The sequence below is a fragment of the Centrocercus urophasianus genome, unplaced genomic scaffold, assembly GCF_019232065.1.
Source record: "Centrocercus urophasianus isolate 14NV4802_14NV808 unplaced genomic scaffold, USGS_Curo_1.0 seq_11, whole genome shotgun sequence".
NCBI classification, from domain to species: domain Eukaryota; kingdom Metazoa; phylum Chordata; class Aves; order Galliformes; family Phasianidae; genus Centrocercus; species Centrocercus urophasianus.
This window is the reverse complement of record NW_024884253.1, coordinates 60939599-61053383: the sequence shown is the minus strand read 5'-3', so window position 1 is coordinate 61053383 and position 113785 is coordinate 60939599. Positions and strand designations below refer to the sequence as shown.

The 113785-nt window shown below is 38.9% G+C and overlaps 2 protein-coding genes across 2 annotated transcripts; both read right to left on the bottom strand.

Annotated features, from left to right (window-relative positions):
* Positions 1-10446: 10446 nt before the first annotated feature.
* CLPTM1L (CLPTM1 like) lies at positions 10447-37696 on the bottom strand. Its single transcript, XM_042836757.1, has 17 exons — positions 37512-37696; positions 37218-37318; positions 34821-35010; positions 33473-33615; positions 31526-31604; positions 28842-28959; positions 27183-27277; positions 25573-25657; positions 23047-23150; positions 21905-21970; positions 20264-20314; positions 19275-19357; positions 17714-17748; positions 17389-17444; positions 17260-17304; positions 13482-13597; positions 10447-12718 (listed from the first exon to the last, which is right to left on the bottom strand). The coding sequence occupies exons 1-17, from the start codon at positions 37674-37676 to the stop codon at positions 12634-12636; spliced, it is 1617 nt and encodes a 538-aa protein (XP_042692691.1). The 5' UTR covers positions 37677-37696; the 3' UTR covers positions 10447-12633.
* A 2013-nt stretch (positions 37697-39709) lies between these two features.
* Positions 39710-100338, bottom strand: LPCAT1 (lysophosphatidylcholine acyltransferase 1). Its single transcript, XM_042839177.1, is given in 16 exon segments — positions 39710-39955; positions 48512-48723; positions 51695-51833; positions 54347-54445; positions 55642-55795; positions 62917-63042; positions 68508-68590; positions 72304-72358; positions 74920-74954; positions 80798-80856; positions 83282-83342; positions 84722-84831; positions 91382-91596; positions 92936-93078; positions 99597-99857; positions 99859-100338. Coding segments are annotated over 15 exon segments (2205 nt in total). The 3' UTR covers positions 39710-39955; positions 48512-48538.
* Between the last annotated feature and the right edge of the window lie 13447 nt (positions 100339-113785).

Genomic DNA, 113785 nt, shown 5'->3' with positions numbered 1-113785 from the left:
CGGGGAGTCACCGTCACTGGGCGCGTGTGGATGCGGCAGTGAGGTTCGTGGGCATGGTGGGGAATGGATTGACAGCTGCACTTAGGCGATCTTGGGGGGCTTTTCCAAACGTAATGATCCTGTGATTCTGTGGTAAGTTTGCGTTACCGCTCTTGCTTTGTCCCTGTGGAAAGCGGCGGGAAACAAGACTCCACACAGATGCGTGCAGCTTGTCCGAGCGTCAGACATGGGTGCAGAGAGTTGTGTGGTGCGGGGCGTGCGTGGGGCGGTGGGGAGGCATGAGCTGTGGTTAAAGCATGTGTGTGTGTGTGTGTGCGCACCCTTATGGCTTGCCTGGGCCGTGCCGACTGAAGAGGATTTGTCCTGGGCTTCATATAAAATACATATACTTCGCTCCAAAAGTAATGCCTCCCATTTATTCCCGTTAAAACTGCAGCCGCTAGGAAGAGTGCAATAACACAGTTTGATAGAGAAAACTCTCAGCTATGAAACATTATTTTTCGACACAGTCACCACCATTAGCTATTCATTTCCACCAGCAGTGAACAAGAGCCTGCATGCTGCGCTCATAAAAACTTGCACCAGCAGAGATGACCCACTGTCAGGGCAGCTGAAATGCACCACCTGCTGCCTCACCGTGTGCACAGCCGCTGTGTGGTCTCCATAAACATTCGTCAGTGAATGTCAGTGGGTGCCATTTTTTCCACATAGTGGAATTCAGTTCCGTAGCTTTGCTTCACGTGCGTTTCCATGCCAGGTGCCGTGGTGTCAGGCTGCCTCTCAGCTGCCATCTGTCACATGGCAACAAAATGTAACAATATTGGCAGTAAGGTTCAGCCTTTAATGCCATACCACCGACATCCACCTCTAACGTTGTGGGCCAACATAATAAAATAGGAAGCATTGCTTTTGAAGCAGTCCTGAAATAACATAGTTCATGTATGTAAGTAGCAAAACTTCTTTTTTTTTTGCCTTGTTTAGTAAAATGTAAAAAAAAGAGAGTAACAAAACTGTAAAACTACTGGGATATGTGACCTTGTTTATGTGAAACTAATGCATCCATCTGGTTCAGAGATGGTGGTTGCAATTCTTAGTTAGCTCTCAAGGAGCTCATCAGAGGTTTTTATGAAATTTTACTCTTCCTGTGCTTCATCCTTAAAAATAGTTGTTCACAAACGTATGTACTGCCGAAAAGCAATGACATGAATAAGGTGTGATTGTGAACCTTTTCCTAACCCTCACTCTGACCCTCCTTTGGCAGAGCTCCATGCTGTTCCTTTGGTCCCATCCCTGTCACCAGAGGGAAGAGCTCAGCACAGCCCTTCTGCTTCCCATGAGGAAGCTACAGGCCCACCATGAGGTCTCTCCTCAGCACCCTCTTCTCTTGACTGAACAAACCAAGCAACATCAGCAGCTCTTCATACCACTTGCCCTCCACACCCTTCATCACTGAATGTTGCTGGTTTACTAGTGTAAATCTGTTACGGAAGAAATCTGGAAGAATCCCATCCAACGAATCCCTTTTCAAATGAAGACTTGATAGAAGGTCAGTATTAAAGAAGAGTACTTGTAGAAAAGGTTATGATGGAGATGAGCAGAGTAAACCTTGAAAGTAACTGCCTGGTCCTGTGGCTCTCGTTAACCTCAAAAATTAAGAAGCTTAATTGCATAAGATAGTATGTAATGTCCTACTCAGATCTTTCCTTAGTGTCTGAAGGCTTTATGGTAACAACATTGACAGCAAACTTCAAAAAAGGTTGCAGTGGAGTTTTGGGAAATCGCAGATCTTTAAGCCTGGTGTTTGTTCCAGGAAAATTGTTAGAAATAACAGAGTTTAAGGTTTGTACATACTGGAGCAAAGGTCAGTTGCCTAGTTAATATTGCTACTGCAAGAGAAAGTCCTGCCTTGCAAAACTCCTGGAGTTCTCTGAATGGTTGAGAAGACATGAAAATTACAGTAATCTGATTAGTTGTTGTGTTCTGTTTGAAATTCATGAAACCCTTGTGAGAGAATGTCATAAACGGGAAAAAAAAACCACAACACATTAAAAAGGAGAGTGTTGTTGTGGATATACTACTGGTTAAAACATAAGACATGGGTAGGGATAAATGGTCAGTTCTTTCAGTTGAGGAAAATTACCACTAAGGTTCTATGATAGTCAGCACTGTGTAACTTTGATAAGTGACCCAGAAGTGCTGTATAAAAGCAGTTAGTGGCAAGATTTGTCAATGGGATGAAATTATTCAAAGTATCAAGAACTTAAGCAGACTAGAAAATTGTATTAGAAACTACAAGACTGAGTGACTGAACAGTTACATGACAGATGAAATTAAATGCTGGTAAATCAAGTATGGCATTGAGATTAAACACATTTCCAAGTGAGATCCTGTGGTTACATGAAGCAAGTCAGCATTGCATTCAGTAGCAGTCAGGAAAGTAAATCAAATGTTGGGAATGGTGGGACATCATTATGCCATTGTGTAAATTCTCGACTTGCCTACCATCTTAAGTGCAATTGTGTTCTGGTCACTGTTTCTCAAAAATAATGTACTAGAATTAGAAGGAGAAGGACAATCCTGTGTGGGACAGTCCTATATGAGATAACATGGTAGGTTAGAACCGGAAATGGAGATGTTGCTGAGGAAGGGCAAATGTTGCAGGCTTTTCCTTCAAAAACAACCTCTTCTAGGATGGAAAGCAGCTCATCTCTTGACATGAGTGCAGCAGAGGATTCCAGTTCTTGGCACCTCCATGGCCTTCAAGTTGCTTCATTCCTGCTTAACTACCAGTTCAGCTCTGCTTGTTTCTGGCAGACTACTTCACCCCTTGACATAGGTATGTACTAGATGGGCATCCACAAAGAACAGAGAGCGATAACACTTTAAGGCTTCAGCAGTGCTGCAACTGAGATACTGCACTGCTGCTACATACAGAAGGACAAGGATATAGAACAGGGACTCCATTCAGGGGAGGCTAAAGTTGATGCCATTTATCTGACCTCTGGTGAGTCCGTTTCACATATATTTCTCCCTTCACCCATAGGTCTGAAGGTGATGACATCTTCAAGGTGTAACCCAGTGCTGTCTAATGCAGCTGGGTGTACTGCCAACACAAGGCTCACTTGAGAAACATTCAGGAAAAGAGGAAGAGGAGGAAGTGGTGTTGAGCTTGTCTTAACTCTGGATCAAGCTCTGATGGCAAGGGTTTAACCAAGTTTGAAAATGGCAACTTGACCCCTGGAATCTCCTTCAGCAGGCAGCAGGTTGACACAGGAGAAAGTAAGAACATGAAGGTGTGAAGGACCATCTATGAGGTCTTTGTGGTTAGGATCCTTGAAGAAGTGAATATTGATCTGTGCCTTTCAGCGGGTCTTTGTTAGTTGCAGCCCCAGTAACAGTGCACAAGGAAGCAATGGGACTGTAGTGGTAGTGGAAGATGCTCCCACAGTTGAGAATATGCTGCTTTCAGGTGAATTTACAACTGCTTGTCCATAAACTCTGGCAGCAGTGAATCCATGCTGCCAAAGCTGATTGACTTGCTCATGGCAGATGATTGTAGATGTTTCTGTAGATTGAATTTCTGAGAAGACCTTTTAACTTACCTTGACTCCTTCTACCAATTGGTGAGTTGGTGGGTCCCTAAGTAGGTGATGCCTCTTGCTGATATGTTCTTGGTGACAGTAATTACAGCAGTGATTGCGTGGTCAGAGGATAACTGCGGTGGCCAGGATAGCAAGATCTCTTTCCTCCTATTTCTTTTCATAGATACCACCCTGCTTTTCTGTGTTTCTACCATTGGGCTGGGGAAGGAGCTCAGCAAGGAGAGAGGGAATGAAGCGATATGGGAAAAATGTTATTTTTTAGGAAGACAAATAAGGAAAATAATGGGAACATAGAGTCATAGAACAGCCAAGGTTGTAAGAGAAGTATGATGTCTTTTGCACCTCTGCTGCCTAAAGCAGGGCCACCTAGAGCAGGTTGCCCAATGTCATGTGTAACAAGATTTTAAGTATCTTCAAGGATGGAGACACCACAACATTTTGCAGGTGTTCTACCACCCTAAGAGTAAAAAGATGTTTAAGTAGAATTTCCTGTATTTTAATTTGTGTTCACCACATCTTGTTCTATCCCTGGCTACCACTGAGAAGAGTTTGTGTCCATCTCATTAACATTAGCTACTTGTGTACTTTAATAAGATCCTCGCTGAGCCTTTCCATCTTGAGGCTAAACAATCCCAGTTACCTTAACACCTCCTTATATACCAGATGCTCCACTTCCTTAATCATCTTAGGGCCCTTAGTGTCAGGTTCACTAGGCTCACTTCTGTATATCCATCAGCCTTGTTCTGGAGAACCCAGATCTGAATGAATAATGAAGTCAGGTTCTCCTCGACAACATTTATCCTTCAAGGCACTATGCAGATATTGACTGAATTCTATTACAGATAACACGTCCATAGCCAGTTTTATCTCCCTATTAGTTGTTCCCTTTTACAGCTGTTATGTTTGCCTTAAAAGTAATTACTATGTAGGCCAGCAGTAATTAAAATAGTACTTTGAAGAACCCATTCAGAGTGTAATTTCTGAAAATGCTCCTATGTAAATGTTTTGCACTCCAGTTTTGCTTTTGCCAGCAGGATTTACAACAGTGTCACCCCAATGAGTTATTTGGAATTACTCTTTAATTTCACACTAAAAAAATGATGAAAGAATCAGACTTTCTGAACCAGGCTATAGCACACTCAGGGAGAAAAAAACCTCAAAGGCAAAACTTGATTTTTCCTTTGCTAATGCAAACATTCAAATGTCACACCCTCATCCCAGCATAATCTCCATGAAGCTGAGATGTGCAGCAGAACAGGGTACAGAGATTTACAAGGTTTTATGAGACTAAGAAAGGTCAACCTTGCAGCTGGGTTTGAGGGAGGTTATCACAGTGCTAGAGCTTGGTTCATGCATTTCTACAGCACTGAAGGTTGGGGAAAAGCCATGAGAACATCTAATAGGGCTTAAGTGTGCTTTCTGAAGTACAGCTAAGAGCAGGAGATTTCATTTCCTTTCGTACAGGAGGAAGACAATCTTTACCTCTGATTATCATTGCTTTCATAGTTAAGAAACTAAAACAGAGCTATAGTATTCCACATGTAAATGAAAGAAAAAGTGATGAAAAAAATGAGAAGAAAGAGAGAGGAGTAATGTTGGCTGAGCAGTTGACTAGGTGTTTGTTCAGATTACATTCTGGTACGTCTGCTTTAACACGTCATTATTAATGTGGTGGCTTGCTCTGCCATCTAGCAGGGACTCTACCAGTTCTTGCGAAGAAGAGAAAAGACAACACAATTAAAATCATTTCCTATCCAAGCAGTTACTAATTCCCACCAAAGACAGACCAGATCAAAACAATACCTTAAGGCAAACTTCATCACTTTTTCTTGAAGATTTTATGTTGTGTTCACAAAATCATATTTCTCAAGCATTAGATGAAGCGCAGAAGTTCAATGAAGAACATTTCACTTATTCTTAATAGAGTTTTAGCCATACTATCACTCAGCCATACAGGCAAAGCCATCCTGTACATATGCATGCTAGTGCTGCATTTCTCCCTAGCAGTTCTTAAAAGGACACAAAAATATCCTTTCTGCTGTTCCTGTGCATCCTGTAGATGCTGAAAACTTTTGACATTTCCCCTTTCTTTTCCCTGCATTTTCTTTGGTTCCTACTGCAACAATCTCCTCTTTAACATGAATGCCTTGAACTCACCACCTTTATCTCATAGGCCTTTTCATCTCCCTCTAAGAGCTTTCCTTTCCCTCCAGCAACACAGAAAAAAGCCCTACCCAAAAGTCATTATGATCCCTCATGAAAATAGAGTTACTTTGTTGTGATTTAAGTCTGGTGGGCAATTAAGAACCACAGAGCTGCTTACTCACTCCCTCTTCTGTGTTACGAGAATGGGAATGAAGGAGCAAAAGTCAGAAAATTCATGGAATGAGATAAAGGCAGTTCAGTAATTAAAAATGGAAACAACAACAAAACCTATAAAACCAAGTTATGTGAAAGGCAGTTCTCACCACCCTGATGCCAAATCAATCCTGGCAATGTCCAGTGAGTATGACATCAGATGGGACCCTTTGGGATGGGTCTGCTGAGGTCAGCTGTCCTGATTCCATCCCTTCCCAGATTCTTGTGCATACCCAGCCTTCCTCTGTCTGGGCAGTGTAAGGAGCAGAAAAGGCCTTGCTCTTTCGTATGCACTGTTCAGCATCAACTGAAATATTTGTTACCAACTCTGTTTCCATCACAAATTTAAAACATAGCACCATACAAGCTAATTATGAAGAAAATCAATTCTACCCTAGCCAAAAAATAATGCAGCTGTATTCTTCCCATTGCAGCCATCAGGATCACCACTACCACCACAGAAGGTTCCGAGAAGAAGATGCAGACATGCCATTTACTACTGACTTCACCAATCTTCTCATTCAGCAGAATGGTCTGATGAGAAAAGAAGTGCACAAGCTCCACCTAAAAGACCCAGCATGTGGCCGCAGCCTCACCCAGCTGTATTGTTGACCACAGACATTTTCTTCTTGGACCCCCTTTGAAGGCAGTGGCATCAACCCTTGAGTGCGTCGTGGTGCTACTTGGCAGTGCCCATATCTGCGGCCACATCTCATGCCATTCTATTTAGAAATGCCAGGATCTATTCCCATCCTGCATCTGTGGCCTCCAGATTGTCAGTTCACCCCATCAAAAATATACGGGTGGAAATCAAAGTGAAGACCTTTAGGCACAGTCAAAAGTTCTAGCCTTGTCTCTTGAAGAGGCAAAGAAATACACTTTTTTCAGTGGTGTTGAAGAAATGTTATCAGACCTGGGGAAGAAAGGGAATTTGGTTTTTAGAACATCTTTGTCACTTTCAGTATATGGGGAATTTTTGAATCTTACTCCCCATCTTATATTATTATCTCTTATTCTCCACCTTATTTATTTAAAAAATATATATATTCTCAACAGTTAACTGGAAAGAAACACACACACACACAAAAAAAACCAAAAAAACCAAAACCTAACACAGTTGAAGAGACACTAGATACTGACATGGAAGCTCTGGCTTTGGTCTGTCAATCAGTTCTACTCCTGAGCTGCTTTGTGCTGGCCAGAGTTCTCTGAGCCTGCCATTATATGCTGTGTGTCCCAGCCTTCAATGATTCCCTTGTGGAAGAAGGAAGAGGGTCAAGGAGGCAGAGGACCCTTTTCCTGGGGATGGCTCCTCTGTGCCTTTTTGCTTGCCGGAAAGAAAGGCTGCCCATTGGGCACAGGGGCTGCCTTCTAGCTGCCATCCTGTGCCCTCCAGGGGGCCTCCAGCCTCCTTTTCACGCCATGCTGAACACCACTCCCACCATCACGGTGGTCATCACAGAATCTTACTGGTGTCACAGTAGTCACTGCTGCCCCATCCCACACACTCAGCTCCAAGACCTCTGGTGGTAAACAATCACAGCTGATACCAAGAGAACCAGGAGCGCTGATTGCCCAGTTTTACATGGGAAGAGAGAGTTTGGGTTCCCAGAACCGAAGAGGTGGTGGAGACTCACAAAGCAGAACAAATGCAGGAGGAAAAGTACCTGTGCCCGTAGAGCAATGGCCTGGCCTGGGACTACTGTTCTGCAGCCCATGGAGGTGGATGCACTCCAGATGAAGAACCAATGGAAGTGGATTGACCTCTGCTACAGCTGTCTAGGCATATCATTATGCCAGAGTGAGATTACAGCAGCAGCATTGAAGGTCCAGGTGCCCAGCTCCCTGTCTGCTCTGCAGCTTCTGCACCCAGAATTAACTGGGAGACCATTCATTAACATCCTGTGGGCTTGCATGCAGGATAGCCTCCTTTCCCATCCCCTGTCCTTGCCCCTTGTAAAGAGATAGCATCTCTTCTGCATGGATTCCCAAGGAAGCAGACAAATGTGGACTCAGCTTGTTTTTGGCTGCTTCGCTGTATCTACAGGACATGCCCCTCAGAGAGCTGGTGTGGACCTTGAGCCCTAGAGGTGGGGTGTCTCAGCCTGAAGACATTCCTCATTCCCCAGCACGGCTGAGGGGGAGGAGGTGGGAGAAGGAGCATGCGTAGAAGGCATTTTTAGTTTACTTTTAGTTCTCGCTGCTCCAGTCTGTTAGCAATAAGTAATAAATGATACTCATCTCCTTTATGTTGTCTGTTTTGCTTGTGCAGTAATTGGTGTATGATCTCCCTGTCCTTATCTCAACGAAGGAGGCTTTTTTCATTGTATTTTCTTTCCTTGTTCTTTTGAGGAGGGGGAGTGAGAGAGTAGCACGGCAGAGCTTAGCTAGCCATCACTGAGAAACTACCTCAGAGTTTCGGGGGAAATTCACTTTCCATGGGTTCATTTCCAACTCATTTACTGCCTTCTGAAAGCTCACGCTGTGTTGACATGCTTCTGCTCATGCAGATGAGATTCCTGAGTGCTGAAACCTTCACACAAACTCATCCCCTCTGGCAAAGATCTCTGCAGCCCTGCTGTTTGCTAATATTTAAGACATGAGCTTGATTACAGCGTCCTTAGCCAGAGTTAATGCTGGAGCATTCTCTCCCTTTTATAACTTATCTTTTTCTGTTCTTGCAGGGGACTTTTTGAGCACATTTTTCCTTGCAACAACTCATATATGGGATGTTTTTCAAATGCTGTGTGTCATTTTAGTATCATAGAATCTGACTGAAATTTTCAATTTGACTCTCAAAAAGAGTTGGTAGTTGGCAGCTTCAGTAGAGAAGGCAGTGTCCTTTCACTTCTGTGCTGAGCCTTTCACAGCTCAGCCCCACTACTGTGATGCCAGGACACAGCCTCAGAAAGAATACTGAGCTACCTGGGAAAAAATTCGAATGAGACAAAAGATTCTGCTGTTAGCTGAGTGTAAGAACATGAAAGATGAAATTTTCAGCAGGATGAAGTACCTGTTTTGTATATCAGCTAAATTAGCTTTCCACACTCAGATACTTTTAGCCAAAGGCTGTACTTTTTTTAGAAATGCAGAGGTCAGAATTTGGCTTTTCAAATATATTGTTGCAAACTGAGAGTAGCCATCAATGATTAACAGAAGACCCCAATCAGAATTCCTGAGATAGAAGGCCAGAAAGTCTGAAAAAGAGATTTGGCTGGCACTCTCACTAGAGGAACTTGTAATCAGCCATTTAAATATACAGGATAACCAAAGTACTTATCTTCTTTGCCCCTCTTCCATCCCTCAGAGGGGTGAATGTGCTTCTATTCCCTAGTTGCAAATGACAGGTGCTTCTTGAAATTTGAAATCTGCAAAGCTGGAGATAAAAGAGAACAGCAGTGAAAAATACGGACACTTGCAGTCTTGTATCTTCAAGCTACTTTTCAAGGTGCCGTCCTGTGGAGGAGCTTGGTAGTAAGCAAAGACATCCATAGGGGTTGCTGACACTTGCACATTAGGGTAGTTTAAGAGGATTATATGTAGCTTATATGAGGCTGCAGTGCAACATTCACTGCATTCCAAGGGTAATGGGGTCAAGTTCAGTGAACAGGATTGTTATTCAGATCACATGCTTCTCCAGCACTGCTGTTCTGAGATCCATCAATTTAAGTCAGAGAAGGCTTCAAACAACACCAATTCTGATTTGAGTTTTTTCTTCCACATATGATTGTGACAACTTCTAGGATGGCAGAGCTGGAGAGGATAAACAGTTCTTAAGCAATTTGTTGAAGAGTTTGTTGACTTTACCACATGGAAACACTCTTTATTCCTTTCTGTTCCTACAGTCAGCACTACTCAATAGAAACACTTGTGCATGATGGAGACTAAATAGCATACGAAGAGAAAGATCCTATGGAGGTCGGCCCAAGCTAGGTATCTGCATCTTTAAGCTTTCAGGCAATGCAGATGGGGAGTTGCAGAGCAGCAAGGAGGCAATGCTTCCTGTATAAGCTGTTGATTGGCCACGATCCCAGCTTTTAACGTAACTCAGCACTGAGCTGGAGCTGTATCAGGCCCAATGTTCTGAACAGACAGAAAAGCATAGCTGCAATTCCAAAGAATGTTCTCAAGCCTGTCTCTACAAGGACAGGCTGAGAGAGCTGGGGCTGTTCAGCCTGGAGAAGGCACTGGAAACATCTGAGAACAGCCTTTCAGTATCTAAAGGGGAGTCAATAAGGAAGGACAGAATCAGTGCATTATTTTGCACTAAGCACTACTGTGCAAGAGCATCTCCAGAGGCACGACTTTCCCAATTAACTCCTAATCAAAAACAAAAAACTAAACCGCTAATCTTTCCATTTCCAAACCTACTGCTAACTTAATGAAGATTGTATGATGGTGAGCTAATTGCTTATCACAGTGAATCCTCTAAGTGAGGAGGTTATTCGGTTACACTCCAACTCTCAAATAGGCGAGACACTGATAATTCAGCATGAGCTGCCATGCATTTAATGACATTTTATGCAAGTAATTTTTCTTCTGCCTTAACAACATAAGGAAATCCAGTTGTGTTTTAAGCCAACAACAAAGAAGTTTAAACATTCAGAATCTCCAAAGTTACACCACTGAAAGTTTTCATCGATGTTCCAGCAACAAAAGAAAATTCTGTATTCCGTACGGTGAGGTTTTTTTATTTGGAAACGGAATGCATAGAACAATGACTTGAACAGGAAAGTCTCAATCATTTTAAAATTAAAATGTTCTAATTTTATATTCCTTATGACTACTGTGTGAAATATTATGAGGTTACTGTCATCAGAAATGCAAGACAAAAGACCTATAAGCTCACAGTACGTAAAGGTGCAAGAGTGACTTTTCAACAGCTGCATGCAAAAAATAAATGGTGAAACATGAGAAATACCCAAATATCGTATTCTGGACTTTCAGAAGCCACTTTAGAAGAATCAATTATTGACTGTTCTGAAATGGCACCAAAAAGGCAACGTATCATTTGCATTATTTGTATCAGGAAATTCATTCACGCCCCTGCATTTTTTACTACTGTTATGAAGTAAGAGTCCCAAATGAATTTGCTTAACAACAAAGAGCTTCTTCCAAACAAATCCAAAACACTCAAGACAGAACAACCACAACCTCAGATTTGCATAGACTTATGGATATTTAATGCCAACATCAATAGGTCTACAGTCCTCCTCATTTACAATTAACAATGTAAAGACGTCTGAACATAAACATGAGGTAAATATTCACTTCAAGACCCCTTTCCATTGCCAGTAGCGCATAAGCATTTCAGGATAAGAAAGACTGTGGTCTGTGACACAAGAATTTTCGTGCATTTCCATATCTTTCTGAGACTCGAGTATGCATAACACTTCTGCAGTATCAGATATCTGGATAAAAGCTGCTTCACAGAGCAGTTAAAGAGTACTGCAATCTATCTGTGTTCTTTGAAGTTATTCAATTCATATTTTCAGTCAGTGGCAAACAGCAGTTAAATAGCCTTGTACAAACAGGGTACTATTTACCACGGCAGCTGAAGAATGATCAGGGTTACTCTGTAGTTATTGGCCAAAGGAAAAGCAGAACTACAAACTAGAATTCTGCCTTCTGGATATTTCTGTTTAAATTATTTCAAAGTAAGATGCTTATTCGTCACCAGGCTGGTTTTCTTCCCTTTTTCCAGGAAGTGCTCGGTATAGTAAGTGAGCAAAGCCATTCCACCTGAATGATGTGTTTAATCACATAAATACAATGGGGGTAGGAGAAACAGGAGAAGGATCAAGGAATTATTAAATTTGAAACACCAGGGAATTGGCCCTTTATGTCACTCAGATACCACATTACGAAGAATTAAGATGTTTTAAGAGACCTTCCTAGCACACAACAGTGATTTGCATTACATGAATACCTACTATGGCAACAAAAAAGGTTTGTCAACAATGCAGAAAGATTTATATGAACTTGGATACATACTGAAAGAAATCATGCTACAGCTGTTTCACACCTTCCTTTCATTTAAGACAACTGATACCCTCTGTCAATGTTGTTGGCTAAGAAAATGGCTAGAATTTGAATTTTAACACCACCATCTGTCTCATTTATTGCCAACAGATTTGAAGCTCCGAACTTCCTATGTCCACATATAAATTTAATACTAACTTCTAAAATTCCCATGATTTCTGTTATCAGACTAGGACGATTTGTAATTAGCATACAGTTGGATAATTACACATTTTCTTTTTGACAGCCTCCAGTTTGGCAGTAATGCTTGACTCTGCTGTAACACACTGGTTAGTTTTTTGACTTTTCACAGTGGCATGGCACCACACTTCCACTTACTGAGTTGCCTTAAAAACACAGATCTGGATATTAATTACAGTGCTCTGGACACTTAAGGTTTTCACTGAAGAGGAGCTTAAATGCAGGAAGATTATTTAATGACATCTGTCAGACTGTGGACCTTGTGAGGACACACGAGGATCTTGAAATAGAAGGATATAAAAACTAGATTTTTGGCAATATAGAAGATGTGTAGTCCATGTAGTTCTGTCATAAGCTCTAAAAATACTCTTATTAAATAAGTTTTTCTTCCTTAAGACCAGATAATACACGTAATCAGTAGAAGTCCAGGGTCAGAATCTTTAATTATTAATTATTCCCTATGAGCTTTTTTTTTTGGCTTTTCTTCATAGGATTCTCCATATTCATTCACTCTGCTCTTATCCACAGGATAAAGCCTGGCAGGGAAAAAATAAAATAAAACTTGTTACCCACAAGTTACTTGTCTGCTGTCTGAAGGACATTTAATCAGTTCTCTACTATTCAATTTTAAAACAGAATTCCTTTCTCATCATATTTTCAGTTTCCATTTTTGGCCTAAAAATATGACAGACTTAAAAATTAGCTACAGAAACACCAAATACTAAGACTTATCAAATTGTATTGTAACAGGGGGGGACTCTTAAGAGACATTTTATCATTAAGAGACAGATTCAAAACCAGGGTGCAGCCCCTCTTAGAAGCTGTTGAGTTTTTAATTTCTAGAAAAAAAACTCACCTTGCAAGGAGACCTACTTTACTACTGTTAGTGTGAGCATATAAACCTAAAACTGAAATCTGCATTTACCATTTTGGTATAACATAAACTTGGCTTAAAATTATTGTTTCTTTAGAGAAATATTTGTCCTCGGGAATTTTATCTTAGACTAGATAGTTGGAAAAAAATCTTCACTGTGATGGAACAGGTTGCCCAGTGAGGTTGTGGATGCTCCCTCCTTGGAATCCATCAAGGCCAGGCTGGATAAGGCTTTGAGCACGCTGGTTCCTGCGTATAGCAGCAGGCTTGGAACTGGATGATCTTAAATGTCCCTTCCAACCCAAACCATTCTGTGATTCTATGATTTAATGACTACAGCATATAGCCTTTCCAGAATGCTTTGTAGTTCTTATGCCAATCTGAAGTGTTGTAAAAACTCTTAGGAATACTGAAGAAAGGCATACCATCTTTGGTAGAGATAGACCAGGAACACAACATCATCTCGAAAGCATGCCAGTCTATGAGATGTTGGCATAGTGATAATAAAAGCAAATATATCATCAATAAAGGTGTTGAATGCCTACAAATAAAAGAACAGAACACTTCAGTTAGCTGTCAAGAAACAAAATCAGACAAAATGAAGCAAGGAATTAATACAAAGCTATAGGAAACAGGCTTACCAGTGTTGTTCAGCAGATACACAGACTATTTCTTTTTTATAAAAACATTTAATGCTGAAAAACCACTGCAAACTTTGAAGTGCTTTTTTTAAATGAAGATCATACTGTTTACTGAATTACAGTTCAATTAAAAAGGATATAGGTCTCAACACAAACTGGCAATGTGCTCTTGCAGCTCAGAAGGCCAACCGTATCCTGGGATGCATTAAGAGAAATGTGATCAGCAGGTCAAGGGAAGTGATTCTGCTTCTCTGCTCTGCTCCCATGAGACCCCACCTGGAGTACTGTGTCCAGTTCTGGGGACCCCAACACAAGAAGGACATGGAGCTACTGGAGCAGGTCCAGAGGAGGGCCATGAAGATGATCAGGGGGCTGGAGCACCTTCCCTACGATTAAAGGCTGAAAGAGCTGGAGCTGTTTAGCCCGGAGAAGGCCCCATGGGGACCTCACAGTGACATTCCAGTATCTGAACAGCATCTAGAGGAAAGCTGGGGAGGGACCTTTTATGAAGGCATGTAATGACAGGACAAGCAACATGGCTTTAAACTGGCAGACTAGGTATTAGGAAGAAATTCTTTACTGTGATGGCGGTGAGACACTGCAGTAACAGGCTGCCCAGTGAGGCTGTGGATGCCCCCTCCCTGGAAGCATTGAAGGCCAGGTTGGACGAGGCTTTGAGCAACCTGGCCTAGAGGGAGGTGTCCCTGCCTATAGCAGCAGGATTGGAACTAGATGGTCTTTAAGGTCCCTTCCAACCCAAACCATGCCACAATACTGTTTGAGGTAAATGAGAGTACTTTTGTATGAGAGGAAAAACATGTATTCAACTTCAGCAAAATTTTTAAAAGAAACTGACAAAAAAATGTATTCAAACACTCTACTCAAATGATTTAAGATTTACAAAATGTCATAGTTCACTTTCATTTTCTGTGGGTAAATTGAAACTTTTGTAAGAACTTACTCATTTACTGCTCTTAAGAACATTAACTTGGCAGCCCTGGGGAGATTTTAAAACATTTTCAGTGCTTTCCTGGAAGCAAACATCCATCCCTTATCTGAGATGCAATTTTCTACACCATTTCTGCTCAGCTAGACATACTCTAGGCTGTTTCTGAAGCAATTATGAAATATTTATCACTTTCATCAGTGACAAAATTTAAATTAACAGACATTTGCTGGGAAAGCAACGCAGAGAGGCTTGAACACGCAAAGATGACATTATTTCAAGAGAGAAGGTAAAGGAAGTGAAGAGCAGGGCAACTCCTCTGCATCTGTTTCTGGTCTATAGAGAAGACTAGTCAATTCTTCACAGTATACCAGCTTTAGTACTCATAAGATGGTGCAATAAGCTCACTAAAAACATCCAGAAAACCAATTCAGCAAAGAATATTCACTACTGGGCTAGCAAACAATCTCCTTACAATGGCTTCTCCTTTCATTATCAGAAAGCTGTTATTCTGGCTTCACAGTGCATGAATCCATGTCATAAGAAGGGAAAAAAAGACTTGCTCTTGAAAATTAAACTACTGTTGGTATTATGAAACGAAGCACGGGAAGAACACTGAGGTGTTGGACAGGAAGAAGTTCTTATTAGTTCCAACAGGAAAGCTCCTTCTGGCAAGTCAAAACTAATCCATCAATCCAAAGTGTTCAAAGAATATGTATGGCACTTCTCAAGCCTGTGCAAAGATCAGTCAAGGAAAAAAAAAAAACACCAAAACTTGGCTAGTTAGAAAACGAGGCCTTTCCAAGTTAACTCCCAAGTGATGATCCTATGATGATGAAAGGAAGAAAAAATTTCATCCTCCCATGGGCATTTAGGCAGTCCTCAAAAATAATGGAAACTGAATACATCAAGGCAACTCATATAATAGTATTTAGTCTAGCTAGCTTTCTTTTGGGATTACTTCATTTGAAGGTATGCCTCATGAAAGTATAAAATGTAAAACTACAGAAAGCAAAAATTTAGGAATGTTTGCGTTTTTGCCGAAGTCATCCTTAGCAAAAAAAAAAAAAATTTAAATTTTAAAGGAAAAAAAGTGCTCTTTTTTTTAAAAAAAAAAAAAAAAAAACAAAACGAAACAATAACAGAAGAGACTTCAGACTTTTTTTTTTTGCAGGAGCACAGAAGAGAGCAAGCAACTTTAAATACCCACTAGGAAATAGCCAAGAAGTTGAACATAGCTGAAAACACTCTTTTCTACGTATAGCCACGCTTCACTGTGGTAGTTTCTGGCATCTCTTAACAGCAGCCCCATCAATGCTCTTTAAGAAAAGGCATTTCAGAAGCAAAATTCTGCTATGAAGGTTACCTTCAATACTGCCCTTGCACCCTGCTGTCCTTCAATTGCTGATATCTCTTTGCAGTTATAAATTTTGCCAAAATTGTGAAAGTCCTTCCCCGCACCTTTTATTTCTCTCTATTAAAAACATTCTGATTTACTTACTATGGGTTTGAAAAATTAGGACCTTATTTTTATTTTTTGGACTGATTACTGTATTGAAAACTATTTAGTTACTATGCTGTTATTATCTATACTCCAATCTGTTTCTCCCAGATGGCTCAATACTCCTTCAACACATAAAATATCAGAAATCTGGGCTGTTGCTGTGGGCTCACAGATAAGGAAATTTATAACAGGCACTCTGTTTTAGGACTTCATTTCTTTTATCACACACTATCTTTTCAGAACTGAACAGAGTATCTTGAGCAGCTTTTAATACTTCCTTTTGAAACACTTAAGTTCAGGAGAATTGAAATACATTGGCCCAAAGGGCAAACAAAGCAGACTTGGAAACTCAATAGCGGGCGCTGCTTGTCCTCCCTGTCAATGCAAGGAATATACCTGGGCACAGACATCTGGATGGATGAATACAATATCAACCCCTCAGACAAACAGGAGGTGCTTGTGGGTGTGTAGGTATCAAAGCATCAGTAAGCTGACTTATTTATTTTTAATAAACTCGCTTCCCCTGCCCCAAGGCCTCACGTTGCGCCTTGCCACAGCGCTGCATCATTTCCTACTGGGTAGACTGGGTAGACTGGGTAGTGGGGACAACGCACCACAGCCTAGCACACATTTGTCACTGCACTTTCCCAGAAGCTGGGAAGTACCACACAAGCAGAAAACAATCTGTACTTTACTTCTGTCTCTGGTATCTCCCACAACTTGCTAAAATGTGGCCTCTAAGTGCTCTTATAATACTGAGAATTACACTTTGTTAATGTAATCTCTTTTTTGGTTTATTGAAGTATTAAATTGAACATTACATCATTTGCAAGGCCAACATTTGTACATACCTAAGACAGGTGACAGTAAAAAAGCAAAATTACCCACACCCTAATTTGGATGAGATTCTCTTTATAGGAAAGTTGTTATTAGAAATGGATTTATTTTTCCTTGAAGAACGATTGCAAACAAATTTGTTTTTACAGGCAGTTTAGTTCTTGAAACAAAAAGAAAAGCACTCACAGCCTTAAGCTACATAATACTTAGTTGTTTTTCTCAGAAAATTGTTTTCAAAATGACAGAACCAGTCTTTAAATTAAAGCTTTACTTACTTTGTATGTGAAAGCCTTCCAGGGTAAGTGTGCAACAGATTTCATCTAGGATGAAAAGAATGTATCATTTGTATTAAAGCCTGGAAGAAGACACTACAGCAGTTGCCTTTTATTGCTTTTCAGTCTCACCTTGTAATTTACAAACAGCTGGGGCAGCATAAACAGGAAACCAAAAGCATACACTCCTGAAGATAAAATACAGAAAACTTAACAGACAAAGGCAGAATAGAAGTATCCTTTCACAATTAGAGAATTACAGATTTTCCTAATGAGAAAATACATTTAATCCTTCTGTTTCAATTTTAGTTGATTCTTCTCCCTTTCTTACTGCAATAATTCTGGAACCTATGTTCAAGTTATTGTTCCATGCAGATGCAAGTAATATTGGTGATTTTTTGAGTCTTTGCCTCCAATGGAAGAAGCATGAATAATAAAAAAAGAAGAAGGGACTCACCGTTGACAAAGCTGTTAATCAGCCAGGAGTACCAGCTACAAACAAACAAGACAATCCAGTTACTTTCTCACCTCAACTAAAAATGTGAACCTGTCATACAACACCTACACAGCAGGACTCTGACAACTCTGAGAAGTGGATCTGTTGAGAACTGCTTTATACACAAACTGAACACCTTACACCTCCCTTGGAGTAGAAGGGCTCCAGAGATGCTGCTGACCATTACGCAGCTGATGCCTCACATCCAGTAATTCTGGAGAGCTTTATTAAGTATTCGTGCACCTTTGGAGATTGTTCTAAGATTTCTGCACCCCACCTGGCAATGCTGCACACTGAGTCCTGTCAGTATTTCTAACACTGTCTTCTCAATGTTAAGGAGGCACTTGACAAGGCACTGTAAGAAGTTCACAGATTACAGACCACAAATACTGTTCGATGCAAACCCCTAAAAGTAAGCACTTATAAAAGATAATGAGAAAACACAAGAAATCTACACTTTTCTCTCCTTAAATCTAACAATCCCTGCCTACATATGTTCAATGGAGCAAACGCTCAGCTCCAGCATTAGTAACGTTACAGATGGCTTAGATGGTACAAATTCCATACTTCTGCTTGTAATAGTAGATAGCAGAGAGCTGTTCTATCTGCTGCAGGTAGAGAGTGAGTGCCAGAATTTTTATATGCCACATATTTGTTAACTCATGAGACAAGAACCTTCTGAAGAAGCTATTTTCTAATAGCAGAGAAATGGCCCTAAGTTTTGTTACAAGAGTTACAGAACACGTAGACAGCAACAGAAGATTCTTCTCCTGTTATTTTAAGGCTATACTTGTTCTGCTCCACATCCCTTCTGGGCCCAGAAACTATGAAAACAGCCTACACAGCCATCACCAAGCATGTGTTTGCAGATTTTTTTCCTAGAGCAAAGTCCCATGGCTATCTACTTGTCTGCTTTTCTCAGTCAAAAATGAACTAGCTGTATTGTTTTCAGGGAAGGCGGACTGGAGTTTCACCTTTTCCTGAAATACAGACAGACCCTTCAGCTCTTGTTGATGTCTCACAGTAAGTCTGTGGTTTGAGGGAGTACAGGCTCCTTTCTCAAAAACACTTCTGCTTGTTTATCATCCTACCTGCCACATTTCTCAAGGGAGAAATCCCTTGGTCAAAGCAAATAATCTGAGGACAGTTTTTGCTTCTCTTGATTACTGAACTGAACCACAGTAACCTCTTATCTCTCCCTGTCATCTTATCTGCTCTCTGAACATCAAAGAGAAGCTTTCTTCCTCCTCTTGTGATTGACAGCTTAATCTTGTATGCAAGTTATTGAATACTACAGTAATGTCAGATTACTTGTGAAAAAAAACAGCTTGAAATAAGCCGTAGCTTACAGGGTGTTAAAAAATGGCTTTCCAGCCTTAAATTCCACACAAGTCTACACTTCCTAGCTTGTAAGTCACACAAACAGAACTGATTTCTATATCCCATCATCTCCAATTAATCAATACAGAAAAAATGGGGGATGTTTCCACCTTTTATAAGATCCTTTATAGATTGACAGTACCTTTTGTATTTGACATTCAGCAAGGAGTAAGCTGCACCTCCAATACACAGTGGATAGAGTAAATATGACAAGTATTTCATAGCCTGAAGGACAAAGAAAATAGTTTATTAGTTCACATTTTATATACAGCAGACTTTTCATGGCATCATCTCGAAGACAGCCACACCTTTTTTTTCCTGAACATCTTTTCCTATTTCTAAATGTCTACTATTATTTCCAGAATGCTTCAGTTCAAGAGATCCTGAAAATTCCAGTGCACAGTTGAGAGCACCAAAAACCTCAGTACATAAGCAGTGTGTGCCAGTTTGAGAGCTGCTCTCCACTTAACACCACTGTTGCTACCTATGATCAATCATTCTACTGGCATAAGTAACAAGTACAAATACTGATTTTTGTAAGGAATACACACGAAGAGTAACTTTTCTTCAGATATGCTGCTTGCCATTCTGCTTCTCGAAAAATGTTTCAACCAGATTCCAGCTTCAAACACAGAAGTAATTCAAGATTTCTGGCCTGTTACGGATGTACTGATATCTGCACGTGACCCATAGATTAATGTCATAACTTCTAAATCTTTCCATTAAAGAAAGCAGATGGTGTTCCTTAAATCTGATGAGATTTATCTGAGGCCTGATGAGCTTTACAGTCACAAGAGGACAAGTTTCTGGAGAGGTACTTTCAATCACTCATGACTTGTTGGTGCAGACATTAATTGCTAGACAAAATTTTGTGACTTGTTTCATCTAGTTTGACATCCTTAGTACAGATGACATTTTCTTCAAACACTGTAATCCAGCTAACAAAGAACTCTTTTGCTATTTCTTTTCATAAATCATTAGAATGAATCTTCACTATCTGATCATTTGCATGATGACAATCCCCTTAACAAGTATGAGAAGATGAAAAATACACTTGTAGGAATACAACCAGCAAAAGAGCAGACCACATTTATAGACTTCATCGATCAGAAGTCAAGGATTCCCTCTTACCTGGGTATCATATTCCTCAGTTTTCTTTTCAGAATCGTTGGATGCACCAAACTGCAATACATATAAAATATATAATCGAGACAGAACTGGAAGAAAAGGGCTGACTCCCTAAACAGAGAATGAAACTGCAAGCTCACTTGCTTATACAGTCAGCAAGGTAACAGTTCAAAGACCTTATCAGTTCTTGCATACAACAGTCATACAGGTATCCTGATCAGTCTGCTGCACAGCAGCAGGGTAACCAAAAGGTTTAATGTTTTCCTTCATATTTTACACTCAACATCCAGGACTTTTTTGCTTAGGAAATACAGCTGAAACAGTTCACAAAGCAAAAGCAGAGTCAGCATGACACAGCATCTGGCAGTTAGAGGAAGTGATTATGAAAAAAAATGACCATTTCACATGAAGGCATCACTTATGGAGCATCCTCAATTCCACGGCTGTCTATTCGTTCACTAAAAATTTTCTCAAGATTAAAGGCTAAATTCTTCTATAATTAGTGGTAGCATTATTTTTAAAGCAGCATTTTCGTAAGAATTACAAATGGTCCAACAATTCTACTGTTGGAAATACTGTTCACCAGCCTCTAGGCAAAAGATCAATGTTCAGCAAGTGACAAGACAATTTGCAAAGTGCAACTACTGTGCAAATACTGCCACTTTAACAGAAAAATACGTGATGAACTGGATTTTCTTTTCCGCAAGTTGTTGTTTTGAGCATGTGGATGTTTTTAAATGTCAATATGAGTACTAATCAATTTCTGCTTCCAGACCAACATAAGATTACTCTTAACAAGACAGATAGGCAACTCAACCAGCTGTGTTCCTGTAGTCTTACAAAAATGTCAAAGTCGCATTAAAAGAAACACATTTCTTCAAACATTGTTAAAGGAACAAAGCCACAATCTTCTTAAGTAAAGATTCCCAACAGAACAAAAGCCCATCCAGTTCATCCTATGAAGTAAACACTTAATATTAAATAACTGTTTCTCACCAACAAAAGGAACTATTTAAATGTAGGCTACCCTTTAATCAAAGGTGCCTTTTCCCCAAATTTCACCAGACAATGAAAGATTTGAAAGAGACTACATTCATGTCAATAAAATGGAAATATTACCTGCATTTATTTTAACCCCTGCTGACACTGCAAGTTCTGCAAACAGCTTTTGGTCTTACAGTTCTTACCCAGAGGACCTATAAAACACTTGTCTTTTTCCCAGAGCATGACACAACTTCCATTAGTTCTACAATAGAGAAGTTATACCCACAGCTTCACGAAAAATTCAGTTCCTTAGTTTAAATCAAAACGCCAGTTAAGTTTAAATTACAATGCCAGTTAAGTAAAGTTGCCTACTTTTCAACACAGTAGGCAAGAGCACAGTCCACCTGCTAAGATTCAGCACATATGGGGAATTCTGAGGCTTCTCACATCATAAATACATACAAATTGCTGCTGTTTCTACAGAATTGATCAAAGAAATTCTTACATTTGAACCTATTTATTCTGCTATTTCATTTCAGTTATCCATAAGAGAAGATCTTCACATCACAGAAAACCACAAGTCACAGTATCCTGCAGTTACTGTTAAGAAGGTAAAAAGCTCAAGAGTGCAAACCACTGAAGTGTTGATGTCTATTGTACCTGAATTTTGGGTCGTATGCCTTGCCACTTGATTGTCATTTTCAAAGCCTTCTTCACTTTCCAGAGCTGTTATTAACGAAAACAAAATTTGCACATAAAGAATTACCCACAGGAATTTTTAGTGCAAGGTTCAGATGAACAGAATCAAGATCCTCGAATATCTTTTTTAAGCACTCACTGCATAAAGCTGTAATAGTCTGACTTCAACATACTGTCTGAATGCTGATACAAACTAAATGGTGTGTTCCTCGACAAGCACAACACTGAGAAACTGTACTACTAAGTTCCCATATCAGTTGAGGTACTGTAAGTGAAGTAACAGAGTCCTTTCAGGACATCTGGACTGCAGTGCCTCCATGGAGTCAGCTGCTCAGAGCCACTGTGAACCTCAGAGCTCCAGCAGCCACCTGTTAAGCAAGTTTTTACATAGCACCACTGTTCAAAGTTTTCACAAAAGCTTAATTAGTTTTACACATGAAGGTAAAATCTTAAGGATCACACTGTGACTTTGCATTCATATCTGCAACTACAACAGACGCGTAGTCAAAAATTCCACATGGGAATCCTAAATTTATTTTTATATACTGAGAAATCGTTAGATCTGCAAACAACACTAGGTAGAGAGATTCTTCCTTCCTATTAGGGCTGATTTTGTGCTTCACTGCACCTAAGCGGGCTCCTAAGGAGTACCTGCAGCCCATTGGCCTGGTGAGCAGTCATCAGTCCCTCCCTCCTTCCCCAAGCACCTCAGTCACAGCCAGGGAGAAAACTGCAGTCCTGAGGGCAGGGTGTGATGGGCCACAGCCAGCTCTTTGCCAAATGTGTCTGTGAAAGTTTGCTGACGTGGTCATACATGCCTGCTCACTAGTGATGCGTATCAGTGATGTGACAGGAAGGAGGCTCAGCACAGCTCTGTGCTTGGCTTCCACAATATGTGCTGACACATCCCAGAGAACACCTATACTCCCAATTCAGTTATTTAATAAAGGGACACAGCAGTGCTTTTCCAGTAATGACTTTAGCAACCCTCTTCTACAATAAGCTACAAAATACTCTGCTAAGCAGTACTGGAAAACTCCAGACACAGATGACAGATGTTGCAGAGAATACTGCTACCTGGTTCTAGAGCTTTACCAACTCACCTCAATCACAGCACCAACGCCTGCTGGGATCAGTACCAGTAAACTCGTTTGCTCATCCAAAAGGAAAAGAAATATTACAACAGTACTAAAGCACCGCCAAAGCACTAGATGGGAAAAAAACAAACCACAGAAGGCTTATTAATATTTACATGAACAGCTGAGATGAAGGAAGACTGTTGGCTCATTTATTTAATTCTGTCCTAATCTGTTTAAGCATGAACTATACACATCTTGATAGATCAAACAGTCCTAGAAACAGCCAGTGATCTATAGACCCCACAACAATCTTGTGGAGCAGCTGGCTGCCCGTGGTTTGGATGGGTGCATGCTCTGCTGGGTGAAACACTGGCTGGATGGCCAGGCCCTAAGAGTTGTGGTCAATGGAGTTAAATCCAGTTGGCAGCCAGTCACGAGTGGTGTCCCCCAGGGTTTGGTACAGGGGCTGCTTCTATTTAACATCTTTTTTAAGATGAGGGGATTGAGTGCACCCTCAGTAAGTTTGTGGACGACACCAAGTTGGGAGGGAGTGTGGATCTGATAGAGGGGAGAAAGGCACTACTGAGAGACCTGGACAGATGGGCCAAGGTAAACTGTATGAGCTTCAATAGGGCCAGGTGTCGGGTTCTTGGTCACAAGAATTCCAGGCAAGCCTACAGGCTTGGGGAGGAGTGGCTGGAAAGCTGCTTGATGGAAAGGGACCTTGGGGTACTGATAGACAGTTGGCTCAATATGAGCCAGCAGTGAGCCCAGATGGCCAAGAAGGCCGATGGCATCCTGGCTTGTATCAGTGATGAGCAGGACTAGGGAAGTCATCCTGCCCCTGTACTCAGTGCTGTTGAGGCCTCACCTCGAGCACTGTGTTCAGTTTTGGGCACCTCAGTACAGAGTGGTGCTGGAGCAGGTCCAAAGAAGGGCAACAAGGCTGGTGAAGAGCTTGGAGAAAATGCCCTATGAGGAGATACTAAAGGAACTGGGGCTGTTTAGTCTGGGGAAAAGGAGGCTGAGAGGAGACCTTACTGCTTTCTTCCAGTATCTGAAAGGTGCTTACAGCAAGAGCGGGGTTGGTCTCTTCTCACTGGTGACAGGATGAGGGGAAATGGCCTCAAGTTGTGCCAGGGTAAGTTTGGGGTGGATATCAAGAAAACCTCCTTTACAGAAAGGGTTGTTAAGCACTGGAATAGGTTCCTCAGGAAGGTGGTTGAGTCACCATCCCTGGATGTGTTCAAAAACCTTTTCGGTGTGGTGCTCAGGGACATGATTTAGTGGAGGGTTGTTAGAGTTAGGGTAGTATGGTTAGGCTGTGGTTGGACTTGATGATCTTTAAGGTCTTTTCCAACCTGAACAATTCTATGACACAGACAGTCAGAATAAAAAGACAACTAAGGAAAAAAAACCTTTTAAATGAAATCTTTATCACACAAGATGGAAGGAAAACCAACAATTCAACACTATATTAATACTATGAACTAAGTTCCTGAAATTTGAAAGGCTGTGAGGTAATGACAGTTCTTGAACCTCATACAACTGATTTCATGCTTGCAAATAGTAAGAACTACATTTTAGGTTTATTTCTCAGGTTTTGCAACATCCTGAAGGCATCTAAACGTCTATCAAGCAAGTCTCTGATTAGACTAAGCAGGGACAGAAAAGGGGAAGAGTTACAGCACACTCAGACACCAACAATCACGCTGTGCCTTTTCAGGGTAATTGCCTGTCACACTTTTCCCTTAGGAAAGGAAAGAGATACAAACAGAAAGGTAACTAAGGTTTAATAAAGGGACAATAGAACCATGAGTTAGTTACTGGAGAATGAAAACTGGTATTTCGATAGTAAGATTAGAAAATCCTTTGTAACTCAGTCTTTCCAGTTTGTCTTAACTATTTAACTGGCAATTAAAACTTAAAGAGAAAATTCTCTGTGCCACTTTGGATTTTTATTGACATTTTTGTCTGCAAATACCAAATGTAGTGTAAGTTTTGCCTTATAAAAAGTACTCTAGGAAGACAATAAGCAGATTCTCCGCATAAAAATCATGCTGCTGTTTATCCTGATTTTGAATGCCTTATTTTTTCTTTGTATTGATACTGCTGACATGTTTCCATCAGTCTGCAAACACAACACCATTAGGGATAATCTCAGAGGCCAGATAGCTTCAGGTTTTCCAGTTCTGTTTATAACCACAATGGATAATCTATTAGAAAAGCAGCCAGTAATTATTAATGCCATAAGCAAGGCTGAGGAGCATTAAATCTCAAGTGTCTGTGGCTGCATGCTACCTTCATCTGCCCTGTGAAGGCTTGATGTGATGTCAGACCACTGTTTCTCTCACCCTGCCTACATCCAATTCAGTTCAACCCCAATCTTACCAGCAAAGTTAGAACCAGCCTGCTAGCTATTTTGTTATGCACAAAAACAACTAGTTTTGCCATCCTGGATAAATCTACAAAGTTTCAATTTAGAGTAAGAATAAAAGCACACAGTATATATTATACAGCACACATTTCACTTTGCATGCTGGGCCATACCTGCTTTTGTAGACATTCCAATCATGCTTCTCTTTTTCTTCCAAAAACTGATGTCATTTTTAAATGCAAGGAAATCAAAGAGAAGCTGCAAATAGCAAGAAGGACACTCATTTTCTTAGCACAGGCACTAATTAAAGACTGCCAGCTGAACAGTTAAAAATGCATTAAGATCATCTGTGAACTAAAAATTAAAACAAATAAAAGCTAAAGAGAAAAAAAGTTTTAAAAGCCCAGGCTCCAAATGCAGTGTGAAATAGCAGGAGGAACAGCAGGTACTGTTTCTACTTTAACACTGCACAATGCTGCATCCCATGAAGAAAGTGAGTGACCCAGTACAGGATAACACATGGCAGAGGACAGAGAGCTGAATACCTGCAGGAATTGCTCAGCTCTTTGACAGATCAGGGAAAATCATGCTGAATTCAGTAAGCTCTTTGTACCAGACTGATAGTTGAGGCTTGGATAGCACCAAAGTTTCAACAAAATCCTACGATGCTGCAAATTAGGTTCTCTCTCTATTTCAGCAGTAAGGATTTTACAGTAAGCCAGTAAGCAGTCAGGCCAGGTTGGATGGAGCTGTGGGCAGCCTGATCTAGTATCAAATATGGGGGTCAGTAGCCATGCATGCGGCAGAGGGGTTGGAGCTTGATGATCCTTGAGGTGCCACCCAACCCAAGCCATTCTATGATGATTCTATGATTTGGCCTAAACTTCAGGGATTTTTTAGCATTAAATTTATGAATAACAAATATGTACTTCAGTTTTCTTAGTACCTTTACTCAGTACATCTTTCAGTCTTTTCCTCACACATTCACTGTCTTAAAAAATAAGCAGCACACACTCAAGAAATTCTTATAGTACACAAAAGAAAAAATACCAGAATATCTAACCGCAGCCTACTGACATCTTACTGTCTGATAAACAGAATGAAAAAGTAAAGAGTGATATGGTTGAGAAATCTATGACTTTCAAACCCAATTAATTTTATGTAATGCAAGTATAAAAGAAACATAACATGCTCAACAAGTTCTCTCTCCCAGAAGACAGGAATTGTATTGCACCTAACTGTAGACATCAAAGATGTTCAAAGTAGAACAAGGAGATCTAAAAGCACTGTCCACCAAAACAAAGATTTACATTTATACCATGTCACACCCAATACTGATGGAGAGAAACAGAACAAGAAATAACTATGCCTAGAACTACAAGCTCTGCAATTTACACACATCTTTCAAGGCTGATCTGGATTTCTGCAGGGGTTAGTAGCCAGAGACTCAAATTCTATCAGTTTGAGTCTACATAATACCCTACTGGTATTACTACTGCTGTAGCTATGTCACTGCAGTGCTAGCCTTGGGATAACTCAACTTAGCAGAAAGCATGAGCCACTGTTGACAGGTAATTAATTCTTGGATCTCTACTTGAACTCCAACTTAAAAAAAGTAATAATAACTTTAAAGGTTTTATATTTCGGTCAAGATTATTATTTAAGACCTAGTTACTGTTTCCAAGAACAGTTCTCTCTAACTCAGAGAGCTGAAGTGCAAACATCTCCCCCCCTTTTTTCATTATGTTCTATAATACCTGAAATCCAAAGTTATTCCACTTACATGGAATGCTGCTACAAAGAAGGTCAAAGCCAGAAAGTACAGGTTAGTGTCAACAAAAATTCCTTTCACTTCATCTGCATCCTTTTCTGAAAATCCTAAGAGAAAGAAGTAGTAGACAGTTAACTGCTGTTATGTTAGAGACTCCTTTGAAAGGCTTATTTCACCATCATATATTTAGGTAAGGAAATATAAACCCAAAACAAGATGGTAGCTTTATTGGTAAAACCTGAATCTACACATATTTGGCTAGTTATTAAGCTAGCCTTACAGAGAGCCCATCAGTTACAAGCAGACAGATGTGCCTTTAACATACTGCACAACTACAGAGCATAAGCTGAACAACTGAGACACGGATGGCACGACGCAGGAGGTCATTCCAGCACAAGTAGGAAGAATAAGGATTCTTCAACTCTGCCTCTGAACTCTTACAATCTAAACAAGAAAAGCGAGTTTCACAGTACAAACGAAAAACAAGAAAAGGAGTACATTGTGGAAGGCAACAGAGGTCAGTGAGAAACATAACAATACGTGTAGCATCAGATCTTTTGATGGCCCTCGTAGAATTAACTCGGAAGCTTGTCCTTGATAAAGGAAAAAGCATCCTCCAAAAACCACAGGCTGTAAGCCAAGAACGTATTCTCCACTGACATTTGAAATCAGAAAAGGAGGAATGCTTTCTACTTTTTTTTATATACTGGACAACCATTATTTCAAAGAGAGCTGTCTGTGATAAATATGGTTGCCAGAATGAAGGACTGCATTTGGCAAATGACACCTACAGCTTTGAACTTCTTCAGTCAGCATAAAGATACTTTCTTGATGAAGCAGTCTCAGGCCCCATGATTAAAGTCTAAACTTCTCAGAAAAACTGAGCACTCTCAGCAGTTCTCATAATATGGACCACCAAATTCTTTGGCAAAAAAGTGCCATTCTGCCTCATTTCACAAACTGAGGCTAACATGATCTGGAAACTGGCTGTTCTAAGTTGTAGCAAAGTTAGATCCTCACAAGCTACAGAGCTTGTCTATAAATTTAGACTTTCGTACAGTCCAGAAAAAGCAGGAATTAGACACACAGAGCATGCTAATGTTCAAGCTTCTAAATCATATTTGGCTTTCACTTCTCAGTTTCTCTGTATTACCCTATAAATTCATAACTGAAGTACTTGACCTGAGTCAAAGTAAGAGGCAAGTCAGTTCTGAAGTAGCAGTAGCAGTTTAATCAGAACCACGATTTTTTCCTGATTCTCAGCTCAAACCCAATGTCCTTCTGCTACGCTTGCCTGTGTTTTGCCGTGGGTATATGGTTGAGTGACCAGCTACACACAGCTTGTATAAGAACTGATCTACCTTCTCCACTCCATGGATGACAGAGGAAAACTGATCAAAATGCTCTCAATTGCAGCCACTTACTTTCGCAACAGGACTATCCAAACAACATTGAAAGTTGTTTCACTTCTGTCCTCCATTCCTGTATCACATCACCATTTTGTTTCCACCCTGCCTTATTACAGTAAAGCAACATTAAGATTTATAGCACCAAGTCTTTTTATGAGTTATCCAGAAAACAGTGCCTCCTTTGTACTTGAAGGAAAGAAGACTGTTGCTTTTTTCTTGTTTATTTGGTTTTCACCTAGAGTCATTAAAAATAAGAACATACCAAACTGCTGGAGGGAGTACACAGCATCCTGCATGTGGATCCAAAATCGAAGTTTTCCAAGAGAGATTTTGTCATATGACACTGTAAGAGGTAGCTCTGTCGTTGAACGATTTATGACCTGCATTTCAAAACAGAAACAGCTTCTTTTTTAACAGAAGAATTGCACCAATCACATTCACTTTTTTGAAACTTAAGAAACATTGTATCAATTATGATTTAATCACATAATTTTAAGTCTGATGTCTTAAAGGCTTGAATTCTTTGTGAGTGGCTTTTTTGGTTTGTTTTGGTTTTGTGTGTTTTGGTTTGGTTTGTTTTTTTTTTCCCCAGAAATGCTAAATGATCAGTTTGTTTTGTTCAAGTTCTTACAGAAACCTCATTGTTACTGTATACAAAAGCCCTTGAGAAGTTTACATGAAGTTCCCTCTGCTGGTCTCAGTTGAAGTGAAAACAGTGTGTTTAAAGAAATTTTCCATTCTGACACTTCTATGAAAGTAGACAAGAAGGTTATGCTAAGCTACAAGACACTCACACATACAAAAACCATATTCTGAAGGACATAGCCAGACCTTTACTAAACTGAGGATGCTTTTGAGATAAATGAAGGCAATGGTGGCAAAGCAAGATGCTGCTGCCTGTTCAGAAAGGTGAAAATAGCACAGCTAAAGCTAAGTAAGAGACTCTACCTGTAAAGCATAGCATATGAGGTGCTGCAAATAAGTTCAGTTTAATTCTCCAGTCTCATCAGCATTTCAATTATGAGAGATAAGTAGGGCCTCCTAAAGACCCTTTTTGTTTTTGAAAAAAGTCCTACATTGACATAGCTCTTTCTCCATGACAACCAACTGTCTCTCAAAAAGGTCTAAAACAAAATAAAATTGTCCTTAGAAATAACAGAATTCTCCACAGCTATTTAGGCACAAGTTCAGGCAACATGTTTTAAATTTTCAGGGAGAGCTTAAAGGCTACAGCCAGGCAGGCCCTCTGAGTGCCAGTGGTTTAAGACCTATCAACCTCAGCTTCTTACTCCTCAATCATAATCCCCATCTCAGAACTGTTACTCTACACTTTCTACAGTAATACTTAGCTCTCACTTATCAGAGGTGAATGGGTTTCTTCTGATCCTAATGTTGCAGAAAATGCTTTTAGGGTCCCCGGATATCAAGGTCAGATGTGGGTTGAGAATTACGTTGGCTCTCCCATGCACTCTTTCCTCCAGTAGTCTCACTGCCCTCTCAAGGCTTTTCAAAGAGAGCAGTAGAAGACATGCACACAAGGGAGAGAAAGGAAAGCTGGGAGAGGTTTTACAAATCCCACAGAGATTTGCAAGGGATATCCAAACAGGATGAAAATCAATGGGTTAGAGCTGAAGGCTGAGGATGTTAGAAAGATTCTACTGAATGCTGTATGTTGATCCTCCAGGCTTCTCCTTTTAAAGGGATGTCTATAATCTCTCCATTCTAATTCCAGCTTCTTATTAAAGTTTACATCAATATTTCTGGGAGAAAAGGAAAAGAATTTTTACCTGTTCAAGACAGACAGGAAACAAAAATTTTGCAAATATATGGGCAAGTAACATGCAGCAAGCACCATCTGGAGTAACAGACAAAACACTACTAAAGAGTAAGGAATGATGCAGAGAGAAAATCAGACTGCCATAAAGATAGAGACAGAATTTCCTGAACACTAAAATCAAATTAAACAGCAGATCAGTAGGATGAACTCTTTCTTAATGAACAACTAGAAGTCTACAAGTACTAACTCAGTTTAGTGATCCCAATCACTTTAAGGCAGCACATTGCAATTGCACTTACTGTGATATAGGAGACAACTGTGGGCATGTTATTAACATGAGAATGCTGAGGTTGTTTGTAAACAGGGTACACAACCAGTTAGAAGCTCATATGAACATACCAACCTTAACAATGAGCTGTGTTAAGAAACTCAAAACAAAAGACGGTGACTGCTGATAAAGACATTACAAGTGTACCTAAAGAAATACTGGACAGAATTACCTGCTACCACGATCTGTAACTGAAATGCTCAGGGGTTTATTTTCTCAAATAAGCTTACAACAGGCATCCTTAAATAATATTCTCCCAACATTCAGCAGAAAAATTCTTTGTCTAAGCTAAACTTCATTATTTGGAATGAGAATCTAGAAGGCCTATGGAAAGCTTTCATCCACCAAGACTCCTACCTAGAAGATGCTGAATATTACATTATTGTTTAACAAGAGACCAGCATTAACTTGTCTCTTATCTCCACGTTACTCCAGTACCATCAACATTCAGTATGCTCATTTTTCTAGAAGAAAAATAGAAGCACTCTGGGACACAAACACAACTTCATCAACCAGCTTAGGGAGTCATGTGGTTGCTCTCACCACAGCTGATGCTGCAGTTTTCCCCTCATCCTTCCAAAAGGCAGCAACAACGGAACCCAACCATCTTTTGGCAGAATGGAAGAAAGTGTCTGGCAAATATTTCTGCAAGGATGGGGAGTTTCAAAACCCAAATTCAGACTCTGCAGCTGACCATTAAGTCAAACAACAGTCATTGGTAGAATCCTTTAGTCACTTTGTAATAGATTTTCATTACAGTAAAAAACTTATGAAGAAAATTTTAATTACAACAATATTTAAGATTACTATTAAATGTAATTAAAGGCATTCTATTACTCACCATCAAATCTTTCACTCTGTTGCTTAGCTGATCAATAAATAATATTGGAAGGTAATGCACTGTCTTCCCCAACTGAACCCTAGGATGTTTAAACATGGATTTTATAATTGTGGTGACCTAAAAAACTTTTCTATTCAAGTTAGCACTCAATCAGCACTTTCAGAGCTACCCATACAGGTATTTCCCACCATCTTTCCAAGCGCATTAGTCTCCAGCACACACCAAGAAGCAACTGCTAGCCTGGTCTCCCATTGAGAGAAGTCCGTAAAAGTAGTATGCATTCCAGTTTATTCTTTTCAGTTTATTTTTACTTTTTTGTAGAAAGAATAAGCAAAAAAGAATGAAAGAGAAACTGAATCAGCTGTGATGATGCTGAAGCCGTCGCATGAACAAGGATAAAGGAACTTTAAAAGTCTGTCAAAAGAGAAACGTGCTGACCGTATATTTGCGTCCTTCGTCTCAAGTATTCCTCTCCTACTGCAACAACTCTCCAGCATCTCCCCAGCCCCTCTACACCCCCGGTGACATCTACCAGATCAGTAACAGCAGATGCTCTACTCAGCATGGGACTAAGTAGAGTAATGGCTGGCTGGTATGCACCTTAAAAGGCTGGATACTATCAGCAGGATTGCACAAGGAGCATTAAATCTCTCTCTTCCTGAACAGAAGCACTTGCTGGGGTTGCTTTATCATCTCTCAAATCTGCACAAAGCTAGTAGTAGTTTAACATCCTTTGAGGTCTCTATAAAATTAACCAGTAGAAAACTGCTTTGTCAGTAACTCAGAGAACTGTTTGGCCTAGTGCCCCAAAAGGGACAAATTCCTGAAGTCCTTCATTAGGGAGGCAGTTACATACACTGTGATGTACTCAGAGTGGAAGCCACATAACTGAACTTTTTAAAGCCTGAAAATAGAATTTTAGTAGTTCACAAAGAAGTCTCTACCCATGTGGATAAAGACTGTGTTCTAAATACTCAAGAGTAACAATAATACAAAGTATTAACTTCAGCATCAGAAACAGATTCTCTAAATGAAGAAAGTTCAATTTCTACAAAATAACTACAATTAAAGCTACTGCTAGTAGAATTGAAGCAGGCTATTTCATTTCCAAACTATTTCCTGTATCATACAACAATAAATCAACACTGACTTATATCTAGACATGACCAGAAAAGATTCATTAACTCCTTCCTGTTTTGGATCTGCCTTATGACTTGCTTGGTTTATCTATTCTGGTTGGGAAGCTATTTCAGAATCCCAGTGTCTGCTGACTAAGCAGCTCCTTCTGGATTTAAGAGGATACTTGTGGAGAAAGGCATCAACATACGGCAGCACCAGCCAACACAGCACTGTTGATATGGTTAACACTGGAAGCAATTTAAGCGAGCTGCAAGCAGAGCTACTGCCCATCTAAAAGCTCACTTTTTAGTATTTTCTTAAAAAAAGTGACATAATGTGTGAAAAAACACTGACAAAATAGAATAAAGCAAGCCATAGAGAGGGAAAAAAAAGATGGGATGCAGGAGATCAGCTGTGCTACTTAAGCACTCACTGTTTACACAGCTAATCTGCATGTGAAGGATAACTGTAAAGGTCAAGAGACAAATGCTTTAGTGACCAGAAGTATTTCAGATTTGAGAACAAGAGGGTATGAAGCCTGCTACAACATTTTACTTTTATCTCTGTAGTTCTGTTTTGTGTTACCATGGTAACACCCATACAAAAAGATACTTTAAACCCTTAACTCCCTAGGATCAAGATATTACCAATAAGGCTTTCAAGTACATAGTATCTCACTATTGTCACTGCTGAAATGCAGGCATTAAAGAGTGCCTATTCTTGTCTCTTCAGCTCAAATTTAAGCAAAAAATACTGAAAGATAATTTTCACAGAAATGTGAATTAAATTTATATTAACAATCCTAGCAAAATTAAGTCATTAACTTACATTTTCATGTAACGGTGAACATCAGCAGGGAGGGATGATCCATCAAACACAAAATCTTCCACCATGACATTCAAGGTTAACCTTGATCTCCAGTGAGAAACAGGCTCATCTAGAGCGCTGGTCTGTCTTTCTGCTTCAATTTGCTTTAAAAATACAATAAACAATAAACATACATACTTACTGCTTAACCATGCAGAATTCTGAACAGGATAATACTCTAAAGCACAGACAACTATGGAGTTGTAAGCTGTATCACAAAATAGATGTTAAGAAACTTGACTTTAACCACACCAAGTATTTTGCTTAACTACGACAGAATGATTGTAAAGATCCACCAGAATTTGACACTGCAAAACTTCAGTGCTCATTCACAACCCAGTTCACTGAGAGTGAATATCCCTCCAATCTATTTTAATGCCATGGGCATCTGCATGTATTGAAAACAGTCACTCAAATGTGAAGATAGCACAGTATTCAGATGTTACTTCCAAACAGACAAAAGGATGCTCAACTACACTCATCTTGGGGAGTAAAGAGATCAGATCACTTGGTTTGAACTTCTGAGCCTCCAAATACTGAATAAAGCTGTGCTGAAGCAGTCTAAGACTTGAGCTTTCAGATCTCCAGGGCATTCTACTTGCTTTTCCTGGGATGAACACCACCTACTGTGACTTTTTAATGCTGGACTCTAGCTTCATTTCCTTTTCGATTTTATTCTAATAGGGTTTAGGAACAGGACTAATAGCTACCTCTGTATTTCAGATTCCAAAGGATTCTCTAATTCCCCTTGAATATGAGGTACAACACTGTAAGTATTTCAGTACATAACACCATTTTTTTCCCTCTGATGAGTAATTATAGTAATATCCCTTAGCAAATACTGTCTTCTCTTGAAATGAAAGAACATCTTATGAGAACATCCTATAGGAAAACAAGCAGTACGTTTTGGTCACTCAGCAATGTCAAAGTTAAGTACGTATTGCTATTTTGCAAAAGCAAATTACTTCACAGGAATCTGATTCACTATCCAAAGCAGCAGAATTTTGTTACAGAAGAATACACTATTTCTACCAAAAGCAATGAACCCTTAAAAAATTAATATTAACTAGGGAAATATTTTAGCAGCCAGTGTAACAGTGGGCTCTACATTTGCTGGGCTAAATGGCCTACCTTTAGTGTATGAGAGGACATATGAGAAGAATGGGGGGAGGTTGTTTGCCCCTTTTTTTTTTAAACATCCCCACCATTTATAGATGCAAGCATAGCAGATGCTAACACTACAAGTGTCTACAAAAGCAATACATTTTCTTTCCCCACTTGCCCTCCTACAGGTGGCAAATCCACCTACCTGTGTGGTTGACTCTCCAGTGAGCAAATTAATCTCTTCTGGTTTAGGGACCATGTACGTGGTCAGAGGGCTCACTATATGCACCTGCTTACCATCATGCCAAGGCAAAACGCCCGCATGATGAAGAAAGATATATGCATATAATGTGCCATTATTTCGAGTTTTCTTTGGTACAGAGACATTCACTGTCCTAAAATACAAAATAAGGACATTATGAGATGAGACGTTGAAATATTAAAGTTGTTACAGATAGGGATCACTGAAAATGTTACAATATTCTGAAAGGAAGCAAGACAATGCACACCTCATTAACATGCCCTAAAGAGCCATAGCTGGACGGCATCAATTCATATACTCCAGTATGTTACCACAGTTTCTGCTTTACTGTGTTTTACTATTACCTCAAGTCACATTGATCTTTGTCCAGCATGCCCCTCCTTACCCTAGACAACAGGCCCACATTATCAGTATCGATGTTTTCCCCTGCCACTATGTTGTATTGTCAAAATTATGCTAGGATTTGTAGAGAAAAACCTTCCAGGTGCTGAGTGTGTTCAGAGACTGTAGGCATGATTGAAAAAGAAAAATCAGTAAAAAACCAAAGCCAAGCACTTTACCTTCTCAGCTACAGCGTGTTGAACACAGAGCTACGTGGAGCCTCAAGCACCATCAGTTCACTGTCCTTGCGTTTGCCAAGGAAGCATCCTTACCACTTTGCTTTTTTCCCCTCTGGATGCTTTCACTAGTACAGCAAGACCATGTTAGTAAAACAGTTCTATTTTAAAATCTGCCATAGATTAATATGACCTAAATCACAGAAGTTCGTATTTTTTTATTATTAAAAAGGCAGAATGACAAAGAGCTGAAGCAAATCTTTGTCAAGAGAGTGAAAAACAAAACCACCGCTTTAAATAACAAAATTGAAGCAGCAAATATAAAGCACAAAAACAGTTCTAATCATTATATACGCCTCTTTACAATATAAGAGTGCACTCAAAAATCTATCTAAGGACAAAATCTTAGTACTAACATCGCTTCAGAAGATCTTGAAACCCTGAAGCACCAGAAAAGCTTTACTTCTATTAGTACTAGCACTGAAACAGTTATACAGAAGCCTGTTTTTATAGCACAAGGAAAGATAACACTGTATGACTTCCAGGTTCCATTCAGAGTCTGAAATCACAGCTGTTCAGAAAAAAAATCATGTAGCTGATAGACTATGTACATGTTATAAAGTCCCAAGCATTTCCAGGCACACTGACATAGGATTTTCACAATGAGAAGCCGTTTTTACTACCAGTACTATCAGTTTGCTACTGCAAAACATTTGTTTACGTAGTTAAAAACAGTACGGTGATGTAAATTAACTAATGTTGAAATGATACAGCACAACTAGTAAGGTATTTAGAGTGGGATCTGAAAATTGCAGACAATTCAGTACAGTGTCCGAGCTCTGTAAAATCTATATGAGAGAAACAAGCACTTCTGTATTTGCTAGCAAAGCTTTGTTTAGAGAGGCTTTCTTTCTTGCGACCGTGAGGTGTTCAATATGGAGCTTCTGGAGTGGGTCCAGAGGAGGGCCTATGATGATCAGAGGGCTGCAGCACCTCTGCTATGAAGACAAACTGAGAGAGCTGAGGCTGTTTAGCCCAGAGAAGCAGAGACCTGCTACTGACCTTCCAATTCTTAAAGGAAGCTTACATTAAGGAAGAATGGTTTTAAACTGAAAGAGGGAAGACTTAGATTAGATGTCAGGGGAAATTTTTTACTGAGGGGTGCTGAAGTACAGGAACAGGTTGCCCAGAGAAGCTGTGGTTCCCCATCCCCAGAGCTACTCAAGGCCAGGTTGGATGTGGCTCTGGGCAGCCTGAGCTGGTGGAGGGGCGGCCCTGCCCACAGCACAGGATTGGAACTGGATGATCTTTGAGGTCTCTTTCAACCCAAGCCGTTGTATGATGAATGTAATAAACCTAACAGTCCTCTTATTTGATGCTACGTGAACTCAGTGTACCAAACCTGCAAGGCAGGACTGTGATGTCATTCATGAAACATTTTAGGAACTTCTAATTAAGGAAAAAAACATACTTTAAAATACCTTTTTTTTTCTTTTAACCTATAGCAGCACCTAGTCCTCAGCTCCAAAGCTGATGTTCAATTCACATCTTCCCTGCCTCAGCACTGCTTCTATAGTTTGCACTTTATGAATACAAGTGCAGACCAAACAGACTATAGAGTATGCAAGAATAGCTTCAACCCAAAACCAAAGAATACAAGAACAACTCTATCCTTCCAAGATTGCCATCATGAACAGTCAACCCACTTATTTCATACACATTCCCATACACGTGTTATTCAAGCTACAAACTGCAAAAAACAGGTCACTCTTCAAAGACTTACCTTTCAAATTTTGACTCAATATCAAAATCCTCCACGTTCAAAACCAGATCTATATTACTCTCAGCACCGATGTTTGACCGTGTGGTAGTATAAACACTCAGCTGAAACGGCAAAGACAGCAGAGGGGAATGACGGCACAGAAGCATCAGCTCACCCACCGGCACTCCCAGCGCGGCGATCCGCAACCCCACTACTTCTCCGAGCGTCCGAGCACTGCCGGAGCGCTCCTCACCTCCCGCTCGCCCCTGACACCGCATCGCTCGGCTTGGGGCCCGGCCCGGTCCCGCCGCTCACCTGCAGCTTGGGCCGCCGCGCCAGGTAGGGCCAGACGCAGGCGGCCGTGCCGCCCTCCAGACAAGGCCGCGTGTAGACGATGCCGTACATGACCCAGCACGTATGCGCCACGTACACGGCGAACACCCCCACCGCCAGACTGGTGAACGAGCTGCGGCTCAACATGACGGCCACCCCCACGGCCGCCGCCGCCGCCCGCGCATCACCCCCTCTCCGCTCAGAGCTTCCCCGCCCGGCTCGCCGTCACTTCCGGCGGAAGCGGCCGCTGCACTTCCGGTCGCGCCCCGTCGCCTAGCAACTGAAGTGGGGTGGGGCTGGAAGCATTGTGATTCTAGGAGCCCTGAGGGGCGGTGTCAGCAGAGTGAAAGGGAGGCTGAAGGGGCCACTGTGGCGCTGTGCGCTCACCTGGGGAGCTGTGCTGTGACCGCAGGGCACTTCGGGAGTTAACATGGAAGAACTCGAAAGAGCACTGGCACAACTTGAGGCCGCTCCCTCTAGTCCGATCGCTGTTTACACGGGAGAGAGTAACAGAAAGAAGGGAAGATGTGGGTGGGAAATAAGAGTGCCACAGCTCACTTTCCTACAAAAACAGCTGCAAGCGCTGGCTGCAGCCCCCAAGTCCAAGCAGCTCACCCCTGAACCAAGAGGTCGAGCAGCAGGACAGCCTCCTCTCCCAGGCAACAAACAGGACCTGAGGAAATGGCCACAAGTTGTACCAGAGGAGCTTTAGGTTAGACGAAAGGAAGAGTATTTCTCTCAGAGTAGCCAGGCACTGGAATGGCCTGCCTAGGGAGATGGTGGAGTCCCTGGCAGAGTCCAAGAGGCGTCTGGATGAGGAGCTATGAGATACGGCTTGGTGGCTTGTGGTAGCAATAGTAATGAGAGGACAGCTGGACTAGGTGATCATGTAGGCCGTTTCTATGATTCTATGCACAGGAGCAAGAACCTGGAGCAGAGAAAAGCAGCGCTAGAACCGGGTGTTGTCTGGTGTGCAGCGGGGCAAGGGAGGCAGAGGTGTCAGGGAGCCTTCACCCTAAAGAAGCCTTGCACGCATCCTGTGCATTTACAGACCTGTCATGTTTTGAGAAGAATGACAATCCCTTCCATTCTGTAATTAGCGTTTCCCACTCCTGTAGCATGCTCTGGAACTAATTTTAAAAATCATTATATAATCTACATACAGATGATTAGAATCAATACATCATTTGCGTTTTAGAGCAGAAGATAAAGGAAAATGTATTAAGTTTAGAAATGGCTCAGGTGATGTTCTTTAAGTACACGTGCACCACTGCTGCATGACTGGCAGGAATTCACTGAAAGAAAAAATAAATTAGATTTTTTAATACAACATTAAAATATTTGATCCTTTTTCTCAGTCAGGCATTTGCTGTCATCCACAGAAGTTTACTCTTTCATGCAAACCACTGCATTACTAAGCTGACTCAGAACAGTCATTACTCAAAACCTACGTACACATCAATAAATTGAAATGTGACTAATTTTGAGAACTATCAACAAGTCTCCACCTGAAATCTTCACCTTATGAAGAATGTGTCATTACCGTTAAACTTCACCACTGTTTTATTCATTCTTAAAAAATGTTCATATTAATTCGCCGTCTGTCTGCTGGATATCTCTGTAACTTTTCCCTTCTGCTAGGCACTTCTCACGTGTGTAATAAATGAAGTGCCACATCATGTATTGACTGTTTCCTGGGTAATTCAAATTAGCTACTTTCGTTTAATTAAGATACACTTGTTTCTCCAGGCCCATAGAGCCTCTTTTTTTTTTTTTTTTTCTCCATCTTTCAGTGTTCTTATTTAAGGACATATGATAGAATTGGATTCAATGTACCTGTCATCTACAAGGTGAAGCAGAGTTAGAGGGGAAAACAACCAACCAAAGACACAAAAAAACCCACCAGCCAAACCAAGTAACACACATCCAACTCTACAGAATGACCAACCCACCCACCGCACCAAAAATCCTTAAGCCCCTGCATTTCGTGTCTGGTGTCAGGTAAACACCAGTCTCCTGCACACACACACACAGCCACATCAGTCATTGCATACATCTATAACATGCACCTGAGCATGTATGAACTTGGTTTTATTCACACCTATGACTGCGTCCTTTATTATAAACCTTGTTGTGTGTCACAAACATGCGTAAGAAAAAATAACGCAAAGGAAACAGAACACTTTCTCCTTCATTTTTAATTTGGCTTCATGATGAAAATTCCATTTACAAGCCAGTAATAAGGAAAAGGTCCAGTTGGGCAGAACGAGCCATGATTGTACACTGCACATCAACACTTGGAGTGTATCATTTGGTTCCCTTCCAGTAAATCACACGACTTACAGCACAGGTGAAGCTCCTACGTCATTGCTGCTTCGCTCAGTTAGTTCATCACACACCACAGTCCGTTTCAACCTACCAGACAACTAGCAAGAAAAAAAGAACGCTCAAGTTGAGGTATTTCCTTTAAGAATTTACTGATAGCGGTATTTCAGAGGTAATGTTAAACCATATAGTTTTAAACATTGAAAAATGTACAAAACCAAGTTCGTTTTTAGAAAATATCATCCCTAGTCTTCCATGCATATTAATAAAAAATATAAAAATCAAATTTGTTGCACTGAAGCTATACTTCACATCCTGCAAAAAGTATCTGCGTTTCTGAACTCACAAACCACAATCGTGTTCAGTACACTACTTGCTTTTGCTTCTCAGCTACAAAGTACAGTCAGTTCAGTGCAGAGACAGTCTATATACACAAACCTTCGGAGCCACAGGAGGGAAATGTACAGCACAAAAACGCAATCAGGTTATTATTGTTACTGAGTAGCACTTTATATCGTTACAGATTTACACTGCATATCCAAGGCCTATAAGAAAAAGCTTGCAGCCAATATGCACATTGAAACAGAGCAAGTCTGCTTGAGCAGCCTTGAAGTCAGCAGAAGTTGTACCACTGATGGAACAAACACCTTCTACCTTGCAAGCAAGTTCCTACAACACAAAACTTCCAGCTCTATCAGCACAGGTTTTCAACTAAAGGCATCCTCTTCATGGCAGTGTGTAACTTGAATTCAGTAACGTTAAGAGAAAATGGGATCATTTAAAAACTTTTTTTTTTTTTTTTAAACTTTTGCATTTAAATTCTCAAGTGTGTTCAGAAACACAGCAATACTTCAAAATACGTCCTCAATGCAAGTCCAGCAATAATTCCAGAGATGAAGAACTTCATTTTCTGAATTATTTCTCAGCTTGTTGCTACTGAATTTTATTCTTCCAAACAACGACAACAGAAAAAAGATGAACTTGTACCTATGATCAAATTAGAAACATCTTGCACACCTGTGTTGGGATAGATGTTGGGAATTACAAAAGGGCTTAGAAAGTGGTCCCACTGAACAGATGCCAGATATTTTCAATACGATGCTGGGACATTGAAGTCATATAGCACAGAATAAAAACTTAACAATGCTTAGTCTTGGTCCTCCTCCAGGATACAAAATCTATCACTTCTAAAGAGATTTACTTCAGACTTCTATTGCTAACATTAGTGGTTTATGCAGAGCTCTTAAAACCCGTAGAGCAATTACAGAAAACAATATAAACAAATCACTAACACAAACTATATAGACAAGCAGCTGCAGTTGATTTGCTTTTTGTCTAAGTATATACAACTGCTAAGGAGAGATGTTTATTTTAAGGGATCATAATCCACCTTCTTAAAAATACAATTTCTTTTAGATGCTTACTTAAAAAACTGCTTTTGTAGTCTAGGAAGTACAATAGTGGCTAAACTAAATTTCCTTCCAGAAATATAAGAAATTTTAGCTTAAACTTTACTATAAAAGAAAACATAGGACAAAAATATATACTTAGGGCATACAAGATTTTACAAGTTTATTTCTTTAGCATTTCAACTACAAAATTGTCTTCATGCTGGGTAGCAAATAAAAGACATGTATTTGGATTCCCCCCATATGCATTCACAGAAATAAACTATTGGATGAATTTCATTTTCAGTACCATGGTAGGATGAAAAGTGTCAGAGTTTCAGTTCTCTTCAGCATCCATGAGGAGAATTGGTTTACTGACATATCTATACATACTGCATTCTGAACTTGGAATTAATCAGGCACACGCTAAGAGTGACAAAGTCAGAAGTCAATCCAAATGAAGATGTCACTGTATTTTATTTCTGAATCTAATTCCTTAATGTTCATAGAAACACTAAGCATCTCAAACACAAACTTGCTTTCACCTGGACACATCTGCAGTGGTTAAAGTGTGAGAAAAGAAAAGGCAGACACGAGTTAAAGCAGTACAAGGGGCCTTAGTTTGGGGTAGTGTTACAAGAATACAGTTTCAGTGTTCACCTGTGCCTTACTGGCCAGTAAAAGCAGTCTGTGAATGTCTGTTAAGATTAAGAGCAGTGAGGTCTCCCTCAGACTGCAGCCAACCTACAAAGAACGAGACAGCACAATGGACAGCTAGAGATACAGAGACATAAATTCACCAGCCCAAGAGATGGAAAATATCCTTCTTTACTGTGGGAAAGGCCAACTGTACAGTGAGAGCTTTCCTGCTATGCCATACTTAATGACTTTACTACTTTCTGCTTCTGGAGCAGAAGTTCAGCCTGATTTTCCTAGAATGTATTCTTTGGCCCTGGAATGGCACTCTCAAGTAACACCTACTGATAATATCAAAATAGAATATTACAGAAGTCATTATGACTTGCTTCTTTTTTAGCCAAGATAAAAAAAGTGAAGCTTAATGCTACATCCAAGATACAACGCCCTTCTCAAGATCTCCAAGCTAACCCTCAAGTGAGCTGGGCTGTTCATACAGCCCCATGCAAACATCCGCTCAGAAACAAGCAGCATAACAAATACATTGTTTAAAAAAAAAAAAAAAAAAAAAAAAAAGAGCACTTACTCTCTCCAAATTAATAGAACCAACACCCTCCGTACCCCCAAATTAATTGAAAGGAATAACTTTCATGCAACCTGTCCTGAAGTGATTCTGCTGTTTTATCTCCACTGTTAGAGACCTCTTCACCAGTTACACCAGTTAGCTTGCACAGGAAAACTATATTATGCCACTTTGCAAAAGAACACAGAACGAGCAGCCTCTGCCATTATGTAAATAGCAAAATTACTTTGCCAAAAGAGCCTGCAAGGCAATCTAGACAGTCAGCTGTTTCAAAAGGTCTCACTGTTTTTCACAGGAATGGTGAACCCTCCATTGAAAAAAGTCTTTTAAACCTGCTTTCTCAATATCACCCACTTTCATTTAGTCCCATTGCATATAATGAAGCACATCATAACATCTGAGGGAAAAATAAGCTATTTTCTACAAAACACCACACTCTCCCACTTATAAAACATAATAATATCTTGAAATAAACCTGAGTGGTTTCCTAGAGAAAGGAGCTGTCTTAACTTGACAATATGAGATGAAATACTTACAAATGCAAATCCAGGCATGCTCTCTTTGCTGCTGTATTCTCTGCATTTATACCTCAGCATTAAATCACTTATGCCCATTTGGATCAGAGTGTTAGTGACTAACTTGTATACCTAGTTCACTGCCTTAGATATAGCACAGAATGACTGATCTTGTTCCTCTGCGGAGGTGCTGGAGGATTTTGCCTTTAAGGATGTCTTTCAAGGTTCCCATCACAGAGTACTTTTTTTCTGGCCTTCATTAAAAAAAAGAAAAAAAAAAAAAAAAAAAAAGGAAGAATCACTTTAATATTGCTGGCTGTGCTGCTAGTGACTTGGACATTGCTTAGAAGAGGCTGCGGTACCTTCAGGACATCATACTTTGACTGAGGAATGGCTGATTTAATTGCCAGCTGTATGAACATGTCCTGAAAAGCAAAATTACCCAAATGCCTATTTCAGTCTTCTGCTCATCTATGAGCCAGATCTTGAGGCTTCATTTGACTGCGGGATTGAACAAAGGCACAGATTATTAATTCTCATGTTCGTTTTCAAACTGTTGGACCTACTCTTCCTATTTTTATTTTAGGAAGGAGAACTAGCCATACAAGCTGAAGCTCAGACACCTGAAAATTAAAAAAAATTATCTGCAGGGCTTTGTTCACAGAGAACTTCTGTGTTTCACTGAGTCTAGGAGCCAAAGTTAAATTTTGCTAATGTGAACATAGCCAACATATTTGTAACATCTGGCCTTAATTACAGAACACTCCTGAAAGTGCTGCTGGAAAAAAACAGAGGTTTCAGATCAAGCAGAATGCAGTAGTTGAACGTAAAGGAAAATTAATCTGACTTGATCAGGTTTTTTTTGTTTGTTTTTAAATCCAAAATACGTTTCCTTCCTAGTTCAAGAGCCAAATATATGCAAAGCTGTGCTTTTATAGTTTCTGACATCATAAGATGTACAGCAGATGCTACTCAGGTCTGCAGCTTTTATTCTTTAAGTCCTTTCTCTATTTTTTATTTTTTCAATCAAAATACCCGTTTTGGAGGGTCAGTGAGCAGAATTAACATGAAAAGCCATACTTACCACATGATAAAATTATATAGGAAGTTTTGTTCAGTGATAAAACACAGCCTGACAGAGGAATACAGAAATTAAATAAAAACATCTTCAGAAAATGTATCAAATTCTGTAAGTGTTAGAGTGCAATAATCCCCTTCCCAGAAAAAACTTCATGAATAAAAACGTTTTAACAAGCTAACAGGTCTATGCAGTTTGCTTGAAAATATTAATAAACAGCTATGTACAAAACAAGTATTTACTTCCTGTGGCTTTCTCTCTACAGAGATTGCATCACTTCCTTAATACACACATCTCCTTTTCAAGTAAGCTTCATGACCTTCACATCAGGATTAGCAAACAGGCAGGGATCTGGTTACTTTTTTATCATAGTAAGAGGATTCTAGCTACATTGAAACATACATTGAAATACATAGTGTAAAATGGGTGCAAAATTAGGTCTACAAATAATTTCTCCTTTAGGCTCAGAATTTGCCTGTAGTACCTTTTAACTGTATCTACTTACCACACTGCACTCATGAAAAATGTGCAATAGAACTCTGCCTTCCCATGGTAGAGACAGAGGCTTTGTAGCTCCTAAACTTTTGTTTCTATTTATACTTGTGTTTTTTTCTTTTCTTTTTAAATTATAATTGAAACAAACAAGTGAAGCAACAAAAAACAAAACACTTAGATATCTTGGATTTCATTTTTTTCTGTGCTAAGTACATTCAAAGCACACAACATATTTGTGCAGCTATATCAGAATAACAAAGCCTTGACTGAGCATCTCTCATAGCATGCATAGCAATTTAGTCTGATGCAAGAGCTCTGCTGGCAAGGGATGGCAGTATTTCACAAAAGCAGCAAAATGCACATCAGACAAGTACCATGTCTTCACACCTCTGCTTCTTTTTTTTTTTTTTTTATGAAGGATCACTTATCAAATTGTTATAAAATACACTGATGTATGTTTCCCTGACAATTTAAGGTTTGTAAAATCTGTAACAGTTTAGTTGAAAGCACTTACATGTTATTATCTGGTGAATGGGAAAGGAACCTTTCACTTCTACCCTTGTAGTTCAGCAAGCTACTGAGAGTGTCACGACCCAGCTGGCTCCACAGTTGGGCACCTTTTATGTGGAATTACTAAAACATTTACTAGGTGAATTTGATGGACAAATTGCAGTGAACAGTGTTGCAGTATTGCAACGCCTTGCAGATCTCAACCCACGAAGTCTGAGTTTATCCCTTACACTAACATGGGTTTTCTGTCACTACAAGGCAGTCTAGTATTATACCTTGAATACTCTAGACACTAAAATCCCCTGGATACTCATTTTTTTAATTGACATTATCTGAAGTCTTGACGATGTTTTCATGCAGACTGATCAGGACTTCATGTCTTATTCATCTTATTTCTCTACCTAGATCAATCTCACAAAAGCAAGAACAAATGCAAGTCGTTATAGAAGCTGGTTGCTTGCTCACCAAGATGCTGTTCACCAGGTTTTTTCTACAGCAGCTCCGGATAGAGCTCATTGATGCAGTTCTCAGCACATCTTCACCATCCTGTGCCTTATTTGTTGGCATCTATCACAAGCTGCAGCACCCTTTCAACCCAAACACTCTGCAACAGCTTGGCTGCACTCATATGCAGTTATTTAACAGTTGTGATGAATGTAATATCTCTCTCACCAGAGAGGAGAGACAAAGTTAACTCTTTGCCTTTTTAGAACCCCAAGCACCATACATAGAAAGCAGACATGCTCATACTTACGCAGCTTTGGTCAGCTTGCTTTGTTGTTTTTTTTCCAGATGTAGAAGGAGTAATTTTTTTTTTCCCCTGGGGCTTTTCTCACTAAAGCTGTCCACGGGATACTAAGCTTTTCTCCTTTTCAGAAAAGTGTGTCACAGAACCCTGACTCACCCCCTGCACTTTGAAATTCTCCAGTTCCCAATCTCATATAAGAAACTGTCTTAGAGACAGCCAGCTTGAGCCAAGCACTGTTAAAATCCTACAGAGGAGATGTGATATGCTCAGACTCTCCAGCTCACCTAGCTTGCCTTAAATACTAAAATACACAACATATAATTACAGAAAATAGTTCCCAGGAGATCTATCCCTACAACCTTCAGGTTATAATCAACAAGATAAGCAATGCCTTTTCTTTCTGTCCTGTATTCAAAGCTTCCAGTGAAGGAAGGCTCCTCATTCCACCCAGAATACCCACTCCACATCTTAACTAGAAGTACTGTAAGACAGTTTTCCTAATGTTTACCCTGTCTTTCACATGAATACCTCCCGTTTCTACCATGAGCATGGAGTAAAGGTTCTTCTCATCTTCCTTTTTGCAGCTTTTTCCATATTTGAAGACTAGTTCCATATCTTCCTCCAGTCTCCCTCCCCGGATTAAATAAAGATGTTGAAAGGATCATTGAAAATTTTCTTTCCTTCAGTCTCCATCCAGCCATCCTCATTTTCTCAAGTGCCCCAAAACAGACAGGTGCCTTATGTAAGGCCTCATCAATTCTTGATAACACAAATACCACCACCCTTCTCACAGCCTTCAAGTGTTCACGCATCTCACTATGATGAACATCTTTTCTGCAGCAATCAGTTAACTGTATTCAGTTAGCAATGCTCAATACCATCCAGGTCTTTTACACAGTTATCCCCAACTCCCTCTGTGTACCTGACAACTCTCATTTAAGTGTAGTTCCTCATGTCTTAATTTCAAGTTGTGCTTACAACTTCCCATGATTGATGTCAGTCTAAATCTTGCCTGCCAACCAGTGGCACCCCTGCCAGCCTGGCATGCATTATCTAGGTAAATAAAAAAATTTAATTAATATCTCAAAATGAAGATGTACCTCTGCATAACCCCCCAAAAGCATTATTTCTTACATTATGTTTTCCTATACATATTCTATTAAAGCCAGTTTCAATTTGGAGACTTCTCACAGACAGTTAAGGATTTCTAAGGACACAGTCCAATACCCTAAAACGCACTTTAAAAAAACAACAACAACAAAAACTCCTATTAAAAAACAAAAAACCAAAAAAACAGACAAAAGCATTAGGCATAAGCAGACTTCCTTCTGCTGAAATCCCACCCTTCAAATCTAGTTTTGCATTAACATGTGGAAATCAACTCTCAGTGACAGTTTTCCAGTTACGAAATCCTCATATTCTAGTGCAGCCTGCAGAATTAGTCACATAAATGATTTGAAAATAGACGTAGTTTTTATTTAGAAGGAGAGCTGCCATCACAGTTCTCCTTCCTAGTCCTTCAAGCCTTTGGCTCATTTCCTCATCAGTGGAGCTATGTGGCTTTGCTAATTTTAATTTCTGAGACCTTCGTTGATAATTAAGGCATCTGGCTTTATAAAAGGAAATATAAGAAACGTTAGTACTAAATGTTTCTTTTTTCTTCCACCAATTCTAAACTTCTAATTCTAAATTTTAGACTTCATGTATATTATACACAGTATATCTAATGTTGCTATAGATATTTAACTGGCATTCCTTGTTCCGTGCCTTGTTGCTAGCTTCCGGAGTAACTGCAATCTTTTCAAATTTGTGTTCATACAATTAAGTTTTTATAGTATGTTCCATGATAAGTCATCTGTATGTAAGATGCAGTATCTGTATGTATGTAAGTATCTGTATGCATATAAGAAAAGACTTGCCTCAAAAGAAACCCTGATTCCTGATAAATATGATTGTGTAAACATCTGCCATGTAAATATTGGGTGGATATGAGTTGATTGTAAGACAAAAGCACAGTTTTATCATCTGTTTGCAAACAGTATGTGGCATGTCAGTTTGGGAAAAAATCATGTTTAAAAGCATCTGGAAGGAGTCTTTCCTTTTCATTCTACCATGGAATAGACTGAAAGAAAAGAAATGTCATTCAACGATAAAAAAAAAACAGTAGTAATCCTCATTGAGTTTTTGCATGACTGTTTCTGAACTGTTCACTGGAACTAAAACAAAAGGGGCCAAAATGTGCTTGCCTTGCTCAATGGCATAATCCCACTGAAAACTAGACTGACTATGCAAATATGAACAGCAAAATTTGGCCCCAAATAAACACCCCCATAACTAGGGAAAACACTAATCACCAAAGTGCACCGAACACCATAGTAACTACAGTTTCTTTATACATGCACAATTTGTGCAACACTTTGTACATGAAACTAGCCAGTGGAATATAAATAAGAGTGCTGCTTCCTTTTAAATATGAACATTAATAATGAAGCACATTCACATTTTTGTCTTTCAAAGTCCTTTTGGAAAAAAAAAAAAAACCAACAAAAAAACCTTCCCCAAGTAACCTGAAACATATTGTTAAATATAGCACACATGAATCAAAGAACAGTATTAAAGTAGAAGAACTTCCACACACAAAATTGGTATTTGCTATATAATTGGAGTGACTTATGAAAATTCCAAGAAAAGATAATCCTCTCACCAGGAGAGGAAGATAACAGTTGTAGTGTTAGTTCCATTTCTTCTGCAGGGGCTTGTTTTTATCTTCAGCATTTTCAGGGCTGAAGTCAGTACAGATACCATTTGGAGCAGAAAGAGATGAGGTCTCCAATCCACTCTCAGCTACCATCTGATCAGGATAGAGATAGTCTTCTGCAAAGTGTGGCTGCAATTCAGCAAATCTGTAGAAGTCATCTAGAAAAAAATGTTACACAGAATCAGTTCTCTGAAATAGAAGGACACTAAATTTGTGTACTTACAGGATAAAAAAATCACATGATGTCTTCAGAGAAAATAGCAGCAGTTAACATAACACTATTTCCATGGCACTCAGGTTCTCAGCAGTTTACCACGTCCCCAGAACTAAGATGCCACAAAGGGTTATCTTAAAACATTTCAAAGCTGAACTTAGCTTGCATGGTGAAGGGAAAAAACAGGCTCAGATTTGCATTAAAATGTATGAGGACATGCCCTGACATAGCATCTCACTGCTCACTGGGGGAAGGGAGGAAGCCCTCCAGCTGAGGAACAAAGAACAGCATGAGCAGTCACTTCTTGAAATCTGGAAAGTCTCTTGCAAGCATGCCCTTTAAAATACTTTGCCTTGTTAATTCTCTTCAACCCAAATGCAGCTATAATTGCTGCCTCCCACTTCCAAGATCTTAGCATTCCAATGCTCTTAATATTTTAGAGAACGATATCGTGAGATGACGATGCGTTCAGTTCTCAATTAAAATATCTATAATTCCATAATTTCAGGGTTTGTATTTTTATAAAACAACAGAAAGAGCAAGACTCACTCCCTCTGGAAGTAGAGGTGACTCCTTACTGCCAAGAATGTTTGTATTAAAAGTCCAGCATTGAAGCCTTGTCAGTGTGCCTTCATGACCGTTTGTTCAGACATCATTTAAACAAAAGATACCGTAGAGGAGCCAAGTCACAAGAAGCTATTTTATAATGTAAACTGACACTGGAGGAAGCCGGATATGAACACTGTCACTAAGTCACCCTGTCACCTACAGCATGTGGCAGGCAGCCCACTCAAATTCACTGTTGTTACTGGAAGAGCTTGTGACCACACAACACTGTGAGCTGCTTCCAGCACAGTGCAGATGGCAACTGAAGTCACCCTTAGGAGGAGCAAAACCCAGTTTCCCCTGTGCCACAGGGCTGCTGTGGCAGAAAGAATCTGTCATAGCTTTCCCTCTCCACCATCCTTGTGAGTGGAGTAAACTATCTATACTTGGCATTAAGTTCACACTGCATGAACTTCAAATCAGAGGTTTTTCTCCTGCCTTTATGATACAACCCCACTACTAACATTCCTGATGCAAGCTGTACGTTCACAAAATTCCTTTAGTTCCACTCTCTTCACCAACTCCTCACACCCTTGCAGAGAATACAAACATTTTCCTTCTCGTGCATTGTCTGGACAATGCCTTCAGAAGGAGTATAACTTCCAAGCTTTCTCCCTCTTCTTCTTTGCTATTCATGTGCAACAGATCACATGTAAAGATGAGCATTCTCAGGCAAGGAAAGACATCAAATATTTATAGAAAAGGACTTTCAAGACAGAAATACAATACCAAAGTTTACCTTCATCTGTCAATTCTTTGCCACAACAGGACGTTTATTCTTACTAATAAGCTTTCGGATAAGATAGAAACTCTGTGCAACGTTTCCCAGCATTTTTCCCAGAAAAAGACCCAAGCAAAATTTTGAGTGATATACACACCATCCCACTCTGTGTAGCCTCACAGTGGACTATTCTTGAACGCAAGAAAAAAAAAGCTCTGACTCTCACTAAATGCTCCAATGGTCACTGTTGTGGTTCAGTCATCTGGATTTTCTTGTGAAGTAAACATACTGTGATCTCTCAGGGGCACTGCAGATTTAAGAGCAACTGGGTACTGTCAAAGAATGACATTAAATATGAATTCCTTGATAACTCGCACAGACTGGTTTAAGTACACTTGTTTCAAAGTTAGCTTTTCCTCAGATAATTAGATATGCCAAAATTAGAGTTCTGCTGAGATAAGATGCTTAGATTCTCTGCTGTTATTTTTGGTGATAGTGGGGGGAAGAAAAGTTGAGTCACCATTTCAGTGAGCTGGGAGACAACAAGGAGCGACAGGCAGCAAAAGGGCAATAACAGGATATATGTGGAAATGCTGGGGAGATGACAGATAAGAAGTACAGAGAGAAAAGGGGTAGTACAGTGGGAATCAAGGAGGCACCAGATAAGAGAAGAAAGGGAAGATAAAGCAATGATAGTCATTTCAGTGAGTCTAAATAGTGCTGTAGTTGAAGTATTGCATGCATCTCATATTTCAAACATAGGAAATACTAATGTAGAAACTGATTTACTAATATTGATGTTCTAATTAACATTTTTACGAATCAAATCCGCATGAATCATCTTGATGGAAAACCATTAGAACAGGGCCATATCATAAGCACTTCTATTTGAGATATGTGCTACACCTGCTATCAACAACTTATACTTGAATGACGCAACTAAATTTAGAACTTTGCTGTGTAAGAGGTGAAGAACCTGAAGTAATACACAAGTACTTTGAGACTCTCAGCATAATCTATTCACCTAGATCTCTCAATTTGAAAAAAAAAAAAAAAAAACCAAAAACTTTCTTGCCTCCATATCACCTGCATTACAGATTATATATTCAGCAGCCTGTTCAATACCTCCTCACTTCCTCTGCATGAATGACTGACTTTCAAACAGGCTGAAAAATGATTGGAGAAGAAAATCTTATGTTTTCCTATATACTGAGAGGACAGAAATAATGAGGAACGTTTAAAAGACAACACAATAGGACAGAGCTAACATTATTTTCTTAAATGTGCATATTCATATGTATTGAAGTCACAGAAGATGCTAAAAGAGCCAGTATAGGCATTACCTGACAATGTAGAAGGAAAAAAAACTTTGAAAATGTAAAGATAACACTGTATAAAAAGATGGAACTCAAATTTCTTTATTTTATTTTTTTAAATCTAAGTTTACTTTGTCTGGAATGCTTTTGGGATTATAAAACCGAGTCCACTAAAAAGACAAAGTCAAATTAAAATGTAACAGGTTTGTATATCAACTCAAATTCAGGCAACTTTAATATTATCACAGTTCAGATCCACTTTACATACTTACCATATGTAATCTTTCCTTTTTCTTCTTCATCTACAGCCCTAAAAAGATGTGTAACATTAATCTGCGACACACCCATAGCAGTCTTCAGAATATGAGCTAAATCTTCTTCTGTTATAGTACCATTTTCTGATTGGTATAGCTGTAAAACAAAACAGTAAGCTAAGTCATTCCAAAGCTGAATACTGTCTCCTATGAACACTGTAGTTCACCCATGTACATTTTCAAAGTAAAGTTTATTATATCCAGGAAAAGAATATGTTTATGTGACTGAACACTAGAATTTCAGTGATATTTTAGAGACAAGACAGTTTAACACTGAAATGTTTTCTAGATACACAACTATGATAAGGACCAGTTCATTGAGTTAGGCTTCCAAACTCCAAGCCAGCCAGTGGAAGCAGAAGATACACTTAGCTGGCCTAAGAATAAACTATTTCCCACTTGCTCAAATAAAACACTCAAGAATCCCTTTATTAACGTTCAAATGATTAGATACCCACCTTGGCTATAGATAGCTACATCTAACTGGAGCTGTAGTAACCAGAACAATGCCACTGCAGTGATGAACCTATACTTTTTTGAAAATATTTCCTCAATTATTTAGAGAAGAATAATGTTTCTTCTCAAGTCCTGAAGCAGTTTGCTCACAGACAAAAACTCTACTACAGACAAATGGTAGTTAAAAATTAACGTTCCTATCCTCATTCTATCTTTTACATGTACAGTGCTCTGCCATGAAAAAATAACCTGAGTATTTAGTAGCATCTGTACCAAACTTCATTACATTTTTAGAACTATCTCATTTTGCTTGTTCAGTACAAACAAAAGCTTAAGACATCCTTGTCTAATTTTGAAGCATGACATGGCTGCAAATACTGAGCTATGTTAAAGAATGCTTTAGAAACTTTTAGTTTCTTTACAGCCGTTAGGAACATGAAATCTTCTTCAAGACAGCACACCACAATGGGACAAAAAACATTGAAGTTATATGGAAAACAACATTCATACTCAAGTCAAGACTCTTGCCTTTTCCTCCCTACCATCCAATTCGCATGTTGTTTCACAAGCAGTAAGGACAAGACAAAAGTTGTTTAATTGCTGTGTTTTCCTAGATCAATTAATCAGAAGGTGATACTTGATAAAGCCCAGAAGTGCCACATTGGCAAGATTTACACCACTCTTTCACTTTCTTAACAACTAGAAATGGAGGATGCCCAGCATTTACACTGGATCGATGCTCTTGGAATTGATTGCCATAATCCCTAATTCTGCTTTTAATTGACTACCACTTTAGATCTCTGGTGACTCAATAACCCCTATTTTTCAGCTTCTTCCATCATACACTAAACAGTCCCACTCTGAATATTTGATCAGCTATTTTGTAAAATGCTTCACTTTTATCCCTAGAAATAAATGACAACCAAACATGACTGAAATAATGTCCAAAAGCCACATTCAAGTTTACACAAGTAAACACAGAGTATTCAAGCTTGTAAGAGGACACAGATCACCAAACATCAAGTGACGCCACTACATAAATGAAATACAATAAGCAAAGGCAGAGATCTGCTTTTGCCTCACAAGTAGCATTAAGTTATCCCCTCTGACAGCTGTTGATTTGTAGGAAATAAATATTGTTGCAACTTCATCTTTTGTCATATTTGTTCAACACTGGCAAAAGGGTGATAGATAGACACTAAGCATTCATAGGAGCTTTCATTTCTTTAGCAAAACACGGTTAAGTATAGAAAAAATTTGCTGAAGAACCTGAGAACAGTTACACTCAGAAAATAAGACTGCGGTGTAATACTGACACAATTGTAAGTTCTGAAGTCCATGCATTCACCAATGATCAATTGTTAACTTTTTCCTGCTTTGGTAGCACTGAAGACACAAGTCCCCATAAGTGCAAGGCAATCAGAAAAGGTAATCTAAATGCAGCAAAGCTTGAAACAGCAATATTAAAGAAATCAGTTAAAAAGTAAGAAGTTTCAGTGTCAGACGAACCCACTGGGATGGCAAACATTAAGCACTGCTTCTGTTGGCTTCCCTAAAAACTTGTATTAGCTATCACTGCTGATGTGAAAACAAACCACTCAGGCTAGAACAAGATCAGGAAGACTTCTGAGAAGTCTCAAAGGTAGGCAAATAATTCAGGACATGAAGAAATGAAGGACTGAAAAAGAAACATTGCAAAGATTAAGAGGGAAAAATGAATCTTATCAAGAAACTAAAGAGGAGGGGGAGCTCTCTCTATTAACACGTAGAACTGCAAGTTTTGATCTTTTTTTTCTTAATTTGACAAAAAAGATTTGATTAAAAGATTTTACAAGCAGTAAGCATAACTCATCAGCCATTAGTTTCAAGTAATCAATACAAAAGACTTTGGCTCTAGTGTACTGAAAGACTTTACCAGCTCCACGTAACAACACCACTCTACAAACTCCCATCATTTTACTAAACAAAGTTGCAGTTCACTCCCTCTGAATACATACTCCTTATCCTCCTTTCTATTAATGCTTAACTACATTTCAAATCAAGTATTTAAAAGGCATTTGGAAAAAAGTTTCTGATAAAAATTTAATGGAAGCAATAATCATTTCTAAAAGCAAATTTTAAGTAAACTATATATAGGAAGAAAATACCAATTACCTGAAATGCCAGTTGGATTGTTTCCAGAGTTTTAGATGGCTTACAGACAACTGACAGAGCAATGACAAATTCTCGAATGTCAATTATGCCATCTTCATTCTGTGAAAGAAATTCTCTAGATATGACAACTTGTCTCAGAACTTCCAAAAATATCAGCTAACAACAATTAATATGCAGAATATTCAGCAGGATACATTGTTATATGTAATTCATTGCAAAAACTGGGGTTGTATGAGCTTCACAGGTGCTTTTCAAAGTTCCACTTGGAAGTTCTATTCAAATATTCATGAAAGACAGGGCCACTATTGTTAGGCTTTACTTGCATATCTAACGTGCTTACATTTACTTACATCATTTAAAACTAAATTTAGAGAACCAGAGGTCAAACTAGTCTGATTTAAGTCGTGAATACATTATATCTGTTCTTTGGTCTAGGATACCACTGTGGACACATCCATCCACCTCCTGGTGCAAACAGCATCTCATGATTTAAAAGATAATGATCATTTTTCCCAACTAATTGCCAGAGAGAAAGAAAAACTGGCTCATTTGCCAGTTTCTCAGTCATTCAAGCTTCCAGGTATCTTGGAAAAAAAGATTTTTTTTTTATTTTTATTTTTTTTAATACAACCAACATCCATCACATACAGATGCAACAAGCAGTAGTAATGGTTTGGCCTGAACCTTTTTTTTTTTTTTTTAATCTAGAAACAAAATCATTTTTGTCCAACTGATAGTCTTTTTACTTTCTACTTGAATGACAGTTTCATTTATTTGATGATGGATGTTACTATCTTGCTGAAAGGGAAATGCAGTAGGCAAATACTGCAGTGAAATGTCTACAGCTTATAGCTCTCTACAGCTATCTGAAAGGAGGTTGTGGTGAGGGTCAGCCTCTTTTCCCATATCTCTAGTGATAGGACTAGAGGGAATGGCTTCAATTTGCACCAGGAAAGGTTCAAGTTAGGAAAAGTTAAGAAAAGTTTCTTCTCTGAAAGAGTGGTCAGATGCTGGAATGGGCTGCCCAGGGAGGTGGTTGACTCATCATCCCTGGAGATGTTCAAGAAACTTTTAGATGCTGTATTAAGGGACGTGGTTTAGTGGGGAAATATTGGTGGTAGGTGTACAGCTGGACTAGATTATCGTAAAGGTCTTGTCCAACTTTGGTGATGCTATGACTGTAAAGTGCTTAGCACTGCCCTGAATTAGACTTCAGTGAATTCAACAAGAAAATCATGCTAGAACAGAGTTTATCATAAGTAACACAATTTTTAAATATACTTATTGTTTCTTACCTCATCAAAAAGGGCAAACATGTTTTCTAATGTGTGCGAAACTGGAAATTCCAAATATGCTGAAAATTCTTTAAGATCAGCCTTCTCCTTTTTCATTTGCATAGCACGCGTAGCATATTTATTAAGATCATCCTCAAGTGTTTCTGGTTTCAGCCTAGAAAGCACATTATTTTTGTACATTTTAAAAGTAAACCTAACTTCAGAATACAGATATCAATATACTGAATGAAGCAATGATAACGGTATAAAGCACTACAAAATCCAGAAGCAGGATTCCAAGCAGCTTTATTCTGTAATAGTGGATTCCTAACGTCTTGAAGCTGCCATTAGTTCTTGAACTATGATAGAAATTACTGGAACGTTTTAGGAATTCTGATTATAAACTTGTGTTCACTTCCTTGATTATAAGCCATATGTCCAAGCAGCCCAACACATGCAAGCAAAAAAGAGTCTAGAACTAACTAGTATCAAATACTAAGCATAGAGAAGTAGGTAGGATTTAGGTCACCTGAGCACAGCCGCATTGACAGTAACATAAACCAATTACGATTCCGAATTTACTGATGTCACTGAACAGGAAAGATTTGGTGCATCTTGTCTAAAAGGAATCTGGGATTACATAATGGTGATTATACTGTTAATCCTGTTTGTCAGTCCTCATTCAGTCTGCAGTTCAACGCCATTATGAGGCTACCCATCAAACAAGGCTATAGCAATTAATACTGATACAGAAATTACCTCATTCCTTCTGATTTCAAAACCAGATTTTGACCAATGACAGAACAGGTTTTGACTAAGGCAAATATTCCCTGCAAGGATTTGTTGGCTTGTTTTCTGTTGTTTTTTGCTTGTTTGTTTTTGCTAAATCAAACTTCTTGGTTTTGCTTTGTTAAAAATAAATTTCACAATCAAAATAATAAATATTAGAGGTGCTGCATATATGTGGAGAAAATAAATTCCCTGCCTAATAAAACATCAACCAAATTGTCACCAATGAATTTATTTGAACTGGTGTAGTAACACAGGCAGTCGAAGTTCTCAATCTAAAGACAAAAAAGCCAATAACAATACTTTTCTGCAGTGAACTGTTCTGCTGCTTGCTCCTGCAGACACCTGGAAGCAATTATTTATGCAAGATCACAGTTGTCTCCATACTGCAGCTGGACTTTCTCAGCAGCCTCCTCTCATTGATGAGACTTGGATCAAATATTTAAATAGTACCAAAATACCTGAGCTTTGGAAAATAACTAATGGCACTCAGAGTAAGAAGAATATCTGGTATACAAGCTTCACATCTTGAAGACCTGAACAATTCTTCCCAAAGCCTATACTTTTAAACAAAAACAGAACTACTATACTACGCTATCTGTCATTACCTAGCCTAACTTGCAAAAACTGTAGTAACAACTCCAAGCACTGTATTTCTGAATTATAAGACTTAGCTATGCACCAATTCTTTCAAAGCCCACAGCCCCTACAAAAATTCACATGCTCCCTCCACACTTGAAGGAAAGCACCTCTCATAAGTTTGGCTCGTAGGCAGTATAAAGAGAGCAAATATTCATTTTCCATTATCTAAAAAAGGAGCAGGTACAAATATCAAACGAATCCACGAAGGACCAGAGATACATGCAGATCTCAGCTTCTAACATGCAGCATTACATGTAAAACCAGTCCATAGATAATACATCTTCACTGTAGTAGCCGAAATGGATTTTAACTGCAGAACAAGGCCAGCTGGCATATGAATACTCCCTTGAGATAATCCATCTCTGACACAGAATATGCAATCTAACATCTGTCTCTAAACCAGAGAGATTTGATTTGGAATAAAGTCACACAAAATTCACCTTCTGGAAATGAGTAAACACTTGTTTGGTGACGAGTATTAGAGACTCATTGGGATCTCCTGTTCAACAGTCAACCTTTCAGTAGCCTGAAAAGCTGAAGTTACAAGAGTAAAATCTTGTATTGAAAGTAGTTGTGATTTGCCACTAATCTATTAGATGTTTTGTGGTTTGAGATTATAAATACAAAAAACTTGTGAGCCAATCTCAAAAACAGTATGTGGATCAGAGAGGCAAAACTTTTGCTTCAGCTTGAGTGTGAATACATTGTATTTCCTGGAATCCAAGGTGGTACATTCCCTCTATCCCTGTCAGAATCAAAAGGTATCTGGCGTATTGGATGACCATGACAAATAATGCTGAATTCTTTGAAAGCCAAGTGTTCCAAATCCTACAACAGACTGTAGTTTCAAACTGAAATTGTTTTGGATGTCTCAATTCCTTTAATTTTTTTACTTTTTACAGAAACATAGAATATCTTGAGTTTGGAGGAGCCCATACAGATCACCGAGCCAAACTCCTGGCTCTACTCTGGACTACCCAAATATAAAACCATACATCTGAGCCCATTGTCTAGATGTCTCGAACTCCAGCAGCTTGGGGTTATGACCACTGCCCTGGAGAGCCCATTCCAGTGCCCAACCACCCTCTCAGTAAAGAGCCTTTTATCCTAGTGGAAGCTATAAAACCTAAAAGGCCAACAGTGAATGTCTCTGCTCATGAAACCATGTGTTTGCAGGACCTAGGCTTTATGGGACACAACATTATTTTGCTAGTGTGGTATTTTGCTTCATTTTGTAAGCCAACTTCTACACGGAAAGAGCTGCTTCAGGATGAAGCACTGAACATTTAATCCTCCACAGCAGAGCTGACAAGGAAAACCAGATCCCTGAAGGTAGGATACTTCCAGCACTATTACCACTGTTCTTACATGAGTGAAATGTCTCATCTCTTCAAAGTCAGTTTTAGTTGCATTTGATCATCTGAAAACAGACTCTTTCCTCAAATGCTGGAAACCTGCCAAAAAGCTTCTCAGTGTCTCATAGAGCTGGAAGCCTCATAAGAACAGCCGGATGTTGTAGCTAACTACTGTAAACTGCAAGTTCAGAGAAATATGCCCTGAGCCAAATAAGCAGCAAATTCAGTTTTCTGTCTACTGATGAACTTCCATGCAACTTCTTGTTGTTTTAGTGAAAGAATACTCAACAGCTGCAAAACTGACCTGAATTGATCTCATGAGGCAAGCTGTACTGTAGTTGGTATTCACTAAATTAAGCCTAATCTCCAGTCACCTTCTGTAATGGACAGCTTTGTTTTGACCATGAATGCAGATGAAGAACATCCTCCAGAGATTTTTTCTTACTAAATATGACCTCTGTAGCAGCCCTAAGACACGACCGTGTTAGCTGTAAGGTGCTACTACTTCTTGAATTACAAAGCACTATCTACAGTCTGGACCACAGTTTCACGTACACATGGACCAGCAGAAGACTGCATCAGGGGCTGTTGAATGAGAGTAGATGGGTACCACATCTAAGAAATAATTATAATCTCTCCTCGCAGCTCTTACAAGGCTACACGAGCACTATCTATTTGGGATCCTTGTGGCTGACTGGACAGTATAATATTGAGGTTCAAAATGGAACTACTGTTTAATTCATTTCATTCTTACTGAAATACTGCGGTTTTGAAGCCACGGCAGAACCGATTCAGGTTCTAAAATAAGGATGACTATCAGAAAACTTACTTGGGCCTGGGAGTATGTAAGAAGGTAAACTTCAGGCTTGCTAATGTTGTAGAACATTCTTCTGGGGTAGGCAATTATTATATGCAACAGACATCTCTAGTGCTCATTACAAGGATCTAAGAGAGCAACAGTGATCAGCCCCAGAAAAGCAGAGCAGATTGTTAAGGAACCAAAAAAGAATTAACAAAATAGATTAATTACTATCCATTGTTAAAGATAAAACTTCCTAGACTAAGATAGAATAATCCCACCAAGAAAGCTCAGAAATCCAAAGGGAATTTTTTGCAATCTGACATGAAAAAGAAGATCTCGTGCAAACTATGCCTTTTAAAATAAATTACAATCAGCCATTCTGTCTTCAGTGAAAACCACCAAGAACCTCTGCATCTGAGTATTAAATGTATACACCAAGTCAACAATCTGCCCAAAGGGCCTTTTGCTATACATATACCAGCAACATAGGATACCATTCACCATATTATGATACCTTTTTTTTTTTTTTTTTTTTTTGTATTTGATATACTTATTTCTTTTTGATGCATGAAGTACAAGTCAACTGTCAAACTGGAAAGAAAATGTGTTGTGACGTACAAGTATTAGAGCTGCTTAGTATGCAAAAACAAAAAAAGTAAATGAAAATCTTAGTTTCTAAAGGATATTTGCCAAAATGGCAGCAAGTAGATAAGAAAAATCAGGGAGTAGAAAACAGGGACTAAAGCAGAAAGATGCAAGACACCTCCAACCTTGCAACACCTTCTAATTCATAGCTGGGATTCTGTGAAAAAAAGTGAAAAATTGGCAAGAAAAACCAAAAACCAACAACCAAAAAGCAATTATGAATAATGTAATAAAGTAATGAATTTTAATAAATTGGAGAGCAGGTGAGATAAAAGAGAGAAGAGGTATTAGAAATCAGTGCCAAAAAAAAAAGATTGTAACTCAACAGATAGTGTCATAAAACACCTACCCAGATTAAGAATAATTGATCTCTGTATAGTTTTTTGAAGATGCAAACATCCTGAATCACCAGAATCAGTTGAACAAACTGTCAGATTACACCGAGACCTGACTTCGTAAGCCTAACAACAAACAGAACAGTAACAACAAGAAATTTCTACCTTGTATTGCAATGTGTACTACATCCAGCCGCTTTGAAGATGGGATAGATCTTTCCAACATTTTAAGAAAAGAAGAAAATTACAGCAGAAAAAAAATTAGAAACTTATCTGACCCAAAATAGAAAACTCATTAAGGAGCTACTGATGGCCAGCAAATCAAGGTTCTGTTAGAAATCAGAACAACTAAAGCTAGAATGTCCTTCTAGTTCACAGGCAAAGTAAACGTGGAAATCAGAATAAGCAGAAATTTGAGACATTATGAAGAACTTAGGGATCTCCTTGCTGGTGACTGCATTAAAGCAGCTCAAAACAAATTATCTTGTTAAAAAAACAGAGATAAGAATTATAATAGACTAGCATCTTTTGCAGAAGAAAATGTATGAAGAGCTCTGTAAGGCACAGAAGTCAAACAAACTTCCATGTCTAGAACATATTGATTGATCCAACCAAAGTACAAACAGGAAATAATTTTTAAAAATAGGGCAATTAATTATGAATCATCAAATGAAATTAACTGAAATCATCAAATGATGATGAGCTTTTACAATGTCTGAAACCTATAGTAAAAACCTTATATATATTTTAAGAATCTGTTCACTGGTCAAACACCAGTCAGTCATCAGGCTCAACGGAAGCATAACTGCTTGACGAGAAATGAGCCTAGAATTTAAGACAATACTGATTAATTGATCTCCTTGATAAAACAGTCGTTTTAACACAGAGTTCAAAATGAAGCTGCTGAGTTTCAGCCAGCTGTGACCTAGCAACTGTGTAGCTGTGTTAAAATTGCTCAAGTTCTTCATTAAATGAAGTGTGGGGCTCCATTGCTCTGGCTACATGTCTTCTGGATCACAATTGGATCACTACCTGGAGCACAGGCTGAGCAAATCTTACAAGTATGTAAATGACAATGAATCCTATAGATATATCATATGAACAAACAGTTCTCAAGTGCAGCAAACTCAGATGTAACAAGATTACAAAGTAATAAAAACAGTAGTCTGAGTTCCCCTTTAAAGTCTTGCATTTAAAATTGTTACCTAGAAGAGACGTTCTTGTTCAAAATAAAGTAATGAGACTGGATGCAAAATCCATTGGATAAAATTTACAGTTGGAGTTATTAAGGGATGTGACTAGATGATCTTAATGCCTTGCTGGCCTCAAAACCTTTGAATAAGCTGCAAATGAGTGCATTTTCATCAATCATGCATTAGAATTGAAATCATATTACAAGTATCATCCAGTTTCATCCATGGTAATAGCCTTACTTACTGGCACACACCCAAATCAAGACAGAATGATAGCTCACCAACGCATAATTGCTCAAGTCTGTTAGCGAACTTTTAGATTTTGAGGAACATCATTCTCAAATGTACATAATCATTTTAGAGGCCAAATAAATACTCCAAAACGCTTAATTCGAGGAAACTGTTTTAAACTGAGCAGACAAAAGCTGGACAATATTACAAGAGGATTAAAGTGAATCCTGGGATTATCAACTGCATCATAAGTGAGGAGGTTTTTTGTTTGTTTTGTTGTTTGTTTGTTTTGTTTTTTTTTTTTTTTAACTGAAAATTCAAAGTTCTTGGACTGAAGCAAGAATCTTTCTGGTTCTATTTAGAAATGTCTACTGTCCTACTGGAATTCTTTTCAGATGGAGAAATATTATGTCAGTAACCTGTATGCATGATGTATGCTGTCCCACATCCCTTTGTCTACAATACATCTTTGTCTTTTTTTTTTTAATCCTGTTTATGAGCAAGCTGAAAGATGAAGGAAAAACAGTGAAATGAAATAAAGTTTGATATGGAAACATAACTACACTCTCTATTTTAACTTGCAGAGACAAAAAAGGAAAAATGTGTTTACATGTTACAATTGTTCATAGGCTGAAAATGCAAGTTTAGATTCTCGTTGCTTAATAGGAGGAGAGGGGAAACAAAGCAGAAAAACTGGAATAACAGCAATAACAGCAAGTTCTAATATTTGGTTTATCTGGTTTTTTTTTGTTGTTTTTTTTTTGTTTGTTTGTTTTTTGTTTGTTTGTTTGTTTTTCCCCCCCACTGTTTGCTGAAGTTTTTCAGAAAGGTAAAGCCAGAGAGAACTGATGTCATAAGAGAAGAGATGAGCCAAACTGCTTAAAATAAGGTATTTCATTGTAAAGTACATTTAGCAGTAACCCACTCAACAGACCAATGCCTTCTTGGGAAAGAGTAAATCTTCTGCCCCCTCTGTTACAACATTAACCCCAGTCACAAGATTGTATTATGGCAGCACCATTCTCATTTATAGATGTCATGAGAAAGGGCAATTGACTCTTAGCTGTATCAGATATTGCAAGCCCCACAGTATTTCTGATCCTCTCTGGGATGTCTTGAGACATTTACTTCTAATACAGTATTGGTTTAATCTTTATATTAGTTTCCCTGACTGTAATATGACAGCATTCCACACGTAGCCATAAATGCAGTGTACTAGAAGAGAATGTATTTTTATATGAGGAAAATCATACATAAACATGTAACAAAAATGCACCTTATATACAAACATTGTATATGCTCACCCAAGGCTTCTCACAAGCTTTGCAAATTCTAGAAGACACGTGTCTGAAGGCAGACGAAGTTGTCCTTCAGCCAAAGCTAGCTGACAGTCTTCAAATGTATAGTCTGTCACTGGAACTCCCAGCGCTCTTAAATTAAACCAAAGAAACAGTAAGCAAGTTAGCCTATGAAAAATGAGAAGAATATTGTTTTGTTTTGTATGGCAAGAAGTTCTGCAACAATGAAAAAAGCTCATATAAAAAGAACGAAATATTGTACTCTACACATTTCTTGACTATTTTCATTCTTTTCAACTTCAGTTTTTTTCTACCTCATTACTTACCACTTATTCATTTGTGAAGTTAATATACATTAACGGAAAGACTGTTACAAAAGTCCAAAACATGCCACCAGTCATTTTGTCTGTCATGAAAATCCTGCGTTTCATTCTGCACTTTATTATAGCAATTTAATCTGTAATAGTATTTGCTTCTTATGCAACAGCCAATTACTTTCTGTTAAATAGACACTTCTTCAGAACCTCATACAAGCTCTTTGAATGCCAATGTAATTATTATACGAGGTAAATCTTTTATCCACTGATTAACTCTCAAAATTCAGGCATTCTAGTACAGTAGCAAGACATACACTTAATATTAAAGTTACTGATCGTTGTTTCTCTTTTTACTGAAAGAGAAAGTCAAATATTCAGCAAGAGAACCTCACTGATATTCAAACTCAGAAGTAGTATGTTAAAAAATAGGTTTTTTAAATAAGTTACTTATGAATAAACTGAAGACATACGCTGTAGTGATTTTGGATCAACAGCCATTCCCTTGCAAGAAAAATCAGTAGGAAGGGAACAAAAGGAAAAAGCCAACCAAACCAAGAAGACAGAGGTGTATGGGAAAAGCATGTTAACAAATACTGCAGACTGTTAAAGGCTAAAATGTTTCAAGTGGATTATCCTAAATAATTAAATGTTGTTCATTCAAATTTTTCATTTATTTGTTCTTGTTTCATCATTCTACTGTTTCTTTGTTCAGTGTGCTGGTGATATGTGCAAACTGGTCATTCCATTATGGCAATTTACTAAGAGATTTTTATGATACTGTGTTTCATGCCACACATAAGCCTGTAGTCAGCATACAAATGAATATTATGTAAAATCCAGAATAACTCCCTCATACTGTGGGAGTCAATTTCCAAACTGAATTAGAGATCAAGTACTGCAGGTCTTGTCAATAGCTACTATTATACGGTATTGAATATAGCATGGTATTAGACAATATAAAGTCACTAGTATTATACAATATGAAATAAAGTTTATATGGAAGAAGAAAACTGGACTAATGAAAGAAGGAGGACTTATTTTGCTGGTTTAGATTACTTGCTGTTCCCTTAGATAATGCTGTGTGTGTACTAGATCACCTTTTTTTCAAAGACTCCTCTGCCAACTGTCAGGTAGAAATCTGAACTCCTTGGGCCAAAAGGATACAATAAAACTCACAAGCAGTACTGCCCAGAGATGCTTACAAAAAGGAATGTGGTAATAATAAAGGTCTTGTCCAGCTAGGCACGTTACAGCAAATTTCATCAGATCTTAAGGCAACAATAGGTACAGCATGCAACAGGGACACAGGAACTTCCAGGCAATCAGTAGAATCATAGGGCAAATGCACAGAAAAGGGGAAGCTAATTACAAATAAGAAAACATCTGTGCTTGTGAGATACCACATTAGGGAACCAGCAAAGACAATTATAAAAAAAAAAATTGTTTGAACAAAAAGAAAAAAAAGCAGCACGATTCAGATGAAAGGCAGCAATTAGAAGAAACTTTACTTTTGCTTAAAAAAGGATTTATGAAAAAACAGAAGATGGCAGACAAGTTAAAACATAGCCAAAAGTTGCAACCAAAGCAAGAAGCCGTAACTCGTTAAATATAAATGCTGGGAATTTTTCAAATATAAGGACTGCTCTGAAAGTAATGCCTCCTATTTTATTTTGTTGACTCATGATGTTAGAGGCAGATGTTGGTGGTATGGCAGTAGAAATTCATCTTCCTGCCAATATCCCATTACATTTTGTTGCTGTGTGACAGATGGCAGCAGAGGGGCAGTGTGACCAAATGGCATCTGACATGGAAGTGTAGATGAAGTAAAGTGTGTCAATTAATTCCACTGTGAGGAAAAAAATGGCACCCACTGACATTCATCAATGCTTGCAGAATGCTTATGAAGACCAAACAGTGGATGAGAGCACAGTGAGTGGTACATCCTCCTCCCTGCTCTCTCCTGGTCAGGCCTCACCAGGAGTACTGTATCCAGTTCAGGGCTCCCCAGTACAAAAAAGACAAGGATCTCCTGGAGATAGTACAGCGGGGGGCCACAAAGATGATAAAGGGCCTGGAACATCTCCCTTGTGAGAAAAGGCTGAGCAAACTGGGTGTGTTTAGCCTTGAGAAAAGATGACCCAGGGGAGATCTTATTAATGTTTATAAATAAGTGTGGGAGACAAAGGGACATGGCCAATCTCTTCTCAGTGATCTGTGAGGACAAGACAAGGGGAAACAGCCATAAACTGGAGCATATTCCACATGAATATGTGACAGAGCTCTTCACAATGAGCTTGACAGAGCACTGGAACAGGCTGCCCAGGGAGGCTGTGGAGTCTCCTTCTCTGGAGATATTCAAGACCCATCTGGATGTCTACCTGTGCAGCCTGCTGTAGGGAGCCTGCTTTGGCAGGGGGGTTGGACTGAATCTCTAAAGGTCTCTTCCAACCCTTACAGTTCTGTGATTCTGTGATTTCTGCTGGGGAGATGGCAGGTCACTTCCACTGGCAGGCTCTTGTTCATCGTTGGTGAAAATGCACAGCAAACAATAGTGACTATGTTGAAGAAACTGAGAATTCGCTCTATCAAATAGTTGTCATTGTGCTCTGTGAATCTGTTCTAGTTTCCATAGACATAAATAGGAGGCAACATTTCAGAGCAACCTCAAAAGGAGGAAGATTAAGTAACTCAAACTCCACGGTAGGTAACGAAAGGCCTGACTGACTGGCATCCCACAACCAACACCAGATTAAATACTATCCCCTAAATAATGGACCCCAAAAATATTGAAGGAGCATTTCCAAAGAGGAAGAACAAGCTTGTGACAGAACAAATCCCAAACAAAAGGCAGAGAACATCTCAGGCTCAGCCAAACTGGAAGGAAGAAGAAAAGTTATAGCTGAGTGCACATCCTTACAGGAGGAGCAGTATTTTGACCAGACTCAATGCTATTAGTACAAAAAATTGCTACTACAGTTAATGCCTGCATGGGTTCCCACTGTCAAATATGCTTTGCCCTTCTCAAGTTTGATTGCATCTTCTCTTGCTCATCTGTTGACAGTGTAGAAAAGCCTTTGGACTTCCAGAAAATGCAAGATGAACCATAACGGTATGTATGTGTACATTCAAACTTTCAGCATTACAAATATCAAAAGCAAAGTAGAGAAAGAAACAACTTTTGTTCACAATAAATTCTGTTATAGGATCAACCAAAGCCAGATAAATTGGAGCTCAAGGGGCTCTTGAGTTCAGAAGCTAAATCACAAGCTGCGTAGGGCACAAAAGCATTTAACACAAAAGCAGTTTGATTTCAACTCAGTATTGAAGAAGCTAAAGCTGCTTTTGAAACCAAAGAAAAACAATGTCAGAGACGTTACCTGTACAAGCTGAGGCCTAGAATGCAGAAAATGCAGACATATGCATTCATATTTATACTCAATTAAAAAGTTTGTGAAATTAACTCCTGAAAAACAGCAGGAATAAGTGCTTTCAGAATAACAACCTAGATTGGTTAACTTCTGGTCATAATATGCACAGCAATGAGATGATCATGGTCCATGAAAAAGAAACCCATGAGCTCGTACTCAAACAGGTGGTGGTATACGGCAGCAGCAAAGATGAACGATACAGATTGGGTGGGGGTGCATGTGTGTCTTTTGAATGCATCTTCAAAAGGACAATTCTTGTTGTCCTGGTTGAGAAGGAATACAGTGAAGACATGTACCTACTCAGGCTCCACAGCAATTAAAAAATGGCATTTCCCTTTGTCATTAGTAGGCTGTCTAAGGGCCATATAAATGGCATTGCCCTTGAATCTAAAGCACAAGAGGACAGTTACACTATTTTTAACAGGTCTACAATAATCCACAGCATCCAAGAATTAGCATCTTGGTTTACTCCCACCTGTATTGTAAATACACAACTTGGATATCCAAACATGCATTTTTCTTCCATATCAACAAAGAACGCACAGCCCTTTCTTCACCTCAAAACAAGCCATAATCGCCATCTCCTGTTCTAACAGTGTCCCTTTTGGACACCACTTCTAACTGTTACCCAAAATGCCTACTCTTCAGAAGCGAGAGGGAAAAACAAAAGGAAGAGGAAAATAACCTCTCTGTGTAATCACAGAAGGGAAGGCTTTCCATATGCAGTTTGTTGTAAGCTTCCACAGCCTTTCAAAATTTCTCCTTATACCACACAATTTCTATCATCTTCTGATTGGAATAGAGTTCATAATGAAGGCTTTGTAACTGTGTTCTTTACCCAAAGCCTGAAGACATCACTTTATATTGGACCAGCCAATCCTAATATAAACTACAGAAGTCTCTGCAACTCAAAGATAGCTTGATTCACGCCAATCCTTTTTCTTTTATGAGAAAGGTTCTTTGTATACAACAGATAGGGAATTGTTGCATTATATTATAGGCTCAGCATCCTTAAAGAAACTCACAAAGTTGTGTTCTGCTTATAAACCAGAGAATAACCAGTTACTGTCTACAAATTGGCTTTTGGTTGGAAACTGTAACTTCTCTTCTGAATTTTAACAAGAGATTAAGATTTTACAAGTTCTTTCAAAAGTAGTACAAAACTTCTTAAATCCTTCAAGAGTTATTAATAACCATAAGGGTTCTCTGCAAATACTAAAAAGAACATCTGCTGACTAGTGGAAGATTCACTGCAAGGACACAAAACGAACGTAACGTTTTTTGAACTGTTAAATGTGAGGGTAATGAAAAACAGCAGAAGAGAACTAAGGTCAGTGCATTCAATATTAGTTTTATCCTACTCTATAGTTAAGTGTTCTCAGTGTCCTCACATCAATACAATGCAAGCAACTAATTGAACTTGAATGCTAGTGTTCTATTTCTAAAATAGAAGCAGTTTTCCTATGTGTTACTATTTGGCTACAAGGCTAACAATGAGTACATCGAACTATGCTTAACTCCAACTAAAAAAGCCAGAGCTGAAAAAGGAACCTCAATAGCAGAAGATTCAGTTATATTAACTTTCATACAATTCAACTGTACCTTCCACCACAAAGGACTTAAATACCCATGGCAGCAAAATAAAAGGCTTGTTATATGAAAGCATGTTAAAAAAATAAAACAAAACAATTACTATAGTTACTGCTATATTTGTGAGTCCCTGCCTTACCCATACAGGAAAATTAAATAACTGCTACATAGTTTGTAAGCACTACTGTGGAATACAAGCTGCTTTGCAAGCAGACATATACACTAACATGATTTAGTTTATTACATATTAAAAGATACTTACTCTGCCATTACACGTCTGACATTACTGGCATATAACACTGGATTTTTTCTTTCTTCTTCTGAAGGAATATACACAGGAAGAAACTGCATACAGAAAACTGAATTATACCAAGAATGCTTAACATTTTAGATAATCTGTATTACAGCACTGTGATGAAAAATGTGTACAGTTTGTTTCTATTTACGCAATCATATTAGTAAAATAACTATAAAAGAGTAAAAAAAGGAACATTAAAATGCTTAGAGATGCATCATATTCCAGAGATTCATTTCTTTCTTACTTCACAGAACCCAAACAGAGTTTTATCTTCCTTTAATTAAGTGGGAACAGGAAGTTTTAAAAATCATTAGAAAGTATTTGCATTTTCTCATGTTAGCCTCTTACATTCAAATTAATATTCCTTTTCTGTTCAGTTCTTTGCAGATAACCAAGAAACATCTGCTATGTGAACTTCGTTCTGTAGCTTAAATGTTGAGAACCCAAATTCTCAGGATATCAGCTATTTACTGTTCTCATTGCATATTTTGTAATCATATATCACTGTTCAGTGTACAACTCAGAAACATTTTCATCTTCTGTTGTCAGAGGTTTTGAAAGTTTCTCCTCCAAACTGGACACTGGATATATTAGTACTCAACTAATAGAAAAACTATAAGTAAATGAAGATGGCCACAGAAAATCAGAGTGAAGCTGCTCAAGTGATGTAAGAGGAAGTTTTCAGAATGCGATGATCTGTGTTTAAAAGTAGCTCCAGCATGTGCCTATGAATCTAAGTGTTTATTAATTATGACATAAACTCCAATATCGCTGCCTATCTCACTTACAAAAAACCCTCAGAATATTCCAGTTCCATGGAGCAATTAGTTTCTCCAGGTATGAGGAAAAAGAAGGGATCATTCCAATTCCTCCCTACCCTGCATCAAGGCAATGCTTTGGTAGCGCAGTCCTGTGAGAGAATTTGTACTATGAACAAAGTGTTCATAGTTATGTGGAAAGCTTTTGAAATAAAAAACAACTGCAATAAGCATAGCTATATATTGGTATATTTGATATACCAATCTATGAGCAGTACACAACTGGAGTTATGATCCAGGAATTGTGTATCGGTCTTTAAAAAAACAGAAGTACTGGAATAAATATGAATTTTGTCATTTAAGTAAATCACTCTCAATAACTGACGTTAGTTATGGTCAGCAGTACCCAAAATGCTGCCTTTAGATGCTTATCTGCTTCTTAGACATGCTCAAAGATAAACAAATCCTGAATTTATTTGGGATTTTCCTACAGTTTTCTCTGTATGTACCACTGCAAATGAAAACATACTACTTCTATCCTCTAGATTTACTGATACATATATGAGTCTGATGCAATATGATATACAGAAAGACAAAGCATGTGAAGCTAAGAAAGACAGAAAGACTGCTCCTTTAAATTCTAAGTCCAACTCTATTCATTTTACTTGGAGTTGTAAATTGCTATTCATCCAAACACACTGTAATTCATCCAAACACAGAACAAGTTTGAATATGAAGCAGTTTCAGAGATGTTCTACATGCCTGTGCCTAGACAGAAACAGCATAAACATTTTGGCATCAGTAACAAAACTAACAGAAGAATCGTCAGCTGCTGCAGACTGGGATGGATATGCGAATGTCGGAGCCAATAGGCCAGGAAAACAAACTAACACAAGCCAAAGTAAACTACATGTGCTGATGATCACATAATTTCTTGAAGAAAAAAAAAAAAAAAAAAGTATTTGATTGTTGTGGGGTGCAAAATATGCCTAGCTTCTTATAAAATCTACGTAGATGTTTGCTTCCAAATAAGCATGCTGGATGTATTTTTACATGTAACTTGACATACCACAACATTCATTTTGTACAGAGAAGTGCAGATCAGGAAATCTCAGTACTTGGTTACTTGGCAACAAGGCCTTAGTAGCTATTATTTAATAATAAATGCACTGAGATTGTATTGTCCTGGTGTACACCTCCCTGAATTACTGGAGATTCAGCAGTAATTCTAGTATCAACGTTGGATTGTATTTGCCAATGTTGATGGAACAAAGTAGGAACAAAAGCCAAATAACTTTGGAGACAAGGAAAAACCATGACTGTGGTCACAGAACAACTCATTGTTCCACTACATTCCTCAATCTGCAGCACTTCCTTTACAAAACCAGATTCAGCATGTAGCTCATGAAGTACTCTGCCTCACACTTGCAAACAGCCTTCCAAAAAACTCTGTTCCTTCATCCTCTGCCAGTTCCTACTCTAGTACAGTATATTTTGCTATTAAAGAGCAGAACTTGTCCTTGTGCAAGTTCTGTGAGCTACAGAACTCAGGGACTGCAGGCACCTGCTGTCTCAAAAAAATCAAGAAAGCTCTGCAGTGTTCACTTGTGTGAAAGGACTCAATTTTCTTGCCTAGGGCAGAAAATCACGTTCCTGAGATAAAATAAAAGCCTGCTGATCAGCTGGCTTGTCCTATATTTTCATTAAGGCAGTAGCTCCCTATTATAACTTACTAAAAGACAAAATATTATTCTTAAGCTACACATCTGAAAGTAGTGTAAGTAATATAAATTTTTACACAGGGTAAGTGATCTTAGCAATGGAATTTCTCAAATACTAAGGTTACTTGAAAAATCTGATACAAGTCAAACAGGATAAAAAGTGTTATAGTCAGTCATAATAGGAAAGAGAATCCAATTGTCATATTATTAAAGGGAGGCAGTAGGACCCTGGCAGAGTACCTTAAAAACAAGAATATCTTCCCTATGAATATGATCTTATCTGCTATGGATTATCAAAATGCAATAGTGAGTAGTTCTGCAGTTAAAACAGTTTCAGGTGACTATTAACCATTTCATACATCAGCAGTTCCTATTACCTTAAATGCAATTTGACACTTTTTTTTAATCAAAACAAACCAAAACAAACCACTTTCTTCTTTTTGACATGACAGACCATTATTTTGTAAGATTTTTTTTAAGCTGTTAACAACTAAAAAATTCAATTAAAATGATAATGCAAATCACAAGTCTCTCTAACAGGTATAGTGATAACAGACAAAATTTCAATGGTTAAATACAATTAGTAGGATATACTGCATATTACCACAGCAATAGTTCTTCCTACTTATTTACCCTGCCATCAGATCCATCAAAGATGAATACCTTTTAATGGCTTTCACATTTCCACTACAATAGTCTTTGCCCTTGGGACTGGTGTTTTCCTCAAAACAACATAACAAATATACATAAACTTAAGTTTTGTATTCTCTGATTTCACATTTGGAACAGTGTAAGAAAGCCTAAGGAAAAAACTATTAGCCAGACATTAAAATAACTTATCTAACCCATAAAAACCACTTACAATGATTTTCTTTTCTCTAAAAGATAGCCCTTAGTTTGTATGCCAGTGTACACATATTTAGGTAACTAACACGCACAGCTGATTCGTTGGCTGGAACCGCAATCAAGCCATTACAAGAGAAAACTGTTATTCACAGAAGAATCTTGAAACATAATCAGAAATATACCCACTCAATTTAAATAAAGGGAAGAAATAGTGGCCTAAGCTAAAGGGAAAACCAGATTGCATTATTCAATTTTAGGTTACATTTTCAGATACAGATACCATTACAAAAGTGGTATTTTAACTTTTTTTTTTTTTAATACTCTAAACCAACCACGTTAGAAAAGTTTGAATGTAAACTTCTACTGCAGATTGAAGTACAATATGATGCTGAGTAACAAGTCCGTGTTTTTTTTTTGTTTTTTTTTAATACTGACCTCAATTTCCACAGAATTGTGAAACTGACACAAAGTAAGCCACAGAATTTCTAACCTAAAAGGGAAAAAAAGGAAAAGGACAGAGAAAAAGTTTAAACATAGTGAAAGTGTAGTACATTACGCTCCAGAGCCTTCAAATAACATTCTTGCTTCTTTATGTTCAGATATAAAATTGACAGATAAGTTCTTAGAGTATTTCAAGACATTACATTTTGTAAGATGGAACAAAAGCATTTTATATTGGAATTACATCTTGTAAAAAACTTAAAAGCACAAAAACAATGTATTAAGTACCAATCTACACAATAATATAAATTATGTATGCATAATAAAAAAAGAAAGCTAGGCTTTTTCAGAAAGATGTTGCATTCAGAACTGATTCAGCAGGATTTATTACGATCATTATATTTTTATCTTCATATTTGTCTATAATCAAATGATGTCTCAAAAAAAAAAATTTGTTAATGAAATGCAGTAGATGTGTTTCAATAGCCTAAGACACAAGATATCGCTCTCCAAGGTTGAGTTGATTCCAGCAGGATTCAAATACAGGAAAGGATTTAGTGAACCTAAGTTAAGGAGCAGCATCACTTGGCACATTTTATACAGTATCTGGGTAGCTGACAGTAGTCAATCATGAAGCTAGGAGGACTGATCAAAATTCTCTTTGGCAGACAAAGTGCACTTTATATATTACTGAAAGTACTACTCATTTTGCTATACACTTATTCAAGATTGTAACATGTTTTTTGCCTTAGTGTTAGAGTTGTTTAGGCTGGACAAGAAAAGGCTCTTGGGAGACCTCCTTGTGGCCATTTAATATGGCGGGCAGGTTGTCAAGGCTTTCAGCAACCTGATCTAGTGAAAGGTGCCCATGGCAGGGGGGTTGGACTAGATGATCTCTAAGGTCCTTTCCAACCTACTTTATCATTCTGTGATACTAATCTTAAATTATAAACATGAATTTAAGAGTTGATATAAGCTAGATCTAACTCAAGACTAAAAGAAAATTTAAGTTGCATGCCACTGTCAAACTGCCTTTGTTTTCATGGAGGAGGCAAGTTAATCTGCTTTGAATAATATCAAACTACTGAAAACATGACTTTCTAAAATGTACAATTTCCAGGAAACATTTTCAGTTACTTTTATGGATTACATCAACTTTGAATATCCTGCCAATCTTTTGTAAACTGAACTCTCCTGAAAAAAGCAACGTTTCCAGATTAAGTTTTGGCTAATACTACAACAGAGGACAGCAGACATTTGCTTGAGAAAGTGAAGAACATAGCAGCTTTCACAGTATTTTTTTGCTACGACATCAGAAATACAGTTTAAGTCACTCAAGAGAATTAATCCTAATTAAGTAAAGCTGTAATTTGAAATTGACTGAATGAACTTGAATAACTTCACAAGCTGCTTTAGAATTTTATTTAAGATTCATTTAATTCAACTTTGTTAGTAGAGTTCAACATTTTAGAATGAGGGTACTGTACACGCTACAGTGATTTGAGGCAACATATTTACAAGTTCCTTCCTTCTCTTCTTCCTACATGCTCCCGACTCCTCAGATAAGACACTAAGCTAGAAGGTTATTTATGTTTCTCCACTGATTGAGCTAATTTGCTAGATGGCCCACACTGCAAATGTGAGGGAAGAGGTAGGAATTGACAAGCAAAGACAAGAAATGTCTGCATGCAGTAAATATGCTGCCATACTTGCCTACTTTAGACACTACTGTGGATTCATTTACTTTCAATGTAAAGATTCAACTGAACATTAAACCTTTGAAGTGATAGATGATTTCCTCAAGGTCTCCAAATTTGTGTGTCTTTAATTAGACTTGGTTTAACCCATTTAAAGGTGCAAAATTTATTGAGAAAAAATACCAAATTGAGTCTTGTCTAGTCCCCATGGCTTCCTCATTATTATTAAAGTTGTAAGATCTCATATAAGACATTCAAAACAATAGTTCCAAAGAAGATGGTTAACGGCAAACTACTAATCATAAAATCAAATTCCCCTTAATTTAAGGTTGAGAATTTCTGGTTTTGATTCCAACTTTTTTTTTTTTTTTTTTTTTTAAATGAACTCTAATGTGGAAAGAGTGTCTGCATGTATGTATACACGTTTTTAAAAGAAGACAAACTCCTCCCTTGTATATCTTACATTACATTAATTTGCTAAGGAACTTCTAAAATAACATTTTGTTTTAAATAAGTCAAAGTTACAATCAGTCAAGACAACAGAAATGGTATTTACACACTCTGTAAATGGGATGACTGCCTTCACAGGACTAGACCAATTTCAAATAAAAGCCATACAGAGAATTCAAACTGATCTGCAGACAATAAAATATGCAAAGCAGAACAAAAAAATGAAATAAACCTCCTAAAAATCTATCCTGCAAACTATCAGAAACTTAGCATCAGAAGTCCATCATTTATAACTGGATTCTTCTAACTGAAATTACCATACCTATGGAATATTATATAAAAGACAAAATCCCACACCAGCATCCAGCGATTACTACTTGACTATATATTCCTACAAATCACGTCAATAAAGCCAAATTAAGGAAAGCAATAATGATTCAAGCAATAAAATATATCCACTTACGCTCCTGGACCTTGCCATGTCCATGTGATCGTGTCCTAAGAAAAGGAAGCACAGCAGTTAATTATTGCACTTTAAACTTGTGACATTATGGATAGTTTAGCTGATGACATACGACTGAGATTTTCATGGAAAAGTCAATACTCTCTTTCTAATAGTTCTTAGTCCCAATAAGAGTAAGCCAGCGATGCCAAGAATCAGCCGCTCTTACGAAGCTAGGAAATACTCAGTAACTCAAGTCTTAAAGACATAAAAATCTGTATTTATAAAACATCTAAAGATCCAGTGATCCATCAAAAGCTTCTAATATTGGAAAATAAAGTTATGGTAACAAAAGCCGAATTTACTTGAGATACTTACTCCATGTGCTTTTTCCTGACCAATCTAGCTGGCTAGGCTGTTCCTTAAGTGTCCCGACATAGGTAGCTGGATCTCCCAGCAACAGGTATGAACTCTATGGTACTTCCAAAGTTTTTGGGACCTGTACAGATGACTGAAGGAAAGTCTTCTCAACTAAGAAGAATTACTAGGACAAGTAAGACCTTATGTCTTACCTCAAAAGAGCATTTTTCCCCACTTTTCTCAGTAAGGGCGTGCATCACAGAATCACAGAATGTCAGATATTGGAAGGGACCTCAAAAGATCATTGAATACAATTCCCCTGCCAGAGCAGGAACACCTAGATTAGGCATACATTATGGAACACATCCAAGCAGGATTTGAATGTCTCCAGGGAAGGAAAACCCACAACCTCTCCGGGCAGCCTGTTCTAGTTTGTTACCCTCACCATGAAGAAGGTTTTTCCTAGTAGTTATGTGGAACCTCCTATGTTCCAGCTTGAAGCACCCATTGCCCATTGTCCTATCATTGGATGTCAATGAAAAGAGCCTGGCTCCATCTTCTTCACACTCACCCTTTACATATTTATAAACAGTAGTGAGGTCACCCCTCAGTCTCCTCCAAGCTAAAGAGACCCATCTCCCTCAGTCTTTCCTCTTAAAGGAGATGCTCCACTCCCTTGTCTTTGCGGCTCTGCACTGGACTCTCTCATGCAGTTCTCTGTCCTTCTTGAACTGAGGGGCCCAGAACTGGACACATTGCTCCAGATGCAGTCTCACCAGGGCAGAGTAGAGGAGGAGGAGAACCTCTCTCAACCTACTAACCACACCCCTTCCAATACACCCCAGGATGCCATTGGCCTTCTTGGCCACAAGGGCACAGTGCTGGCTCACGGTCATCCTGACGCCCACTGGGAATATATGTCTGTCTGATCCAAGAACTAAAAGCTACAAGACATCTAAACTCATCAATCTGCTGTCAAGCAAGACCAGAAGCATTTTTAGCTGGCTGAGACAACAAGTTCACAACTCCAAATCCCAAAGCCCTGTGGGAATGTTTTTTGGAATGCAGAACTATAACCACGCTCAAAAGTGAACAAGTACAGGGTGATGTCTAACCTTTGAGTTCCAACCTTTTTGCTACTCAGAAATTACTGCCAACTACCACTGGCATCTAGCTTTTTTACTGCATTAAGAAGGTCTTGCAAGAAATAAAGATTATACCTTCATGGTATAATCCAAAACAAAACATCTAAACAAAAACAAAATATGGGTGTAAAACCCTAACAGGGCAAAGAACAGTGAAAGAAATTAACAAGATGCAAGTAATAAAAGAAAACAGAGAGCTGGAAAGGAGTACTAACAAGTAAGTAGATTACAGTAGAGATCACAGTAATATTAACAAAGATTAAGAAGTATCATATGAAAAAAAAAAAACTGCAATACCTGGAGACATGATTTTCAGGCAAAAGCCTGAAAACACGTTTCAAGTTATTGTTCCAATTAACTGGGGGGAAAAAAAAGTACAAGTCACTAAAAGAAAGTTAAGAGGACTCAGGAAATTCAGTCACACAAAAGAGAAGGAAAAAATATTTTTATCAACCTAAGAAAAAACGTTCTAGTTTAGTTCTGTACTACCACACAAACATATTTTGAAGAGTTTAGGTGATTGTATGTGCCATGATCTTGAAAAAGAAAGTTAAACCCTTTTTAATCACAATTTTAAGCAAAAAATCCATCTCGAGTGAAAGCAGCACTGAGAAATGCAACAGCCTGGAATAACATCAATATTTCATGAAAGAAAAGACAAATTCTTGGCAGTCCTTCAGTAATTATAAAAATCAAATAAGATATGAAAAAGTGTTCCATCTTCAGCAATTAGCACAGGTGCATGAAAGCAGACTTCTCCATGCAGTGATCTTGTTTAACAGCAAAACTATAGACATAAAAACTCCACAGAATCCTTCTGGCATTTTTGATATTTCTGATATTACTGCAATCAAGCACTTTATGGACTCATTTTTTTCCCCCACAAAGTTTCCATCTGTAAACTCAGACCACTGGAGTGTAGAGGGTTGATGTTCTCTCTCATCAGATACCAGATTTACCATGTGGAACACCACACTACATATGCTTAAAAAATCCTTTACTGTGAGTGGTGAGACACTGGAACAGGTTGCCCAGGGATGCCCTCTCCCTGGAAGCAATCAAAGCCAGGATGGGATGGGACTTTGAGCAACCTAATCTAGAGGGAGATGTCCCTGACTGTAGGTGGGCTGGAACTACATGATCTTAAAGGTCCCTTCCAACCCAAACCATTCTATGATTTTAAGACGATTCTAAGTCAGCTCCCTAAACTACAGCAATGCAGAGGAATATAAAACAAGATAAAAACACAAGCCCCTATGAGTTTGTTCAGGCAAAAGATCACTAGAATTTTTTTCAGAATCCAGCCACTGACAAATTTGAAGTCCCATATTTAATCAACAATGTTGTGAGAAATTACCAATGTGAATGCCACAGTAGACAGGCATGCTTTTTCTCACTGACAGTGTTAAGATGAAGCAAGAATAAGAAGTAAATGCTCACTACTGGAAAAGTGAATTATGTTCTTCAGGAAAGAGAACTGCTTTACAGTAGGCTCCTGCCTACAATATTTTTATGATAAAAAGAATAAGTCAAAGACTAGAAGTGGTATTTTCCGTATCTGGCTTACATTTAATATTTATCACAGCTACCAGTTTATTCTGGTACTCACTCATGTACTACACTGGCACAGTATGCACTTCAATAACACTGAAAGTACATTTTGAAACTTTTCTATTTATATAATTAATCCTTTGAATTAAGTGGAAAAATATCCTTCACATTATTTATATTTGATATAAGAAAATACTGAGAATTATATCAGGCAGCAACTATAAAATTCAGCATTGTAGCAGAATGAGAATGAGCATATTAAATTACATCCATACAGCCCTGGTACAGTGATGCTGCAGAGATGATGTCAAACCTGACATCAAATAGCACAGTTAACTTCAGAAGAAGCTTGGACATCAAAATATATTTAAAATAGCTCTGATATTTAGAAAAGCAGATAGCCCCCCATAATTACCAGCACAGACAGAAAATTCAAAAAAAGGAAGAACTACATTCACAATGAAGGGAATTAGAGTAAAAATGAATTGCAAAAAGACTGCTTTGATAAGGATGAGAATAACACAGTATTTCCTTTACTTAAAATACAGTTCATATTGTACATGAACTATTAACTAATGGGCTAGGAAAACAGAAGTAAGCTTAAAATCAAGCCTTAATTTTGAGCCTTAATTTCTTTCTGATCTTACATCAAGAGGAGCAACAGACTAAAATACTATTATTCCTAAATAAACAATGGCAAAGAACCAGAGACATCATCTGCTGCAAAGTCACAAGGCCTTACAAAGATGTTGAAGGGCAACCTTGACAGAAAATAATCTATTTCTAGTTGGCATAAATTCATAATTCTTTTGCTATAAGAGAACTGATTTTCTTCCCCCCCCCCCCCCCGCCGGGCCACATTTCAGTCTCTTCCAGTACTTTACCTAGTTCCTGAATGCACAGAGTACAAGGAAATAAGCACATAAGAGTACACAAACCAGTGACATTCACCCACAGCTCTGATCTACAAAAGCCTCCCCAGTCTGTCAGGTGCACTCAGTTCCAAGACTGTTCTCATCCCTATTTTGAGAAATCTGAGCTCTGAAGGCAGAACAGAACAGATAGTTCAAGCTAAAAGCAGCAGAGAAAAACTGCACGCAATGCCTAACTACAGTTCACTGGCTAAGAAAAGATTTTAATGATAAATTCCTTTGTAAACATATAATTACAATATGCAGTTGTCTGACAAGATGACAAAGAAGCCAGAGACAATTAAAATTTGCTAGAAATGCAGCGCTAGCCCACAAAACAAACTATTCTCTCCCTACTCCATTCTTCTTTCCTGCTACTCAACTCTTAACTGCATCCTAGTCAGAAATCTCATCTTCATATACCATGAAATCATCCTCTTCCTTTCCCTCCTCATTCAAACTTGTTACAACTCTTCTGCAGATCCCAAGCAAATCTGAATTTAAATAGTGACAGTAATTATCCTCTTGCCTCAATTCTCAATGGAAGACATCTTAGGAGGTTAAATTACCCAGCAAGGCACCAAAAACTCAGCAGTGCTTTACAGTAATTACAAGTAGTAAGAACAAGTAAAGCTGCACACACATACAGGCCACCTCTTTTGGCTATCTATATGAATATTTATAGGTTTAAGACATTTTACAACAACATTAAAAATTAGGAATGAGCTCAGAAAATTCACACTGATCTATTTTATTATAAGAAGTTTACAGTTACAGTTAATAGAGCATTAGGAACATTTAATATTCATTTACAAACACTGCATATTATGTACTACAGACAATAAGGACATTTTAGTACAATAATATATTTTTGAAGATACTTGCTAATTAATGTCTGATAGCCTTGTATGGTTTGATATTGTTATAACCAATATAAAATAGGAGTAAAAAGTATATTAAGTATGATGTAAGGCATATACCTTACATTTGAAATTGATGGAAAATTTTAAAACTATGGAGAAGATCGTTTTCCTGGAAATAATTATGTAATGAAATGTCATGGACAGCTTGCTACAATGCACTTTACCCCACCTGAGCATAATAGGCTACTGTATTTGTCACAGCACCCTAACAAAGTTCACTTGGAAGCATCACCTAATTAACTAAGGTATGAAGAACAATCTGATTCTTGCAGTAGGACAAGGAGGCATCTACAACAAGAATGGTGAACTGAAAAAAAAGAATCCTTCTTGATCTTGAAGGTAGATCACAAGAGCTTTATCTTTCTTTGCCCTTACTTCACAAACATTTGTAACAACTGTTAAATTTAGATATTGTAATTAACACTTCACATTTTACCTTAACCTGATTTTATATTGAAGGCCATTTCAAACACTCTAGCATCTAGCACTCTTCAACCAAATGCAAAGTAAATGTGAAGCACGGACAAGGAGCCACCTTATAAAAATGCGTCAAACACTTTATAAAAAGATCCCTAACTTATTTTTTCTATTATCATTTAGCTAGTTGTATTAATTTGTATCTAACATCTCCACAGGCAGAAGGTGCAGAAACATCTTCCAGCAATGAATGAAGAAAACACTCTAGCATGCAGAGCAATAACAGAAAACACAACAAAGATCCTAGACAAAAAATGATTTACGTCTTGTCAAATACACAGTACTTTTTGCAACATCCCAAATAACATTTAAAGCACTCGTTTAATGGAGCAACCTAATTAAAGAGAAAGCATGTAAATTTTCAGTTATTTACACTGCTAGAGGCTTACAGAATGTATACTTAGCAAATAGGCATCTATAAATACTTTCCAAATTTATAAACCTAATTGTCTGTCCTAAAAAGTTACAGAAGTATCTGTGAATTTAGAAGTAAAAGCACTAGATTTCCAATTACACTGCAAGCTGAACTTACCAGTTTGTTTGGGTAACGTAAAACCACTGGCTGTACAGGAACTCCAGGAATAAATGCTCCTAGAAGGTACATATGACACACAATTAATTTATAGCAGATTTAGGTACAGCAGACTTTTTTGCAGTAAAGAAAGGATTACATGATTAATGGTCAGATAGATATGCATAGGAATTAGCTGATAGAGAAAAAATAAGGTAAGGTAGGCTCAAAGTAATTTTTAAAAAGCACTGCAGAATGATATCCATGTTTTCAAAAGATAGTAGTTAAAATGTTTGCTTGTATTTTCTACATTATCCTCCATTTACATAAATTGTCATGCCACAATTCAAAGCTTGTACCAAACTTGATAAATGAAATAAACATGGGTACAGAAGAAATAGTTAAGTCAGAACAATTCCCATGATCAACAGCATCTTCTGGTGAAGAATCTGAGCTTTCTAATGTAAAAAGCTATCTACACTTAGCTGAGCAACACCCATTTAAAGCAAGTGCATCTTTACGAAATAACAGGGTAAGTTTATTTTTTCCTCACCTTAGTTCACCTCAGAGAGGCCTATTTGTTTATTGTACAGTGTAACAGAATATACTGACTCAGAGCTACTGTACGGAAGTGCCGCTTCACGTTAACAACACGGTTCTTTTTCTTGTGAAAACAGTTTGATTTTAAGAGATATCTCTAGTTCTGGTCTAGTGTTACACGTGGAGGTTGGTAGCCCTGCCTGTGGCAGGGGAATGGACATTCACGATCCTTGAGGCCCCCTCCAACCCAGGCCATTCCGTGATTCAAATAATGTTTTGCATGCAATGTTCTAAATGCTGTCTAATATTCCAATTAAAATTGAGAACAGAATGATGTTCTGTACTGTACTGATCACGTACTGTATGTTTCACATTTCATTTATTTTTCACATTTTATTTATTTTATTTTAAAATGGATAATTACATGGGTGTAAAAAAAATTGTTAATGGAATATAAACATCTTTAATGAAGGCTACTTTTGAATGGTATCCTGCAAAGATACAGTACTTGGCCCACTTATGCTTCCTATTCTCTCTGTCTCCAAGAAACACAGCTTAAGCAACTTTAGAAAGAACCAGAAGATGACAAAATCTAAGAGGTATGCGACAACACTACCATTTATACAAAGTTAGATAGCTTTCCCTCTAAAACTAGCTTGCATAAACACAAACAAAACTATAATTAGTATAATGAATGTAGGGCATGAGAGCAGAACAGGTAAAGGCACCCTCAAAGCAGTTATTCAAATGGAGACCTGAAGTTACTTGATATAACTGAGATGTCTTGAGAAAAGATTTGGTGGAGTGGAAGTCGCAGCAGGAAAAGTGAAACAGTCAAGAGGCAGACAGAGCAGCATGTACCAGACCAGAGAAGAAGACAGTAGATTTGAGGCAAAAAGTATATGATACCCGGTGGCTGGAATGTCTATGGAACAGAAGGGAAGAAGGGAATCGAGGCTTTAATGAAGAATTTAGACTTTCAAAGCATGGTTGGGATTTAGAGAAGAGGAAAAGATTGAGAGGAGTGGAAGAAAGAGCAAAAGAAGTAGAAGTGGACGTTCTTCTAACCATCACTCATTCATCTAAAAGGTAAAAGTTAAGAGGGGATAAGGAAAAGTTTTGTAAAAGTTTCATTAGGATATAATAATGAGTTTCCTTCAGCCAAATTAATCAGAGCACAGAATCACAATGCTGATTCATTATATTCCGATACAGATATCCAAGTTGCAAGCAACAAAAAATAAGACACAATAAGAAGGGAATACAATGAATTAGGCAGAAAACTAGGAAGAGGCAAACACATTCACAGCTGATTTGCTCACTACAGCCTATTCACTTTTATCTTCCTACTTACACCACAAAGGCAAGTTTCTAACAAACACTGGTAGATCATTGCAATGTTAATAATCCTATTATAACTGCAGTTCACACCTCTGGTAGTGGTCATTGTTATGTATTTGTAAGATAACAGGGTTCTACTAACTGTAAACTGCCTAGAATGCACATATTTAATACAAAATCTTGCATTAAAAAGGCAGTCTCTGCAACAGTGCTATACTGGTAGGATTCTTGGGCTGTCTTCACCAGAACACAACTCAGCAACAAACACTACACAGAACCAAATGCCACAGCAGTCTGAAATGGATACCAGCTGATACCACTACGTTGTATTTAAATGCAGCAAGACTCAAGGGGCATAAATTCAAACACAAACACTAAGTAAGAAACCTCCAGCTCTCAGGAATCACAGAAGGCAAGAAAAAAATCTGAATTATCCAAATAAATGTTTTGCATAACAGCAAAAGCATAATTCTTCCACAGTATCTGGAAATTTCTGCCCACTCTATTACAAGATTTATAACTCAATTTCTGCAACAGCAAACAAATTACAATGCAAGTGGCATTTCAGAAACTGAAGATACAAGAACATTCTGTAGAGAACAGAGAAATGAGCATCATACCTACCAGGCTTGAATGTAATTAGACAGGATCGGTTTGTGCATGTGCCCTCTGGGAATATCATTATCTTGAAGTAAAAGAAAAAAGTTGACTTAAGAAATATTTGAATGGGGATTCATTTATAAACACATCTTTTTGAAAGACATGTTAACTGACTACAATAGAGAAGTTTGCCTTCATTCAAAGTTTTACCTTTGATTCTATCAGAACATTAACAGGGACTAGGAAAACTTGTGCATTAGACAGAATTTTCATAAACGTTTTTTGTGTTTGTAAAGTATACTCTGTCCCACAACAAAACAAAATTCCTGCACCCAGTCTTCTTACAGGCTAGGAAAAGGAAGATTGGTGTCTATTTAATACATTTATTATTTGGCTTGCATACAGATATCAGAATGATAGAGGCTTAAAATATCTGAACAGAATTCTAACAAGAAGAAAAATGTTCAAGTTAAAACAAATTCAGAGGAAGGTATTAAATTGTGAAAAAAAATGAAACTTGTTTAAAAAAAAAAATACCTTGGCAAAAAGCCATGAACTGCTGAAACTGCTGAGACACTTAAAGGAAATAAATACACATCATAAAGGGACAAACCAATGGGCGAGAACTATCATTAATGGTTTTACTGCCTACACTTGTACTAGTTTTATAGATGGTCTAGAAATCACTTCAGCTTTGGAGTTCAGTTTCTTCATATTTCAAATATATTGGTTAAAGTGATGCAGTAACAGCTATGCATCACCTTTCTGTCATTGTTTATGTCTTTATAGTCCAATATGTGTACCTAACCATTGTGGAAAGAACCACGCCATCAAAGAAAGCTATCTTGCTATCTTAATCTAAAAAATTCACAAGAAGAATGCTTCACATTTTCAAAGTAATCACTTGCTTCAATAAACTGTAGACCTTAGGTAGTTATGCCTTCTTCCTCATTACTGTCTTCCAAAGCACATTACAAGCAGTCACGTTCATGATGAATAAAAAAACCCAGACAATTCAAAAGCGTTCTCACTATGTGGCCCAACAGAGGCATATTCTAACTTTTGGAACATTTGAAATACTTGGACTATCTTGGCCAATATTCTATCTCCAATAATGACAATATGCTATGTCACAATATGAAAAGCAACAACACATGATACTCCCCAGCTATTTTACCAAGCATATGATTATTTTTTCTTCATAGGACTTCCAAAACCTGACATGGATTGTCCACTTGGCAGCACCTGATAAAACTCTCTTCCCAGGAACTTACCCAGACTCCCTTTGAAAAATACTACAATGAAAAGTTACTGTAACAGTTGTTCCGTATAGATTAGAAAGTTATCTTTGATATTCCACAGAAGGGGGAAGTCCACCCCCAAGAAAACACCTAAAGCATCCTGCATATCCAAAAGCATGACAGTGTCAAATGTCACCTGACACACAGTAGTCCTGTACAGTACCTGAGGCCATTTACCAGACTGAGCACGTCTCTTTATCTCTTCAACAGTTTTCCTGCGAGAATCCTGGTCTGACCGAGATACAAACACTGGTCGGATATATTTGATTAGAGCTAAAAAGAAAGAAAAACAAAAACAAGCATAACAGCTTTTTTTTTTTCCCCCAACTTCCTTTGAAAAAGATTCACACACACACCAACAGTCCTCTAGAGAATTTCTGACACAAGAATATAACTACTTTATTATATATATACATATACATATTACAAACTTCAATTCTCAGCTGAAATAGTGGAGTTATATTGAATTATTTTCATGAATTCCTATGTGGAAAACCTTTTTCACGATTTTGGCACTTGACTTGTTTAATCTTCAATAGATGGACACACATCACAATTTAAAAGTTTTGTACATATCACAGCTCTCTGTAGCAAAGCAGATTGACTATAGCTAGTTTCTTACTCCTGCAAAACCTATCCCTCCCCTCTCCCTGCAAAGCAGCAGGAGCCTGCCATTGCAACTGTTACCAGAAACAAATCTTGTGGCCTGAAATGCTACTTTCTTTAGAGTTTTTGTTTCCTATGACAGCTCAACTTCAATTGCAGGTACTCCATCAAATACACTGCATATATGGTTTATGTGATCTTTTCTGGGGGAATCAGTGCAAAAGGAAAAAAACATGCTTATGTTCTGAGCTGTCACCTGTTTGCCTGTTCCTTAGATTAATCAGGTCTCAGGCATTTCTTTTGTGGCTTACTGGTTATAAACAGGAAAATTTTTACACACAGGAATTGAGAGTGAACAAGAGTCAGAAATCAATCCATGCACGTTTATCACAAGGATACTGAAGCCTCCTAAAAGAAAAAGAACAAAAACCCAGTATTTACAGCTTCTGCAATATCAAAGAGTGCTACAGGTAAAGCATCTGCAAGTATACTCTACTATCTCATGCTTTTAGCTCAGCAGACTGTATTTATATGCATTTTTTATCATGTTCATATCTTGTAGCCTTACTCAAAGGTTTAAGTTACTATATCATTAGCTAACCTGATTGCCTAAAACAAGTATAAAAGACAGATTGCATATTTACAACTGCTCCGAGATGAATTCACTGGCACTAGCTGTATAATCTTCTTTTGGCAAGGATAAACTTGCTGCATTAATGGATCAGCCAGTGCTTAATGTGTGAGGGGAAAAAAAAAAAAGAAAAACAAGTGTGAAGCATGACACTTGTGCACTCAGCAGAAGCTTCTAGTTCTGTTGGCACCTTGCTGGCAGTTGCACCAGCATTCACCAAAATTGTTCTATGCTTCTGCGAAACCAACCCATCACACCTCACAGGAAAATGCCAGACATCTGACCACCTGCTGGAATAATTAATTACCTTTATCCCACAAGTTGCTGAAGCCTAGAAGACAGCTAATCAGAGAGAAGTTGCCATACAACACTCTAGTACTTTTTTCTACATGCTTGTTCTTGGGCAGTATCCACAGTATTAGCTAGAGGAGCATCAAAGGTCATCATGGGCCAGCTGGGGCTACTGTTCTGAGAAGGTTAAAAAAACAAACCCCAGCACACACACACACAAAAAAACCACAAAGGAAAAAAAAGGAACAAACAAAGAAATGGAAGTAAAACCACACTTAAATAATTTCACAACTCTGCTTTGTTTCTAATTGATGCTAGTCCTGAGTTTCCCTTATTGTTGCAATATAAAACAAACCTACAGCAACTAAAAGAAACAAACCCTCACCATCCTCAGCCTTCCCCCAGCATTTCTTTTGCATGAGGTCCAAATAATGGAATTCAGGCTATGGAATGAACAAGAAACTTCAGAGCTCCATGGCTCTTTTAAAAGACAAATTGTTATAACAGGGCTTTTTTTTTTTTTTTTTTGTAATAATAGAAGAAATTAAGTAAGCAGATTTTACTTAGGGAACTATTATAAAGATAATCAGAACACAGATTGGCCTTTATGAAATGAATAAGCTTAGCAATACATTCAAAATACTCCTTGGAGCTCATTTGTGTCCTCCAGGCAGGCTACAATGCCAACACAGGATGCTGGCATTCAAGCTGGTGACCTTAACACTATTATAAGCCGCAGATTTATAACACATAAAAGGACTGTTTTGATGAATCTCTGCAGTATTTAAGTGTGAGATTCTCACTGGAGAGCTACAGCTGTACCATGGTGCTCTTAAAAGTATTGTGGATGAGGAAAAAGAACAACTGGAGCGGGGTTGCAGAATTTTTCACAGAAATAATGGGGAAGTAATTTGGTATCTTTTAAGTTCAAAGATAAAAACGTATAAATACTTCCCATAGAATTACTTATCCCTTAGACATGATGCTCAATAAAGGACTATAAAGTACCTTCAAAAGGTGAACTTAAACCAAAATTCTTAAGTCTACAAGATGTGGAAAAAAACTGATAGTTATTATAGCATTGTATGATTTTTCCCTTCCTCTACAGCTCTTCTGTATTCTGCCAAGTATAAATTACCTCCTTTTCCTTTACAAATTTCTGTTGACTAACATATTCTTCTGTTCATTTCACAGGTACCAAATTCCTGTATTCAAGGATGAAGTTACAAATGTGAAGCAGCTGTTTAAAGCTTATATTAGCTTATCAATTTAGTTTAGTTTTTACAAGTTGAAATCATTGAAGAATACTGAATTACAAAAGTTGTCCAACAAGCAAATCGTGCCAAACTGTGTTTGCTGATAAATCCCCTTCACTTCTCTTTGAAGTATTTTCCACACTAGCAATGAGCACTTCAAGCTATCATCCAAAGCAATCATCCAAAGTTCACAGAAAGATCTTGTTCTGACTTGAAGAGAGGTCCAATATATCAAACAGTAAAATATAAGGACCTGTGCTAATGAATGAATGGATTCAACTTCCTCAGCCAACATCAGATGCCACAGATTCACAGATGTTTTCTTCCTTGGGCTACACAGCTTACACAGTACTGGTGTACTGAACTTTCCATTCCAACCTATCAAAATGCTAAAAAGCCAAACTTCAGTATGACAGCGATGAGCACAGACTATCTGGGCATTTTCAACTTACTACATGCTGATTTTCTTCCTTTTTTTTTTTTTTTTTTAATTGAAAATCAAAATCACTAAAATCCGAAGTATGTTTCATAGAATGGCTTGGAAGGGCACTTTCAAGACCATCCTGTCCAATCCTCTGCCACAGGCAGGAACATTTTTCCACAACATGGAGTCACCCAAAGCCCCATCCAATCTGATTCAGAACACTTCCAGTGATGGGGCAACCACAACTTCTCTAAGCATCCGGTTCCAGTACACCATCATTAAAATGTTCTTTCCTATATCCAATCCAAATCTACCCTCTTTCAATCTGAAATAATTACTCCCTGTCCTGCCACTACAGGTCACGGTAAATAGCCTTTCTCCATCTTTCTTATAAGCCTCCTTTAAAGCACTGAAAGGCCACAATGAGATCTCCTCAAAGCCTTTTCTTCTCCAGGCTGAATTACCCCAAATCTCTCTGCCTTTTTTCAGATGATTGCTTTCCCAGTCCCCTGATAATTTTCATGGCCTTTCTGTGGACCTGCTCTAATAGGTCAATATCTTTCTTGTACTTGTGGATGCCAGAGCTGGATAGTAGACTTCAGGTGGGGACTCTGGACAAGCAGATCCTCTCCAGAGAGCTTAACTCACTGCACATGTATCAAGTGGGTGATTTTCTTTGCTTGTACTAATCACTAACTGAAGAGTTCTTCATAACTCTGTTAGAGCAAGAAAAGATTTTGTTTGTTTTCTTTTCCTAAAAAGAAGAAAGTTGTCTGAAGAAGTCATGAGTTAAGTCTGATTCTTAAGCTGTGCTACATGGCTCAGGAGAACTGCCTTCAAGTTAGAAAGCAATAAAACAGTCATACACAAACACCTGTTGAATACTTTCAATCCCATTAAAAAAAAAAAGCTTTTAATCAACTGGACTAAAATTGTCAGTGGATCAAAAGATTAATATTCTATGACTGGCAAAGAAAGGGTAGAATATAGGCAGCTTGCCCATTCAAGTACTTCTGGAAACAATCCTAGTAACCCATTAGCATTCCGATCTTTCCTTGCCTGCTACACCACCTGATCCTTCTAGTAAACAACGTATAATGTCCTGATAACAGTGTCATTACATTACCTACTACATATATTCAGCAGACATCCATACATGTTTCAGTGCAGATCATGCCTTCACCTAAAGTCCTTACTCATTGAGATTACCTGAAGTTTCCTTCCATTGCTTCATTTGTCATGTTCTGAGAAGTCAGCTCATAATTAAATGGATGTACTTTATTCAAAACTTCTCAGAAAATTCCAAGTGACTGTTAACAATCCTCACTTAAGAGACAGCAAGATTAGCATTATCAGTGGCTGACTCCACAACTTCACTGGAGCTGGTTTAGGAAGTTCACAAGATCTACAGAACTGAAGAACATAAAAACCGATTCTTCTCTAAGAAATTCAAGGTGTGTCTGAAGAGTTGACAGTTTACTGAGAAATATAGAAAAAATGGCCACATTTTCAGAGTGTAAGAGGCCCAGCAGAATGGGTTGCTTTTTTTCTAACTTATTTTTGTAGAGAAGTATAAATAACATTAGAATTAAATACAAGATCAAAGAAGGAAAGGATGCTCAGTAGCATCTGCTCCACAGAAAACATCTTCCAAGCAATTTATATATAATACGTATATAAAAAACAACCACCTCACTCTGCTAAGAAATTTTCACTAAAATTTAAATCAAATATTCGTGAGTCCTTACCACGTTCTTAAGGTCCATTTCCTTTAACACCATAAACTATTGTAATTAATATTGCTCATACAAAAGGTTTTAGTTTTTGTTTTGTTTTTAAAAGGAAAGGGTTTTTTGAACTCTGAATCCCAGTTACGACTTCTGCCATGCCTAGTTTCCAGGGCATTTTTCTAAACACTTCATAATGGATTACATGAATTTTGTGGCTGCACAATGTAAAATAAATGCAGCTATTCAGGAAAAAAAATACTAAGATTTTTAATATAAATATGTGTTATATATACCAGTAACATTCCATCAACTCTCTATATAAAGCTTTCTTGTTTTGTTTTTTTTTTCTGTTCTTTTGCAACTGTTTTCGCTCACACATGAAAAAAAAAAATCAAGTGAATAGTTTAAAGATTTGATTGCAGTAAGTCTTACACTTTTAACTGAAGCTTTACCTTAAAATGAGATATATGAGAAGCAGTTGGAACTTCTCAGTGTGCATTATTTGTGCTAAATCCAAAGCAACTGCAATCTCTGTATCCCTCTAGCTGTTCCTCAGACTTTTTCACTAGTCTTCTCTGAATCCAATGTCAAGCAGCAATTACGGCATTCTGCTGAATACCATTCTTCCACTTCATCATATGTCAGTATCAGAACATGACCTGCAGTTACATCATTGAAGTTCTCCAAAGAGTCCAGTTAAAAGCAAAGAAGAGCTCCATATGGACCAATTTATTTTGCTGAGCAGGCAATTATTAAACAGTCAACTGAAGCATCTGAGAAAAAAAGATAAACCTATCCTTGCTCCTAAAGCCCAGTTCACCCTGGACACCTGTATACTGTACAGCAGTGACAACATACCATCTCACAACAAGATTTTCTTTCAATACTGGACATTGGAGTTAATTTTATTTTTTTTTTATTTCACACTATGCTTGTTTGTATATATTTATTTTCAAAAACACAGGCCTACATTATTTTTGTTCAAAGTTTCTTTTAACTTTCACACAGATCTTTCACTACCCTCTCGTTAGCAGAATACTCCAGGAAATTGAGGTACAGCTACCATTCTGGCCTGTTTTACTTGATGCAGAGGCACATTGCCAAGAAGCTCCCTATATGAAGCTTCCAGATGTAACCACTCAGAAATATGACTGACAGATGCTGATTTAAAACACATTCTTAAAACCACACTGTCCAATGACATTAGAGGATGTCAACACAAACAGCCCGATTCCACTAAGATGCAACAGAACTTTTGTTTATGCATTTATGTTCACACATCTCTCGTCAAAGGCCAAATTAAAATTTTCTCCCCCTTTTAAATTATCCTTAAAATCTACACAATGAGACACAGCAACATTTTCTAAACTTTGCTGGTCCCTAAACATAGTAGGATGAATTTCTTTAAGGTGTTCCCACACAATTCAGTCAGACACACATAACTCCAAGAGCTCTCAAATATCCTTGGCACAATTGCATCAGCAAATAAAAATCACAAATTTATCTCAAAATACCATGAACATCTACACTGATAGTTTAAACACTACTGACTTGGTTATCTGCAACAATCTGCTTTACTGCTCTTTCACAAACTGCCTGAAACAAGCTTACTCATGCATGAGAGATGAGCAGTGCACCTTCCAGGCGGACTCCACTCTTGAAACATTCCTGGGATTGAGCTCCAAACTAAAGAAGAAAAACAGCTTTGGTAGACTTTCTCCATGGGCCGCCCTTTGCCCCATCTTAATTTGCTTTTCCATTAGTTGTGTTGAAAAAATATTGCAGTTTTTTTCTTTGTGTGTCAGGCCTTCTCATGCCAAACTAGTGAAGCTACTGAATAATTATTTTTTCTTTAAAAATTAAAAACGATTATCTACCAACTTACTTCCCCAGACAGGAATATCTTTGCTTTCTGCTTTCATCACAATGGAGGCAAAGGTCATAGTTACTGGAATGGCATCAAAGTAAGAAGAATGGGGAGCCACAGTTAATATTGCTGCTTCTGCCGGCAACGCTCGTCTGCCTTTTACATTTATCCAGTGGAATCCACCAGCAAGCCACATCATTCTCATGATAGCTTTCAGCAAAACGTCCACCACCCTGAAAAGAGTTCAAATAACAGTTACACTTCTACAGGGATACTCTAAAATGATGAAAAAACATTACATAAGAACTATTAGCATGACAAAATACAGACACAGCTTACATACTAACACTGTGATTTTCTTTCTGTGTAAGCTTAACAGCACTTTCAAGGTAAGCTACAGCTCCATTTCATTTCATTCCTGAATATTAATATCTTCAAATCATGTAATGTTCACATTTATTTTTTCATTAAATTAATTTTTATTTGGGCTGAGCCTGTTGAATTGCTTATATACAATATCTAATAATGCTTTCCAGTAATACCAAAAAGTCCCTATAAGCTGATCCCACACACACAAAAAAATACTATTAAAACACTGCTTAGAATGCATCAACCCTCATTCCTGGATTCAAGTTTACCCAAAAGCTACTGCAGCAGCAAAGGGCAGAGATTCTTAAACAGGGGGATGCACACAGAATATACCTGGGAGCTCTGAAAATATTTCACTTTCTTCCCTCTATCTCTTAAAGTGTATTCTTTACTGCTAGACAGTCATGAAAAGAGAAGCATTCACTTTGAACCAACAGGGTGCAAAGCCTAACCTCCGCAGATTATTATTCTCACATGGATAAAGGTTGAAAATAACTGTATGCAAGACTGAAGGCAGTCCATTATTCCTTCAGTCATATGCTGAATTCACTCCAAATTAAATGTAAAGTGACGTGCCTCTGCAGTTCTCAGCCTCCTTACCTCCTGTGATGCAAAATGCAATCAACCTCCCTCACTCTAGTGCCAGCTCATACATTTAATGTTTTTTACAGAAGAAGTGGTACACCACTCCTCCCTTGCCTCTTAAGCTGCAGTTTTCATGGATGGGTGAACACCACCTTACATTGTACCTTAATTAGCATTCCAATATCAACACAAGCACAGCCTTATTAATGAGCACCAAAGCATGGGGCAAGCCCTCAGAGAGTCAACAGAAGTTCTGTCAATTCGTTACAGAGAAGGAAACAATGGAGTGAAACAGTTTAAAATAACAGAATATGAAGCCTGGGCACATTTCATAGTGTCAATCTTCTTAACATTATGGAAGTAATTGAAACTGAAGGATACCATAACAAAGCTTCATTCTACATCCTCTATAACAGTAAGAGGCAAACAATTAGCTATTTTCCTCCTGTAATTCTTGAGCCATTTGGTAAATCAAACATTTTCGGGGTATTCGGTTAGGAATTTTTTGTCTCCTAACTTAAGAAAATATGTAAATACTGTTTGTATTTTTATGTTGAAAAGGAAAGCGTGTCTGTGGTACCTGCACTACATCAGTATTGTGCTACATCAGTTACTCACTTTCTCCACCAGGAGAGGGGCTTTTCAAGCTCTTGCTCATCACATCCCATTGAAGCAATGAATGCAAAAGGCCAGGCCAGCAACATCATAAAAGCAGCAAAGAAGAGTCGGATAGGAAATAGAGTCAAGGTCATGAAGGCAATCTGGAAAAAACAAAACAAATGAGTTAATCTAACACAATTTTAGACTGCAAGAAACAGTAATTCCTATAAACTGCATTTTTAAATAACAAATACCTAACATTGAAAAACAGCAGAATGTGCTTCAAACCCAATCAAACAATTGTAACGTACATGTGCAACGATTTTGTATTCGCAGATCTGAATTAGTTGAAATACAGTCACTGTCTTAAAAAACTACCAGTCAGCTTTCTGCACTTCTTCAGAGCCAATGTTTGTTAGCTGCTACATCCGCATCTTTTTTCTTCTCTGCAGCAGCATATAAAGTAAATATTTAGCATGGGTGCATTGTAAATCTGACTGAATTGTTGTGGAGTCAGCCCATCAGAGCAGTGATGTGCACTTCTTCAGCAAGGTGCTCTCACATGGCAATACAATCCAACCTGGAAAGCTTTTCCAGGATGGGGCAGATATCAGCTCCTCTGTAGGATATTCTTGTAACCAGAAACTGTGGGGAATGCTGTACAGAAACAGCCCTAGATAAATATCCAAATACACATGCAAATGTCTGCTCCAAATCAGTGTTAATAGGCATAAATCCCAGACAAAGCAGAGATTTTGAACAAGTTGTCTTCTTCCAGAAGCCACAATGAACCCAGTTGCTTCTACACCTCCTTTCACCACTCCAGTTATCAGAGAGTCCAATCCCAACCATCTAGTCCTCTGCCTTCAACTTCAGTGCAAAAGATATAGTGTTGGAACTTCTCCCATATTCTTTTGTAGAATTCTCCCAAATGTAGGGCCTGGCCTTTCTTAAGCTGTCTGGAACCACCTTACAGAAAGCACAGCTCAACAACCATTTGCGTAATGATCGACCTGTTAGAAGAAACAGTTGCAGGTGCCAAAAATCCCATCCTTCTCAAAGGACAGAATAAAAGCAAGTGGAGGTTACGGCTTCAAATGACTGGCTAGGGGAAAGAGTGAAATCATAAACTGATGGCTGACTGGGGTAGCACTAATGCTCCTCTAGCTACACAGAGGAAGCTAGCAGAAGATGGATAAGATGCTATGAAATGATAGAGGCAACAAGCGAAGAAAGAATTCCAAAGGAAATAAGGTATACATTCACAGGTGACTCAGATGTCATAGAAAAGTACTTCTCAGTATCATAATAGCTCAGCAAGGCTGAGAAATGAGGCATAAGGTACTATCTCATATCGTGTTTAATCTGATGCACATCCAGGCTGTTGTGGAAAGCATCATTCATATTCTCTTCTTCTTCCATGATGCAGATCCAGTCACCATGGAGCTCAGTTTTCCACTGACCAGTTCACACTTTTTCTCACTTCCCAAAACAGCTCACTAAACTCCACAGCTGCCCAAAAGCTAGGTCTAGGGTAGATGTAGGGAACGCACGGCAGAAAAAAACAACCCTGAGCTCCCTGTTTCCTAGGTAGCCCACTCATTTTAGCTAGATTTTACAATGATGGTTCAGACTGGCACCATCATCTCATAACTCAAAACAAGATTCCAGTTTCAAGGTGAACGACTTCAGCTTGCCACATCAGAAATAATTTTTTCCCCTTGGATACAACATTTTCCCCAAATAAAACAGTTTAACTTCCTTAAGTAGCAGTAGTCAGAACAGCCCACAGACAAGACCACCACTTCTGGTAGCAGTGAGCAATTAAGTCACCTCAGCTGTTTAATAAAGCTTCACTCAGACCGTGGGGAAAGAGGGAAGAAACAGATGAGTACAAAGAAACATAAGAGTTCTAGAAGCTGCATGAGAAGAAAAAATGGCAAGCAAGATCTGAATTTGCAAATGAGGTCGGATGAGGAGAATGAGAAACACAGACACAAGTATTGATTTGAAGCAATAATAAGAAAAAAAACTAGAGACAACCAAGGGTTCAAACACTTCAGGAGACTCAAGAAAACTCAGAAAATAGGGGAGTATTTATCTGCAAACTGAAGAAAAGAGAGCAGCTGCCTCCCAGGTTCCTCAGAAGGAAGGGACCAGCTGTGGAGGGAAAAAATAAAGAGGAAAATGCAGGTGAGGACACAGTTCCCTGAGATTCATGCACTCTCCCTCCCACTCCTCCAAGTCTCCTTCTCTGGTTAGTTACAAAAGGGCAGTTGACTGACTGGGAGTGACCTGTACAGTCAATTGTATGTGCACAGCATCTTTTGTATCACGTTCACTTCAGAGCCACGCAGCAGAAGAGAAACGGCTGTTGCATCCACAAGATCTTGAACGATGTCATAAATGTGTAGAAAAGGTCTCTTGGTCTTCTGTGTCTGGAGAGAGCAGTGCTGGAAAGAGCAAGCAAACAAGCAGCAGTTCCACGTACCCACTGTGACCCCTGCTCTCTTTTTTTTTTAAGCAGGTGGCAGTGAAATACCTGTCAGCACAAGAAGTTTGCTAGGAGAGAGAAGGACTACATTCAGCCCCTGAAGAAGGTTTGGAATCAGGAAGGACACGAGCATTTGCAAAACAGTTCAGAGTGCATTCAGACACCCTCCTGAGTAAGAAAGCTTCAGTCCCCTAAAACCTGGGAAAATCCTGTCCCTGCTGGTTGTTACCAGAGATCAAATGAAGGAGACATGCTGCACTCCTGGTCCGGCCTTGTACAGGTGTCTTAGTTTCAGAGTGTCTGGTCTTACACAGTGATCATTACTTCTACATATTCAGTACACTCAGCCACACAGACATATTTGTTATTAATATTATGAATTCTTGTAAATATCATTCGTACGTACCTAAAAAACACAGATATTTATATTTTAAAGAAAACTCAAGATCCATCTGGATCTTTACCTTAGGGGGTGCAGCTCATGACCGATTTTCTTTTTTGAGTACAGCTCAATTAATGTCTTTTATTCTGAAGGATTCTAGTTAGTTTTTAACAAGTTGAGAGGTATGCTGTGGGAGTCCCATGGGCAACAGTAAGGAAGAGGATAGCCTTAAAGCTGGTAGAAGAAGGCTGTCTGAGAAGCTCACAAAGATCTAGTTTGCCTCCAGGTAAGTCTCTTAAACTAAAAAAGTATCATGTGTTCCTTGTTCAGAAGCCCCACATTCTGATTTGAGTAAGAACTTAAAATGAAGGTATCAGATACAAACTTAGATCCTTTGTAAGTTCTCTAAACCATCAGGTCCTACGTATCTAAGCACCGAGCCTGAGAATCAGAGTAAACTTCCTTTTTGTGATTGTCTCAGTTTCCCGTCTCTTGAATGTCAACATCATACCTCTCATTAAAAAGTTGAAAGAGATGCATCTTTGAAATTAACAATACAGTGGGAATCATTAAGTAGCTTATTCACAAAAAAAAATCCCACGAATTACTACAAAGCCAAAGGAAAACAGACCAGTGAACTGCATGTTCACATAAAAAGGCTCTGATTTTTTTTTCTTTTTAAATATGTCAGAGACTAATCTTGCCCCACACTTCCACTTTTTCACTAAAATCCATCTCAACAAGGATGGCACTGAAAGAGTGAGAAATTTATCCTTCGACACTTCTCTTACCACCTGCTTTCCCACTCTGCAAGTGCCCTGATTGACGTATTTATGGAGATAATAACAGGAGTAGATATTTTCATGTGTGACTAAGCCAACCTAACCGATCATCGCTGCTAAAGAGGGTGGTCCTGTTCACACTCCCCTTGGGTCAGTTCTAGCACTCATCTGAGCTTGCAGTGAGCCAACGCAGCTCATTAAACTGAAGAAAAGCAATCCCAGCAAAACAAAAGAGAAACAATCAGACCACAGAAAAACACAACAGTCTGCTGTTTTAATGAGCCAAATCAGCTCACCAAGACACCAGAGGAACACCAGCACTGGTGCAATAAAGGCCAGAAATACTGGAAGCAAGAAAGATGGAACCATATTGAGTTTTAAAGCAGCAGGAAAATAAAGCTACAAATGCTCTGTGAGAGCTTCAGTATGCTTCTGCCTGTTCTGTAACACTAGGACTAACTAGTAACAACATCTGACTTACAAGATATCTGTCCAGAGCATATTCGGATGAATGAAACTTGTGATTAATGAAGCCATGTCTGTCTACCTTTCTTCCAGAAAGAATCTTTTCCTGATAGTATTGAAAATAAAACACGTAGCTTCAGAAATTATTCCACTGTTATTCTCAGATTAGGGCCAAATAATCATAATCTCTACAGGAAGTATGGCATGCAATGTTTTTACATTGTTACCTCCAGTTTTTATGAAACCAATAAAGAGATCTGAACAATTTCTTAGTTCTCAAATGGATTATTTTTGCCCTTCTTTTCCCTCTTTGTGGTTGTTTGGTCCATTTATTTTCCACTTCTTCATGCCCAGTCTCAGGCTGAAGTGTTTCAAGATGCATTTACTTCGATTTGCATTAAAAAGCAAAAAAGTTAATCCAACCTCTTGCAGAGCAGGGGATGAGGTGGCAGTGAAGATAATGGATCTATCCGATAGTCCATCAGCCACAGGCAACAGTCCCTCAGACAAAGCAGTCTTGTCTCCCAGTCCTCTTTCCCCACTACCTGCACGAAACCTCCAGTCCCCACACATTCCTGGCCTTCTCTGATCAGACTGCGCAGACCCAGAACTGAGCCCTGTTAGATTCACAGAGCTGACAGAGAAACCTGTGGCACAGTCTGCGCCTCCAGCTGAACAGGAAGTGAGTTCAGCTGTAATACTTCATGCTGAACTCTTAGTGACGGGCCAGGACTGCGTGAAGGAGAATGCACACTGCTGTAATTGACTGTGAAGGAGCCTCCCTGTTCAAGAAGCCTCTTTTTCTGGGAGAGCAGCATTTCACGCAAGTGAAATAGTTTCACAGCCCTCCTTCAGCAGCTTCCAATTCAAGCATAACCATTTTCTTAATTAAGAAAAGAGGCTAGGAGAGAATCATTACAGCAAATAAAAAACTCTGTCACAGTTCTGTATGTCATCTTGCATGATTCTTCCTCATAGAAATGCAGAAATAAGATTACGAGAAAGTCCAGGTTAAATGACTTTATACCACTGTGCACCCATAACGTTCACTTTAAAAGCAAAACTGAGCCATGCTTTGATGAGGCTGTTCCTTTGGTCTGCACACTGCAAAAGACTACAGAGCTTTAAACACAGATTACAGTTTTCATTGGAAATAAACCTTTGAAACCCAGTGGCAAAGCTCACATATGATACAGATGTCCAGAGCAGCCTACATAAGGAGGGAGGTATGCTCTACAAGCGGTCACTGAGTTGAAGTGGCTGAAGATCTGTTATGACAAACAGATCAACAGTGCGAGTAGCTCATAGGAGACTGGAAATACTACAAAACCGCTGCTCTGCCCTCCTGATTGTCCATCTAAAATTCCTCGTAAGTAAACAAGCAGACAGTAGCATTAGAAAGATACATTGACAACGCAAAGTAAAACATTGTATCTCATTATAACAAAACAATCAGAATGCGCAAGACCACATGCTACCTTCGCTTCCCTCTGCTCCGTTACAGACTTCTAACTCATTAATTACACAGAGACCGTGGCATAAAGGATGAGACAGGGTTATGCTGAAATCATTACAACCTTGTGATTTATTGAAGAAGCTCCAGGTATAAATTGAATGAGACAAATGACATAAACCTCTTCTCCCTGTTCCTGTTGAAACAATTTATCAGCAACCACTGAATTCAGCCTTGGTCCGTCTCGATTACAAAACAAGTAAGAATCCTTTCCATTGCAGCCTGCTACGAATTCCTTAGCTGTCAGGTACTTAACGCGGGGCACATTCCAACGTTTTGTAAATCAGGCCATATGTGTCTTGTCCTCAGGGCCCAGACAACAATCAGGCAAAGCAACAACGAACTCCAATCCAAAGAGAAATTAAATTCAGGTTGGCTCCAAAGAGTCTTGATGTGACAGGTTCAATAGCAGCAGATCTTAATTTCTGCGTTGATATGCGTGTGGCGCTGCAGGCACCGTAGGCTTCAGGCACCCAACACAACAGCTTTAAACGAACGTTCCTCAAGTGCTACCGCGATGGAAGTAACACGGCCGGCCGGTCCCTACCCGAGGAGCCCTTCGTGGCGTTCCTCCACCCAGGCAGCGACCCAGATCCTCCCAAAAGCCCCCGCCAGGGCCACCCACCCCCTGCTAACCCTGCGGGGAGGCGGCAAAGGCGGGTGGGGGTTCCCATCCGCGCCGCCACTTCCACACCGCTTCCCGCCGCCTCCCGCACAGAGCGCAAACCGCGCCGCCGGCTTTCTTTATGCGGGGCCAAACTTCGGAGCGGCGGGATCCTTCGGTGCGCATCCCTCAGCTCGACAATGGAAGAGGGAGCGTCTACAGGAGCGCTCCCTCGCACCCCCCACGTAATAACGATAGAAAAAAAACGATAATTGTGGAGCGGAGAGGAGAAGCGGCAGCGAAGTGAAGGCGCACCCTGCGCCCTCTCCTCACGGCCTCGCCCCCGCCCGGCTGCGCGCACCCCGCCGCCCCCTCGCAGAGCCGCCCCCGCCCGCCGCCCAGCTCACGTCGCGGCGGGGCCGAGCCCGCGCGCCCCCACCTTGGTTTTCTCCAGGGGGCTGAAGCGCAGCTGGTGCACGAAGGGGCTCCGCGGCGGCGGCCCGCGCTCCCGGCTGCCGGCCACGCAGCATCCCCGGCCGCGGCTGCTCAGCTTCATGGCGGGGAAGGGCCGCGAGGAGAGAGAAAGAGGGAAGGAAAAGAGCGAGGGCGCTGCGCGGAGACCGCTGCTCCGCAGGCGGCGGCGGCGGGCAGCGGCGGCGGCTCGCTCCCCGCTAGGCGCCGGCCCCCGCCCTCCTGGGGGCCGCGCATGCGTCCTGCGCGCCGGCTACAGCTGCTCGGCCGGCGCCGGTTTCCGCGTCGGTTGGGAGGATTGCGGGGGGGTGGGGGTATGAGGCGGGGGCGCGCTTTCTCCTCGCCTCGTGCCGCCGCCCGCAGCGACAGTTACGCTCCTCACAGGGACCTCCCGCCGCCTGGGACAGAGCTAAGGCCGCCTCAAACCCTCTGCGGCATCGGGGGGCAACGGCCGAGGTCCTCGCGTGGGGCCCAGGCCGAGGGGCTGCACCTCGGGCGGACCCGCTACCCTCTCGCCCCGTGCGTGTGGTGCTGCGGGCTGTAGGAAAGCTCTCTGCTGGGCACCACGAGACAGAGCGTCGGAAAACGGGAAGAAAGGGATAAGGGCAATCCCTCTGAGGCGAAGACGGTTCTTTCACGCTGGCAGTAACGGAACGGGAGAGAGGTAGCGTGGGGCCGGCGTCTCCCTGCCGACAAGCAGCACGAGGCATCAGGATATGCTTCCAGATGTGCTGTGGACCTTTTGCTCCAAGCAAGCCTAGGCTGATTTTTTCTTTTTCTTTCCCTCCCCTCTCATTTGCACCCTCGGATCTTGAAAGAGTCAGATAAGGAAATAGCTAAGGTTGGATCTTGATAAATCTTTAGTTCTCAAGAACTTCCTTTGTATTTCGTAGAGCGCTGGTGTTGTGTCAGATTTCAAGAAATCCAGCTGGGTGTCTGACACAGCCCTTCGCTGTTGACTCCAACCACAAATCAAACAGTACCAAAGATATGTAAGACATCTGATGAAGAAATATTTATCGATGCTGTTAGTGTTGACCATCTCATAGGTGTTACAGAACAATGATGGCCTTACACATAAAAGTAAATATAAATCTGTAACGCCTTTGCTGTTTGTAATCATTAGTCTTAGAAGTGCAGAACTGTCTCTAAGTCCTATGATCAATGTCTTGCCAACTCCAGAAGCCTGACCTGGTGATCCTTAAGGGCCGCTTCCAACTGGGGATATTCTATGTGCATTTCTGATGGTTAATGCTGTATCTGCAGTATCATTTAAACATGTTACACAGACAGTTATTTACTTTTGAAAGACCAGGAATGTTGAAAGTCTAGCCATCGTGATTTGGGAGATTCCTGGTGCCTTTCAAAGATTTGTACCAAAGATCAAAAAAACCCTCGCTGTTAATGAGATCTGTGGAGGTGCTAAACTGTTACCTGGTAAACTGCTGTGAGAGCAACTGCAGCATCATCTGGACTGCCTAGTAAAATTAACACTTTCAAGCAGATTATACAGTCAAATACATGTGTATTTCCAAACAGTATAAGCCATGCTTCTGGAATGGGAGCCTTGGACTTGGATTATCTAAAAGCTTCAAACAAACTTCTTGAAACAAACTTGCAGATAAGGTCCCAGCGCGGGATATCTGATATGATTGTTGGGTTGTACTAATGGTATTTGTGTACAGTAAATCGATTTACATGTGTATGAATGAGTAATACTAGAGGAACAAGTGTGGCTTTGACATTAAAGGTCTTGTGTAAAAAAATTCCCCCAGGAATGGAAGGAACTGAGCATGAATCTTAGCGTAGGGGCAATCTCATGGTAGGGCTTGAATAGAGAAGGCAGGCTTGGGGTCTGCAAGCACACCAATTTGGCATACAGTAAACATGAGGGTGGGGGGTGGACTGACAGGACAGAATAAAGCATGCTTATCTGACAATACTCTTTTCTGTGCAGTGAACTGGAAAGCTTGCCTGGATCCTTTCAGAGATGCATGATGAAACTTGCTCCTGGATGGTTATTGTATGACCCCAAGAAAACAGAGCTAAGACTGTGCGAGTATGCATAAAAACGAGCAGTGTTTTATTAGTGTATATGTTGGTTTGCTATCAGCTATCAGCAAACCAATCCAAAACCATTGGATTTAGGCGGTTAGTTGTTCCGTAGCCCAAATACTTAGTTAATAAGAAATATTTTTTTCTTGTGAATTAATTAGATGATTGAATGAAGTATGGCTATAACACCGAGGTCTGACTGTTACTTTTTGTGCAAATCACAAAGGAGCCCTAACCATGATGTTGCTGTCAAGGCACTCATGTGTTATATAGCTCATCTAATAAGGACATACAAGGACATAGGAAGAGGTGACCAATTTATTGCAGGATTTATGGAACCTAACTTGCTTCATAGGAGGAGAAAATGCGTAATACATAATGTTGGATGTAAGAGTATTATGATACAATTGGAAAAGGAAATGTTGAAGCTGACTATCATGAGAATAAATTGTGGTAAGCTCTCAAATAATCTCCTCAGGGAAACTGTGGAACCTGAAACTATTGAAATGAGATTGCACAAACATCTAAGTGCCATTCTACCACAGTGCACAAAAGCTCTAATTGGTCCTTTCTGTCACTCATTCAGATGATTTATAGGGAGCTGTACAAATAAGATGACTCACATATAAAAAGCACACAAATATTCATTATGAAACATGCCTCTGTGAACCCTGAAGTTGGAAAAGGAATATTCAATATTTAACTGCTGAACTGAAGTGTCTTTCTCTAAAATATATCAAATAAATGTTCATAAAAGAGCAAATATGTTGACCACTAAACTTCATTTAAAAATAATAATATAATTTCACTCCTAGAAAAAGTCCTTGCTTTGATTTTTAAGATGGTCCTTGACCTTAATGGCCGTTTGACAAAATCAGCTGATAAATACTCAAGCACACTTCTATCACACCTCTGCCCTTAAAACAACATTTTTACAGTTGATTTCACATATTCGTTTTTCTTTGCAGTATTTTTTCTTATTTTTACCTCATGATTCTTGATGCAAATATATTCAATGTTTAAATATAAAGACAGATTCAAAATATATTTGAAAACTGATGTATTCCATGAAAATAAAAATCATATTTATGTTTAATGCTGGCAGTAATACAGATTTTGTAATAATAATATGCTTATGTTTTTCTTCTGATCTGTGAGGCAGTGTGGAATCCACCTTACTTTCTTGAATCAATAAAGAATGCAGGACCTAGTGGCAAATCTGTGGGAAGAACAGTGATTTCTTGTTTTGATAGTGCTGTATAGTCTTAGATTTGTCAGCCTGAAGAAATTAGAAGAATTTGTGACCAAAAACAAAAACCCCAACCTCTTCCCTACCCCATCTCTCCCCCCAGAATCCAAAACCAAAAACAAAAAGCTAACCCAAAAGATTAGATCTAATTCTTAAATTATTAGGAAATGTAATTTAAGAAATGTTCTCTTACTTTGACATGTGTTTTCCAACTCAAGATTCCCAGTGTTGGTTTCAGAGATTGAGAACAAACTCATTGGCTCCCATGAGATGATGTCTCCTGAGAGCTGAAGCAGAGGCAGAAATACTAGGTGCCATAAAGCCTTTTCTAGGCACTAAGCTGTTCACACTCAGTGCATACATCCTGAGATCTTGAAAAATGAGAGGACTGGACAACTACCAACCATATGAAGTTTAACAAGAATAAGTACCAGATTCTGCACCTGGAATGGGGGCATCCCTGGGTGTACATACAGACTGGTGAATGAGAGCCGGAGAGCAGTCCTGCAGGAAGGGATCTGGGGGCTGAAGGAAGTTGAATCTGAATCAGAAGTGTGCCCAGGCAGCCAAAAGGGCCAATGGTACTCTGGGGTGCATCAGGCTTGGCACTGCCAGAAGGGTGAGGGAAGGGACTGTCCCACTTTGCTTTGCTGGTGTAACCTCAACTTTGAGCAGTGTGCAGTTTTGGGCATTATAATACAAGAAGGATTTCAAACTATTAAGAGAGTCTTCAAAGAAAGGCTACAAAGATGGTGAAGGGTCCAGAGTGCAAGAGGTACTAGGAGTGGTTGAGGTCACTTGGTAGGTTCAGTCCAGAGAGTAGGAGACAGAGGCAGAGAGGCAGGTGCTGATCTCTTTGGTGACAGCAACAGAACCAAGGGAATGTCATGGATCTGTGTCAGGGGACAGTCAGATTGCATGTTAGGAAAAGGTTCTTCACTAAGAAACTGGTCAGGCACTGGAATAGGCTCCCCAGGGCACCAAGCCTACCAGAGCTCAAGAGGTGTTTGAAGAACACTCTCACACATAGGATTTAAATTTTGGCAAGTTCTATATGCAGACCGGAACTGGACTCAGTAATCCTTGTGTGTCTCTTCCAACTCAAGATATTCTATGGTTCCATGATACAATGATAAATCCTGCTCCTGTATGCCACAGGAGACAGTGCTAAGAAGGTGACCGAGCCTAAGGAACACTTTCTGCTGATTCCATCCTTCACCAGTTAATGGAAAGAAAGTTGGGAAAACTGAAGCCTTGTTCAACATTTTCAGAAGTCCAAGACTGTAATGCAGATTGCTCTGGGGTCTGAGATCTGCATCTCACTTGATTACTTTCCATTGTGTGTTCACATCATGTTTTTAGCTTGGTCTTCGATACGCTGTTCATATGGAAGAAGAAACATTGGCGTTCAGTAAGTAGTTCAGTCAATAAAACTTAGGAGTTTCATTTAGGAGTGAAAAGAAGACTGACAGAACAGCATGTGACAAATGCAGCTGGATGGTGATTAGGGCCATCCAGGGATGAAGTCTGTGAGAGATGATGCCGTAATTACTCAAGAGCTTCCACATCTTATTTTATTCCTCCCTGTTGTTTGTAGAGTAAAACTGAGAAGGAAGAAGCTACAGAGGCTCTCATAGTAGTACCTTTATATATATCGGTTTTTAGACATGGTTCACATGCAGATTAGATTCTCAGTTTTTACTTGAAAAAATCATCCTTATTTGAGGACTGCTCCAAAAGTAATGCTTCCTATTTTTATTATTGTGGCCCACAAAGTTAGAAGCAGATGGTGACATGGCAGTAGAGGTTGAACCTTCTCACCAATATTCAACAAAATTTTGTTGCTGTGTGACAGATGGCAGCAGTGGGGCAATCTGACCAAATGATGTCTGATGTGGAAGTATGTATGAAGCAAAGGTGCATAACTAAATTCCTCAATGTGGAAAAAATGGCACCCATTGGCATTCATTAATGCTTGTTGAACATCAGTGGAGATCAAAGAGTGGATGCGTACACAGTGAGGTGGTGAGAGCTATGTTTTAGCAGTAGCAGCAGTAATGTGAAAGTCAATGATGTTCTGGGCCACCATGCACAGCTGTCACACCATGAAATGAGGAGTGTCTCAATCAGCTCATCTGTGAGAATCAGTGGATAACCAGGAAATAATGGCTTCGATGCATTGGAAACAATGGTGGCAATGGTGGAATATCACAGAGTTTGTGCTAGGTGGGCTCCACGAATGCTCACAGAGAAAAAGAAGGAACACAGTATACAAGTTCCTCAGGACCTATGGAACTGATATGAGGCTGAAGACAACAGTTTCCTGGATCGCATCATTACCAGTGATGAGATGTGGTGTCTCATCTCAAAACAGCAGTCCATGAAATGACAACATATGAATTCCCCATTGCAGAAAAAGTTCAAGATGCAGACTCAGTGGATAAAATGATGCACACTGTTGGGATAAAAAACTAGTTATCCTTCTGTATTTTCTGGAACCCAGACAAACTATCGACTCTGATCACTACATTGCAACACTGATTGAGCCAAAGCTTGAACTTCCAGTCAGTTTGAAGAAGAATACAGCCTTTCTCTTGCAACACAATGAGCTCAGGCCCCATACCAGTTTGAAATCATGTGGTACATTGCCAGTCTTGGCTGGTCCTCCTTCCAAACCCTTTGTATAGTCCAGATTTGGCACCTTCTGACTTCCAATTTTTTTGAACTGATGAAAAATGAACGGTGTGGGCGACATTTTCCTAACAATAATGCCATTATAGTAGCTGTGAAGCAGTGGATCACCTCTACTGGTGCAGATTTTTTTGAGTGCAGCGTGGAGACTTTGCATCACTGGTGAAAATACATGTTTAATGGTGTTGACTATGTTGAAAAATCATGTTTTGTAGCTGAGAATTTGCTTTATCATATAATAGTGTTATTGTGCTCTTTGTATCAGCTGTAGAGTCCATAGAAATATATAGGAAGCATCACTTTTGGAGCAATGTATGTAGATGGCCACACACACATGGTATATGAAGATGAAAATATAGTGCAATAATGTGTACTGGGTACAAATTAAAGCAGCAAATATTTTTAGTGCTGAACTGTGCTTGTAGACTTCCACGTCTATGTTAATTACTTTTTCACCTTCATACTTCTCCCTCTTCTTTCCCTGAATATCAAAAAGTCTCTGTCACTAACAGAAGATAATCTTGCAAGGTAGGGGATGAAATCCTGTAATTATTTTCTGTATCTTTTCTGGTATGCGTGTTGTTAGCAAGTAGAATATGCGTGCTCATCAAATTCTATTCTTGAAATAAGCAATTTTCCTCAGTTTGTGCCAAAACCTATGCCCAACTATACAGCAGCAAAACCTCCATAATACTATTATGGTAATTTCTGCAAGTCCAAACACTAAGTACCAAGTCAACATTTTCCATATTCCAGATTGTATTATATAAACTACATAAGAACATCTTAAGCTTTCTGCAGACTTTACTCTTATGCCTTTGTGCAAATAAGAAAATATCTTACGAAAATACATTTTGAATTTTCCAGCACGTTTGAACTTTTAGTTTACACGGGTGTTTTTTCTTCACATGCTTCCTCTGATTTCTCATTTCTAAGTTAGAGTATGTATTTACAGAGGCTTTATATTAGGCAACCTTTATTTAGAAAACACTAGGTTAGCATTATTCAGGAGATAAGTGAAGCGGTATAGAAAAGATTTATTTTAGGAAGCTCTGTGCATTATTTGTATAATGAAATAGTGGGAAAAATAATTTTGTATGTTTCTGGTAAGGTGCATCAAATTCATATAAATGAATTCACTAGAAGCAGCCCTGGTAAAATTATTACCATGGTTCAATCACATCAAATACCACTTTACAATCACATTAAGTGCTTCATTTAATTTTTCTGAGGTATTAAGGTCTATTATTTAATATGTTTTAAATATTTACTTACTGCCAGACATTAACAGTGGTTAAATACGCAAAACATAGCATACAAACATTTTATGGTTTTGGAAATGCAAAAAGGATGATCTGCCAAGAGATCCCTGGGCAAGAACGTCCAGACCCAATCTGTTGCCTTCAGAAGCAGAATATTAGGGGAGCAAAAGCACAGCCAGTAGTGAAAATGAGACCATATGGGACTCGTAGTAGTGCCAGTGGCTTTATGCCCAGTTCATGCCCCTGCCCTGGCAGCTGCAGCCCTCAGATGAGGCAGGGAAAGGCAGAATCAGGCAGCCACATTTTTCTCACTTGTGTACCTAGCCCTGCTCTGCTGGGAGAAGAGGGACTCAAAACAAGTGCATATGTTGGAGTGAGAGAAAAAGGAAAATACGTGGTATGTGTATGGGGAGGTATGGATGTATACAGAATGGGCATACACTGACCTCTCTCCAAAAACAGATGAATGCACAGATCTTCCCTAAGGTCAGTGAAATCCAGGGATCATGCAAGTAAAAATACTACATATGGCTGTGCAACAATTTGGCTTCCACAGATAAGACCAACAAAGGGCTGCACATGTTTATGTGCCCATCAGGATAACCCAGAGGCCAGGCAGGGCGCAGGGAGAGCAGACGGCATAGCCAGAAGCACAGAGATAAAGAACTGCCAAATACAGATATGTTGCTTCAGGATGCGTCATCAGCTGTGTCATCCTGTGGAATAACCCATCTAAATCTAAGCATATTAAGTTCTCCACTGAGTTTATTAATGTGGGCTAACACCATCTGTTTGTGGACACAGGGCATTATATCTCTCATTAACATGATACAGTAGTTAAATTTAGATAGGCTCTTGGATGAGCTCAGTATGATTTAACTATTCTTACTCATGCTCTGGAGGATTCCTAGACATTGGAGAATTGAGTGGTTAATTAGTATGGTTGATTGTACTTAGCTTTTCTACAGCTTTTCTTAAATTCACCAATAAAAAGGCAGTTCTTTGAACAGAATATTTTTTGCTAGGGTAACATTTAAATGTTTTGCACCGGTAAGCCATGATGAAAAACAAGAAAGAACAGCAAAACAGAATGTATTAATTTAATGTGAAAATTAAAAATCTAGTAATTATTTTGAATGCCTTTTCTATACTATTCTTGTACTCAGATTTTAACACATTCTTATCGGCTTTTGCCGGAGGGTAACTGATTTTTTATGTCAGTTATATAAGGTATAAAAAGCTGGCACCAGGTACCCACTTACCTGTTAGCAGGAGCTCTCTATTATCAGATTTTTCATTATACTGTGCTGATATTGGCTTGCTCAGGCTGTATTCCCAGAGTTTTAGAGATTTGGGAATGAGGAGAGAAAAAGAAATCATTAAACATTCAAAGGCTTAGGCATCTTTCTAGACAGAAATTGAAATTAATGCCAAAGTCACTGTCTGAGATTTGGGGCATAAGTTGTAGAAATCAACCTAGACAGTCATGTAGTGTTTTGCTTGATTGGCCAATGCTCCAGAAGCGGTGCACTTCACCTCTTTGGCTAAGAAGTTAAAATAATGAACTACAGAGGAGGCATGTCAGTGTCTGAAGATTCTGAAAATGGTCACAGTCAGCGTCACAGAGAAGAAGCAAAACATGACAGGAGCTGAGCAGAGATGTAATTCAGGGCTCAACTGCCCTCAAAGTAGTAGGTGAGCCTGCTAGTAGCTGCCCAGTAGTATCAGTGAGCCTGTTTCAACGTGAAGCATTTGTAAAGTCAAATTACAATAACTTAAACAGAGATTTCTCAGAAGACAGCTATTTGTTTGGATTAACTCCACCTTCACTGTAAATAATTTCCCCCTTATTTCTAACTGCAGGTTTCTTCAGAAAATGGGAGAAAATTTTGTTTCTGTAACTTTTCCTCTTTTCTGCCATCAGTTTTCTGTCTCCTGCCATCTGACATAATGATCTTCCATACTGCTATTCCCAAAGCAAGATATGACAGAAGCCACAGAATGCATGGGGGGAACACCGCTGGCTTAACACTTGCCTTAGTGATGAATGCTAAATTCCTAGCCATTGATTTGTTTCTCAAGATGCAAAAATTATGACTCAGTAGCATCCCACTTAAGCAGAAGCTTTACAACTTCTTCATATATATAAAATTATAATATATAGTTATAATTCATAGAATCATAGAATCACAGAACATCCTGAGTTGGAAGAGACCCATGAAGATCATTGAGTCCAACTGGCTCCACACAGGACAACTCAAAAATCAGGCCATATGGCTGAGAGCTTTGTCCAAATGCTTCTTCAACTCCAGCAAGCTTGGGGCTGCAGCCACTGCCCTGGAGAGCCTGTTCCTGTGCCCCAACACTTTCTGGCAAAGAAACCTTTCCTGATATCCAGCCTGATCCTCCTTGGGGTATCAGGAAAAGGTGTTTCAAATACATTCGTGCATATGCATACACCATATTTTCAGTTCTTCAGGTGTCACATCAATTACTGTACAGGAACTGGCTAAATATACTGGAGACCACAGACAAAACCTGCAGTTTTATTTTCCCTTGCGAAAGCTTAAGACCAAGTGACCTGTGGTATCTTGTGTTCTTCCATGCACACCCAAATATATCTTACACAGACAAGGTGCTCTTCACTCAGTACTGCTGTTAGTATTATTTCCTGATAGAAAAGTATCAACTGCATTGTATTTTGCAATAAAAACACAAGGAAAAATTTTACAACAGACATTTGTTGTTTTTTGTCCAGTATATTTTGTTAGCCAGTCTTTATATATGGCAACTTTTAATTGTAAACCACAGAATGAACAACTTTTGGTTTCAAACTTTTTTCTTCAGAGGCTGATTTTATAATTTTTTTTTTTTTTTTACACACAAAAATCCAATGATTGGATGGACAGAATTTGTTTTTGTTGTTGTTGTTGTTGTTGCACCAAATTCAATGAGTTTCATAGTTCTTTATATTTCTTGCTATCTCCTTGCTTGCATGTGATTTCCAGGCAGAGTGCTTACAGATAGGGAGGTGATGTTGTAGGAAGCAGAGAATAAAATGGGAAAAAAATCATTCATGAATTCCTAGGAGACATGAGGAAAGAGAAAATTAGTACAGTCTAAGTCTGTGGGAGGTCGGTTGTGATCTGCAAGAAGCCACTTCGCATGTGGGGGGGGGGGGGGTGGTCTCATGGCCGTGAGGCAATTCGATTCTCCCCTTGCATTGCATACATTCATCCATTTATGTCTTTTTTAAGTCTAGCACACCATCTAGTGGCAACTTGTGCTGGCCCAGAAAAAAATTCAAACCCTGCTTCCAAAGGAAGGTAGATTTTCACAGAAGTGTAAACGCAGACTTGTTTCTCTTTACAAACACAAGAGAATTGTTTCAGTGTGGGCTCGTAAATGAAATTTTAAAAGTTTTTAGTCCATCCCCATTCTTATCTAGCCACTACTGATATCTTTTTTTTTTTTCTTCTGAACAACAAAAAGTACAGTATATCCTTCTTTATAGTCCTTTCTTTTTAAGTGCTGTGTATTTCTCCACTGCTACACTTAAGGTTTGGTGTTTTCACCTTCACATTACAGTACTCAGTGCCTTAACCTACTCCCTTACATTCAATTTATATGCCTGAGAATGTCTGAACTAGGACAGAAGGGTGCAGAACAGTATAAATGTAAAGAGTCTATATTTGGTGAAAACTCAGCACAAGAGAACATCATAATAGGAAATGCAAATCATCTATAGAGATAAATGTTTATCCTTTAAATTCCTATGCATACATGCTAGCTGAAGAAGAATTCCATATTAAACTGTCAAAGATACTTCATAAGATACGTATTTTTTAATATTTTATGAGTAAAATTTTGCACTGAGTTGTAGACAAATATAAATAAATGAACTGCTCCAGGCAGGAAAAGAGTTGCATGGACATATGAGAGAGAATATAGTATCTTGTCCACGTTTTTACTGTCTTCCAATGTGCCAAGTAGACAGTTTTCAATGAGGGCACCAAGTGGCAAGTTTAAAATAAGAGAGACAAAGTGCCTCTATACACAGCTTATGCACTAATTTTAGAATTCATTGCTCTACTGTCACAATATGTCACAAAGACCAGGAATGTGTTAAAAAATGAATTAGGCCTATTTTTGGAGGGTAGGTCTAGCAACGGCCGTTGTAGACAGCAGTTCAGCTGAGGTCTTGGGCTTGGAAGCATCCCATGTGCCAGAGACTGGAGGCTAGTGGGACTGATCTGGGTTAAGATTGGTGGAGTCAAACCCACTAAGCCATCTTCATCAGTGTCCAAAAGCAGGGGGCTTTGGAGCAACAAAAGCAAATATATAAAATAGTCCTCTTTTGGAACTTCCTCAGTGAAGAATACTTCTTAAGATTGCTGTAGTCTCTTTTATAACATCCAGGGGAAGTTTTAAGTACTTCTGCAGTTTGCACTTGAGTCTCAGTGGACTTGCATCTGCAGACTCTTGGGTGAGGAGTTTCCTGGCTCTAGTATGAGCTGTGTGAGGAGCCTCTCCCTTTTGTTTGTTTTGAACTTGGCTCCTACTAAATGTATTTAATGGCTTTTGCTTCACATGCTGAAAGAGACAGAGAACAGACTGTCCTTTCTTCATCCAGGATGTTGCATAATTGCTCATGGTCAGCTCTTGCTCTCTTTGCATGTTATCAGAACGCCGCTCTCCAGTTCTAAACTTCCCTGGGGCATAAGACTGCGGTGACATTTTGGCTGATTTGGGGCTATTTGCACTGCAATGCAAGGCAGACCCATCAGGGCTGTCACAGTTCTCTCTTTCCTCTTCCTCTTCCCTGATCTTGCTTCTGGCCGCAGGTTCCTGCTCCCTGTGTCCTTGCACCAACAATGACACATCTAAGAGCAGCTCCTGTAATAGCAAATACTACAGTGCTTTGTGCTACAGTTCCAGTCATGAAGATGTGGTGTGGGGATCCTAGGCTGAATCTTCCCACAACAGGCTGAGATGAAACCAAAGAGGCTTGAGAGAAAAAAGCAGAGGAGCACTGACCAAGGCTCCAATCATTCCTGGGGCCAAATAAAAGAAATGCCTTGGAGATGGACTCAGCCATTGCAGACTTATACAACTGTGATGGTACCAATTTGTTAGCCTCTACTTTGCCATTTCTTAATAAATTTGGTAACTGCAACTGTTGCCTAAGTTACGTTTTTAATAACACACTTTTTGGTTAAGCAGTTTGTTGAAGATGTCCTCTGAGGAAGTTCCAAAAGAGGACAATCTCAGCAACAATATTTGTATAATCCATTTTCCCTCTTTTTTTTTTCTTCTGTTTGTTGCTTTTCCAGGTGCTTTTCTTTCTTTCAATAACTGTCTCACAGTTCACTTCCATCTTTATCATTTTGCAGTGTTATCTATACAGCAAAAGTGTGTCAGGGACAGGAAAGTCTATTTTTTGGTGAATTTGGTATATCCTGGTCACGTTGTCACATCTAAGCTGACTGCCTTGGGAAAAAAGGAGTGCCATTTGAAACACCAGCTGCTGCTGTCCGAGCCCTGACCTTGTAAGTCTGAATTGTGCCCATGGCAGCAAAGTTAATGGCTAACACAACAGGAGAAATAGAAAACAGGTGGCATCTTTTAAAGGAAGCCAGATCTCCTAGACTGTGTCTGTACAGCAGAGCACATTGTAAGCCATACATTGTCTTCACTGTATTTCCTGTATTTTCTGTAACCTCACTCCATACTTGATCCATAGACCTCTCAAAGGCCTGTTCATAACCTAGGAAAACTTGACATTGAAATATAATTTAAAAGAATGCATTCAGACCACAATAAACAGACTGCGAAATCCTGAAATGTTGCACGTCTATTAATTTATGTTTTATGGTTTATATGTGTAACAGAAATCAAGTCATAAGCAGTCAGAGATGTCTGGAGATATGGTGGATGCCCCATCCCTGGAGAATATCACAGTCAGGCTGGACAGGGCTCTGAGCACCCCGATCTGCTGTAGGTGTCCCTGTTCATTGCAGGAGAGTTGCACTAGAACATCTTTAAGGGTCCCTTCCATCTCAAACCATTCTGTGATTCTATGATTCTACCCTATCCTGAGTAGAATACAATGCCATACCCAGGGCATCCTTTGACCGAAGTGTGCATCTTTTTTTCCAAATTACAGCAAGAAGTGTCTCTGTTCGTGCAGCTCTGCATTTCATTGAACTTGACCAAATAAATGTAAAGTCCTTTTCAGAGCGAATCTCAAAGCATGAGAAGCAGAACTGGATCTGCCTCCTTAACATCTCAGTTTTTTTCCAGACCTGCAATCTGATCCCCTCTGCTGAAGAAGCATTTCACAACAATAGCACAAGAAGGGAACCTCACACAAGACCTACCTTGAAACTTGCCTTTTCAGGCAGGCTATAGGAGATACCTAAGTTCTTACATGACTAAGAGCTGGCAGACCGAGCTGTCCGTCTGAATGGGTAATTAATTCACATAAGTCTGTGTTGTGAGATACATACAAATACTACAGACCTAATTATTTGCAACATTCTGTAAGTACTAAAATTAATGTTTTATGTATTTGTCGTTTCAACAACAAAGTTATGGATTGTTTGTATTATAAATTTATCTTGTTAATGTAAAAGAAGGAATTTTGCTTTCCTTGGCCTCTTGGGAAGCAAAGAAACCAGTGTTTCTAATTATCTGAACACCCAGGAACATAAAAGAATAGCAAGTGGAGAAATTATAAATTTGTTGGAACAAGTCCATGTTCTCTGATTAAACTCTATTTCTGGTGGCTCTCAGCAATCATGTTCCTCTTATGTTCAATGTAATTGCATGTGTCAAAGCTGAGGCCTTGTGTAAACTGTACCAAATGAGTTACAATTTTAATTTAGAAGGAGATAACTG

Bases quoted from the DNA above. Each gene is read 5' to 3' on its own strand.
- CLPTM1L (XM_042836757.1), bottom strand. From the start codon at position 37,676: ATGTTGAGCCGCAGCTCGTTCACCAGTCTGGCGGTGGGGGTGTTCGCC. The intron at 21,971-23,046 runs GTGAGTTGGTAA...CGTTAATAACAG, and splicing joins GCGTTGGTGCTGTGATTGAG to CTCTGGAAAGTGAAGAAGGC. The intron at 20,315-21,904 runs GTACAATAGACA...TATGTATTGCAG, and splicing joins GCATACGACCCAAAATTCAG to TTTGGTGCATCCAACGATTC.